At 43.3% G+C, this 121,896-nt stretch overlaps 2 protein-coding genes across 6 annotated transcripts in view; one reads left to right on the forward strand and one right to left on the reverse strand.

The window, feature by feature from the left end:
- The window catches only part of LOC147208016 (LIM domain only protein 7-like), an 18,345-nt gene extending 3,887 nt beyond the window's left edge, over positions 1-14,458 (reverse strand). For 4 of the 5 annotated variants that reach the window (XM_086107825.1, XM_086107824.1, XM_086107822.1 and 1 more), the window contains exons 1-20: positions 14,337-14,458; positions 14,118-14,197; positions 12,004-12,074; positions 11,731-11,800; positions 10,705-10,811; positions 10,101-10,131; positions 9,036-9,149; positions 8,814-8,961; positions 7,728-7,866; positions 6,392-6,545; positions 6,130-6,281; positions 5,748-5,931; positions 4,889-5,434; positions 4,009-4,290; positions 3,225-3,339; positions 2,460-2,621; positions 582-607; positions 382-489; positions 229-300; positions 1-9 (exon numbers count right to left, since the gene is read on the reverse strand). The exon at positions 1-9 is cut by the window's left edge and continues 140 nt beyond it. In XM_086107825.1, the coding sequence (XP_085963951.1) occupies positions 1-9; positions 229-300; positions 382-489; positions 582-607; positions 2,460-2,621; positions 3,225-3,339; positions 4,009-4,290; positions 4,889-5,434; positions 5,748-5,931; positions 6,130-6,281; positions 6,392-6,545; positions 7,728-7,866; positions 8,814-8,961; positions 9,036-9,149; positions 10,101-10,131; positions 10,705-10,811; positions 11,731-11,800; positions 12,004-12,074; positions 14,118-14,186 (2,559 nt within the window). In that variant the 5' untranslated portion in view covers positions 14,187-14,197; positions 14,337-14,458. Of the gene's footprint in view, positions 10-228; positions 301-381; positions 490-581; positions 608-2,459; positions 2,622-3,224; positions 3,340-4,008; positions 4,291-4,888; positions 5,435-5,747; positions 5,932-6,129; positions 6,282-6,391; positions 6,546-7,727; positions 7,867-8,813; positions 8,962-9,035; positions 9,150-10,100; positions 10,132-10,704; positions 10,812-11,730; positions 11,801-12,003; positions 12,075-14,117; positions 14,271-14,336 lie in introns of those variants that run through there. The other variant, XM_086107823.1, reaches the window with a different exon arrangement.
- A 34,577-nt stretch (positions 14,459-49,035) lies between these two features.
- LOC147208017 (glypican-6-like) lies at positions 49,036-120,110 on the forward strand. Its single transcript, XM_086107761.1, has 10 exons — positions 49,036-49,633; positions 65,574-65,732; positions 84,426-84,817; positions 95,556-95,721; positions 100,002-100,132; positions 101,422-101,565; positions 102,302-102,331; positions 112,338-112,468; positions 113,826-114,001; positions 116,001-120,110. The coding sequence occupies exons 1-10, from the start codon at positions 49,480-49,482 to the stop codon at positions 116,222-116,224; spliced, it is 1,707 nt and encodes a 568-aa protein (XP_085963887.1). The 5' UTR covers positions 49,036-49,479; the 3' UTR covers positions 116,225-120,110.
- The last annotated feature ends 1,786 nt before the right edge of the window (positions 120,111-121,896 follow it).

Genomic DNA, 121,896 nt, shown 5'->3' on the forward strand with positions numbered 1-121,896 from the left:
AAAGTTGTTCTGCAACAGCACATTTACATTTGCGGACGCAGGGAATCGCAACGTCATCAAACGGTGGTTTCATGAAGCCATTCGAGCTACAAAATTTCAACCGTTTGGCCGCACAAATATGCAAAGGTGAAGCGGAGCAATAAACATCTCGCAGGGCGATGGCCTAATTTACAGAAGTAAAAAACGTGCATAACGTTCAACGACAGAAAATCTACTTTCCCAACACACCTCCTCAATGGCGTCGCTTTTTGCCTTCTGCCACTCTGCCTCCAGCCTGTGTTGATCTCGCTCACATTGCGCCTGAACGATGCAACAAGCACACAACATATCACACCATGATGGCTTCTCTGATTTCTCCAGGCTGCTGGTAACAATTTTGACCTGAAGGAGGCGCTCTTGTTCTTCTTGCCACTTCTGCTGGCGCCTCCGGTCGCCTTCCTGGTCCCACGACCAGCTGGATGAGGAGGGCGTGAGGCATGGCACGTGGAGCTGCACACACAGACCGGACATGATCACAAGAGAGAGAGAGAGAGAGAGAGAGACACACACACAAAACTCTCCAACAAATGGTGGAAACTTACATCTGATATTGCAGATTCAGAACCTCCTGTGTGAAAAAAAAAGAGTGACAGTAAAGAAAAAAAAAATTTCAATCCCTGCTACTGTACGGATCATTAATCATCAAAAACCAGGCCACCCACTTTCTGGAAAGACAAGGCTGGCACCACTATGGAAGGATGTCGTCTGAATCTGAAGCATGAACCATTTTACAGCTTCAAATGGAACATTCACCTGGAAATTCCACTTTCAGCTCTAAATTGGACTGCAACCTCCCCCGCCCCCGCCAAAAAAAAAGTCACTTCTGGGTGACTGGGAGAAGCCAGGACGAAGCAACCGATGGAGCGGTCAGGGAGTTGAACAGGATTGGCCGTTGCTGGCTCGACTGCTTCGGCCCGGCTGGACTACAGAACCGGAGATGACGTTTGGCCGCTGAATTTACAGCTTCAAGTTGAATTTGCATCCAAATATTGAAACAGCAACTGAATGTTCCATTTTTGAAGTGAAGTGTATACAGTGGAGCCCAGCATACTTGCGCTTTGGCAACTGCAGATTCATCAGTTTACAGATTATTTTTCTCTCCAATATTTCCAAAAACTTGCAATATTTCAGTGGGAGCCAACCCCCATTTTATGTGAGGAAAAGCCATTTGGTGGATTATGCCTTTTTATGCAATAAGCAAACAAAAAATTTTTTTTAATCACCATCAATCATACGCAGATTTTTGCCACTTACATTCTTGGCCCTGGTCCTGTCTACTGCATTGCATTTTCACGCTTATAAAATTCTGCGCGAGCAATTCAGATTCAGATGGCACAGGAATACTAGCAGACAATTCACTATTTGGACAAAATAGAAAGTTGAAGCACACAAATCACACAGAGCTAAAGTAGATCCTTTTATATACTTTTGTCCATATTTTCTATTATGTGGCAACTTGCAAGCAATGCGGAATTGCATTGTCCCATCTGAACTTTGGACCTTCAACGTGAAGCAATTGACCGAGCGCTTAAAACCTGAAAATGCAGTAACCTACAGGTCTTTATATGATCATAGAGCTCCGCGTGGACGTATCGTTATGTGTATCAGAGCCTCAATAAAAACAAGGCTTAAACTTGGCAGACAGGATTAAAAAATGTCAGGGTCTAAAAATGTGTGTGTAAATTAATGTCCTACTCTGCCAATCGAGTCCCAGTTTCATGTGACGGCAAGGAAATGCATTTCAAATAAACTACCGCTCCTGTGTGAATGAGCCGAAATTGGATTTGCTCAGGCTGCGTTGGCGTGCCCGCAGCAAAACAAAAACGTTCGACTTGTGTTAAGAAGAGAAGTCTTAAAAGATTTGCACGCAGCGCAACCGCCACATCACTCCATTACCGCACAAGTAAACCCATGAGCCGAACACCGCCGCGCCTTATTGGGAAGAATCCATGGTCGCAGGAGATAAACAAGACAAGGGGTCATTTTGTGCCATTAAAGTTGAAAAAGGGTGCGTCAAAAACAAGTACAGTCAACGCATCAATTGTTTGCACAAAAAGGTGCCGCAAACCAATAAGTTATTTTGTTGCATGTGAACAACGCGCACGCTAACATCCAATCCATAATGCATACAAGCAACTCCAATCGTGCCAACAGCAGACATCAAGGACAACACGGACGTCAACAAGCATCAAATGTGTCTTCCTTAATTAATCCAAGAGGGTAGCTCGAAGTATGATGTTCATAATTTATATTATTGGTGTCCCGAGTGAGATACACTGGAAGCAGTTTTGACCGAGGACAATTTTCCGATTCACCTCACGGGCGCGCAGGTCTCGGGCCAACCGCTCCAACGGGGGCAATTTCGACATTTCATCAGATAAGTAGAAAGGACGCAAGAAGGCCTTCATTCCTCAGCTCACCCTTTTTTTCATAGCCTCGAACATCCGTGGTAAGAGTGCCAGTTTGCGCGGCGGATGCCATTTTTTCCTCCCGCACGCTGGAGCTCAAGCGCGCTGCCAGGTCACCGCCGACGGTCAGGATGTCATCATCTGCACGCAGCTGGCGGAGCTCGGCCGGGCCGCCTGGCGTGACGCGGACGGCCGTCAAGAAAATGAAGGTAGATAACGGCGCAGACGGCACAACACAAACAAGATTTAGAAATGTTTTGCTCAAACCAAAATGGAGAAATAAGTCGCGGTGCTGAGAACAAGGCTGCCGCTGTAAATGTTAATGCCTCCAATTCCTGGAACTCGCTTCTCCTCAAAGTGTGTCGTCCATAAACTTTTCAATAAAAGTGCTTTTGACTGCATTGTTTTGTAAAATTGATGTCCTGATGTTTTTTCCAGGATAGTCACTCCATTCAAGCAAAACAGTCTAAAGCGCCCACAAAAGAAAAGTTTACACTGCTTAAATATTTATGGTTGGCTTCTAAAATATTCCTTTAAAGTTGTGTCGAACACATAACCGGAATCAAATTTGGAATATTACATCAGGCTAAATGCATTATTATTGCCCATAATACAACAGAAGCTGATCACGATCAAATAAGCATGCCGGAAAAATGGAACTTAGCTATGATAAACAAATAGCTGCATAAACTTGCATACAGCATGTGTGCACAAAATCAAATTACGACAATAGTGACAACAACTGTTCAATTTCTAGCGAGATGAAAAATATTTTACCTGGATGAATACATTTTATTCTTGTGCCAGGAGCTTCCCAACGGGGCTGGAAGCCAAAGTCCGGTCTACGGTTTGGTATGGCGGCAAGACTAACCGTCGGGGCTCTCCGGTCGACCTGAAAAACACACGAGAGCGCGCACACTTCAGGTTGACACCCACTAGTCCAATGTCATGCGTTTCCGGATGGAAATTGGATACTTGAAGGGGACTGCTGCAGAAGTCGAGTCAAATCAAAAAAGTCGGTGAGCAGCTTTTACACATCCTGTTGGTCATCTCCAACGCCCTTGCGACAAAATTATCTTTGTAGGACACATTTGTGATGCCTATGATTCCTCCTACTGGTAATTTGAAGCTTTATTCACTCATGCAGTTCTACACTATTGATCACCGTTCAAGTGATAACTGAGCTGCCATGTAACCAATAGAAATTTGAGGTGAGCTGTAGAAAGCTTCCCCTTCATTTCATTGAACAGGAAATATTTGTCCAGATGTGAAGACATTACAATGACAGTGGTGACAGGGCATTCAATTCAATGTGCCATAAATTGCGGGCGTGGTCACGGAACCAATTAAACTCTTCTTTCAAGCCACCACTGTACATCAAAACAAAAATTTGCTCTGCTGCTTTCTCTCATTTTGTCTCAAGTCTTGCTCATGACGTTTGGGGTGACGGGTGCAGTTATTGTTGGACTAGTGTTGACAATGATTTGAGTCCATATCGGTACTTTTAAGAAGACCATAAGCCCAAGATGTTGAATTTAGCGGCAGCAATAATCAAACATACCTTGGGGACGTCAACGCTGGCACCACTTGGCAGAGCTGTGCCTTCGCTGTGCTGGTGCTGAACCTGAAAGCAATTGTTCTGTAAGGTCTGGTCAGAAAAACTCGTCCGCTGTCCCCTTGCAAAAGCAGCCTGCTCGACGTGCTTCGCCTTCCGCATTGGATCGCTGTGGTGCGGAACTCTGAGGTAAGACGTGGCGGTCTGTCTTTTGAGCGGGGCGCTCGCAGGTGGAGATGGCGTGCCCTCTCCTTCACGAGCCCTCATCAAGTTCTGGTTGTCGTTGAGCTGAGTGAATGAACAGAAGTTTCAATAACAGTACAAACAATACATTGGCAGACTAAAAAGATATCCAAGACTTCCCATCAACTGACACAGCTGCATGTATACTTAATGGGGTGCAGTTGGTAACTCACACTCGCATCATGCAGCTCACGTTACTTTAAATGCCATGAGCGCTGCCTCTGCAACCACTTGGGCACTTAACCTCAACGAGTGTGACACACGCACGCAAGAGAGACAGACAAAAGCGAAATATATCGACACGCGCAGTGACGCGTGCACACACAGAATTAGCATGAATCATCTGTATTCTTATAAAACTAGGTCTCAAATTGGTATCCAGACTTGCTTCGTAATGACCGATCAAAATTAAGCACCTGTAAGGACAGTGCAGTTTAAATGATGGAGCTCCCGTTTGAAAAAAAATAAATCATAAGAGTGTGAACAAGTCAGACAAGTGATGAGAAAACAACAGTTGTCAGAGCTTAGGCTGTGTTTTAGTGAAGATAACGGGGCGTGACTTGCGCAGTTCAAATGGATGCTGGATATGGTTTTTTTTTTTGGTTTTTTTTTTTTAATGCAGCGCTACATTGACTCCACTCACATTGTTCCGTTTAGGCAGTGTTGACATCCCGGATGGCTTGGTCCCAAAGGGCCTAGCTGTGATAACAGACGAGAGGCGACAGGAACCCTCCGATTGTCTGAAACCACGAGGAAGGCTGGCTGAGCTGGACCAAGAAGCAGCTCGAGTGAAATACTTTCTGGCGCCTGCAGCGGACTGACATCTACTTTTGTCTTCTGACATGTCAGAAGGGCTTTCATGTCTCTCCATTTCTGACAGGGGTTTCTGGTGGGAAAGATCTCCGAAAGCAGCAGAGATATCCACACTGCTTGCCGATTCTGCTTCATTTGGAGAAACTGGGGCGCCTACAGAAGAAATTTGGGCTGCATCCTTCTCTGGCCGACTCACAGCAGTTACAGGTTGAGCAAGAGCAGAAACGTCTCGGGCTTTGAACTGGGTTTGGGAGCTAAAAGCATTGTCTTGCCTTGGTGTGGTTACTGCTGCTCCAGTTAATGCCAATGATGCAAAATGGGTTTCCACTCCCGTGATGTTGCCATCAGCGGCAGGAATGGATCCAACTGAGTGAGCCTGACAAAACAACAAGCGGAAAACAAACATTACAGCACTGATATAGCCATTTTAAGCGTAGTTACAATTTTCAATCTTTGGCAAAGCTGTAAATACAGTTCCGGTTTCGAGTTTGCAAGGATGAAAACATTAAGGTTCGTGCTACACTCAATGCTGTCGACGAGGTGTTATCTAGCTTCAAAAGCGGATGGCTTCTACTATTGCAGGGAAGGTCTTCCACCGCTCAAAAGCAGCAGAAGCAGGACTTTGTTGCAAAAGCATAAAAAGTAGAGTGACTTTTGTTTAAAAAAAATTAAAATAAATGTAAACTTACCTGTGCGGGGGAAACATCATAGTGGTTAAACGAAGAGGCAGGGCTAAAAGACACCTCAGTGGCATAGCTTCGAGTCAGTGGAGCTCGACTTTGTGTCCGGAAAAAAAAGCTTGAGAACTTTGATGGAGGGGAAGCGGAGTGCGAGCGTGGGGCAGGGCTATGCCTTTGTGCCGACAGCTGGTCTCTGGGGAATTGGTTTGTAATGGAAGAAGAGTCAGAGTAATGAAGGCAGCAGGAAAGATGGAGGATGTGTCACATTACTCGAGTTCACTCTGCTATGCAGACAACGAAGGTCAGCGGCATTTCACACAAGTTATAAAACGTATGGCAGCTAGCGACAGATTTTTACGTATATGCCTGCACTTTCGCCTAACCAACTTACCTTTCTGGCTGGGCGCCGGGGGCGTTTTCTTTCTTTTCGAGGTCATTCCCGGCTCCTTTGGCCAAATTGTGAACAACATGTTCTCGGTCAAGGGACTTCCTGCGGAGATTGGACTTGGAGCTCTTGCGATGGTTCTTCCACTTTGTTAAGGCCTGAAATGGGTCAACGTCTACACGTTATAGTCCTGCTACAAGACCAATTTCACACCGATCAGCCGATTTCCTTCTGATGGCGTGTAAACATGAACGATCATTTGACGTGCATCTTGCCAGCGGGCCTCGCAGTCTCTGGTCGCACTGTGGCTCCTCCATTTCTTGTCTTGATTCCTTTTAACTGGACCGGTGTCGCAGCCCTCGCCCACTAAGCCATTTCCTGGTGGGATGTCATTCAAAGATTTGCTTCTGTTGCACAGCACACTGCAAGAGAGAAATGAAGGCGAAATAAAGTCCTTGGCATACTTCTGCCAATTTACATTGACAACTTTTTTGTAGATCCTCACAGCTCTTTGCCACGACGTGCCATTTTCAATTTCCAGTAGGAGATCGTGGGAGTGGTGAGAGAGTTAACACACCAACTTCCAATTAACACCTGAGACCTTGCAACACCTGAGTCACATGACACCAGAGGGGGGTAAAATGGCTAACTGGGCCCAATTTTGATATTCACACCAAGGGATGTGGCCACTTTTGTCACCAGCATGCGAGATTTGTGCTGCGTGGTGCACATTATTTTGTCGTTCTCATACGAGCTGAACACTGGAACAAAGTTTCCTTTTCTTCAGTGTTTTCCCATGAAAAGACACACAGTCCCAAACTTTGAGGCTTTGGAGAGATACTGTACAGATATCCAAGGAGGGCCAAATTCGGCATATACCCTCAATGTCTAAAATCGTGTCAAACTTGCCTCTTTGCAAAGAAAAGCAAAATATAAACGGGGACACCAAAAAGAAAACAAATGGCAATGCAAAGCCAGCCTGGGTTAGGAACTTGGACAAATTCAACACAACATTGACAACAAAATGTCACGTTAGCGCTTTAGCACCATCTAACGGCCAGCTCTCAAAACAACCAAACGCCGCATAAAAACAAAGATGTTTTGTACATGTTCCAAAAACTCTTTCGCATTATAAACGACGGAGAGTTCTCCCAACGAGGTTGAGCTTCAAGTCGGTGTGACTTGGAGGACTCGCCATTTGTTTGCTGCTTTTTGTTATCGAAAAACGGTTCAACGGAGGCCCGCTTCTTGCAGAAATATTACGTTTCTGCACAACGACCTTTGCGAAGATAGAGGTTTTGTTTACGAGCAAATTGCATTTTATCAGCAAGTTCAGATTGCCATCGGGAACATTTTGAAACTCATTCACAGCCATCGATTGCTACAGAGGCCAAATACGCACCGCACCTGCGAGGGTTGACAGTGAATGAGTGTTAACACACTCCAGTTGCACCACCGCCATCTCTCTCTAACCGAATTAGAATTAGATTCCAATACTCAGCATTTTGCACGAGGAAGAGGCAAACAAAAAAATGACAAAACAAGGAAAAGCTCGAAACAGACCACCCATGTTTCACATCATTTGGTGACAAGCGATGTCGTACCCGGTGAACGAAGTTGAGACGTTCCCATTTTCTTCTTTTCGTTTCCTCCGTAGGAGTGAAGGTGGGATGGAGCCTTTGGGCGGCTGCTGTGCGAAATCCGTCCTAAATACTTGCTCAGCTTCCGCATCACTTCCACAACCTTTCGGAAGAAAAAAAATAACATACAGATGAGTGCTTAGATTCGGGCGTTCTGCCTTTTACTGTACCTGAAAGCAAGCAGGGACACACACAGTTTTAGTTTCAGTGGTGGTGTTGAAGTGTGCGGCACTCTACAGAGGGCGAATCCTAATATTTGATTCATGGTGCTGTGCAAAAAGCGTAGGGGCCGTTTGTCGTTTTAGCGATTACATACTATAAATTCACAAGGGCCCTGTCATTTGTTAGTCACTATGCCATTTATTGGGTACCTTTCGGGTTCATGGAGGATGACTCACAAAATGGCAATGCCATTTGCATTGTGGATTATTCTATTGATGCCACTTGGGCAGAAAATAAATACATTCCTTTGTCCAGATCACTAAAGTTAATTCATACACTACCCACTAGCAATGCTTTGTGTTAATTTTTATTATTATTTTTTTACCTTTCCTGTTCAGCTGTTTGGTCAAAAAGGGGCAGTCAACCGTAAAATTTTCTTGACAAGAATACGTTCTACGCACCTCCATTCGTCTTAACATTTGTGGAATATGAGTTAAGCAGCGAAATCCACCCGTGTTTTGCTATCTCATGGGGCGGCCATTTTGTCTTTTGCTGTCGACAGATAATGACATCACAGCTGCTCAGGGAACGACCAATCGTGGCTCAGCTTCAGAAATCAGGTGAGCCGCCTCCCGAGATGGCTCAAAACAAGTCAATTTTGCTGCTTCACCCATATTCCACAAACTGTAAAAATATTCAATCGGAATGTAGAGTTTAGACGAGTGAAGGCGTGTAGAGACAATTTTTGGATTGATTTCCCTTTGAGTTAAACTCTAGTACTGTACTTGGATTCATCAAGCCTAAATGGACCAGACGGACGAATTTTAGGCAGGGCTGTTATGCATGATTGACCACTAGAACCCATACAAGCGCGCACAAACCAAGCACCTTCGCTACTTGGTCGGGGGGCTCGGGTATCTGCAGAGTCCAAGCTATCCACTGAGCTCTCCCTCTTATAGCTCATTCTCCCTCCTGGATGACTGCACTCTCGGTGGGCACCGTCTTTCACACACGCGTTCCCGCCCTCGTCGAGAGCCTGACGGGAAGAAGACTGTGTGTTAGCGTTTGGGGTCACTTCGACAAAACTGCTATTCAAGAAATGGATCAGACCTTGGACAAGGCCAAGCCCAGCAGTCCTTCAAAAGCCTTGAAGTTCAGCTGAGCTCCGTTGTAGCCATCATCTAAGTAGGCCTTCCGTCCCAACCAGTAGACGGTGATAAGAACCTGAGATAGACGTGACAAATGTGTGGAATCAGTGAGAAATTGTGGAATTAACCAAAGCTAAAAAGGAATTACTTTAGCATTTACCATTTTGTTATTGACGAGGATCGTGAAAAACTGTTGTAAAAGAGAGATGTCTTTGGCAGATGAAAGACTGCCGCCAAAAGAAAAAAAAAACACCACCACTATGCTGCATGGCTCTGATGATCTCACAGGGGAAGTTTTTTTTTAACCTTTATACATGACTTCTAATGCTGCTGCTGGTTTGAAAAGAGGGTTTAGTGGATTAAAATTACTTTGACGCCTGGCGTCATAATTGCTGAGGGAACAAATCAAGAAAAAAACCCCCTGAGGATTCTCTGACCTGCACTTTACTGCTCATTAATTTTAGACACCAAAAAAAAAAGGGAAAAAAAGCCATTTGCGAAATTATACATTTGGTACAGTATGATGACATGTCCAGTACGCAAACAAAACATTTGGTCGCAAACAACACAATACTGCGTGTATTAATAGCGTATGAAAGAATGCCTTCACATATTCTAAACTGGATGTCAATCAACACTAACTGACCCCAATTGCCTAATAGAAAGAAAAAAAAGGGCAGTTCTTTTCAAAGCGACTGGGCACTAACAAAGAGCCTCATTAATGTGTGCATGTGGTCAACCAGTGCGTGAATTCAAATGAGGCTTCTGATGCAACTATGCAGCTCCATGAGCTGTAAAGAAAGAAAAAAAAAAGTAAGTGCATACGAGTCTGCACATCCATTCACGTGCCTCGCAATCAAAAGCTCATGTGGGAAAAGAGGCCATTTTACAAGTGGATAGAAAACAACATGTGACAGCACCTTTATTCATCCAATGCAAATTTAGACGGCAGTGCTAATGATGAAATGCGTGGTTAAAAAAATCCGACTGCGTTAGGATCTTGGGAAAATAAAAAGATAGTACTTACATTTTTGAGTCTTCGACTGCTTTCATTTCGCCTACAATAGAGAGAAAAAAAAAAAAGAACGATTGGCTGAAAAGGATGATCACAAAAAAACAACAACAAAGCAACACACTACACAAAAATTCAAAAAGATAATTTAAATCCTTCATTTATAGCAGAGCAAGGCTTGTTTCTTTTTTTCATATCTTCACAAAACATGAAAAGCGAGGCTGAGTAACTTCAAGTACAACGTTTACATTAAGGAGCATTGTGTTAGTCCATTAGCAGAGTAGCTTTGGTCAGAGTTGAATGTTTTCAGAATACAAGTTTGAGCAAGTCGACTACAACGCTATTTTTTATTGATTCGGTCATAATAGTTCCAAAATGACTTGGCCAATTATACTATTAGGTTAACAACTGCTAAAAAAAAATAAACAGATTGGCTGGTGTCCGTGTCCCCCCCCCCCCCCCCCACCTGCTGCCCAAAGACAGCTGGAAGAGGCTCCAACATTCCCGTGACCCTCGTGAGGAGAACCCGATTAGAAAATGGATAACATGCGCCAGCCTGCATATTTTACATTTTAGAAAAAATAAAATAAAAAAGGCACAACACCGCTGACAAGAGCACCTGACGATTGCTCGATTTGACAGGTCCTGCAGGTCTCCGGGGTGGAAGAGCTGGGACTCGTTGAGCCCCAGTATCCCACAAGCTTTCAGAAACACATTGATGTTATCCTGTGGATCAAAACGGAGAAGAAACATCAGCAACTCAAGGAAAGCATGAGTTGGAAATCTCATGCGAGTACCATTTCTTTGTATTCAATTTGCTTCTTTACCTTTGATAAATCTCTTTTGGGAAAAAAAAAATCCACACTTTGAGTACTGACAATTCATACTGTAAAATGACTTAAATTCATTGACGTCGCACGAGTGCTTTCATGGGAAGACAATGGTTAACAAAAGAAAAAAAAAAAGTTGGGCACATGACTGAACCAAATGACGTTTTAAAATTGCAGCAATGAGTCTCTGACTGCGTGTATCTACACCACTGAAAACTACAAGCACCATATGCGGCACATTTTTAAAATTAATACCCTGCTGGCGTTAACAAACGTGAACTTTTTTGAGACAGTGTTTGCAGTCATCGCTATGCAACTGGTCACAGGTTGTTGTGCGCACTTTGGCATGTTACAAATCGCCTTGGGGAACGTGTAGTCAGTTTAATATGTATGAGGTGGATAATTTGCAACATACGAAGCCTACCATCCTGAACCGCATCAGCCTCGACTTTCGGCCCGTCTATTTAATCGGCCCTGGTCGGGGGTGGGGGGGGGGCAATTGATTTCTCTCCCGCCCCCGCCCCATTGGCTTGCTTTGGGCAGTTCTCGAAATTTGAATTGAGCGATGTACACAGCCTGGAGCCAAAATAAGAATCGAAATATGGCAACGCGAAAAACAACTTAACGTATTCGGAGGTTGGGTCATCACCGTGAAAAGGAATAAGAATTTACCAAGCATCATTTCTCATCAGGCTTTGGAGAGGAAACCGCAACACGAGAAGTCCCTGGTGAGTCGGTGGCATTTTACTTGAACAAAGTCTAATAAACACACCTGCCACAAGGTTAGACACGGAAACACCGTATCCAACACTTACCAAGCCAGCAATGGGAGTCGCATGTCGATTCAGTTTCTTAATGATTCCGGGCTTCAACTTGTTGATCAGGCTGTGAGGAGGAGCAAAACCGCATTTAATGACATAATTTTGAAATCGCCCACGAAATACTATAATTCAGCAACATGCTAGTTGTAAACGGCATTAGCATTTAAAAAAAAAAAACAAGCTTGAGAAAATTGCTTGAAAACTTGAATAGCTTCTCCAAACGGTTAGTTCCAATTACATTTACTTTGCAAATGGAACACGACTCACTCGCAAAGCAGGACTCCATTCTCAAGAGCTGCACGAAAGTCACTGCAGCCAAAAGGTTGTCCAGTTACCTCCTAGAATGCAGAATATAAAAAAAAAACCTCAAACAAACGTAAATGAAATTGTGCAATTCAAAATATCGGAATACTTTTTTTTTTATCCTAACAGGAAGTTTGGCCTATGGCAGGGGGGGCAACCTGCTGCTCCAGAACCGCATCCATTTGAGGGGAAGTCTTCAATCCTGACCAATTTACAGGACATGGACAATATGCGATCATCTGCGACGGTATTGTAGCGTGGATAAGGACTCGTGATGCTATTGGTCCTGCAGCAACATCTTCAAAAGGTACAAAGATTTTCCCTACACACACTTTGGGTGTTGAACAACATCAATTCCTTCACAAAAGACCCAAGTGAAGGCACCGACAAAATAAAAACAATGGGAAAAAATGTTTACTTAAAAAAAAGACCAAGGCATCATTTTCATCTATCCACTATGTAAAATAGACAAGAGCTCACTCTTTGTAATACCGGTCACTGAAAAGAATGCATAAAAATAAAATAACACTACCACACTCAAAAGTGCAGAAAGAGTTCAATATTAGCCTAAATGATGAGAAACAATGCCAAAACAAGACGACAGGCTTTAGTAATGAGGACATAAAATGGGGTTCAGCTCCACAATTAACAAGAGGGCCGCAAAAGAAGATATCAATCATACTTTCCTTTCTGTGTGTGTGTGTGTGTTGGGTCAGTTATGCATCAACATTGATGCTTGTTAGAGGCAACAGGAATAAGCCGGTGCCAATGTTGTGGGAAATTTGTCCCCCTTGATCACAAACAGATCCCCCCCCCCCCACCCCCCAACATGCACATTCGCTATGTACAGCAGACATGCCCCGAAATAATTTGTCGATGGTGTGTGTGTGTGGGTGGGGTGGGGGGGTTGCGGGCGGAACTCTATGTCCCCTCTATCACAGCAGGATGCCGAATTACATGCGGATGAGTATTAACAATCGCCAACATCCATGCCCCAAATATATTTTTGTGGACGGGTGGCTGTGGAACCCACCCTTGGGTGGATGCCCGAGGCCACAGCCCTGTTTGGCCCCACCCACTGCTCACGCCTGGAGAGTTCCCCTACTAAAGCACAAGTCAGTCAAGTTGTCATCATCCTCTACTAGCTACAGCACCCATCTTAAAAATCGGTCAACCGAACACGAATCACATTCGACGAAAAATCAATCACTGTCCATTTGTGGAATCCAATTTGCAAATTTATCAGTACATTCTAAAATTGTTTAAAAAGCCATTTGAATCCAGGTTTGATGAGAGAAACTGAACTGCTTGAATAGATTGACACTACTAAAGTTGAGGCGGAACCCAAAACATTCTGCTCTTGTACTTGGGTCCAAATCGTCTCCTCCCACTTGGCACGATTAGCAAATTCTTGATGGGGTTTGGAAAAGAAGGGGCTGTTTAGAACAGCATTCGCCAACTAATTAATAAAGATGCTGTTTTCGTTCTGCCTGCTATGCGCACGCGCACACTTCCCATCCTTTTGACAGGGCATAGGAAGTGGGAGGTGGGGGGGGGGGGCGCGCAACATTGGCATGGGTTTACAGTACTGCCAACCAATTATTGTGCACATTCTCATAATGATTCACTCAGACAGCTGACATCCTATTTCGAGTTAGTCAACATTCAGGGGCTGCTCATTTGAGTTGATTGGTTAGTATTTAAGATTTGCAAAATGTGCAACATTGCACTGAAACCACATCCATCAAAAGCAACTCTGCATCAGTGTCAATCACTCTCGCCACACACAGTTCAGTAAGCTTGACAGAGTAACATACAAAAAGCAAAAATGTAGAAATACCTGCAATGGAAACCGGATTTGCTTTCATATTTAGTTGCTCCAGTTCCTATACAAATAACTTTCATATGATAAAGTAAAGCTTTTGAATACAGTGCACATGCTTCCTCCGTTTTATTGGATCCTGCCTGCATAAGCGCATTTATTGAATCTTGTAAGGAGCCAAATAACGTCTAAGTGACTACTTGTGTTTTGTCCAAACATAAAAAAAAGGTAATTAGTGATCGAGCATGTCACTCACCTCAATCCAACGCCGAGCTTCGTTGAAGGCATCTGCGCAGCTGAAAGTGCTTTGCTGGCGCCACTCCATTTGGTCTGACTCTGAACGAGCAAAAGACACAACAAAACCACAAAACTGGCTCACACAGGACAAACAGTGACCACACGTTTGTGTCTCGCCGGCCAAAACGATGCAACCAAAGCGGTAGTGAAAGTATGAAGTTGGCATTGAAGGGCTCACCAGTGTGCGTTCCCCGCTAATTGGCGTCCGGTGGACCAAGGAAGTGCTCCTGTCGTGTTAAATCAAACCAAGCGGTGTCTCAAAAAATGACGTTTGGAGGTCAGGCCGCCGCCCACCCCGAAACCACAAGAAAAGTTTGTCGTGTCAGGTCGAACAGATTCCCCTAGTGGCCGCCCGGGGTATAACACGACACGCATTAAACATTAGAAATCCTCAGCTTCTGCAAATCAACCAAGTGTTGCATCACCTCAAAATTTACTTAACCCTCCAAGAACAACCATTATGACCAGTAGTAAAATAGCTGCCGCAGGCCTAAAGTGTATATTAAAAAAAAAAGAGGCAGACATTTTGTTATTGAATACATCCATTTTTCCATCCATTTTCCGAACCGCTTGATCCTCACTAGGGTCGCGGGGGGTGCTGGAGCCTACCTCAGCCGTCTTCGGGCAGTAGGCGGGAGACACCCTGAATCAGTTGCCAGCCAATCGCAGGGCACACAGAGACGAACAACCATCCACGCCCACACTCACACCGAGGGACAATTTAGAGCGCCCAATCAGCCTGCCATACATGTTTTTGGAGGAAACCGGAGCACCCGGAGAAAAGCCACGCAGGCCCGGGGAGAACATGCAAACTCCACACAGGGAGGCCGGAGCTGGAATCGAACCCGGTACCTTTGCACTGTGAAGCCGACGTGCTAACCACTGGACTACCGGGCCGCTTATTGAATACAATACATCCTGATTTATTTAGTGCTTTCACAATAGCTGCAGCTGTAACAAAGCGCTTAACAAAACAGTTAACATAAATTAAAAAAGTATCTTTCATATTATTGTAAGCCACTGTAACGATGCACAGTTTGAACATTAGTACTGGTCTTAAATACAGGAAATGAAAAAAACCCCACCCTTAAACATAACGATCCAATTAAAAGGTACTGCACATATGAATCAAAAGTGCACCTAAAAATAAATGCTTTGAGACAAACGGTTCTAAAAGATTCAGTGTGACTGCACTGTATTTAAAAGTTCAATACAACTGAACTATTCAAACGATTTTAAAGGTCGGAGGCAATGTAACATTATGCACAATTTTAAAGCAGTTTTGTAAATGTGCCTTTTGGCCAAGCACTTCACAAAGCCCTTGTCTCCGCTCTCAAACACTGCGGACATGTCTTCTGAATGCGTCGATTCCACGCCCTGCTCAACTGTAGTTTAAAAGTCCTTGCTGTCCAGAAAAACTGTTCAGACACTAAAAGTTTGCAGATCCCCCCATTTACTTTAACACGGCATATTGTGTTAGGGTTGCGCCGCCGAGATAGCGCGAGCACAAGCGCAGTGGAAAAGCGCCAAGAAGGGCTCTAAAAGACCTGTCCAAAATTGTTTTTTTTTCCACTGACCATTTCCTGCTATGGTTTAAAAAGAAGAGCCATGCCTTCAGCCAGAAATGCAGCATCAGTGCACCACCCAACGCAGAAAATTAGCTGATAAACAGTGTGCCCATCAACATCCCCTGACTGCAACCCTATTGAGAACTCGCGGAGCATCAAGATCTGTGCATGGGGTCCTATGCGTACACCTCAAACGAACCATAAATGTTTTAGGTCACGATACTATTTTTTTATGGGCTTTCACTTGAATAGCACTTTCTCAAAATGCTGTGTTTCATTCACCTACTAATGGCACAGCATCAGGAACAACTTGGGATTAGTATCTTGCTCAAGGTTATTTCGACATGGCCACAATGGCCGGGAGACGACTACTTTCCCATCGAGCCCTAACGCCCTGTTTTGTTCGTAATCTCCCTGTATACTGAACACAAATATACCAAACTGTATCAATGCAAAACTCGGAAGCAAAGTTACACCTGTGCAATAATCAGCATTGTGATATGTTACACCTTCGAGGTGGATGGATTTTCTTGGCAAAGAAGAAGTGCCCAATAACCCAGATTTGGACAAATGTATTCACTGTGGGCCTTGTTGTACATCGAAAAAGCATTCAATCTTTTGAGTTCAGCTCATGAAAAATGGGAAGCAAAAACAAAAGGGCTGCGTTTATATTTTGTCCAGTGTACTTTAGGAGAGGGGTTCTTTACAACCGCCTTACATTTTTAAACAGATACTGCCCAAAAATTACAGTATTTATTTATTTATTGTGTAATTTTACAAAGTCACTGATTTTATCATAAAACCCGCATTATTATAGAAGCTGATAAATCTTTTTGTGAACCAAAAAACGGGAGGGGGGGGTGTATTTCTAGCTCAATGTACACTACTGAATGTGTAATGGTGTTTAATGATTCACTTCAAAATGAAAACCGTGACATATTATTCTGAAATCAAAATTCTTATTTAATGTATACATATTTTGAAGAGGAAGAACGTGTTTGGGTGTCTCGAAGAGGAGGACAGTAAAGTGGGATGAGTGGGATGAATTTTCGATTCCTGCGTTTTGTTCCAGTGACACATCTGTTGCATTATTTCTGACTGCCGTTTGATGGTGCTGTAACTCTGCATGAAGAATGGGAAGGAGAGTCGGAGCGGCTATCGTGGGTGTTGTTCTGTTTTGCTGTATTCTACAGTACGGCAAGGAGATTGGAGCTGGCAGACCGATTAAAACGGACAGTGACGACAGTCTGGTTGCGGCACTGAAACGCGGGATATGTGAGGAAGTTGTAGCCCCTATTTTCCATTCGTCTGCTCCCGTGGGCCTTGTATTCGAGGAGGACGCAATGCAGCCGGCACGACTCACTTTCCAGTTACATCCTCAGCATTGTCGACACAAGCAACATCAACAGCTACTCTCCTTCAAAAACAGAGCAAGTACACAACATGTTTGTTTGGTCACTTTTGAGCTGTAGAATAGAATAAAATCATTCGCTCACATGAGCCACATTTGAGTCATCAAAGGACTGTAGTAGACACAGCAAACACGCTGTTAGTGGAACCAGTTTTGGGGTGGGGGGGACTTCAGCATCCGGGGCAGTTTGGAATATCAGTGACTACTGATTAGTTGAAAGCAAATATGCACTCTCACTTTTTAGTATATTCCTTGAGGACTTATTGCTTTTTATTGAGTATGGGTCAGCGGGGAATTTGAATGTCATATTGCGATGTCTTTGTTACTGTGATTTGGAATGTAAATACTCAGCAGCAAAGTAGAACGAGATCCATATGGTCTGGAAATATAAACTTTGATCCATCCATCCATTGTCTTTGTCTTATCCAGGCCGGGTGGTGGGGGCAGCAGTGTTAGCAGGGATGCCCACACACCCCTCTCCCCTAGCCACTTCATCCAACTCTTTCAAGAGGAAACATCGTCTCTCCGGCGTGTCCCTGGTCATGCTCCAGCTGTGTCGGCTGGAGAAGTCCCGTGGGGAGGATTCCAGGAAGTATCCTATCCAGATGCCTAAACCACCTCTCGTACATGACCAAGCTTCTCATCTAATCTCTTAAGGGAGAGGCGGACACCCGGTGAAAGAAACTCATTTCAGAAGTCAATTTAGCGCCCCGGATCATTGGGACACACACACCACTCCACCACAATAAGGTGAGGGCTCAGAGAGGAGAATATTAAAACGACACTCTGAATTTAACAGTATTGTCGTTTGTATTGATATGGACCTTTTTATACTTAGAGGTGTGGCAAAATATTGTGGCGCTAACTTTGTGAAGGCTGAATTTTTAACGAGGCTCTTGTGATCAATATTAAGTTCAGTATTATTTATTTGAAATAAAAATATGTATGTGTGTGTGTGTGTGTGTGTGTGTATGCATATATATCGATATAAATTTTAAAAAGCCAAGTCATATTTTTTTCTGCATCGCCTTGTGATGTACATGTGTAGCCACGTGTCCCTAGTGTTCTTTGACCAACTCAAAATTATTACAATGCCTTGTGAAACTGACTCCATAAAATAAACACCAACAAGCGACCGACTTTAATCATATTCAAAATACAGTTGCTCCAATACCTACTGATATATGTCCATTCTGACTTCATCCTCTCCACTCTGTTAATAACCCGATATGTCTGCCTGCAGGATTATATGAGATATTTTACACCACGGGTGAATGCGAGTGAAGTAATCTTATACTTAGTGCAGAGACTGCATTAGCAAATCATTAGGGTCATGCTACTCACATTTGAGATCATTAGCTGCAGACTTGACCTCCACGCTTCCATTTATGAAGAGTGCGAACAGGGAGAGGGGAGGCCAAACATGTCCTTGAGCACCAGAATGAGCTCTTACCACTGTTTAGATGTGTATACAGAAGGTGTCATCATGGAGGTCATGGATTTGAAAGCAATATGAAATATTTAAAACAGCAAATGTTTCACATGCAATCATCTGTTCGTCAGAGTAGGCTATGCACATTTCAGATGATGTAATTTCGACTACATGCGTGATGGATGTGTTAAAAATATCACGAGAGTTGAATATACAGTAGCTGGTAAAACAATAAGTGTTGAAACACGGGCGTCTCAAATTTGTCCAAGTGCAGAGAAAATGAAAAGGCCATTCAAATCCATCACAAAGGAAGACATAAATGCGTAAAACAGGAACATGCTCGAGAATATTACAGGCGCGAGATAAAAATTAATATTCACACAAACACTTTAATTTTAGCAACTTCAAAAATATGATTATTACTAGGATAGTTTGTTGGTTGCTGATTTGTTATCCGCACCTTCGTGTCCTTTCATAAAAAAAAAAAAAGTACAGCTTCACGAGGGCCTTTTATGAAATGAAAAATTAAGCATCCTACATGGCTTGTTGGTAGCTTTAGAGCAGAGGTGGATTTGTTTTTATCACCACTTAGCCTGGGTGGGTGGCTGCTCTGAGATGAGTACGAGCACGGGTGGGAGAAAATATAGGATTTATCCGGGGGAAAAAATGCACGGCTCTACTAAAGTAGGGCTACGAATGTGATCCATAGTCAGCCCTCGTAAACAGCTCCGAAATCATTCAATGTTTGAGGAAATTTGTCCTCTGTAATTGACTGTCTGCGCTTTAAGCACTTTTTGTGCTCATTGTGTGTAATTCCAGTGATCCACTTCCCGTGGCTGGAGGTTGGGAAGTGACGTCACGCTCACTGGCGCGAAGAGGAGAGTACAACTGCTAGCTTGTTCGGATGAGAAAATATCTTTGGCTCTGTGCATCAATGATTTATGAAGGATATAACAACACACAATTGTTCCTGAAAGTGCTTCGTTTACAAAGGCCACTAGGTATCGCGCCAGAATCTGTTCTTCCAGTATTCTAGGTCAGGGATCCCCTACCACCGGGCCGCGGACCGGTACCGGTCCTCGGGGCATTTGGTACCGGGCCGCACAATAAGAACTTACATTAATTCCGTCGTATTTATTTTGGAATACGAAAGATATTTTATTTTGAAAAATGACCGGATTCTCCGTTACATCCGACTGTGTCACTTGACACACGTCAAACCACGCTTCTCCGTCACGTGACTGATTACGCTGAAAACAAAACACCAGAGCTTGCTAAATGAGTAAAATAAACTGCTTGAGATCGCAAATGACGGCGGCCTCAAAAGTACGTTCGAGACAACAACTCTGCCGGTGTTCTGGATTCAAGTTATGGCTGAACACTCTGAGATCGCCACAATAGCACTGTTGCCATTTCCGACATGCTACCTGTGTGAGGCTGGGGTTTTGTGCAGCAACTAAATGACGAAGTAGACTCGGCATGATGCACACACTTCAGGTCTCATTGTCTCCTATTACCCCGAGATGGGACCGCCCGCTTGCAGAAAATCAAGCTCGGCGCTCGCACTGATTCAGCATTGTGGTGAGTTGAGATTTTCATGCACTTTGAATTTGTGTTGTATCGTATTATGAAGGCATTAAGACCGTAGCGATCAGTGTTGCGGCCAAATTGGACGGTCCTCGTGTTTATCTCGAAAAACCCCCAGTGTTCATGCAGCTCTTAGCATATTATTTTGTAGTATTTCTCCGCCACACCTTAAATGCCGGTCCGTGAAAATATTGTCTGACATAAACCGGTCCGTGGGTCAAAAAAGGTTGGGGACCCCTGTTCTACGTGATGTTTGTTCTATGTATCGATCACAAAGTAAGCTAGCGCTGCTCCCGGAAAAGGTTCACTTCGTCAGTCACGTAACACAGGATGTACTATGTTAACTGCTGAAATTTACTATACAATTCTTATTCATTTGATAATTTTTTTTTTTGTGATGAATGATAAATATAAACATCTGTCATTGCTCATTCAAAACATATTGGTCTTATTACATCAGTCCCCTCTCTCAACGGGTCATTTACTTTTGACTTATAAATCACTCAAACATGAACTTTATTGGCCTCTTTGTGTTAAATCTCAAGTATTTTAAATGAATGGAGTTATATTGATACAATCGAAATACACAATACATAATACATCGGGCCTATATATGTCTGTGCGTGGAGGATGAGATGAGTTCAATAAAGGCTTTGTTATTTTGAAGGCTGATTTGTTTGCCTTGACTCGAGAGCAAAATGAGATATAATTGTCTTTTCATTTATTTCACTCTGCAGAGGTATGGAGAAAGATAAATGGTTCAATAGTGCGTCCTCCATCTATTTAAAAAGACAAGAAAAACATAAAACAAAAAGAAAAAAAATGTTATGGTTGTCAGAAACAACTGCACAGGAAGGAGAAGGTTAGTTTAGAATCAATAATCTGCCATCAGCCTGATTGATTATTATGCGATGTGTATTACTTGGTGGTGCATCTGGAATCAATGCATTCACACACACACACACACACACACACACACGCGCACATGTGCGCATAACACGAGGAGTCTTGTTACATTCTCTTGAAGCAAAATTAAAATTATATATATATATATATATATATAAATACACTATTTCTCAGGTCAAATCTTTTTTTTTTTTAAATCAATATTGCGCCTGAACTTTTGTTTCTTTGTGTTGAAATGAGATGATGCAACTGAAAATGTTTTGCTGGGAAGCGTTTGGGGCTGACAGACTTGTTGACTCATCTTCGGAGTTTAACGACAGTTTTATGCAACGTGGAGTGTTATGTAAGGAAATTATTGCAGAATCAGCACCGCCTGGGGACACGTGTGAGCCCCAAATGAATATTTTCTGTCCTTTCTGAGATTTTGTTGCGTTGATTCTTTATCTTCCAGGGGAAATCATAGCCGAGCCAGGAAATGACCAGATGATAATTGAAGTTATTTTTATGTTGCTGTGATCATTTAAAATATAATCTTGTTTTCAAAACTAATTTGAGAGAAAGTATGACCTTTATCATTGAGGGACTTTGATGCATTCAAGGGCACAATAGTAGGTGCTTCAATTGTAGAAAATTGGCACCTTTGGCTCCTACTTTTTGATCTACTTGGATGAAAATCCTTTGCAGTCATTGACTGCCTGAAGCCATCAGCCCAGTCGCAAATTCACCGTTTTCTTCACGGCGAGAGCAGTTTTCCACTCTTGCATTGCAGCCACCTCGAATAGCTGCTTGTCTGTGAAAAGTGCCCTCTAATAGCAGCCATGGGAAACTGGTGGCCTGTGAGGAGGTGGATGCGATGTTATTCCGTTCCAAATTGTAATAATTCAAACCACGCACAGCTGTAGATCGGAAGGCGGGTTAACAGGAATGATTCAGACGGGAGTCTTCCGCTCGGTGTCAGTCTCAGGATGCACAAGCCCGATTGAAACATGGTTGACAAGAAGTGTAAAAGGACCACGTCTTCGACAACGACCGTTTCAGGAAAGACGGGATGTTTGGAGAGCCACTGTCCCCATTATTTTTATGAACACACTTTTCAAAAAAGTCCCAACCTACTTTATGCTAATGTGAAAGGAACGCTTGTCTCTTCTTCCCTGCCTCCTCCAGAGAATCTCACAGCAATTTGACACACCTCGAGGCCACCAGCAGGCCACTGGTGGAACAGCAGATCGCTCGTGAACGTTTGGACCAAAGACACAGGAATTGTTGCGGGAGTTTTTCGATGTCACTGACCTTTTTTTTTGTTGCATTTCTTCATTACTATGTTAATATATTATTTATATATTTTATCTTACTGCGGCAACGACTGGACCTCCCTGCCGAAGATCCATAAAGGAGATCTTCCGAACTTAACTTAAGACGCATGTCAGAGAAAGCTTTGATTCACTCAGTTCGCACGTTTGACACAATCTCCATCACGGTCCCTGCCAGCGACCCGGAAAAACAGGGTTTCTTGAAGAATTCTTTCCTGCAGATTCACTGCATCGAACACGAGCAGTGTGTGGATGCAAAACAATCTTCTCCAGATAAATTCAGACAAACGTGAAATCATTTCCAATGGCCTCTGGAAACAAAGAGAATGTTTTTCGTAAGTCACCTTGAGCCTCTCTCTCTCTTGAAGTTAACGAAGAATTCAGAAACCTTGGGGTCATGTTGGACTCGGACCTGAATTTGAACGTAGACATGAGCAGCTTTTAACCATGTAAAAATCATTGCAAAAATCGAAGGATGCGCGTCTAACACTGGACGGAAAAACTACACCGTGCATTTATCTTGCAGCAGATTCGACTATTGCAGCTGCCTGCTCACTGTACTCTCGAAACCAGCAAAATGCCAGTTGTAGTACATCCAGAATGCCGCTGCATTAGTAAAGACTAAAAGCAGGAACTAAAACCAGATTAGACCACTGTTCAGGTTTCTGTTCTGACAGAGAACAGATTTCACAATAGCTTCATGATCTTGCGCCCAAGTACAACTCTGACAGAATCATAGGAAGCTTCTCGGCCTCTGAGAATCTGAGGATGTGGTCTCCTGCCGGTGTCCCAAGTCACGACTAAATGTGGTGACGCCGCGTTTCGGTCTTGCAGCTGGTGTGAGACAGGCCTTAACTCTGATCATGTTCAAATCCAGGCGGGAAACGGTTCTATTTAGCTGTGGATGAGACGACTGAACGAATTTTAATCTGCACTCTTTGCTTTCAATTTAATTTAGTAATTATATATCGAGAGATTTTTTTTTAATGGAATATGAATGGTTTTATTTGCCTTCTTGTAATTTCGTGTAGCTGCAAATCACCTTGAATTGACTTTTGTACAAATTGTGCTCTCCATATAAACTGCTGCAGTTGGGGGGTGGTCACTTTTCCTTCTTGGCTGCTAGGTCATGCAGAGCGGAGGATCTATACCTTTTAATGCTGCAACATCTTTCTGCACAACGGAGGACCAATAACCTCTGTGGTGATGTGTATTATGATCAATATTTATAGAAAATCGGAATGGGACAGGACAAGGTTTGATCAGGTTGGATGAAAGAGAGGACAAAGAAAAACACAAGACAGAAACTTAGCTGGAAGAGAAACAAACAAAACAAAACATTAGACTACTACACTGTTAGACTGTATTCAGATTTTGTACACAGATGTGCACTCTGGGTAGGCAAGTGAGGCAGTGCCCCCCACACACACACACTTCTTTGCATTTAAAGCAGGAGTGCCAAACACATTTTCAAACACATTGAAGTGACCGTTTTCCCTGGAGGGCCGTGATGATTGTGAAAGCATTTAAATAAGATAAGAAAGATGGTTGATTTGTCGATTGTTTAAGTTACTCTAACGAGGGGTTTGGTAACTAAAAATGCTTAAAATATCTTTCTTATTTATTACATATGAGAAGTTGAAATTTTCATCTAGATTTTAGCAATCATGGTAGAAGTTGATTGGCTTTCGTGGGCCAAATAGAATGATGTGGCGGGCCAGATCTGGCCCCCGTCCCTTGAGTTTGTCACATGTGATTTAAAGAGTTTAAAAAAAACAGGCACAGATGAATTGCAACCCAGTGGGTTGGCTGTTTGAGAAGTAGTGCCTCACTAGTCATGGATTTTGTCACACTTAATGGTCTCATTGTGCCAACCGATTATAGAACACAAATCAGAAGAAAACATGTCCCACATTTTCCACTTTTGTCTCTGTTGATGAATGATGCCAGACAACGTCGCATACAGTATCACAATCTAAGATCAGATCTTTGTCTTTGTGGTTTGTTTCTTCTTGAGAGCTCAGCGAGCGTGCACCTCATTAAAAGAAATATGATTAATAGATCAGAGATCGCGCCGCAAAATGTGCGGTCCCATGGAAGTCGAACGGCTTCATATGTATCATGGGGATGTTGATAGATGTCATCCTCATCACGAGAAATGAAGAGAGTCAATCGCTCGGTAATTTCCAGAGGCGCAGAGCATCAGTTAAAGATTTCACGGTCAATGGAAATTGACCGTGAAATTGACCTCTTACAAAAAATACGGACGGGTAAAACCTGAAAATGACACCTTACATTTGATCAAAGAGAAACTAATTCAAGTGTTTAAACAAGAGAAGGAGAACGGCGCAAAACTGAAATCATTTAATCGGGCGCATTGTCGTCCATTTAGCAAAAATGGGGAATCGGTTTGTGGTCAAGTAGATAACAGGAATGTGTCGATGGGACAGTTGGCATGTGAGCATTCGGGGCTTAAATTGTACCCCTCCTGGTCAAAAGGAAAAATAGATGTGATTTGATCAACAAATATTGCATCCACACGTGCTTTTGGTTCCACCGGTTGCATTAAAACGATCTTATAATTGCTTGCGGAACCAATTTGTCGAGCCTCGAAATAGAAAAATTTCAACTCGTAATATTTGGCTCTAAAAATCGCGCCTGTTTCTTCAGCTCTGAGTACAGCCTAACTTTTCTGCCCTCCGTTCAACCCCGCCCACCCATCACCCTCGATTACCAAAGCGGCTGTACATCGCGACGTGATGCTGCCGCGGTGATCTTTTTGAATTTTTGGTGAACACGGGACAAAAAGATGATTGTGAAGCGGCCGAACCCTGCGGAACTACGGCACTTCATCACTTCCATTTGGCGCACTTCCGACGGCTGCTGACCAAAGGGCAGGCATTGATATATTCATCCCTGTCACACCCTCACCGCACAAATAGCAGTAATGAGTGATTATTCCTCAGAGTTCTCTCTCTCTCACACACACACACACACACAAATGCACACAAATCTTTGCTAAATGTGGCTCTCCATCATACCTGTCACCACGCATGTCCCAAGGTTCTGCTGTTGGCTTTGTGTCCACCCCACGAGCCCAAACAGGGTCTGGCCAAATGCCATGCTGAATCACCACACATTTCCAGAACAATTACAGGGACTGAAAAGTTTACCCGGGGTGAAATTTTATCCCAAGTAACCTGTCAATGTAGTCACGCTCCAGCAGTGTTTTTTTTTTTTCAGTGAAATTTTGCATTCCCAAACGAGGAAGACTGAGCTTAATCCAATCGACGGTCATCATGACAAGGTGTCACGTCATTAAAAATCGAGTGCTTAATGGCGTGCCGAGCTAACGGATCGTCAACATTAAGACGAGCCATATCGACTTCTTATTGACGTGCTGCCTTTCACAGATACTACACCCTTTGACCAACCCCTCTGACCGCTCAGACATGACTTCCGGAATGTGCGTTCGGAAGTCTGAACAAGTATCCGGATGACCAAGACATGTCTGCTATTGGAGTGGCTGTTAATTCGCTGCGTTGATCAATATTCACCGACAGCGCGGTGAAAGTCGCAACGACTCCGAGCTCTGAGCGGCGCCAATAACCTCCACGTACTCCTCCACCGGTGCACCTCGAGTCTTTTCTCCCACACATTCGCCCGAGTCAAAAGCGAGACAAGGCCACTCACGTAACATTCCGGCACCTTTTTAGCAGAAGCATTTGCTCTGTTGGATACGATGACAACAGGTTCTATGATTAGCTTTTCGAGCGCAAAACTCCCGCTGAGAAAAGTGACAATCTGTTGCTCCCCTGCGGTGACATAAAACGTTCGCAGTCATGAAAGTGCCTTCTTGTGCGATACCATTTAAACGGCTGATGCATGTGGAGAGAGAGAGAGAGAGAGAAATATATTTGCCTGTTACAGTTGCACCGTTGTACAAAAGTACAATATGCATTTCTTCAACCATGCAGAGCCAATATTAGCATTCCGCAGTTTTAGTCTCTCCGAAAAATGATACAAGCCAAGTGCCCGCAGTAGTTTATCTGGCGTCTGGTGGTAAGACGGCTTCAAGCGCAAATGTGCAGACAGTTCTGTTCTGCTCGTTCATTTCCTGGAGGCACTGACATCACTCGCCTCCGATTTGCATTTGACCTAAAGAAACTTAAACCTGCTCGAAAGTGGGTCACAAAGTTAGCGAGCACCCTATCAGGAGTCGGGGCATGCATATTGGTCATGTGAATATTCGCCCAAAATGACATTGAAGGTGTTTTGAAATGAACCGTGGGTTAGACTGCCGATGAACATGACCGTTTTACAAATGATTTCCCCAGTGTGGGACCAATAAAGGATATCTTATCTTATCTTATCTTATAAACAACCAACAACGAGAGGCGGGTGACACACTTGACCCGATGCTACGTTTTTTTGCTCGTAAAACCAGTGGAAAGGACTGCTGAATGAACATAGATGTGAGGTGCTTTGAAAAAACAAAAAAGAGTTCACGTTGACTGCGACGGTTTATCAATCTATTCCAGCAGCGCTTTTTGACCTTCAGTGGCTTATGCGAGCCAAATAGGCTTTGTATGTATGATTAACATCTACAGTGTGGAGGAAGGAGAGATTCTGCACCACACTAGTGATTGCGCAAAGTAATTGTGAAATTATTGTCAAAAAGTAACAGATTGACGGATTTGAGCCTCATGAGCGGAAAAGTCAAATATGATGAATGGGGACTCGGCTCGAGACGGCCGCTGTGGGAAAGCCTTGCACGCCGTCTCAGTTGAAGTGGAAAATTAGTCTTTTTCTCTTATTTTACTTGCAGAGATGTTCGAGGGGAAAATGATTGATTTGCAATCACCTCCTTAGCCAAACCATTTTTTTTTCTGATTTTACTCCACACGCATTACACAACTGTGTTCTTAGTTTCCCGCACTTTTTGAGTGGTGTGCATTTGCGGAACCTTAATGAGTCTTCTTTTTCGTTCAAAGAAGACGGCAATCACGTTTTACGACTCAGGGGGGCGGGGGTGACATGCTGCTCATGTTGTCCTGCTTAAGCCCCTCCGTGCCCCCCAGAATGTCTGTGGACATCCCTGCCGGTGACCCTGGACGAGAAAATAGCAGCACAATGTTTTCTACAAAAAAAAAACTAAAACATAACATTGACATCATTTCAGTGGTGACTCAACAAAAAAAATCGGTTGCGGAAGTTTATTTTCTGAAATGCATTACATTGACAATGCAGAAGAAGATGGAATTGTCTGGGCCAACGCAAGGTACACGTCACTGTAAATATAAGCGTGAGCACTGAATTGGGAGGTCCTGAGGAAGGCTGACAGAGAGCATGCATTATGACGCGGTCGATTGGGTGGTTGCAAGCGTGAAATTGCACTCCCACATCCATGGCTTACTCATACTAAACGGCCACGCGTTGAGCAGGCCTAAGCCAATAAAAATTCTTTTTTATTTATTTATTTATGTGACGTGCACATTTCCTCAATAAGATATGTTCATTGTGTGCAATTAGGTCGATTTCGCTTTCGGTTTTAGATGATAAAGCGCGTGACAGGCTTCACGGCTTATTTTTTTTAAAAAACATGGTAATGAAGAATTTGAGTGCAGGGTGAAGATGGCTCATATTCTCTTAATAGCATAGATGCTTTGTAAATGCCATTGCTTAATATCTTAAAACCTTACAACGCATCCGAGCAAAGCAGGGCCGTGGCCAGCCCGTCCGCACTCACCGCAGCCTTTTATGAAGTCGACAAAACGTCAAGTAGGCGCTGCTGTTATGATGTTATGCCAATTGTGATTTGTGCTCATAATGTCAGCAACCTTTCAAAACAAAAATAAAATTGAAATATTTTTGGGGGGAGAATGTTAAAATAGAGTCCCTTTCTTCTCGACTGCTTAGCATGTTGGCCTCACAGTACAGAGCTGCGGGGGTTCGATTCCATGAGAAGAAACTCCACACCGGAGGCCGGAATCGAACCCGGGACCCTGGCACTGTGAGGTGGATAGGCTGACCGGTAGTGTCGTCCGCCGAGTTCAGCTCACGTGACCATATTTATGAAAGATACACTGTGCTGTCACTGTAAGATCCATCCCGGTCGGATGCGTGCTAAGGAATGAGCCCCGTCATTGACCGCCGTGGAATGGAGGCAGGAATCATATCACGCAATCCCCTCTTGAGACTCGATTAATTAATAGCAGCTTGGCTAGGGAGGCCCCTTCATCCACTTACACTCTCCGCGGTGCCCTGAAAGAAATCGATTTGCGTCTCTCCCGCTGCCTCCACGTCTGGCAGACGTCTTTTAGTATCCTACCGCCCGCGCATCCTGAGCGGCGCGTCTGTCACCGAAACATACAACGCGCTGCCTGATGATACCTTCAAATTGAACTCGACATTTGTTGTTGTTCCATTTCTCGCGAAAGTTACAATGCAACGAATCAATTGGGGTCACGGAAATGTTGAACCTTTGAAATAGCAGCGGAACTCAAGTTTGTGTTACTCAGCCATGGCAGAGCAGTTTACTAAGCTGACTTTTACCGCAGTCAGTCGGGGCGCAATTGACACTTTCGGTGTGAGCATAAAAGGTTGTTTGTCTTTATATGTGCTCTGTGATTGACTGTCAACCGGTGCAGGGTGTTGTTTCCCTTTTGCCCTGCCGGGGTTCGGCCCAAAGCAGGATCGGTGTAATTGAAAGTGGATGGGTGGATGAATTCCTTGTGAACAGTCCTGCTCCACTCGTCCCCCGATGGTGACCTTTGCTGTTGTTGAACAGCGATTGACTTTTCACTTTTAAACGCAAAGTAATCCGCATTCATTGTAATTGATTCACTCAAGCCATGACCAAATCAATCAACTCCTAAATAGCCAAGCACTCCAAACGAAGTTTATAGCCTCTTCATTTCATCCCCAAATATAACACAGCGACAAATGCAGTTCCGCCGTGGTCAGCGACATCGATTTTTTTGTTTCGACAAATGGTGCCGTCGAGCAAACAAACCTCACTTTGGGTATATTTTTATTCCCATCATGCTTCACCTTTCCAATCTGCGATACAGAATTTGAGGGAAATTGGAATTAATGAAAAAGAATGAAAATGTTAAATTAATCAATTAGATCCTTGATGGAGTGATCTCTGTTCTGAAATTAAACTACCGTCATTTCCGGACCAGAGAGCAGGACTCAATATTCGATGCGCCCAGGAAAAAAAAATTGGTACCGGTACAGATATAGACCACGCTTTTCTATAAGCAGCAGGTGTAACAAGCGACATTTACAGAGAAACATGTTGTCTTTTGCTCCCCAGCCCTCCCTCCCTCAAAAAAAAAGAAAAAAAAAAGGCCGTTAAAAGCTATTTTTCCTCTGTAATAATAATAATAATAATAATAATACATTTTATTTGAAAGCGCTTTTCATCACATTCAAAGACACTTTACAAGAGCTTAAAACACAGGATAAAAATGTGCACTTAAAACAAGCATACATAATTTACAAAAGCACATTTAGATGAACAAAAAGCAAAATGGGTAAAAGAGATTAAAAGGTATTAAAAGCATTGAGGAACAGGTGAGTTTTAAGGGATGATTTGAAGAATTGGAGGTCAGTACAGTTGCGGATGTGTTGTGGTAGAGCGTTCCAGAGGGTGGGGGCGGCGACAGAGAAGGCTCGGTCCCCCCCAGGTTTTGAGCTTGGTCACGGGGATGGCGAGGTACTCATCTACTATACGGTCTCCTGATTTTCCGACATCCGCTCTTAAAAATGTATGTATTATCTGCACCGTCATTTTCTAAATTGGAATTTCTTGTGTTCAGACCCATATATTTCAGTGTTTGTGTAAAAAAAGAGTTTTGGCTGCTCACCAAGAATCAGCAGAGCCTGCGAGTAGATTTGACCCAAAGTGGAACAAACAAGGAAATGACCATCAATAAAAACCATTGTGTGGGATGTCACATGCTCAAATGTTATCAGTGATGAGAGTGTCAGGGGTTGGATGTCAAGCGACTCAACATAAAATGCGTTGTTTGTGAAGGGGGGCAGTGAGGTCTACGACAGATGTTGCAGTACAGAGTTAATTTTGTTAAAGTCGACCATCACATGGAACACTCGAAATTGTCCCTCGGTGTGATTGTGGGCATGAATGGTTGTTCGCCTCTGTGTGCCCTGCGATTGGTTGGCAACCAGTTCAGGGTGTCCCCCGCCTACTGCCCGAAGACAGCTGGGATATTCTCAAGCATGTCCGCGACCCTCGTGAGGACAAGCAGATTAGAAAATAGATGGATGGATGGATGGATGGATGGACCATCACATGGTTCGACTGGACAAGTAGGCGGGCTGTTTGGGAAAATCACGACATTTTCCAGAACTCCCCGATGGTCAGCACGCCCCTGGTTAAGTTGCTGAAACAAGGGCTGAGGGGTAGAATTGGGTCCGGCCCTTTAAGAATCGGTTTTACTGATAAAATATTGAGGCGTAAAAGTGAAAGTTACCAAAATGATAAAAACGAAGCAAAGTAGAGCTACGTGAAAATGAACACAATATTTGTTCCAATAGCAAATAAAACACATATAGGGTAGAGCAAAAGCAAAGCAAAAGAATGCTACACAACCTGTGGAAATCATCTCTGTCTGCAATAAGTCTGATTAGTTTCATTAGGCTGTTAATGCTTGGGCACCCCAAACCATTAAGGCTTGAATTGAGAAGCCTTTCGTATATTAAAGTGGACACCTTTTATCCATTCAAATTCCCAGACCGGGGAGCGGAGAAGAGCACCCTGGAGGGAGCTGGAGAAAGTGATTTCTTTTGGTGCCCTTAATGGGCTTATTGATCATTTTGGCAATGGCAACATTTCTATAAACCAAATGATGGCACTGTTGAAAGTGTTCTGCGTCAGACGAGAAATGCATTTAGATGACTTCATTCCACAAGAGCCCCGAAGAGATCACTATCTGTTCTACTCGCTTTGTCCCTTGTAGGTGGCCTGATATTCAAATGTCCATGATGAAATGTTTCAAGAGCAGCTTTCTCTCTAACTTGAATAGCTGCTATTTTTCTTTCGGGGTTGGCTCGACCCTTTTAAAGCAATGCTGTATATCACCGTGCCCGTGTAAAAAAAAACAAAAAATCGACCGCCGAGATACTTCACATAAAAACGGCATAATTAAGGATTTGCTGTGGAATGTAACTTTAAAGTGTTTCAAGTGGTTATACCCACGGCGGCCATCAACGTTCCATCCAATGTGATGTCACCGCACATGTTAAAGTGTTCGAAAAAGCGTGTCGTGCAAATGTCATGCCGCGGATATTCATTCATGAGGGAACGTGCAAAGGCCTTCTCCAAACCGTCGCCACAGATCGGAAGCCGACAATTGTTCCGGGTCGAGCCCAACGGTTAAGTAGAGCAGAGAAAAAGATTTGGTATCACGCAACAGGGGTTTTTTTTTCGTTTTATGGGGGGCAGGAAAGTGGGAATGGTGTTAAGACATGAAGATTTTTTCACACTAGGGGGGTATTTTCGCCCAAATGTCTTGTTGTAGAGGAGTTTCACCGTAATTGCTACATGTGGAAAATGGTCCTCACCAGGACTTATGTGGTTTAACGCCACAATATGCTTTTATCCCTTCCATCTGATTTTCTTTTTTTCAACATTGTAGATGAGAATAGAATGTACACATGACACACGTAGCTTAACTAGGCAGATTTGCACTTTGATGATGAGTAACGTACGAGGCTGTATGTTCTCTGACTGTACAATAGGTGGCAGTGTTGCTGTACAAATACTGTTGCTATAAAAATACTGTTGAGATGAACTATCCTGTTAAGAAGACGCAGTGTTTTTGCCTCTGACACCACAAACTTAAGGTACGATTAAAGGGACGGACGAAAACCTATTTCCGTCTTTGCTTGATCCGGACTGTTAAAAAAAACGTATTGTCCCAAAAACGGGTGTCCATCCAGGACGGACCGTTCCGTCCCACGGAGGGAATGCCCATCTGTCATATCAGTTGGGCTCTTTGTGTCGCCTAAACAGTTCGAAATGACAGTTGCATAACCGAGAGTGAATATTCAAATTGGTTGACTTTATTTGAAGTCATGCAAACGGATCAAAGACGTCCTATGATGTCGTAGCTGGATGCCGAACACAATCCAGAGTTTAGCATGTCTCCATCTCTGAGAAAGCTTGAGGAAAGACTTGCCCCCACCCCGCACCCTCCAGCAGCATGATACAGCGAGTGAAGCAGAGGATAAAAAGGCTAATCATGTCAGTGTCGAGCTTTCTTCCTTCCCCGAAGAACACCACACTTTATTATTCTCTGTCCTGGCATTTAAATGGAAATATGAGACTTGTACATGTAGAGGTAACACTTCACTGCATCTGCCCCCCCACCGTGAGAAAAAAACAGATCATTTAGTATAAAGCATTCTGCAAATGTGCTGTTTTGTGTTTATCTGTTGTAATGACCTTAAAAGTATGGATATTAGCAGCATGTTAATCACTTGTCGGTGCTGATCTGCTGTTCTGCATTGAAAATCGCTAGACAGGCACGACGCATCAAAGGCGACGTGTCGACTCTCGTGTGAGAAAAATGTGATGTGAGCTATCGCCAGTCAGTTCCTGTGGACTGTAGAGTGTGACTCAAGAGCAGCATGGAGTGCGTGGTCATGACAGAAATGGTCTGTCACTTTCCCAGAGTAAAAGCACCTTTGGGGTTTTGTTTTTCCAAAGTACATTTTTTTTTGGTTTTGTTTTGTTTTTTGAAGCACAAGTGAAACCAAAATGGCATTCAGTAAAGGAGAGACGACTGCCAAAAGGGAAGAGATCATGGCAGATTTGTTGATGCAGATGTCCTCATCGTTGTTTTGGATTTGATAGTACTTTGTATTTAAGACCTAAATGAAATTATAATTAGGCCTCTTAGCACATAATTAGATGGTGGGATTCATGGTGGGTTCATTTGTTTATGGCTGCGACCTTTTATCTACTGCACCCCACTGCACACCTGGACTAGTTAAAACCAATTAAGACCAAGAGTGGGGTGGGGGGGTTGAGGGTCGGGTGAGTCGATATGCACTGAAAAATGTTTTCCCTGATCCATTTTTTTAAGTTGAATCATCAACTAAAAAAAAATGTATCTGGATCCAGATGACTATATTTCATGCAACCACAAGACACAATAAACTGGAGTAAATTCAAAACAAATCATGCTATGCATAGTATACGACGCATACTACATTGTATTATTGTTCTCGGTTATGAAGCATTCTCTTGGGAGAAAGTGGCTGCTTCCACTTCATTTCCCCTGCCTCAAAAAGAAGTGGCTTTCTACACCCCCCCCAAAAAAAACCCCTCATGAAAAACCACGTCACAAATAAACCAACTTAATAGTGACGAATATTCACCATGCCCAAATGTGTCAACAGAAGACACGGATACATGCGTTGATCTTAAGAAAGCACAACTTCTCCCAGAATGCGCATGCATTATTCATCAATTTTAGCAACCAAACAAGCAATTTGGGGTGAGAAATCGTTGAAATTCTTCAAGTAGTCTGGCTTCCCATTGAGTTGGAGCCACACACGGGTGTGGAAGTCCGTCACGCTTTCCCTCTTCTACTAAAAAGCTCCGCGATCTCCCTAGTGGCTGACAAGCAGCCTTGTGCGTTGCGTACACAACTTAATGGCTGCTGTCACTGCTTAACTCCTCCGTAGCTCACACAGCAAGCAGCCTCAATCATCAAAAATCCGTGTTCGATTTTATCACCATATTACTTGTCATATTACATCACTGTCCTCAGTTTCTTATGTTGCAAACTTACTTCTCATGTCCATCATTTACATTGGGACGTGTTTATATTTCATCAGAAATGATGTCACCGCTACGTTTGTGCGATACAGAATTCCAAGTATGTGGAACAAACGGAATTTCTCGACGCCCCGCTAGTACTGTCCAGGCTACAGCAGTATTGCAATAACAAAGACATTGACATAGAAGTATGGAAATACTTTCCGTAACGCAAGGGTACCACTGTGCAGTCGTACCACCCAATGACGGCTGTGCGATACTGTGCAGAATTGTTGAGCAGAGACAAAGTGATCAGTTGTGCAGATGGTGCAGATAATCGTTGAACCATTCTTTTAAAGTGACTAGTGGCAGTAATTGTAGTACAACTTTATATTATACAGAAAGTGAATGATGTTGTGGAATATTGATCAACCACAATTGCTCAAGTCATTCGAGAGCCAGAGATACATTGCAGTCATACCATTCCACCGGGGTGTGCAAAAGTGTCAAGAGCGCTTGCCTGAAGAGAGTCGCTGGATAAGGTGGTGACCCGGCTGTAGAGGGTCCAGTTGGATTTGCCCTTGTCTTGGTTCTTGCTGTGTGCAAGTCCTCGAGAGTGGATAGGGCGGTACCAATGATTTTTTTTTTCCAAACAGCCCGTCGCAGTCGGATTTTGTCCTTTTTCTGTGGCGCCGCCAAACCAGACCGCGAGTGAGGAACGCAGGACTGCTTCCATGACTGCTGTGTAGCAGCTCGCGCGGCAGGCCGTGCATCATCATCAGCAGCCTCAGGAAGGACATCCCCTGCTGGGCTTTTTTTCCAGGTTGGAGAAGGTAACAAAATAATCAGGTCATAAAATGACATCGGCCGCACGTGTTTGCAGAGCCGGCGTACGTCTGCCTGCGCCTCCGTCAAATTCATCCAAATTGTCTTCGACCAGCCTTGCACCAAAAAGGTAGCCGTGGTGCGGTGGGGCTTACGTTTGGACTAACTTTCACTCTCAAATTTGTCACACGCGCCAGGTGGATGTCAAAAGACACGCTCTCGTTACGGCGATTTCTTTCACGATTTCATTCAGCTGTTGCGCTGACTCTCCATGACTTGTGAAGACATAGCGAGGATTTTTGTTGGCTGAAGGTGGCTGGGTGATGAATCAGATTGCAAGGTAGCATACAAGATGTCTGGTTATCTTAAATTGTATTTTTAAAAAACTCCCCTTTTTGATAGGTTGGAGGATAAGAAATCCGTAATAAGAAATCAGAGAAGTCTTTCTCTAACCGTATAGCGCTTTGGAGCCTTTACTGCCCCTGCGGGCGCATTACACAAGACATGACGCCCACACGAGCGTTCAGCCCCCCCATTGTTTGCTAACATTTGGAATCCCCACTAAGTCGCCGTATAGTATGAATGTGGAGGAGAAGGATTTAGCTTCAAATCGCTGTCATGGGGACTGCAGTGCGCAGAATCAATATCCAGTTAATTTCAGGCCACATTCTGATCTTTCAGCAATGACTCACTGATACAGAGCAGCTCCTAAGGGGCCAACGGTTGATGAGTTGAACACCTCCAGAGGCCGCCGGGACACGTGCGAATGCCAAGCATGTTTGATGATTTATTGATTGATTTATTTTTCAAATGAATCACCTTTAGCTCGAGTGGAGAAAAAAAAGTTGCACAGGATTCCTGATGTCACGTTACGTTTGTGCGATACAGTACTTTTTATGATATGACCCTTGTCTGTATTGTGCTTTAAAATTGGCACTCCTGGAAAAAAAAGCGACAGTAGGCTACTAAAGCAATAAGCATACTGTAGCTTCCCTTTCATCCTTTATGTAACGCTCATGATGCCAAATCAATCGTTTCTTGCCAGGTACCAGTTCGGTACGTTGGAAGTATGATTGCCTCGATTGATTGCTGTAATTTGGCGTTAGTTTAAGGTGGATGTATCAATGTGTGACCTCACCACAACATCCAATCAAGTCATCCCACTGATCCACATTGCTGCAACCTCCGAGATAGAATCAATACAATGTCAAATGTGACATTTTAGAATGTGGTGTATACAACTCATAAAAGTAAATGGCTTTCTCCTCAACACCCACATTTCTTTAAAAAAGATTATAAAGTCTGTTTGGTAGTTAGGTGTTTGTTTGGATAGGATCTTGTCAGTACAGTATTCTTTATGTCATTTTGATTCTTCTTCTTCATTTGAAATGCAAAATGTGAAATGTCACATTTTAACTGTGACCTATATGACAACAATGCCATTGGCTTGAGAATATTTGAATGAGCTGCATGGTACGGCAGTGACTAGACAAGTAGCCTAATCGGAGAAAAGCAGAACGGGCCTCCTTTGCGAGGCAAGAGCTTCCGGACGAATCACACATGTGAGACGCTCGGCTTGGATGAGGTCCAAAAGTGCTAAAAAGGCATTTCAAGTAAACTCGTGCGCTGTGACTCACTTTGTCATTGTCGCACCCAGCCAAAGCGCATTTGTAATCCCGAACCTAGCAAGTTGCCACTTCACTTTCTGGCCCGTTGCTGCCCATGTCTAAGCCACGTCGGCCGAGCCGCTCAAATAACAAACATACAAATGAAAGCAAAAGTAAGAAATGCTTAAGAGATGATCGCTAGCAATAAATGATTTTGGGGTATTTTCTTCGGGTTGTCAGTGTATCGTTGGCATGGAGACAAATCGAGGTACACACGTGCTACGCTCGTGTCTGCAAATGCTTTTTGATGCTGTACTTTTAATTATGTGAAACACAATGAGTTACCTTGTCACGTGCTATCGAAATAAAGCTTCCTTGCCTTGAAACAATGCGAAGCTTCACTCCGGAATAAGCCTAAATTTCCAAAAGTAGCCTTCAAATGTCTCATATGACAATGAAACGAGGACAAAGGTTCAGCATTGTTACATTAGCAAGGCGCTAAGTGCAATTCAACCACTTTCAGGGATCAAAACTATTGCTCTAATGCTCTGGAAGCCATTTATATGAAACTGTTGCTGAGCTCACTTTATCGAACACAGCAAAACAACAGCAACACCACAGTTCTATTTGGGGTGTGATGATTCTTTATGTTGCGCAGTAGAGGTGTAGGCCATCGATAATTGTGCTGACCCACCAATATAAACACAGAAGAAATTGGATTAACTTGCTCGAATTGCTTCCCGGTCGTCGTCGTCGTGTAGATTAATGAGTTTGATAACTTGTTGTTTTTTTTAAGGTCCACAGTAACATAATCACGTATGTTGTAATGTGGGCTTTTTTTTTTTTTCTTTGCAGTTAACTGTCTCGTTTTATGACATTAGTTTTGTGGGAAGCAATCATTTCGGTCTGATATATTTACTGGCGAGGGAGATAATTGTCTTGGCATAGAACGGCACTTTTAACCCACCTCCTCAGTTTTCCATTCTGTTCCAGTGGACAAAAGGGAGGCTTGCAGCTGACTCATATTTGCTTTTCTGCAGCACTTGTACATACAGTACATACTCCGTCGTATGTCATAGGAGATGTTTAACTCTTGAACAAAATGAATTTATTTTCCGGATTTTACAGTGACCTGTCTTCTTTTTTTTTTTTTTTGTAGGTCACAGTTGAAACGGAGGTTGGGGGGGGAGCAGCGCCCTTGCGGTGGTGGTGGCTCCCAAATTGCGGACCCAACTGCCCAACCCAAATCAGACTTGGCCCCATTCTGGCAATTTTTCAATCACTTCTTAAATCCCGCCTATTCTTCTTCTTAATGTTCCCTGAGCAGACATATTGTTGCAAACCTTTGTTTTATTTATTACCATTCTTCGTAAGGTGTAGTGCGGTATGAGTTTTTATGATGTTTTATTGTTTTTCTCTTTCAAAAGTACTTGGGTCAACCCCCTTTTTTTTCATTTTCCTATTTAGATTATATAATGCACAGGTGTCAAACTCAAAGCCCATGGGGCCAGTTCCGGCCCGCCACGTCATTTTATGTGGCCCGCGAAAGTAAATCATGTGTGTCAACTTCCATGATCTTTGCTAAGATGTCAAATTGTCATGTGTAATAAATAACGCTGAGATTTTGCATATTGTTGACTGATTTCAAAACTAGTAAGACATCATTTGTGTGTGTGTGTGTGTGTGAGTACAAATAATAATACGATGTGGTGATTAAACATTTATTCGGTTTCACTGTCGTAATGGCCCTCTTGGTGAAGACAGAACTCCAAAGAGGCCTGCAACACAAATGAGTCCGAAACGTTTAGCATACAGGGTAATTTGGATGCACAGATTAGCGTTAGCTAACATAGTTAGCTACTAATAAGGACTTGCTTGTTTGGTAAAGTTATCGCCATACCCACCGGGTAGTATGGCGGGCGTATTTGTGTTTGGGTTTGGGTTAGGGGCAGTGAGTTTGCGGTTAGCGCACCTGTTTCACAGTTCCTGGGTTCCGCTAGCTTGCACACGTTTTCTCCAGCTACTCAGCATTACGTATTCCCACATTCCAAAAACACGCATGTAAGGTTCGTTGAACAATTGTCGGGAAAAAAAACAGTCCGCGGTCTAGCCTGCTGTTCATCAAAGCTCGCAAGGACAGGCTACTCTCCGATAGGATTTTTACATTTTGAAGATTGAGGAAAAATTCGGCGTTCAAGAGCCTGATTTGTAATGATATAAATAAATAAATAAATACCAAGCATTCTTGTCGATCTTTTCAGTGATTCAACTATAGCAAATCGGAGCATTTTGAAATGATGGCGAGCAGAACGGAAAGTTAAACAAACTGGAGTGTCGTTTCAAAACTTGGAAAAGCAACCCGGCCATGGTCAAATCAATGGGATGATTTTCAAGGATTTGTCATTTTGTCATTTTCGGGGCCGGGGCGGGGGGGTCACCCAAACCAAATCAATAGTGTGTATATCAGGAGCTTACTCTCATCGTCACACTTTTATTGCTTCTTTTTCCTGCCAAGAATAATCAAAACATCCAGATGCATTCTCGCTTGGCCTATTTCTTTTTTTTTTTTTTTTTTTGCAAGGATGTATCCTGCGCAATGACTTGTTATGTTGTCACGTTCAATTTAGTATCAATGTCTGCTCCGCAAGACCACCCCAATCTAAATTTAACAAGGTCTTTCACAAGCAAAAAAAACCCCAACATCCCTCATCCAACAACGCTCACTCTTTGCGACCCCGACCCATTTTTCAGACCCTTTGACAGCGGTTGGTATCGTAGCTGTCAATCATCCCTCCTCCTGTCGCACCCGCATCCACCTCTGCCACTCTCCTCGGCAACGCAGCTTGCAGGCTGCGCTCTCAGCTTTGCGCTTGGCCATTATCTCGGTAGTAGGCACAACACTTCCTTTTCATCACCATGTTGGGGATTGTGCATTGAGCTTTGTTGAGTATTAGTGAGCATGATTGAAGGATTTAAATTAAAAACACACACACACACACACACACAAAAAAAACACACAATCACTTCTAACATCCGGCCTTCATTTGTTTCGTATTCTACTAATTTAAATGAATTTGAAATTAATGTTTGATTTTTGTCCTCCAACTAATGTTGAAAAGCTGATTTTTTTTTTTTAAGAGCTCACAATCGCATTTGAAGTTCAAGGCAAGGTTCTTTCTCGTCCCCCTGTTGCATTTTTAAAGGTCAGCTAAATCTCCCGAGTTGGAAAGCTGATCTGAGGCTTACATTTTCCCCCCATTCACAGGGGGGCGAAATGTCAACCTTGTCACTGTGAAGGGAGTTCAATGAATGAATCCTTTTTCATATGAGACTAAATAAAGAACCGGAGCTGAGAGAAGGTGAAGAAATGTGGTCCGCCGAAGAAAAGAAGAAACAGAATGGCCAAAGAAGACATGTTGATTCATCAATAAAAGTTGCACGAGTCGACGGTGAATTTGTATCGCTTTGAGGTTTTGGATTTTGCTAGACTCAAGTGTTGCAATGTCTCCAAGATGATCTGCAGCTGTGTCTCTTCCGTCATGACTGTGTGTGCTGCGTGCGCAACGGTAATTGTAAGAGATGAATTTAATTTCGCTGCGATTGGCTCGCGACCTAAAGTCACCCGTGGCTCCAACATGCTGTCGAAAATGGAGGAATGAATTTAAATTTGTTGTCTTTGCTTGCCAGTGAGTGCAAAAGCGATGAATAAAGACGGAATGGATTCAAATTGGAACAAGGGTCCTTCAAAAATCATTACTATTGAAGAATAAAAAGGTGAGGGAAAGTTTAGTTGTTGTTGTTGTTTTTTTTTAATCTCACCACGACTTGTCGTCAGTGTTGGGCAAGACACCTCCAAAATGTAATAAATGATATATTAGTAGATACTGTCATATTAAAATAATTGGATGGCCTCAATTATTAATGTTTCGAAATTGTAATGCATTACACACACAACTACGGTTTGTTGACACCCAATGAAAATGCCAGGTGGCATGATCATTCACAAAAAATATTTAAAAAATGCACGACTCGACGGAAGAAAACGATCGTTTGTCATTGTTATTTTCCACGAGTGGTTTGTTTTTGTTGCTACTCGTGTTGAGGAAAGGCTTGTTTGATTGCTCTTTGTTTGTTATCTGCTATGCGGATTCACCAAGCCCACCTCATGCCTCAAATGATATTTCTTTTTTTTCCAGTTTATGAAAAGGGATCAACAAAAGTGGAGACTGTTTTTTTTTTTGGAGGGGGGGGGGGGTTAAAACCAATAGTTATGCACATGTGTAGTGTAGAAGGCCTGTTTTTTAACAGCTTTATTTTATCTCTCAATTGTTGGTCAGAAAAGATGAACACCAGATAGTACCCATGTGGATGGATGCATGGATGGATGCATGCATGGATGGCTCGATGGGTCCGACTTAATGGATCCCAGGGAAACTGATTCCCCATTTGCCTTCCTCCATTTCATGCTCATTGATGTGAAATTTACAAAAATGACGTGCATTCATAAGCGAAGTGTTTTATGAGTGTTAATCAGTCAGTCATAAAGCAAAGTAAATTATTGTTGTGCTAAGATTAATGGAGGTGATAAATTTTAATGCTGCACTCGACTGGTAAAGGTTACAGGCTTACGTAGGCATTCTGCTGTGGATCTCTCTCTCTCTCTCTCTCTTTAACTCTGTGGGCGCCCGTCTGCATGGAGTGTGATGTCAATTGTTTTAAATGGCCAAATTCATGGCCCTTCCCCTCTCAGTCATCTTTATTTGCTCTTACAAACCTCCAGCGCGCAGATCCATCTATCGATAGACATAGATTCTCTCTCTCTCTCTCTCTATATATATGTATATATGTATATATATATGAACATTGTTTTTATTCTCATTTCAGCGCTAAAAAAAAAGTTGTTTTTTTCCACAAGGGTTTGGAAATGTGAATGTGGATCAGGGATGTCTAAACTATGGCCTGGGGACCATTTGTGGCCCTCTGCATGCCCAAAAAAAGTGACATTCACTTCAAACGAATTTGTTTTATTTACTGTTGATATTTTTGCAAAGGTGCTAATTGATTTTTTACACCGAAACTAGTGACGGCATTTGTTCACATAAAAGGGTATGGTAAATGGTAAATTAAAAAAAAAGATCACACATTTTCACAGGCCAAAATGGTTTCCTCCACTTTCTGCTCTGTGTCAAGGTCCAATTTGTGAACATGTCACATGAGCGATTGCCAGGTAACTGCTTAAAATGGTCATTTTACGGCAGGTTGCTCGTAATTTGGCACTGAAAGTTGAGATGGGATTCAGCTGCTGTTCCGTGCAGGGGCTGTTATTCTCTGGTGGTTCTCAGAGTCCCAGAAATCATGTAAAATCCCAAACTATTTGCCTTACAGAAAGCTGCACAGGTTGCAGTTTCCCCCCATTAATATATAACAACATGCAACTACTTGATTGACTGATTGGGGTGTTCTTGAGAAATGGAGTAAAATCATTTCTAAATAGCCCTTGCAGCCTTCCATTTTTCCGTCTGTGGCCCCGAGAAGAAAAAGTTGGAACACCCGCGACGTCGATGTAACCATTGATTAGAATCAGACGTTCATACAGCGCAGCTGATGTGAAGTGCTTTTGCTCCATTTTCTGTTGCCCTCACTCTCTGACGTGATTTTCAATGCAAAGGACTTCACTGCAGACGGGAAAGCAAAGGTGAACCGCTTGTTCTTGTTTAATCTAAATCAGGCCAAACGAGCATGGATTGACACTCGTCTGACGTGACCTTTTCTATGTTGTGTGAGCATGATTAAGGAATGGCCATACTGTGATTTAACATTTCGGCCAACATGCGATTTATTGATTATGTCTTCACCTGATGGAAACTTTCCCCCGAGATTAGATGTTGCTGTTATTATTTCCCCTTACTTGGTGTGATTGCAGGATTCAGGAAGGCTAGAGTCGGAATCGAACCCTACGCCTCTGCACTGTGAGGCGGACATCCTAACCATTCATAATGTTCGATGCAAGTCCATTCATCTTTTGTTGACGTTTGTGTTTTATTGTGTTACTTTAAGAGCTTGGGTTGGACTTTATTCGATTCGATTTGATTCATTTCGATAAGATAATAATAATAATACATTTTATTTATAAGCGCCTTTCAAGACACCCAAGGACACTTTACAATAACAAAAAACACAAAACAATACGGGTTGAGCAGCGGCAGCCAAAACGTGCCAGCGTTCACTCAACCCGGAAGTCAGAAAAAAAAGATATGATAACCGTTAATGATAACCACAATGGGAAAATGTGCATCATATCAGTTACAATAGCGGTTGACTAGAAATTAAAATTTAAAAAAAGAAAGAAAAAAACAACGGCAAGCAAGGGCGACACAGAAAATGCACACATTGTATGTGCAAGTATTTGTACGTGTATGCTATTGTTTTTTTTTCGATTAATTAATTAATGGTAGTGAAGTGTGCTTTCATGTCCAGTCAAATTTTCATGAGAAGCGCCTGTCGAGCAACAGAGAGATGAGCAAACCTCCCCTGCATGCATCCCAACAAGCTAAACTAATGTTGCTTTAAATCTACACGCGGGTGTTGGCGCCATTTATACGATGACGCTCATGGCGCATGCATCCTTGAAGAGCAGAAAATGTGACACTTCAAGTCATTTAAACCCCATTGGATGAAGATTGCGCTCAACTCTTGGGGTCCTTGATTCCCTCAAATGGCGCACACGTGTTTGCTTTTTGTGGTTGCTCGCAGGACAATAAACGTGATGGCCTATTTGGCTGCTTTGCAACTTTGCGAGTTAAAAGAAAAGGATGATTACATCCCATGGTGAGATTATTTAGTGATCACAAAGCCGAGCGGTTCCTTTACATGTATTTTTTTTTTTGTATTTCTTTACTGCAATTGCTCATATTTGTCTTTAACACTCATGAATTATATATGTTCATTAATTATTCATTCCACTGCTTTCTGTGCTAATGTGAACAAAGTGACCTTATTTCTCATCTGTTTACAGGGGGCCTTGCGCATGAGCTGCCGCATGCAACTGAATGCGGGAGCATTTTCCAACTACAAACCCCAAAACATCACAATTTCCTTTTTAAAAAAACATTCGAGAGGCATTTAGGACCCGAGGGCACGAACTGTTGACACTTTTTAGGAGGGGAATTCTTGCCCATTGTTCATCCAGGGTATCTGTTGTGGACTCGTCAGCTTTTTTATGTGTGGGGGGGGGGGCAGGGGGGCAGGGGGAGGGGGGGGCTTCTTTGTGCTGCGTGATGACCAAATCACTATAATTACACCTTACACTATTACGTTATGATCATATGCTGTTAATGTTAATGTGAATATGCGGATAATACTAAGAGGAGTCAGATACAGTAACCGGGCCTTTGCCACCATTCTGGTGATACTATGCATCCATCCATCCATCCATCCATTTTCCGAACCGATTTATCCTCACAAGGAATTGGGGGGGGGGGGGGGTTGTTGGCGCCTATCCCAACTGTCTTCGGGCAGTAGGCGGGGGACACCCTGAATCGGTTGCCAGCCAATCGCAGGGCACACAGGGAGGAACAATCAGTTGTTCTCACATTCGCACCTCGGGACAATTTAGAGTGTTCCATTAAACTGTCATGCATGTTCTTGTAATGTGGGAGGAAACTGATAATACCCAGAGAAAACCCACGCTGGCACAGGGAGAACATGCAAACACCACACAGGAAGGCCGGAGCCGGGATCCAATCCACAATCTCTGCAGTGTGAAGTAGACGCGTGAACCACTCGACTGGTGATATTACTGTAGCTCAATTTATTTTGGGTCCATTTTCACTCCTGGCAGGTTTTACGGCAAAGCATCCCAGTCTATTCTTCCATCTCGTTTACTGTCTAATTGTCATGTAGCAAATTTTAGGTTATAAATATCATCGACATTAAAGGCAATGGTCCATGTAGGTTCCAATTACCACGAGTTGAGGAAAGTGCGAGTTTTGCTCTGGAAAGCTCCGTTTTCCCGGTGGAGCCGTGAGTGAGTCATGATGGACCTTGCGCTGACTCCTCATGGTGAGCTATCGATCCACGAGCGGGATCACCTCCTGGCCATCAACGTGAGGCCTCATTAGCAAAGGCTTATTAACTCAGTCGGGCTGTGATAATACCGTGCAAATAAAACGGCGGTGAAAAGGGAAAACACATTTGATTTGGGGTCTTTGTGGCTGCGGGCAGAGAGATGGGATCCAAAACAAAATCAATTTCATGAATCTTTTGCTTTATTGCGCTATACGTCGTTTACTGGAATCAGTTTGATTGGTCCGAGCCCACATTTTCATCATCAAATGTCGTAGATATCAAGAAAGTAAAAACAAAATTGGCGGGACGTCGCAGAAAATGGAAATATTTATTCCGTATGGGAGAAAGAAATGATTTCTTCAGACGTATCTCATCAATCACAAGTGTTCCATTTTCGCAGAGTGTGGCGCTTCACAGTTCATCAAAGACGACATGTATTACTTCTTACTCTTATCAAACAAATGCAGTAAATTAAATTAATATTCAGAGGCTGCGTTCGTTTGATTTTCCATTTCATTTACATGACACAAGTGGCTGATTCCACCCTGCGCTGTCGTAGCAACACAGTGTAGAGATTTTTTTGGGGGGGTGGGCAAGTCTCTCTCACTTAATTTCACTCATTGCAAAGATGCCTCACTCATAAGCAAAAGTGTTGCTGATAGAAAGACGATGCTACAAATGTGTTTATTTATTTCTCTTATTTATGAGTAAAAAGTCCATAAGTTGAAAGTGAAAATCTGGAAAGGCTTATGAGGCCTGGATGGCGCTACATTTCTTGAATTTCAATGAAACGAAGACAGAAGTGATGATGTTTGGTCCCCGTGGCCCTTGTACATCCCATCCTGCGGACTTGGGCCCCCTGGCTCCTTATCTTAAGCCAACCATCTCGAACGTGGGTCTTAAACTTGAAGTCAGAAGAAACATCTTGAAGTCAAGATGGCGCCCGAGTAGGCAGCCGTCGGCAAGTGCTCTCATGAGCCTTGCTTTTTTTGTTGTTTTTGTGTTTGTTTTGTCACTTTGTGTTTGTTGTTACGTCGTGTGGACCTGATGTGGACTTTTTTCAGCATTTTTTGGCCACGACATTCATCAAGGAGGAGACTCTGTGCTTGGTGGTTGCGCCTTCTCTGCAGCATGGGTATACCAGCACTGTTTTTGACTGGGAGGAATGTCGGCGCCATTTGACTGTCGTTGCTGGACAGTCCCGGGGCGCTTGTGTCTTGCGCCTGTAATGGGCAGCATTTTTCACAGCCCCGCTTTGTTCAGCGGAGGGATCGGCGCTGTTGAACGGTCTGCGGCTGGATGGATGTAAGGCTTGAGGAGCCGACGATGAGAAGAAAGGAGCGTTAGCGCGGAGCGCCGATGCGGCTTTGGAACCGGGAGTCGCGGCTTGGAGTTTGAAGCGGATTACGTGGGACAGGAGAAGTGAACTAATCTCTTTTCGTCAATGGACGCTACAGCTTCGTGTTTGCTTTCAAAACTTAGCTTGTAGCAGACGTGTGCACATTTTCAGCATGACGTCTCTGATCCACTGGTGAAAGGACACTTTGATCCTCTCCTCTTTCATCTATAACTGCTTCAGACAACAAAGTGTATGCAGAAAAGTGGTGAAGATTGCACGACTGTCTGTGTCCTATGTGTTGTGTTATTTTGACTTCAAAATGGCACCGCGAGAGTGGCTGCCTTTCCAGCAGCTCCTATATTTTGTTGTTCTACTTCTTCCTTTCATAACTTTGCTGCTGTGAATTGGGAATTTCTCCATTGCGAGACTAATTAAGGTTTTCTTATCTTTTCTTATCTTAAACTGGACAGTGGTTTTAAATTGGACCGGAAAATGAAGTGCCGTTGTTGAATCCAGCTTCTTTCATCTTAGGCAGCTGGCGAAGGTAACGCTTTTCCTTTCTCAAGAGCACTTGCAAACAGCAAGTCATGTCTTTTGTCACATCCCGGCTGGATGACTGTCATGCACTTGACTTTGGAGTCAGCAAATCCTCCATGAAGCGTCTCCAGTTGGTCCAGAATGCTGCTGCTCGCCTCTTGACTGGAACTCGTAAGATACATTTTAAAGTTCTTTTCAAGATCCTATTATTTGTTTTCAAATCTTGAAATGGCCTTGCTCCACCTTACCTCTCTGAGCTCCTCCGCCCTGACACACCTGCCTCAGGTCTGTGTACCAGACACTATTAGAAGTACCGAGTACGAAGCGGAGGCTCAGAGGAAATCGAGCCTTTTCCGTTGCTGGTCCTTCTCCTTGGAATGCCCTCTCACTGAATATTAGGCAATCCCCCCTTACTGCCCATCTTTAAATCACGACTTAAACTCATTTTGAGCCTTTGGCATTTGACTCAGCATGAGACTTGAGTTTTTGTTTTTCTGTTTTTGTGTTTTCTACCCTCTTGTAATTAATTTATTGTTTGTTGCATACATTATTTTTGCTATGGTTGTTTTAAAGTGCTCAAGAAATACAGTTGAGTCGAGTTGAGTTGACTTGGACTTGTGCACCGGAGGAGAGGTAGACAGGCAATCTCCACTGCTCCGGCTAGCTCCGATTTGAAGGCCGCCTCATTCTGACTGCACGGTTCAGTTCCTTCCACTGCTGCTTAATAGGATTTCAGGGGTCCTCCAATTAGTCGAATCTTTTATTCTTCCCCTTGTGTTGTTAGCCCTGATCTGCATATTTCACTCCAAAATGCCTTGAAATTTACCTTCGCAGATCCAAGACACCACGTGCCCAATGGAGCAAAGCAGCCCGAAAGCAAGTGTCATCAAAAGCCAACTCGACCACCAGACCTCACCGCAAGATCAAGATGCTGACCACCTGGGTTAAAGATGAATCCATTGTTCTGTAGCAGACGCGATGTTGCCAAGTTTTTCCTTGAGAGAAGAGATACATTACGTGACTTCACTCACGGCGTTAGCCAGTAAAGACCATGTGATCAATACCGATGAGACCTGCGACTAGCTTGTGTAGGAATAAACGGTGCGTATTGTACACGAGATTTTACTGTAATTAACAAAGTTACCTTTTCACACTGCAGGGTTGAATTAAAAGGCCAGTGTTTGTGGTTAACTGTCATTTTCAACAGTGCAGTGAATCGGATGAGGATACGCTTTATTCTAAATGACACTTTCACATCAACTATGTGTGTGTGTGTGTGTGAGAGAGAGAGAGAGAGAGAGAGATCAATTAACTACAGGTGATAAAATGCAGTAAAGGCAAGGGGCTGATTACCCAGTGAAGCAAATGGGGGGGGGGGGGGGGGGAAATGACGACTCACAAGAGGTAATTAAAACTTGATGACACAGGCGGGCACTTCGGCACCGTAAGCAGGGACTCCTCAAGTCAATATTTTCAACCTGAACTACGTCGTACAGAAAGAGGTGCCCATGTAAAAATGAGTGCAGATCTGCCATAACAGATGGCCGAGGCAATAGGTAACTCCTGATAAATCAATCAACAACAAGTCAATTGGGAAAAAAAATTAAAAAATGAAGAGGCTGAAACCTCTATTTTTTAAAAAAAATCTTTAAAAAAAAAAAGGGTTCAAACCTTCCTTTGCAATTTGTACGGAATAAAATTGCTGGCAAGAACAATGTTTTTGGAATGTGGTAGGAAACCGGTTTACCCGGCAAAAACCCACGCAGGCCCGGGGAGAACACGCAAACTCCACATAGGAAGGCCGGAGCCGGGCCGGGATCAAACCCACTTCAAACTTCTGCACTATGAGGACCACGCGCTAACTACTGGACCACCAGGCCGCCCAAAAAACACGTTTGAAGTTTGCACATGCCCTGACCAGGATACGAGGCCGCAATGCTGGGTACCAACCACTGAAGCAGGCATGTCCAGCTGCGGGCCTGGAGGGCCACTGTGCTGCCTGTTTTCCATCTCTCCCGGCTGCAACACACCTGATTCAGATGAGCAGCTCCTCAGCCGGCTCTGAAGCAGCATGAGAACGATCCTGATGATTTGAATCAGGTGCGTTGCTCCTTGGAGAGCTGGAAAACAGGCAGGACAGCGGCCCTTGACGACCGACTTTGGACACCCCTGCACTAAACCATCACAGGCTGTCAGTTGTTTCATAAACGACATATTATTCTGTACATAATCTTGATTTCAGTTTATTTGGGGTATGTGAGTGTGGGGGGGGGGGGAATAATCGATTATCCCTCTTATGGATCTAATTAGATTGTGGACGCGTTCTTGAAGTTGTGGCCCGTGAATGGAGGAGTGGATCCGTCCGAAAGGTGGGCGGGAGATGATCCAGTGTCCTGATATGTTTGCAGCCGCCCACTCCCCCAGCGGACGCGTGTGCGCACCCCCAAGTGCGTCTGCGCGCATCGAGGATGCACAAGAACAGAGGAGAGCAGCGCGCGGGCCCGTTGGACGTTGGCTGCTTGCGCCGCCGCTCAAGTCTCGGCAACTCCACTCCACGTTTTGCCCTTGGCTTTTTTTTTTTTTTTTGCGTGCTCGCCGAGCCGCGCGCGTCTCATTTCCTCGTCACTCGATTCGCACTGACACGTCGGCGGCGGGACAAGTTGACATCACTTGAGCATCGCCGCTTCTCTCCGCGCTTCGTTGCCATCGGGAACCCGCGGCGAGTGCCTCGCACACGAGGGCAAGACGAGCCGCCCAGCTGACGATGAGGAGGACGGATGCCAAGTGGCGAGTTGTTGCTTCGCTTCTTTTTTAAGGCACATCCAGATTAATGATCGGAAACCTCTTCCGGGCATCCTTTCAAGATTTCTTTCCCCGCTCCGAGTGGATTTATCCTTATTGAGAGACACCATCGAGGAGTCCACGCTGTGGTTTTGCGATGTGGAGCCCGCAAGTGGTTGTGTGCACGCTGTGGCTGCTGCTGTCCACATCTTTCGGGGCCGAGAGCAAAGCTCGAAGCTGCAGCGAAGTTAGACAAGCGTTTCATGCCAAAGGATTCAGTCTTGTCAATGCGCCTCATCAGGAAATATCAGGTAAGGCTCACAGAAGGTCACCGCCACCACCACCACCATCATCATTTTCTTCCTCCCAATTGGCATGTGTCTTCCCCCCCGCAGTCACAGCATATAATGACAGCAACTGGGACACCCGCAGCCTTGCCCTGTCGTCGCCAGAAAAACGAATCACATCAAGTGTTGCCATTATCGCGGGCAAGTGCTTCCGCCTCACGCCTTTCCTAAATGAGTGCCGCGACTCTATCGATGAGCGTTCACACAAGAACAATGACAAGCCTGTAAGATTGATGGAAGCATGTTGGTCTGGTGTGACGCCTCTTAAAGCCTCCATTTAGGAAGAAGTCACACATCGGCATGTTGTTTCTCTGTTTTCAATAGTCTATTATTGTTTGACAGCTTGTGCATCTCTTAAATCTGATATGGAATAATAAGGTTGCTCATTTTAGAATCTGATATCGGTCGTCTTTTCAAAAGCGGTGAGTGTGCAACACGAGGATGATGCGCCATGAAACTTGAAATGTTTTCATTGCCGTCAACAAAACCGTCCCGGAGGTGTTCGTGTTGGGCTATTTTTGATCATTAGTCGTGGTTTAATCGTCCATGAACGAATACAAATGTTATATTGTGTTTCATGAGCTCCAGATGGTCATCAAGCCCACTTCGCCCACGGGGCAAACATTTTTAAATGCAATCTGTTACGAAAAGAAGTGAGCTGCCCACTTATAATTTGGAGCTGGCACCACTTGAGTATTTCACACAAGTCGTTGCTTCGACGGAAAAAACAGGCATGATGTGGAACTGGCAAGCGTACCTGTTGCTCATATGCAACAGAAGAACACGCAGCGGTGCCGTTTGATGAAACGCGGCACATAACATTTTTGGCCAGCAGGGGGCTGTCTGCACTCAGCACCAAATCGTCCCTCGGATGAGAAATTCTTCTCTATTCCTCAAGGCTACGGCTTAGTTTTTAATTCATGCTCTTTGGTGGAGCGCAGATATGAGGTTCCTATTATCTCTTGTGAGGCGGTAATCACATTTATGGTCAAAGGGAAGAAGATTAGTGGGCAAACATTGCGCGCTCCACATGTGGAAAGGAGGGACATGCAGAGAGAGGTCAGAAGTGAATCACTGCGCTGCCCCCTCACACACACACACACACAAACGAAAAATGCTCACACAATTGATGACTCACAGTAAGGATCATAGACGGACGGGCGCAGGGTTCATTTGCATGCTTTCTAAATGCATCCAAATGCACATCCAAATCCACTGAAGTCACTTTTGAACCTAATTCAATTTCCATGGTATAATTTCTCTTAAGTGTGTAATAACAGCTGGTCCCCACGCTGCTATTTTGATGTGTTCGAGTCGTTGGGATTTGTGAGGAATGGGTAACACTAAGTTTCAGGGAAGCGTTTAAAAATGCATGTTACAAGCTGAAAATCATCTCCATCTGGGGGGAATAAAACACTGATCATGAGGTCCGTTTTTTTATTTTCAGAAATTCCTCATGTGTTATTCATGTTGTGCAACTTTCCCAAAGTAAGTTAAATCTTGAGGGGATTTTTGCAGCTCTATCAAATTGAGGCAGAAATAATGTCCTCGCGCAATGGCCACTGTCAAATGTTTGAAGCCGACCTCATTTTTTTGCCACTCACTGACAGATCAAGAGAGTCATTCCATATTGAGCAAAGAAGATGTGCACTTTACAAGAACCGTGTGTCACGCGCCAAAGTAGAAATCCATCAGTGTTGATGCAGATCAAGAATAAATGTCGAATAAAACTGACATATGAGGTGCTTACTGATGTACGGAGGCGCACGAGATGAAGCCGATTCAGATTTGGATTTGTTCAGCGATGCCATTGTTTATCTGAGTGTCAGCATATTTGCCCAAAAATTTCAGACTTATAGAATTCAATTGACATTTCTCCCTCGTTATCACCAGCATTTTTACCCACACAATATGCACAGTTTGTTGTTGGACTTCGCTGTCTCCCATTAACCTTTGCGTCGATCCAACAGAGGTTATATAAGAGCCTCGGGAGAATTAGCTCTGCGCATCGAAACGTGTGGTAAACAGCATGAAGAGCATTAGTGCTCATCCCCCCTCATCAGCTGCTTTGTCATGCAACTGCTATGAAAACACAAGCGCTTAATACCTTTTGGCTACTTCAGTTTGCATGCTTCAATTTACATAAAATCATGATTTGGACAGCCCCCGTCCGTGCAAGTGACCGTTATGTCTGAAGTGACGAATAACGCCACGTGTTTGTGCAAACGTTGCACTTGTACGAGGGATCTTACATTCAATGTAAATAATGATCACGCTAATTTGACTGTATTCAAATTATATTAGCTGCGCTCAAGTCTAGCATTTGGGCTTTGGAAATATTAGCTTTGTGTTGATGGAGGATGACTTTCTAATTTAATTCTCCGTGTCATTTTCTTTTTTTTCCTTACGGGCCCTTTTTCTTTAGCACATTCATGTAGCTCAAATTGTCAAGTCCAACGATTCTGGAAATATGACGGGAGAGCTGAATGGCTCTCATGGGCTCCAGGTTCCTAAACCCCAGAGCATAAACAACCTCAGAGACCTAAAATCAGTTCTACCTGTGATATTATTTCCGACAGCTTTTAGGGTTGCATTTTTTTTCCACTGTTTTTTTTTTTTTAACAGATTGGATGTACACTCACTGTACAACTGCTCAATTGAATGAGATTTGATAGAGTACCGTATTTTCCGCACTAAAAGGCGCACCCCCTTCCATATTCTTCAAAGCTCACAGCGCACCTTACAAGTGAATGCGCCTTGTGTATGGTCATTACGGTAATATTTCGACCCCCAAAATAGCTCCTTGCTCGAGACATGCTGACAACGTAGCGTTCAAACTTAAGGCGATCGGTTACGCAGTTGAACACGGAAATAGAGCAGCGGCAAGAGAATTCAATGTTAACGAGTCAATATTACAACTTGCTGTTGGTTAAGTGAACTGTGTCACTGCTTTATGAAATAAGTTTTTCTGACGCCTGATCGTTCTGTTGGTGTTTCCTTGAGCGTAGCACCATCTAGTGGATGCATTGTAGATTGCGTCATATAATGCGGTGCGCCCAATGTATGAAAAAAAATTACAAAATAGGCCATTCATTGAAGGTGCGCCTCATACAGTAATCCAGTGCGCCTTTTAATGTGGAAAATACGGTTTCTTAAATGGTCTTTGACTGCATAGCTATTGTCGCGACAGCAGTTTTCAGTGACTCGATCGGGTCAGGTCTGTCAGTACGTAACTTCAAATGTGCCAGACTTGATGTGAAATCCATGACAACAAAACAGGAACAATGTGTCTCTTTTCCCTGCTCTGGCAGGGGGCTGATATCCTGTACTTGCAAAATGTGTTCATTCACGCAAAATAAGAGAATGATTAGTTATGTAATTAATTGCAAGCATCTTATCCAGTACTTCCTCTCTCTAAGCACTTTTGTGATTTTTTTTTTTCCCTTACTGCACAGTAAAGCGATGAAGAAGCGTTAGAACCATGACTTTGTTGCTTGTCAGAATTTGTATTCCAGCCGGGGAAGTCCAAGCGGTGGTCTTTAAACACAGTTCCTGAACTTTACGAACACTTGATTAGTAATCAAGTTGCGTATGTTGACAATGCAGTATCACCTTCCTGTTACACAACGCTAGCGCCCAAATGTGATTAGGGATATACTGCAAGCGTGTGTCGGATGTTTATCCTTGTGCGCGACTCACATTGCCACTTTATGAGCTGCTCTTTGTTCAAAACAGCCCCTGGATACTCCGAGGCACTTCACATAAACGTCTACTCGAAAGAGCAATCTCACAGGTGAAAGTAACTCTTTAAAAAGCATTGAAACAGCATCGCATGTTGCACTACTGTTTCTTGAATGACAATTTCACTTTTCTTCTCCCGGAATAACAAATGACCTCTGGGGTTACTTCAAAGTTCTGTAGCTTGAGTAGTCTCTGTCGACAAACGTGGAAGAGATTTCATGTTTGACGGTCTAAGTGTTTGCCAGTTCATCGTGATCCTTTGACAGCAAATTTGCGAAATAAGATGCTGGCAACACTGACTTGTGGTAGGAATTGTGGCGGCATGAGGCGGTCTTAAGGACACAACAAAGCGCAGCGCAGCGTCGATGAGCCTAATTGAGTGTCGCGCCTGGTGGCTTGTGGGGCGCAAGGTTATTGTGGCTCTCTAAAACGTATGACCCCCCCCACCCCCACTGAAAACTAACACTGAAAAAACATTTTAATGAACAAAATAGAAAAAAGATGTTTAACCCCCCCCCGTAAATTAACTGAAACTGTCTTCCGTATAACGAACAAACTGCAACTAAAGTGTCCCTTGTTTTCATCTGTCAATTAATATCACACTTTTGGAGTTGATTTATTTATTTATTTTTATTGCTGTATGACCATCCAAAAGAAGGAAAGTCAAATAGTCGATTGAGAATTGTAGTTTATTTTACTTTCTTACACAGTACTTTGTGACCTTTTTTTTTCTTTTAAACTTGCACTCCATCTCAAAAAACTAAAGCTAATATTAAAACTAATAAAAACTCAACTAAAACCAAGCACGAGTCAAAAAATAAAAAATGACAAGCCCATTCTGAAAACGAACTAAAACTGACTGAATTTAGAAACAAAAGTCCAAACGAAATACAAACTGAACTGCAACAAAAAATCCCCAACTATTCCAACCCTGGTGGGGTTGGGATTTTGCCACCCGCATCATCTGACCGGATCGCGCCCAATTACAGAGTTATGTGGCGGAGTGATTTCAGAGCGAAAAGAGAGCTTCGGATAAACCCACTCGCTTTTTCTTGCTGCCCCTCGTCAGGTCCTCCGAAGCAAAAGTAACAGCAGGGCTTTGCACTTGGCCTGGCCATTCTAGTAGATGCGCTTACACAGCCCCCCCCCCCCCCCCCCCAAAAGAACAAATAAATTTGAAAAAACTACATTTGTAAAACAGTTAAAAGCTATATCTCCAAAATTGAGTACTATGTGGTTCTCACTCTTTGCACAACTTTTCAGAAAATGATCCTCAATCATGTACTGTATTTAAATTTGCAACTCATTTCATCTCACAGTCATAAAACTGTTGCATATTAAATTTCATATGCACAATCTGCAGGCTGTTTTTTTTGTTCTTAAAGCCTGAAATGCTCTTGACTATGCCAAGTTGGAAATAGGTCTCCTTGCTGTGTACATTTTCAGAGAGAGCCGTTAATGAGATGTGGGTCACATTAGCACGGCATCCGCGCGCGTGTTTGCGTGAGGCACTTTCATTTCCTGGGTCTTGTTTCATTTCGGTTTGCTTACCAATGCGGCATTGGACTATTTTTGTTGACTTTTTTTTCCCAAGGTTAGAAAGCCGGTGTGTGTGGTACATTTCAATGAGTTGGAATGCAAATGGGCTTCACTTGCAAACTACTTTTGTGCCTTCTCAAGTGACCCGAGTTAGCGCTCAACCGAGTTTGACAAATGCACCTCAATCACCGGACCGCAGTTCTCACTGTCGTGAAAGAAAAAAAACAGATCTCAGTCAAATGTTCATTCAGACGGAAATTTTCATGACGTGTCATTTTGATCGATTTCATTCAAATTTGAAAACAGTCAATTACGCTCCATTGAAACGATGGCTCACGATGGCGAGTTACGTTTAAAAGTTATCGGTGCTACCAAATCCCATTGTACAAAGCTTCTTATGAAATCATGCGCGAATAAACGAATCAACCGATCTTCCATTCCTTTTATGCACGTTTTGTGACGTTTTAACACAAAGCCCTCCCCGTTAAAGACGGCAATCGTTATCAAGGACATCGTTGAGATGAAGAACTTTCAAGTGCCGGTTCTGAGAAATGACTTCTAAAATCACAAAGGACTAAAACTAAGCAATTAAACGCAATTATCCGGCATAATGCATATCGTGTTGGGAGATTGCTCAGTGATTGGCGAACGGTTCGCAATTCTTGGTTACAGCTCGAAACGCAACTGACTCACACTACCATGAATGAGCTCTGCGCACAGGCGGCTGGAGGAGCCGTGTGTCAATTGTTTTTTACTTCGGCTTGAGTTTGTTCATTTGTAATCTGAAAATTGTTTTGGGCAGGAGAAAGAATGAATGACTGTAGTTTGTATGGGCTGCTGGATTTCTGAAAGCTCTTCTCAGCGCCAAGACATTTTTTTTTTCCCCGAGTCGTACGAATAGCCTCCAGATAGCATATGGGCGGCTACAATACAACACTTTGCCTTGCTTTCAATCAACTGGTAAACCAGGAGTGAATGTGAGGTTTGCAGATTTTTCTACCCTGCGAAGCCTCCTGAATGGCGAGAAAATAAACAATGTGTTTTTGAAAGCATGTCCCGGGATGTGATTTAAAGCCAACGCACATACTGTAAATCGTGGTCGAAAAACATGTCGGATCCACACAACACGGCGCCATGGCTATGATACAGCCCCTTTATAATCAAAGCTTTAAAATGTTGGGTTACATTTCAAAGGCAGTTCATTCGACGTGAAAGACTGCACACTTTGATGCTGACAGCCAGACACAGTTTCCATCACTTTTGAACCAACTAGGCTTTCTCAAATGTGCTGTTTTAGCCGGCCAATTGTGGTTGTGACGTCACTTCGGTCACAAGTGGAGCGTTTACCAGCTTGTAGGTTGCGGTAGTTTGGCTTGGCGTGCTCATAGCCGCGCCTCAGCAGCGACATCAATGGAATGCAAAGCACTTTGTGTCTTATCTGTTAAATATGTAAGCTTATGTTATATTATTAATGATCATTTTATGTTTGAGCATCATATTATTTTATGTTAAGATGACCTAAATTACATTCTGTTGTTTAATAATTGCTTTGACATGTTTTTATGTTGATAGCTTCTGATTGGCCGAAGAAAAAGAAAGCAAGAAGTGAATCGTTTGCCGAGAAGGGCGTGTTTTCGATCGTACAGCAGTGCAGATGTTTTGAAATAAAACCGCGCTCAAATGCAGCCCATCTCTCCTTTTGCCGTTTCTTTATCCATACTTATGATAGGTAACATTTTTGTGAATATTCCAGATTATTTTATGAGCGTAGGTGAGATAGTCCCTGCTTTTGTCTTTTTAATTTAGAGCGTTGATGGACTTTGTGTGTACAATGGCCGCTTGTTTAGGGCATTTCTCAGCGCTCAGAGACTTTATACCTCTGGATGGACTCCCAAGCTTGACACGAGACTGATGGAGAAATGATTTAGTGTGCTGGTGGGAAACCTCGAGGGTTCAACAGAGGTGTCAAAGCTGCAAATACCTTTCACACAGGGGACTTTTTATTTTTGTTTTTCAGTGCTCATGGCTGACTTAACATGCCAAATTAGACTCTCCTCAGTGATTTGGAAGTAAGCAAGCATTTGGCACAAATAAACAAGGTGTATCAAAAGTGTCACGGAAACATCCGGTGCTGTCAAAAACAGCAAAATCCCAACCAATGGTTGTAAACAGTCACCACGGAATGGAACAATGGTCTACAGTGTGTATTTGCAATGATGTGTTTGTACATCCGTTTCATCTTCAGGGCATTCAAATGTCAGATGTTACCGCCTTACCTAAAAAACAAAACAAAAATGTACTCAATGATACACCTTTTGAAATTCATATTTTCCAATAGTATATCACTATATGCATCGTTTCAAATGTACTTGTGGTTAGAAAGTGAAGCGTGTGGAGTCTCTGTTGCTGCAAATCAGGAATGTTGTCAATGAATGAGGCAATCATTTTCCGCTCCAATATTTCTCACCTGCTCCCTTGCTTTACTTATATTACGTATAGTTGTGATTTTTTTTTTTTTTAAGAGTGGATCTACACTGAAAAGAATGTCGTGCTGACTTTAATGAATTTTATTTTGTCAAGTGGTTGCACAAAATAAAATCACCTTAACCCAGAATTCTTTTTGTTGTTGTAGACTATACATCTTATCTGGATCAGCTTTTATTTTTTGTGCAACCACTTAATGAAAGAAAATTGATTAAATTCAACCAGCATCTTTTTCAGTGTAGACATTTTTTTGGACTGCCGACTGGATGAAGGTAATTTCAGTTCGCTAATGGCACCCCCTGTTGTATTATTTAGATGCGAGTTAATGAGACGTTAATTTATTTGTCGTAAGGTGTTTAAAACCATGGAAATGTGTATTTTTTTTTATTTGGGCTGGTGTGTAAATGCACTGTAATGATGGTAAAGGAAGGAATGAAAACAATGAATGTATGAAGCACTTTGGAGAAAGTTTGCTCTTCACTCACATTCTCTCTCTTATCCACTTGGGTCACTTTCCACAACAGCATTGCATGCATCACTATTTACTAATTCCCCAAAATGCAGGCCTGGAATGCTACAGGCAAGTCCTTGTTACAAAAAAAATGTAAAAAGTTATCGCAATTATTTGAGTTCATGACCGCGTCTGGCATGATCCCGTTGGTACCCGAGGGTGAGCTGACTAATTGAGATCTTCCCAAGTCTAATTGGCGTTATTTTTATGTTGATGCAAAAAGGTTGAGAGCGGATCTTAACCTCAGGTCAAATTGCTCTTGGTTTAATTAAAATATTTAATAACGGGCTTTGCTGAAAACTCTCAAGAGGACACGAAGCTCCTAAATACTTTGGAGGTCGATGGGTATTCTCTGACCCAGCGTCGCCTCATTGCGAGAGAAGATCTCGCCTGATTTTCTATCCATCCTGTCTTTGTGGGGAACTGCACGCTTGCTCCCTTAGACTCAACATGCTGTCCCCTGAGCTCTGTAGTCCTGATAAGCAAGTCAGTATTTTTGGTCCAGCGGGTTACAGTTTGGAGTGGAATGCGCAGCAGTTAATTGGCACTCACAATAGCTAATAGCGGGGAGCGAACGGTTAAGTGAGCTCGACTTCTTGATGTAGTTTCATGGCATGAGACAGACTTGTTACCAAGACACCTGGGAACCGTGGGCGGAAAATGCATAATGCAGGATGTTTCCTTCCAGAGCTTCAGTGCTCCACTAAACTAAGATATTACGCAACAATTGTCGCCTGACACGTATCTTAAAGGTTAATGTCTTAATGAAGTGCAATGTAGCCCATTGACAACTTCAAACACAATATCCGCTGAGTATCTTTCTGACAGTTTCAATTGTCTTTGTAAAGTTTCAAATACCCCCCCCCCCCCTCCCATCTCATGAATTAATATTTAGAGCGGAAAAATGTGAGTCATGTAAAAAAAAAAGAAAATCAAAGTGTTGTCTTAAGTGATGAAATGTTGCACACTCATCTCGTCCCAACGATTCATTTGGAAAATGTAAGAAATGTTTCAGCGGCGAATGAAATATTTTACTTTTTGCTTGCCGTTGGCACATTTTTGTCCTTTGGCTCCTGCTGGAATTTGAATTAGAGCCAAGGATTGCTTCTCCCAGGATCCTGCTGTCTCCCGTCTCCCGTTTGAATTGGTAAATGAGTGGGCTGGTCATCTCCCACCCTGGGGCTCTACCTCAGGCTCTTCAGACCACCAGCTGTTATGTTTAGACCTCAGTCGTACACCAGCATGAGTCTAACCTCCGGATGTGCGTTGTCCTCAAGAGCCAAGATAATGTCAAGCAATTGAGCCGAATGGCGGAAACTCTGAGAGGAATTGCAATAAAAGAGACTCGAGGCTGTTGAATGTAAATTGTCATTCTATAGGAACACTGATACAAACATTTACGCTGCCATAATTCATCATTTCCATGTTTTCGGCGTGTTTTTATTGGGTCGGACAATGATATTTGCATCACATTCAGGGCTAAGTTTATGTTCATGTCATTTCGTTGCTTGAGCGTGACTTGTAATATCATGCACGCAATCTCCTAGAAGATTGTTAGAATACTGCAGGATGCCCATGAACATTGCTTCAGTCGCAAGTGAAATTGTGCCATACAGAGTGTGCCTTTTCATCCTTTTCCCCAAATGAGTAATAATATCTCATTTAGGCCACGCTTTTCACCAGAGAGTCTGACGGATGCAAAATGAAATGCTTCGAGCATTCCTCATCTTTGGGGAAATTCTACAAAATGTGTACTGGAAGACGAGTCTGACGGGAAAACACGTGGCAACCACATGAAGGCGTTGGCTAAATGATTACTTTATAAGGGAACCAAACACAATTTAAAAAAGAAGAGAATACAGTCGACCCTCAAGGTAGATAGCGAATCTGTACGTTCTAACGGTAGTGCCTTGTAACCAATAAAATGGCCGCCAACTACGATGTATAAGTACAGACATTATGAACATTTATGTAACGCCTATACTCGTTATCACTTCCAATAGCCATTTTAGGTGAAAGCAAAATAGACCGTTAGCAACTGCTCTTTGTAACGATGAACCAACTCATATTAAACCTCTACATATTCGTTAGGTCCCACCCCGGAATGTGTTTAGTTCCCCTTTAAGTAAGCACACAACAAACGTGACCTCTTTTCAGAGACGTCCAGCACTTATGTGAGTTGACAATAACGTCAGAAAAATTCAGGCCTGGAAGTTACTTGAAAGTGGGGGGGGGGGGGGGGGGGGGAATTCCTTCAGCACCCTCCGAGGGTGGTAAACATATGGCAGGAGCAACGGTGGGAGTTATCTGTGCCATCTTATTTGGACACATTCAATTCGGGTCTCAAGCCCCGGTGGAATCGGTTGAAAGCGGGTGATGTGGGTGATGGAGAGGCGATCCAGATGGCAAAGCGGCACGGAGATCAATCACTCCTGATGCATCCCCCCCGCCCCCACACACACACACTTCAACATGCCGACAGATGTGATTTAGCGCAGTAATTGGGTTTCCTTCCACTTCTTGCATTTCTGTTGACAAGTAATAATGGCCCATAAGGCATATGTATAACACTCGCTTATAAAAACTCAATCTTTATGAGTTCATTTATCGACGAGAGGATAACTGTCAAGAATCCGATTGCACTCAAAGCTTCTGGGGAGGCCCCGTCATTACTGCTTTATTAGGATAAGCGCCACAGAAAATGGATGAATGGACATTTATGGTCTTGGCTTTGAATTTTCTAGACGGTATGTCAATAAGCATGAACAAGCGTGTAGACCCTGCCCCAAAAATAACTTCAGCTTAAAGTAACACTCACAAATCACTCACCCCGATTGCTGTTTGCGTGTTATCAAGTTGATTTTACCAACCCCCAGCTAACCTGAGCCAGTGGTTGAACAAAGTCTCTTGTTGCGCAGACCTCAGCCTTTCTAATTGGCAATGAGCTACTTTCCGTTTTTAGCCTTGCACTTTGTTTTGACCGCTAGTCTTTATTCACAGTCTTCATTGTTGCTCCACTTCAAGTGAACTTTCAGCGAAAATGTTCAAACGTTGTTCGGATATATTTTTTAATAGGCTATCTTTTTTTTATGATGGTTTTTCCCTTCTTATAGCTCGGAGGCAAAGGTGTCAAGTATTCATTTGTTTTTGTTTTCAAATGTCATGAGTGAACCCCCCCCCCCCCCCCCACACACACACACACCCAATTGCGCTTGAGTCACACATTTCACAGACAACAGTGTCAACCTTTTAATTGGTGCTGAGCCTCAGAATCCATTTTAAGCTCGACTATATAGTCCAATCATTACAGCACTATAATTATGAATGTCAGCTGATGATAAAATTGCTGCCAAGTGAGAAAAATTGTCACATCTAACATGTCCAGTCGCATACCAGAAGCCCATGTGTTTCATAAAAATAACGAGCAATTCTTCAAATCACACAATTACGGCCATTTCACATTTGACTGTGCGCCCCATTAGAGTCAAGTAAAGATTAAAGTTAATTTTTCCGCTAGACCGGCCGGATTGGCCAGTCAATTGTCTACAGGGGCCATGTGATAAACTGTCGGGTTTGTCGGGGGCCATACCAACATGTTCAGATGTTTTTGTTTGTTTGTTTGTTTTGGTGGGGTTGGGGGTGAAAAGGGTTCTGTCGTCCCAGGCCTGGATAAAAATAATTAACCTGATGAAAGAAGCAGTCCATCGTGTCATCTTTTGCGAGTAGCAATGATGCTAACGCCGTACGTGGGATCATAACTTCAAAAAGATTCTGTTTACATTATTGTTTTTTATAATAATGTATTTATTGTTCCTTCTTGGTCCATTTATTAGTAGTTCACTCTGTTATTTTAATTTATTCTACATTTGTTGTGCCGTAGAATACACAGTTTGAAACGAATGAACGTGAATAAATTGCAGAATGACTCATGATCTATCATTATCTTTGTTGTCAGTACCAGTGCTTTAGAAGTGGCTATCAAACAACGTTTTTACAAACAATTTTAGCGGCCTAAAACTAGATTGTGGTTTATCGGTTGACCTCAGGGTCTGCTAAAATCATTGGCATGCAGAAAATGTTCCCTTTATGAATGCAGACAAGAGTGGTCAAGGGACAGACCAGATGGTGAGGAACATCTGCTTGTTGCCCTTTGGCCAGGTAGACTAATGAATCCTTGTGGGACTTAATCACACTGTCCATTATCACGCATGGGAATAAAAGCCACTTTTTGTTATTGTTATGATTGTATTTTCTTGTCACAGCAGCAAACTTTGTAAAGGTTTATGATTATATGAAGTGCGCAGCAGTGGTTCAGCCCGTAAAAGGCTTGTCCCTTCCGCTTCAAAAACTACTTCAGATTTTAAAAATGAAATAAAAATAAAATAATAATAATAATAGCATTGGGAGTTGTTTCATGATTTCTGAGGAACGATTTATTCCACCGTAGCTCTCTACGGTGGAATAAATCGAGAGAGAGCGAAAGAAAGAGAGATTAGAATGGCCTTAACTATCAAACTAAAATAGCTTCATAATCACATGACTCCGGATTAAGTAAAGAGTGTAACACAGATGAAATGTAGGTGATGCCGGCAAAGCTTCTGCTAAAGATAAATCTGTGTCGGCTGGCGGAGAAACAGAGGCGGCAGTCCTGACATAACATGTCCATCTTCTTTGAATCCATTGACACTGCCGTCAGCGTTGTCACTCAAGCGAAAGACTTCTATCCAGTTTGTCTTTCATGCTCACTCATTGAAATTGAACTGAACACCCTCCCACACCGCCACTGCTTGTTCTTTTGTAAACTCAAAACACCCAAATACAGAACTGACGGATCATATTCAATCTGTAGCAACGAAATGTGTGGGGGCCACTTTGGACGAACACGAGTGCAGAGTGAGAAACGTGGTCACAGTCACCATTTGGCAAAGCGTTTTGACAGATGCCGGCGTTGTATTCCGGGCACCGTCCCACTTTGCCATTTCACCCGTCGATGCTGCTCCGGTTTCCGTACCGTTCTTGGCCAATCAACCGGGATTTGGTTTTTTAATGACGGGTGAATTCTTCAGCGGAATATCATCCGTGAACTTGCATGTCCTCACACGGATCATAAAAAATTTATATGCGGCGCCGCAACATAACGGATAATGATCCAAAACGAGAGCCGCATCAAAAGTTCTTCCTTTATGAAGTTAACTCGGTCGACGCTGTGTCACCAAAACGGTACAAACTGTTACCACTTGTGTAATGTCATTCGACACCATGGCACAGTACGGTCATAATAATGAACATCAACACTCAAACCGTGGCGCAATGTGCTGAATATACCTGTAAGTCAAAATAAATAAATAAAAGGAATTTGGGATTTCTTTTGAATCCAGGTAACGCAATGCCGACTACTGTCGGCATACTTTTCCAGGAGACAAATTGTCACAGACCTTGGCGCACGGTTATTGCATATGGAAGGAAAACACGCGGTCGCCCGTGCGTGTCCGAATCAACCGCCGATTTCATGCGCTGCAGTGTGAAGTAGAAAAAGACCATTTGGATAAGGGGGCCGCGGACGAGGGCGCAATCACGGCACGTCTGATCACTTTGGAGGAGCAAAGGTAAATCGTGGCGGAGCATGACAATGGCTCATCAAAAGCAAGTCTGCTTGTTTCCTCTGCAAATGACTTTTCCGTCTGCAGGTGCGCCGGTGTGGGACGCGATCACGTGGCACACGTGCGCTTCAAATTAGTCAGAACGATCTTGCGGGAGTGTGCATGTCGTTTTTTGCACCGGACTGAGACATCTGAAGCAGCAGGTCATGCGTAGAACAGAAAATGTGCCATACAGACAGATGAAGCTGCAATAGGAGCGCATTACATGAAGTCTATCGACTAATTTTAATTTGTAACGGCACTGTGGGGTGACAATTAATCGAGGGCTATAATTCATGGAGTACATTTCGTTCCGTTGCACGAAACCTTCATCCATTCCTTGTCCTCATTTGGGTGAGCCGAAACCGATCTGAGCTGACTTGCCAACTTTGCGACTTTCTCGCAATATTTAGCGAGTTTTCAGACCCCTTCTAGTGACTTTAAAAGAAAACCAAAAAAGCGACACGCGACTTCTTTCTGGCGTTACGGTAATCTCCCCCCGTTTATCGCGTGAGGTTACGTTCCGAAAAGAACCCGTGATGAGTGAAATCCGCAAAGTTGTCATCTTTATTTCTCACCCAGCGCCACCTCTATTTTTCATTGTGTTTTTATCCGCCGGTATCGCGGTCGATCTGACGAATAAGACCTCAAATCACACGATCCTCTCTGTCAGTATCAAAAAAGGAATGTCAAGCATTTATATTCCATAAAAATAGAACGGCGGGACTTTGAGAGGCTCTGCTTTTGAGGAAGGTTCCGCTTTTCAAAATGAAGAAACTGTCCATGCGCTGCAAGAGCTGGTCATTATGATGACATAAAAAAAAAAAAATTAAAGAGAGAGCGCTTCATCTTCTACCTCAAACGGGAGTTTTCGAGTCAGATATGCTGTGAGCTTGCTGCTATTGACAGCTTGCTTTCCAATTCCATCTTTGGTGCAACACAGTCAAGTAGAACAGAACAGACAGGCCTGCACGCCATCGAGACTTGAACAGGATTTGGCCGAAGATGCGTTTATATTTCCATTTTCCACAGGAGTTGTTTTTTTTGGGGGGGGGGTGGGTCAAATCTTCAAATATTGATTTTCTGCAGTTTCGCCATTGTTGCCGTGAGGTTCCAATTGGAAGCACTGTAATCTCTTTTTTTTAAACCAACAATGAAAATGGGGGGCGGGGGGCATAAATGGATTCTTGTCATTTTTCTTATTTAATTGCTGTAATAATTTTCACACTTTGATGATGATCATCTCAATATATTCCATCTCGAGTCATAATTATTGTTGAAAGGATTGCCTCGCTATTCAATCTTCTAAAATTACACATGAAATCTATCCTTGTCACCCTTATTCTTTTATTACACACTCACCCTCTCTTAAATGGAAGAACACGGATAACATCGGTTTTTGCCAATAAGGAATTTAAGTCTGGCTTTGGTTGAACGCCCTGCGTCAAGATGGGCGTTTCGGTGTCCTTTGACATCGCCCGGTGCACGTGACAACTTGGTAACTTGAAAATCAGTCGAAGCATGATTTAAAAAGCATAAAAATATGCTGTTCAACATCACAATTAAAGAAACATTTTAGTCCATTATTGTGGGTCTTTTAATGTTTCTGATGCGACTTTTTTTTTTTCTTTTGGTCTACTTGATTTTGCTTGTTCACACCCGCAAAACAATTTGTATCATACCAAAGATTGTAAAAATAAGCCCCCCAGCTCCACAGTTTATAAATGCACCGCTTTTCATTTGCGCTCCATTGCTGGTGCTGTCATTCTCCGCCGAGAATGCATGTGCACTTGCAGGTCGCTCATCCTTGGCAATTTGTTACAGTCCTCATCTGACGGAATGGAAAAAACAAACAAAAACAAAACATCACAACCTCGTGTTGTGATCAAAGACGCAGCGCAGGCCTTTGAAAAAAAAAAGTGACTGCAGTGGTTGTGATGAATGTACAAACAATGTTGTTGTTTTTTTTTTCTTTTTTATTGTCTCTCAGGTGAGCACCTGCGCGTCTGTCCTCAGGGATACACCTGCTGCACATCCGACATGGAAGACAAGCTCAACCAGCAGAGCAAGATGGAGTTTGAGAAGTTGGTGGAGGAGAGGAGCCACAACATGAGAGCGACATTTGTTTCCAGCCATAAAAAGTTTGACGGTAAGCCACGGGGAGGAGGGGGGGGGGGGGGGGGGGGGTGTTATTTCGTCGCTTTCATTCGATATAGCTGAGAGACACAAATGACTTTTTCCAGACACTCTCAGCGAATGTATTCACGCGAGTCTGGTCAGACTTGGAGATGCCGCCTCCTGATGGAATGAGTAATAATTACCGTGACGAGTATTTAATAAGATATGGGCAGACGGCTTGGATTGAAGGGTTCTCGCTCTTTCATCGATGTTATCCTGTCTGCTACATTGGTCGGCGTGTTCCTTTTTAGACCTCGAGACATATGCTGGCTTGGTCTCATTATTCGAATGGATTTCTTCTTTTTCCTCTCTCTTGACTGCTCCCCATTAGGGCTTTATGATAATGGCAGCTTCATTTGAAGGCACAGTAAAATAAATAAATGCAAGTTTCTATTTCTATCAGTTTTCAATCAAACATGCCCCGATGTATAATTGCACAGTGAGTACCCAAAGGCTATTTGAATAAAAATGCCGTTTGCACCGGTCGGAAAAAGAAAACACTGTTATTTTGTACTTATAGCCACCGTGATACAAGGCATTGTGCGGAATATCATTTGGATCATATTAGACCTTAAGTCATGGAGACCCGTGACAATGAATTCTCCACATTATTTGTTTTTAGCAATGCTATGCCCCGAATAACAAAATATGGTCAGAGGCTACAGCGATAAACAGGTCTCGTTATGTAGTCAAAGCGTTTGTCTCCAAATGTTAATAACCTGCTTGTTTGAAATGTGCATGCTGCATTTTTTTCATGCATGCCGATATTGTAGTTAGTCACTTTACATAACAACGTTTTCAGCTCCCTTTTTTGTTGTACATCCGTCCATCCATCCATTTTCTAATCTGTTTATCCTCACGAGGGTCGCAACGGGCATGCTGGAGCCTATCCCGGCTGTCTTCGGGCAGTAGACGGGGGACACCCTGAACCGGTTGCCAGCCAATCGCAGGGCACCCAGAGACGTACAACCATCCGCGCTCACACTTACACTTAGGCACAATTTAGAGTGTTCAATTAACTGAGTTTGCATATTATTGGAATGTGGGACGTCACGCGTCTTTCCCCATACCTGGTTGACGCTCGTATGGCCGATCGTGAACAGCATCTTTGGATTGGTGGTCCTCCTTGGTTAGAAGGGGGACACAAGGGTGTTTTCCAATTACAGGGGGGCGGGGGGGGGGGGGCAGCACTCTTGAGCCTGGCCGGTCAGGTCTACGTGGTGCTGGGAAGGAAGGTTTGACGACACGTCAAATCTCAGATTCATGAAGGGGGGAGCAGTGTGATTTTCCTCTTGGCCGCAGAACAGTGGACCTTTTAGCTTTTTAGCTGCGACCCCGCCCCTGGAAGTGCACAGGAGTTCTCCGAAACAGTCTCCATGCGAAAAAATTGAAATTTTACGATAATTACTTTCCGATATTTTTCATCACAACCGTCCTCTTATTAAAGTAAAATGCCGTTGTCAGAAAAAAAAAGTTCAAATCCTCAACCACATATACACACAGACACGGACGGAAAAACCATATCAAGGAGCCGCCATCGCTACCAAGTTCCCCCCCCCCCCCCTACACCCCCCAACCCCGTGCAGCACCACCAAAAAAAAGCAGATCTCAGTGCAGCACGTGAATAAGATTTTAAGAAATTAAAACAGTAGTCAAGACGAATAAATATAAGAAATACATTAAATAGGTCTTCATTAAAACATGAAGCGTCTCTGAGGCCCTGAGGCAGGCTTTTCCACAAACGGGGGCCGTAAAACGGGAACGGTGCCCTCGCCGTGAATGTGTGTCCTGACTTTTGGAATGATTAAAAAGGCCAATACCGGAGGATGTCAGAGCCCGCGAGAGTTCATCCGGTAAAAGTGGTTCGGAGAGATATCAAGGTCCTCGACCATGAAGACATTGAAACACCAGCAATTCTACTTTCAAATCAATCCCGAAACACACAAGGAGAGATTTGAAAATTGGACTAATATGCTCCCACCTTCCAGTCCGTAGTAAATGCAGACATGAAATGCTTTTTATTTTATTAATTTTTTTTTTTTTAAGCAAACCCAGAAAGCAAGGCATGACAGTAATCAATTCGATTGGAGATGAAAGCATGCGTTACTGTCTCCGTGTTGGACAGAGAGAGAGAAAAGGGCAGACTTTGGCGATGTTCTTCAAAAGACCGATTTTTTTGTTGCATTTTTAATATGTGTAATAAAAGTGAGCTCAGAGTCCAGAAAACACCCAGATTTTTTTTCCTTTTTTTTTTACCTGAGGTGAGGCGTGTAAAGATAGTGTTTGTATATTAGTTGTTTTTTTTTTTTCTCTCTGGGCCTCAGGACCAATGATTACAACTTCACGTCCCCGAGGACTCATTCACACGTCTGCCATTTCGAATCTTTCAGTTATAAGAGACAAATTCCACACCGATTGTTCCATGGCACACGAGATGTCCTGAAAATGAGGCAGACTTCTTTTTTGTACAATCAGTCACAAGAAAGTCCAGGTTTGAGTTTAGAACAGGCAATGGTACCACCAAACAGTCGTTTTTGTACTAGGATCTTGTGTTACATCTTGTTGTCAACCCAAAGGTTTTTATCACTTTAAATTTGAGTATTTTTAATAAAAATAAATAGTTTTTGTCCAGCACGCGAGTAGATTGCTTCGTTACGCTGTGTTAGTTTGTATGAGTACTATAAGATGCATCTTGATTGAGATCGTGCTTTCACAACAGCTGCAGCTGTAGCAAAGCGCTTGACAGCCCAGTAAACCTAAAATAACAAACAACACATAACATAAGACACGGACAGTCATGCAATTCCAATGACTTTTCCTACATACGCTTTGTTGATTATAGATGAAAGAGGAGACGTCAAGTTAAAATGCGCACACATTGGCGACAAACTATGTTTGAAAGTAAATAAGAAGCTGTAGTTTCTTGAGGCCAAACAACGGCAAAGCAGTTTTTGTGAGCCTGTCCAAGAACATTGGTCACATCGATTCTTCATTTCCCAGAAATTTTAGCATCTCACAAACTCTTCCCATTCATAATTCGCGGTTATGTTCAGTGAAGTATTTGCTAAGTCAAATGCCAACAACTCATAGCTAACATCAAATGGTTCCATCGGTCTCCAAGGTCCTCATTACGCTCCTCTCCCAGTTTGGCCGTGAAGAGATGAGCCAAAATGATAATTACCATTTTGTCATCGTAGATAAAACAAATGATGTGTTTACCTTCGTATCGGCCATTCGGAATATTTGCATTATTATTCTTAATAATGTTGTTTTCAGCTTTGGATGGCTTTATGGATCTAACGATGATCTACTCTTTGTTTACGTTGAAGTTTATGGCGCGATTTGCAATTAAGATCCTCCTTTGCACATCGTGTAATTGGCTGATAGTATCAATAATTCATGCAACGATTCATTTGATAAAAGATGTTCGGCTGGAGGCCGTGTTGAAGATTTATCCTTGTTGGAGCAACGTGCTGTCGTTTGGCGTCTGTGGTTTGTGCAATTTTTACTCAATTGTATCAATTAGTCGTCACAATGCAAAGTTCATTCAAAGCAACCCGGCCTCGGAAAGAGGAGCGTCTTCCGTTTGAAATAAAGGCTGAGGGTGTAGCTGACATTTTGACTTGAAAATCAGGCACGACAGTAAAATCCACGTTGTCCCACATGCAAATGACGATATTCTTCAGGGGATTAGTCTTGAAAATCGTGATCCCAGAGGTCCCAGGCTATAATCTGGTCCGCGTTCTTTGAAGGAATCCCTGTGAGAGTTGGAAGACCTTGAAATGCCAGCATTAAAGTAAAACAAGTTCAACTTCTCATTGCCGTCCCTTTCTTCTAATTAACGATATGATGAATTGATCGCTCGGAGGTAAAACGTGAAGCCACATTATTGCCATTGTGATTTAAGTTGAGTGCTGAGCTGTAACCGCCGCTAATCATCAAGCATCAAAAGCATCCTGCTCTTCTACGCAAAAAACATCGGTACTCATTTTGTATTGAAGTATGGGCCAGGAAGTGAACCACTTAAATCTGGGGACTATCCGGACTTTTTAGCCGAGAGAGGCGCTACAAACTTCGTATTGGTTTAGTACGGTTTTCCAACGGCGCCAACGCCATGGTTCTCCGATTTGGAGCTCAAGTGATTTCTGCAGTGTTCTCAAGATCACGCAAGACATACTGAACATCTTGCTGAGTAACGCGAGTCGTATCCATCTATCCGTCCATTTTCTCATCCACTTTTCCTCACAAGGATCGTGCTGAATCCTATCCGAGGTGTCTTCCGGTAGTAGGTCCACCCTGAACCTGTTGCTAGCTAAAAGGCAAGGCACACATAGACCAACAATCACAACCAGGGACTATTTGGAGAGTTCCATTAGCCTGTTACGCATGTTTTTGGAATGTGGGAAGACACCGAAGTACCCGGAGAAAACCCACGCAGGCAAAACATGCGAAGTCCACAGAGGAAGGCCAGAGCCGAACCCTGCACCTCGGCACCATGAGGCTGACATGCTAACCAGTCGACTACCGTGCCGCTCAGTGAGTCGTATCATTCAAGCAAATTCATCCATGACTTTAATTGGAGCCATTTTGTGAGCTCATGTTACTCGACCCCTCCGAGCAACCACATGGCTTTCACATGTTTTCATGTTTTAACCTCAGCCTGAGATGCCTAGCAATCAGATGCCCATGTTATTTTGTCTACATTTGAGTGACTGTACAAATGCAATGGTTGCATTAAGCGCGGGTCATGCCTGCAGAGCGGGATGCAGGCATGATTCTTGGACCCACGCTTGAATATAACGCTGACGCAAGTACTGTTTTTTGTCGCATTCACGTAAATCATGGGCGACTTTAGCGTGTTTTAGCGATGCTTAGAGACAACGCACAAATGTTTGGGAAAGTGTTTGCAAAAGACAGGTGTCCATGTGTTATCCTAAGTGAATGTCAGTGAGACAGAAATACTCCCGAGAAGTAAAACTAAATGCAAACATGTTTGGAACGTTTTACAAACCCAGACAAAACCTAAAATTTGCTACGTTCACAAGAATTCACTGTTCATTGAGGTACGGGCATCGCTGCGCCGACCACCACCAGTCAATCAAGTGGCATTTCTTGAAGCACTCAATACACAATAAAGATCCTTCATGACATTCGTGCGACCGATGTGGAAATTTGGGCCACGGCTATTTCAAGCATCTCGGATCAGATGTTGTTCAGAATCTGTGGAAATTGTGTCTGAGAAAATAGAAAGACAGAAGGTTGTTTCAAATCCACGTAGACCACATTGGAGCCAACCAAATAGCTAACCGTAAAAATAAATAAATCAACGATCCCTGACGAAGGACAAGGTAGGACACCCCAGCCATCTCACGGCACAAAAATGTCATTACACCGGAGAGGACATGAAGGGACAAGGAGGGGCTGGACACTGAGGCCAGGGCAACCATTGATTTCAAGCCTTCACCTCGGTAATGAAGACGAAACCTCCGTGACAGTCCCATGTCCATTTCTAATGAAATCTAAAACCAGGCGCAAACACTGTTCCTGGAAATGTTCATGAATAAATAACCTCTGTTTTGATGTCCATGTGTTATCCTAAGTGAATGTCAGCGAGACAGAAATTCTCTCGGGAACGGACGAATGTGGGTCTGTCCAGCAGCGCTTTGGCTGAGACTTGGTGGCAGCTTCCATCAACTCGCGCAGGCCGTAACCCGATGTCACTTTTCTACTTGGCGATGGATGACTGCGTAGGCAGAACACACTAACTCGGTCCCACTGGTGAGCTTCAAGGGGAGGCTATAAGAGGAAGGAAGGCTCGTCCTGCAAGCAGCTGCAGCCAAGATGAGGACAAAATCCAAGGGCTCGGCAAAATATGGGCCACTTTTTTTTTTTAATTCTTTCCTTGAACTGAAATGCTGTGCTGAAAAAAGGTCCAAAAATCACTTCTTCGTAACAAGTGAGTTTGACACGGATCTCGTATCGTTTTTTACAGCTTTTCCTTCCCGATCTAGACCAACCAAGCCCCGTCATCCCGTCATTTTCATGTTTTTAATGTTTCTTGTGCACAGCGTGCCTGTTAAGTCCTAATTGCCCCATGGGGATAACTAAAGTTTTCTGAATCTGAATCTGAAAAAAAATCCTTCCACCTCGTTTTGCAAAGGGAGGCACTCAATGCATCATTCTGAAAAATGCTTTCATCTAATTAAAAATGACATCCATGGACGGAGGACGGAGAGACACACGGCACAGTCTTTGCTTCGAAGACAAGAATCACTCCGCAGGAAAGATTAATCAAACAAAGCACTGCCTGGATTCTTTCAAGCACAGACCCAGCCACTCCACCAACGGCGCCCAGACAAAATTGCTATTCAGGGTCACCGTAAAGAAGCAGCGTGTGCAGTCAATTTGCTCCTTTCTATTCAACAAGTTGTATTGCAATCCAAAGAGAGGAAAAAAACCCAACTTTGATTCTTTGAGGCTGGCTAATTGACTCCCGCCGGTGTCTTCCGGCAGTGAACTCTGTGTCAGATGCAGAGATGCAGCAAAAAGGTGGCTTATGACAAGATAATTCATCCAACAGAAAATCACAGCAGTTTGCTTTGCCTTCAAGGTTTGGCGCAGAGCCACGTCTGGAGTGAAGGTACGCTTGGAACGAAATGCGATCTGCATCGTTCAACGATTAACGCAGTCGCATTAGATCACAAATGTCCTGAGCGGCGAGCACTCTTAGCTTTGAATGCCGCCACAGCTCCCAGCTGTGTTCAACTCAAACGAGAGCGATTGTCGTGACAAAATGTTTTTGAAGAATCCAGGCATTCGATCCCAGGCACGTTTATATGCTTTTTTTTTTTTTTAGGGTATAAAAACATCTGTAAATGGCTGGCACTGAATGAGTTCAAGATTTCAACAGATGGGGCTTTTACAAATTCCTCGGCGCGCCATATACAGGATTGAAGCAGCGCGGTGATATAAAAAGGGAGAGTGTGCGGACTCACTTTCCTGGACACTCACCTCCCTCTTGCTCCTAAAAATCTTGACATTGTAAAGACCGCTGTGGTTTTATTGGTGAGACTTTGATATACAAGAGGGAGAATGACAGCAAAATTACGAGCAGATGTCTGGCTGACTCATCATCAACATGGATCTATGAAGTGTAGCTTCATGATCCCGAGACCTTTTCACCTATGATCTAATGCGAGGGCCGGCACCAAGAGAACGATCTCACGTTGCCATGGCGACCGGCGGCGGCGCTGTCCGGACCACCGAATCTCCACGTTACTTTCGGAAAGAGTAACCCGAGCACCGGTAAAGGCCGTAAAAGCATCGATTGTGTTGTCATTCTCACTGGAGCATATTTGACCCATGCGCCGCTCAACATGCAGTCTGAGGGTGCAGATGCATCACGATAACAGTTTAGAAATATGTATTCAAGTCTGTGAGTGTGTAGGAATACATTTGGATGAATTGAATTATTGATCTGACTTTTTCTTCCTTCAATTTGGCAAGGTTGCACCATTCCATGATTTGATTTTCAAAGCATCTGTTACTGAGAAAATGTCAAATGTAAAAAAAAAAAAAAAGTTAACATTTTTAATTGATTTAAATAAATAAATAAATAATGAGGATACACTATTTTGAAAAAAAAATCTCTTTTTGTATAATTGATCAGGGTGGGTTGATGAGTTTTTTTCCCCCTCACAATTGCAACCATGGTGGTGAAACCCTGACTGAAGATGGTATGAAAACAGCGACCTCTGGCCACTTCTTGCTGAGGTGTTGTGCCACTGTGGCCACCCCACTGAAAAAAAAAACCCTGACTGCGTTATTATGCAAATGAAGACAGCGATGGCAATAATTTTCCTCCTGATCTCAATTTTAACTCGACATTTTAAAGCCGCAGAAGAAACCGGCCATTGCGACATTCTTTCCATGAACATACGCGGTGAAGAACCTTAATCTTTTGCTCCCCAATAGTTTTGACTCACAGTTCTTGTCCTGGAATGCATCACAAAAATAAAGCAATATCAGTTCTCTTTATACCGGAAATAAAGTTTGACCCTGGATCGGAACTGACTACCTTTGTCAATCTCAACCTTGCAGCGGATAAAGTGTTGAAAAGTGCGCTACATTTAGCTCGTCGCTTCTAAAACTTGCCAGGTCTGATTATGGTTCAAAACATGTCTGCTACCTGCCGTGAATGGTTTTCAGTAGTCACCTGAGCCCAGAAGTAAGTGGCTTTCTTCCTTGTTGAGGGAGATCAGAATGTTGAAATGTTCACCTGTTTGTCTTGTGCTCCGAACGTTAAGCCGAGTTGGCCATCTGAGGAGGTGCATTTTTATTCCGCTGTGTTTACATGCCTCACAAGCATGTACAGAGACGATGAAAATGTGTAGTTCAATGGAAATTTTAGACAGCTGCTATTATGTCTCACCTTGTAGTTTTGGCCGCTGGCAGAAGCTCATTATCTAAGAACAAAAAGAAACATGTTCTCTATTTTTCTGCCGAGACATCGGTGAAAGAAAACTGAGGAAATGCTCTCATGGCGTGCCAGGGGGACAAATTAATGTCAGGAAATTGTTCCATAATGCAACCGGCAGCCTTCCTCAATAGAGTTGGTGGGTGCATCATGTTTACGGACCGTAATAGAACCGTTTACTGATACTCGTCCGTCAAGTGTAACATCTAACAGAGCCCTTCCAACACGGTTTATGCAATGCAGAGTTTCTTTCTTTCTTTTTCTTGGAGTCTGTTCCCAAGACCCTGAAAAAAATAACCATACCGCCGTCCCTGTAATGCCGCTATGCTGGAAGCATCTAACGTTCTTGTTTTTCAGACCATTCTGTTGCAAACTTAGAAATATGGTGTCGGTGCTGTCGGGAATGAAAATGAAAAACAATACAAAGTCTGCATTCGCAAAGGAATATTTAATTCGCCAAATGTTAAACAGGCTGAAGAAATGTCACGTAAAGGCCACTTAAACATGATTTGGCCTTTTGGGTTCTTTCATCTGCCGCAGCTTCAATGTGAGTGAAAATGCTGGGTGGTCTTCCAAAAAGGTTGATCAAGATACGTTTTGAACTGCATCCGAGACTTTTAAGATAAACCATCAAGGAATATGGAATGTCAAGAAAATGCACTTTCAATGCTGAGAAATATATATGTTGTTGCACATTTCACTGGAAAAAAAACAAGCCTGCCCTGCAAAAATACAGCCTTTCTTGTGTCCGGGTCGCATGTCTACAAATCACCGCAGTGACCACATAGGCGGCTAGATCCCTTGATTGGGTTGACAACGATTTCTTCAGTCCAAAACCTCAAGTTAGTGTAATTGGAGACTGTAAAAATGATTATAGGTGTCAATTGGTGAACTGAGACTGACTCACGACCAGTCCAGGGCGCAATCCTGCCTCTCACCAAAAGTCAGCTGGGATTGGCGCCGGCTCATCCGTGACTCTGAACAGGATCTTTGGTAGCACAATTAATGACTTTGAAAGACTGAAATGTTTGCTCCCAAAACTGTTAGAGAGCGTAGAATTGAAAACAACTTTGTGCAATGCAGAAGAATTCAAATTACGAGTCCAGCTGCTCTTCTCATTTATTCGTTATTCAAGGTTCAAATGTTTTTTTTACACGCTGTTGGTATGCCTAAAAATTGGTCGTGGGTTAATGGATTTTTTCAGGCCCCTCTGCCCATCCACCAGTGAAGCTGTGCAGTCGGTGCATTATTATTCAAATCGACAGACAGTCCCTTGATAGAGCATGTCTGCTTCCGTACAATTTTTGTCCAGCAGCGCTTGCTATTTTTGACCACAACCAACCCATTCTGCAGGCTTTCACACACTCCAATGCCCCATAGATACAAAACACAACAGTCACTGAAATTGGAGGATTTCATCCCTCCGTGTGTGAGCCTCAGGCTGACGGACCCTATTCACAACAAAGAAGAGGATCAACCCAATGAGTGTGCTGCATTGCGGTCCTTCAGTATATTCGGAGGGAGGAAAAGAGGACAATGTCTGGAATCATCTTGTATCTTGCTACATTGAGCTGATATAGTTAGGCGGACAACTCTATTTTTGTCACTTTGGGAGGTTGTATCGCGTTATTTATTTTCATACAATAATAGGAAGGACTTTAATACGAGGGCGGCATGGTGGCCGACTGGTTAGCGCCTCGGCCTCACAGTGCAGAGGTGCAGGGTTCGACTCCGGCCTGCCTGTGTGGAGTTTTAAATGTTCTTCCCATGCCTTTGTGGGTTTTCTGCGGGTACTCTGGTTTCCTCCCACATTCCAAAAACACGCATGGCTGGTTGATTGGGCACTCCAAATTGTCCCTTAGTATGATTGTGAGCGCCAGTGGTTGTTTGTCTTTGTGTGCCCTGCGATTGGCTAGAAACCGGTTCAGGGTGTACCCCGCCCACTGCCCGAAGACACCTGGGATAGGCTCCAGCACACCCGCGACCCTCCTGAAGACAATGCGGTTTAGTTAATGGATGGATGGACTTGAATACTATGGCTACAACTATTACTAGCAATGGTATTCTTAACAACAATCAGGCAAACTTTATTCGTAGAGCGCTGTTCATATTCAGCATCCGGGGACCTAAAAAACTGTCTTGGCTCACCACAGCTCCCGCAGCACAAAAAATAACAATAATGGTGATACTAATAATAAAATAATTTCATGTAGTTGTCAAATATAATTGTAGTGACAGATTTTTACATGATTTACTAAGCTGGTCAGAGCTTGAAAGGCTTTAGGACTGATTTAGTAATTGCCAACTGATATTAAGTGTGTCCCATGGTGGTAAGTCAAAATTAAGACACGTTTTCATGCAATCAAAAGCCTCTTTTAACACCTGAAAAATAGCCGTACTCTCGTTTTTAAAGTCCATGTAGACTGCTTAATTCCTGCGGTGGGTGACATGAACATCACGGGCTTTAATTTACGGCAGAAATTAACAAGCAGAAATGACTTCCAGTTGCATCATGACGTCCCGTGCATCGCCGTTTAAATCGGCTGATTTCAAATATGCAGAAGTGACTGTCCACTAACGCATCTGAAGGGGTTGTTCCGAATGTTTCAAAAGTCCGATTTTTGACCTGAACCCGAATACTGACTGCATGGAAACGCAATCACTCGCCCAACATGTCAGAAATCTAATCGTCTGTATGACCATTTGAAAGCTGTACGCTGCGCACTAAATGCTATCCAGCAAGACATGCAATCGGCCCAAATTCAACTCAATCGGGCTACAAGCATGCAAGGTTATTTGGCACGGCAAATATTCAGCTTCAAAGAGATTCTTTATGCAAAGTGAGTGGAACTCTCATTATCGACAGTCGGTTTAAAACTCACCAGGCAAAAGATGTTGAAGGTCTTTAGTCCAAGCAAAAGGTATCAAAGGATCACGTTTTGCTATAAAGCATAATGCACTTGCCATCATGAAATAACCTTTTTATATTCTATTCGGGCTGGGGGGTACTCTGTGCTTTGCAAGTTGTCACATTGTGTCTGAATGAAATGAGTTCATAAATCAAACATTCTCACGTGCATAAACAATCAAAGACTCAGTGGCTCAAAACTCCAACCAGAAAAAAAAATGAGTGCCAGTGAAAGCGATGACAGTTTTCATCATTCATTAACTTAGACCCACTTTGCACAGAGTGGAGGTGCAAAAAGGTAATTAATTTCCTCAAGGACAATTATTCTTATGCTTTGAGATGTGGTGATCGGAGCTTCTAGAAGTGGCATGGAGTGTTTCTGAAGGAAAACTAGCGACATCACTTGTGTTTCATCGACTGTGGAAAGACCCATTTGATTGACAATAAAATGAACTACAACTTTGCGATTATGTTTGGTCCAACCCTTTTCTGAATTATTTTATGGCGATCTTTGTGCATGCTTAGTACAATGAGACGCCACCACCTCTATGTGAAGAAACTTTGATTGAAAAAAAATGCAATTTGGCGAGTCACTTCTCCCAAACTAAACCTTTAGCCAGGAAAATTGTATTTATCGGAGGCTTAGTAGCTGTTGATATCCTATATTTGTAAATATGTGTCTCCAGAGTTGGCATCAGTCCTCTGTAGTAATTTGAGTCAGACTCAATCACCCAAGCACTTAATTCCGGTGTTTCACGATTACATTTCAATTTTCGGTTATCTGAGAAATTAGCTTCTCTGTCTTCTGTCAATGACTCCTTGTAATCCCTTTGTGAGAACGATACGTGTAAGAAGTTTATCTCCGCCACCATGGAGACGGTGATTACTGACCTAGGAGCAAAAACTGCAACGTTTAGGCACACAAGTAGCCGGCTGAAGCTCTTTGCTAGCTAACCACGTAAGCGCATTACATCGCGTCCGTCCAGCCAAGTGAATCTTTTTGGGACTGTCTCCGCCGTTCAGTTATCGGGGGGGCGGGGGGGAACGTAAAAATGTGTTTTTTGCTATTCCATGTGTTTTGATGAGGCACAACATGCTAATTTTGACTTCTTTCCTTGCATCATGCTCACCAGTGATACTGATTGTTATAGACAGAGTATTATAAAAAACAAATTACTATATTTTAGACAAAATCTATCCTCATTCGCACCTCAGCTGGATAGATGCCGCTGTGTAGTTTAGTTGGAATTGTGTTATGTAGTCAGAGATAGCTATTTGTCGCTATTCTAGAAGTTAAAGCTAGCCAGAGAGGTAGTGTTGGCCAACATATCCTCACCCTGTCCATTTTTCCCCCCTGAAAAGCCCACCTTGAAAAAAAATATCTATCTATCTATATATATATATACTAGTCACCTCTGATCAGCTAATCAGAGGATCGAAAAATGTGACATGGCTGTTAGCCTGAGGTGAGGCAAAGAATGCTGAATACGAAATATGAATGGTTAAAAAAAGTAGACAGCCATTGCTTGTTGGATGTATGTGTCATACGTCGATCGGAAGGCCCTGGGCAGATTACATTGACGTAGCAACACACAGAAGCTGAAATCTGACTGTCCAAAAATAAATAAGTGAATAGATCGAAAACACACACACACACACACACACACACACACACACACACACACACACACACACACACACACACACACACACACACAATAATAGATGTTGAATGATGTCTTTCAGAGAAGTCATTGCAGGCCCAGACTGCACACCACTGCAATACAGTAATTGCCTTTAATTCGTCGGAAGGTGTTTTCGGCTTGTTTGTGGCAGAACAATTTTCCAGCCAGAAACAGATCTTGCAACAAACTTCGAAACTGGCATCAATATCCACTCATCCTTTATTTACAGGGCCAGATGGTTTCTTTGGACGACACGGAACGACTTCTAATCTAACAGATGCTGAATTGTAATATGCCTGTGTTTGGCTGGCTTGCTGTGCACCATTAATGTCTAAAAGCCCATTATCCAAGGCAAATACGTGCCCCCCTTCACCGCTGCTATCAGGGAACATTAAGGTTTTTTTTTTTCTCTTTAGGGAACTGAGAAGAGGCTTTTACTCAATTCTGACTGTCAGTTTTCCGCGTCAAAGTGGAATACAGTGAGCCCTTTCCCCCACCGAATTTAGCTGATATTCTATTTGCTGTCAAAAAAAAAAAAAAAAAAATCCCCAAACAATTGGTGTTTGTAAAAGGCGGTGGCTGCAGCGACTGTAATATTAAAGATGCTAAAATGACCTGCCGGTCTGTGATTGATGGGCTGTGTGAAAGTGGGCGGCGATTCCACAGGATGGTATGAAAGGGGCTTTTAATTATGAGTACCTCATATTGATGTTGTCAGTTCTACCTCTACGGGCAGCAGGTATGTGAGAGGAATGCAATTCACCCCCAGTAGCACTGCACACGATGCAATCGGGTGAAAATGCACCGTCATCATCATGCCGAGTGACAAAGCCCATCTTCCGCGTTCGCTTTCGTTTATTGTCCAGAATGAATTCATTGAAGATTGATGGGCCGTCACGCATCAAATGAACCGACCTCGTCCTCGAGAACTATTTCATCGATGTCACTTCAATATGTTAGGCTTTCCTTTTGGATACCCTTCAAAGTCACCAATTTCAACAGCATTAAATCCAGACGTGCGTTGGCAGTGCCCGTAGGTGTGCTTATTGTCCTCTGTGTAAAACTGGAACTATGGCCGAATCCATATGGGCCATTTTCACTTTGTTGGATTACTAACGGGCAGCGTGGTCGGGATTGATTCCAGCTCTGGCCTTCCTGCGTGGAGTTTACATGTTCTGCCCGGGCCTGCGTGGGTTTTCTCCGGGTACTCCGGTTTCCTCCCACATTCCAAAAACCTGCATAGGGACAATTTAGAGTGTTCAATCAGTCTGCCGTGCATGTTTTTGGAACGTGGGAAGGAAAACCACGCAGGCCCGTGGAGAACATGCAAACTCCACACAGGAAGGCCGGAGCCGGGATCGACCTCTGCAATGTCAGGTCAACGCGCTAACCACTGGACCACCAGGCCGCCTGTTTTAAGTGACTTAACATTGATTTACAGTGTTTGTTTGAGGCATTACATTTAATACAAGTACCCGCAGAACAAAAAGGTGACCTTTCACGAGCCATAATAATTATATCCAGTGTTTCCGGCAATACCCGTGCGTGCGTCCCTTGTGCTGTTGCTCTTCTTGAAAATTGATTCGTCACAGTCAGAATGACTTTGACGGTTCGGTGTAATATAGTCTACATCAACTGTAATTGCAGCAAAGCCCATCAATACGCAATTAGATCGTGATCATTGTACCGCAGTTTCTCTTGAACCCCCCCCCCACACAAACTTTTCTTAAAAATATTATTCTGATGCTTATCACTGGTGCTTGTTAACAACAAACGTGATATTTAAAAACGTCTCACTCAACATGATTTGTACATTTAATGGCACTTAACAATATTAAAACATCATACGAACACATCAGCGATTCTAAAAAAACAACAACAACAACAACAACTAATCCTTGGATGATTATTAAGAGTCTCAAGACGTCTCGTCAAGTAAGCACACGGCCATTCTTTCTTTACGAAGCTGTTGTAATGCTGCGCAAGGTCAATCACTCTCAGTCGTACGATTACGTGGCCTGACAAGAGTTTTGTCCCATGCTTGAGTTGGCCAGCTGCAGCTGCGGTCTGAAACTCCCAGCGCAGTATTTATGAGGGATGTGGCCTTGAAATCACATCAAGCTCAATGGTTGCACAATGGCGCTGGTGATTCGAGAATACTCTAATACCACAGAGCACAGAAACACCAAGTCTGCCAATAGCGTGGAACACTTTTATTCATCATCTTTGCAAGCGTGAACTCTTCAACCTGTTTCACAATGTTTTGGTCTGCCAAGGTTTTTCTCTCAAAGGTGACTGCTCTTGTCCACATGATGACCGCTGATTTGAAAGGAGCTGCGAATCGATGGTCAAAACACGTTCCTCGTTTGTTTATTTCACGAACGCAGAAACTATTCTTCCTGGGGTTGACTCATAATTTGTAAAAACGTTTAATGACAACTAGTCCTTTTCCTAAGCGCCGACTGTTAAACATGAGGCACAAGTCAAATTCTGTCCACTTCCAACAACTGTCAAGAGTGAAACGGAGACAAGTGAACACCGGCGAGCTCAAAAAGAAAGGTCTGTTGCATCTCTCATGAATATTGAAAATAGTGGAGACTGCAGCTGTATCTGATCAGTATTTTTTTTTTCCAAATTCCAATATTCCAACATATTTTGCGGAATGAAAGGATTCCACTCCTTATCTCTAATTTGTCTTACTACATTTACCCCCTCAGTCTGCAAAGCTTCTTAAAGGCTTGTACAGAGCCAATTTGACATGTTCGGTACACACGAGACTGCTTGTCCTTGATTTAGATCCAACTGGAAAAAGCCCCGCAGGCTTTCAATATTTAAACAAAGGTAGACGTAATAATAGCAGGTCATTGTGCTGCAAGGATAAAAGAAGAGTGACAAGGGACGGCTCCCACCCACCTCTTGAGGGTGGGCGCAGTTCAAATAAGGGGAAGGGAGCTTTGGCTGAACAACTTAGCAAAGTAACGATGCATTGCAAAACGCGTCAAAATAGATTCAGCAGGAGGTGAAGTCACAGTTAATCAGAGTGTATTTTAGAGGTGGGAAGCAAATGGTCATCAATTTACCGTCAATATAATAGCGGGTATTTGGGAATGTAGGCCAATGTATGTCATCGATTAACGGCAACAGTGAACTTGTGTTCTTGTCATGTTTGGATTGAATATACAATTGACTCAACAGGGGGGGGGGGGGGAACCTCCCATAAAATTACTATATGCAATACTGAAGGCAAAGAATAAGTGCTGCAACTACATTGATTAAAAAAAATTTTTTTTTTTTTTTGCTATACCGTAGTGCTAAGAGGCTTACAAGCCTTTTTGGAGCAGGCCCGAGAAGTGAAATGTTGATTCATGTGTCACATGCTTGTTTACAGAAATGGAAGTAAGAGGAATATCTGACATGGAGACATTAATGAGGAGCTCATCCTTGTACAGTGAAGAGCATGACATCCGAGTGACGAGGCTTCAGAAAGACTCGCCAGCTGATTGGGCTCAGAAGCTTCTGCGTTCGTGCCTTGACGCTCAAGGCTGCCACCACGCAGGCGATGCAGGCAAATCCAGCCTGCAGGTTAAAATGGTTTTTTTCCCCCTGGTTCGTCAATAAGTGAATGCAAAAGCGAAGCATTTGCCCGTCAATACTTCCTACATATTTATCGGAACCTCCAACCATATTGCTCATATTTTCGGATTCACCGGATGAACGACCCACAGCTATCATTTCATGTCTGTCAGAGCATATCGAAAAAGATATCTTTGATGCCGATTTTACTTTTTTCGAGCACATTTGGTTTTTGATTTTTTTTTTTAAGTTTGACCGATATTCGTGTGCCCGATATGGATTTTACCATCCATCCATTTTCCAATCTGCTTATCCTTATGAGCGTCGCGGGCATGTCTTCGGATACAAGGCGGTGGACACCCTGAACTGGTTGCCAGCCAATCGCGGGGCACACACAAACAAACGAACATTCGTGCTCACGATCACATCTCGGGACAATTTGGAATGCCCAGCCAACCTGCCATGCAATTTTTTGGAATGTGGGAGGGAACCGGAGCACCCGGAGAAAACCCACACAGGGAGAAAACCCTGCGCCCCTGCACTGTTGTATTTTTTGGCTATGACGTTTCGAAAAAAAAAAAATCCACCTGAAACTAGCCCTTAATTCAGAAACATTACTTAATATATGACAATATGACATATTCTATTGTTATCACTCTGATTGTAGTTATTGTTATTGTGAACCCCTGATATGCAAGAGCCGGGCGTGTTTGAAGGCACTTCAGGAGTTATGTGAGGTTTGAAAATATATTTTAAATGAAGCATCCAAGCAAAAAAAAATAAAATAAAAATGAGAGCTTGATCACAGCAGTTGCCTCCCTGGCACCAAGAATGACAAAGATCCTCAGTGAAGCACAAGCCCAAGTGAGTCACTAAACTGTCTCACTGAATGCAAAATGCAACAATGCAATGTTCAGTGCTGTCACTCTTCTTTTTATTATTAAGTAGATTTTATTTTTTTTTAGCTAAGCTGTTTTTAATGAAAATCAAGGTCAAGGTCTCATATTGAGAACAGTTCTTTACCATCATCCCAAAGGAGGACACTTTGTGTTGAGAATTATTTTGATGTGCACCAATCTTTATTGATCATTAATTCTTGCTTTTTTTCAGTTATATCTCTTCATTTCCAAATAGCTCTAGAGATACAACAACAAATGGAGTTGCAAAGTTTCATAAATCAGACAATGATGGCGCATCAGTCTGTTTTAAGTCTCTCTTTTTTTTTTTTTCTTTTTTTTTATTATTTATCCAAAAATGCTTTGCACCGATTGGCGGGTATTTGGCTCTTAAAGAAAATATTTCCAGAGTGAGTACATCAATGAAAAATAGTTGAGATCCATGAGGGCCAAGAAAAAAAAAGGGTAGATTCAGAATCAGCGCAAAATAAACATAATAACGTTTACTTACATGTCTCATGAAAACGATTTTGTTAAAAATATATATATATTAAAGTGTCGACGAGATTAAGATGTCAAAATTTGTTGTTTTAAAAATTTTCATTCCTGGAGAGAAAGTGCAGTCGTCGTCATGAAATGTTTTGCTTGGTTAATTTCAGAATTTTCAAATAAGCCCACTGAGTCGGTCAACGTAAGGTGTAAAATGTGACGAGAAAATTTTTGTTCATGAAATAAAAATTAAAACAAGAATGCGTTTGGGAAAAAAAAAGATGCATTTCATTCACTGCCGGCTCTTCCGTGTAACATGGATATTGGACAACTATTGCCGTCAATGGTAGCAGCAATTGAGAATGTGATGAAAGAGACAAGTTGACTTCATTCATATTTCCTCAGCACAATATACTGGCTGGCCCCCAACCTTTTTTGTGCCACAAACTGTTTTTTTTTTGTGTGTTGAAGTTTGGCTCCGAACTGCAGATTTGTTTTCAAGAACATGAAACAAGGGAATAATTGCAGGTTAACATTTCCATTATGAATACACATCTTAAAGTAAGCCCTTTATTCCGCATATTTATTTCTCCTCTTACTTTCGCCCCCCGCCCCTCTTTCACATCAACCCATGCAGAGTATTTCTTGGAGCTGCTGGACAATTCAGAGAGGTCTCTGACCGGCCTGTTCTCAAGGACATTTGGCAAGCTGTACATGAAAAACTCGGAGGTGTTCCAGGACCTGTTCACCGAGCTGAAGCGCTACTACACAGGGGGCAACGTCAACCTGGAGGAGATGCTCAATGATTTCTGGTCCCGGCTGCTGGAGCGGATGTTCCAGCTATTCAACTCCCAGTACCACTTCACGGACGATTACCTGGAGTGTGTCAGTAAATACTCTGATCAACTCAAGCCCTTTGGAGATGTGCCCAGGAAACTGAAGGCCCAGGTCACCAGGGCTTTAATTGCCGCACGGACTTTTGTCCAGGGCCTCATGGTCGGTCGGGAAGTTGCCAACAGGGTTGCCAAGGTCAGTTTCATGCGCCTCCTACTCTAACTGTGTTTGCCTATATTCGCCGCTATTTAAAAAAAAAGAAATAGTTTGACTGGAAAGAACCTCACCAATATGCCATTATATATATACTGTATATATGTACACACACACACACACACATGAACCTCGTTTCAACGTACCTCGAGGGACATAACGAATCTGTACGTTATAATGGTAGTTCATGATAACCATTTCCAATAAAATGGCCTCCAATGACGATGTATAATAGAGTATGAACATTAATAGGTGTAAAAACATGAACACGTAATCCAGTATAAACATGTCAATTACCAATACGCGTTTCCGGTACGAAGAAAACCTTCAGTCAGCCAATGAAAAGTGCCTCTTCTCCAGTTCAGGATGTGCCACACCCCGAAGCCGTTTACGATCATCTTTCAATCTGTTGCCATCGAACTCTGCCATGATTTTATTGCCATTATGGATGACTGTCGAAATAAATTTCAGCCTTGGCAGACAGTGAGATTTGCTTCCGGTTCCCAGGCATGTTTTCAGACCAACTGCGCCGTGCCTCCGGAATTACAACAACGTATGAGTCGATCAGTAACGTTGCTAAGGAACGGAGGGGAATCCTACACTGTACATTTTGTTCCCAAGCAAGGTTCGTGGCGGCAGTGAGCTTCCCGCGGTTTGGTGTAACTAAGGCCTTTTCACTGTTTTGTGGGGGGAAAAATAATACCGGAAAAAAAAAGAGCTCACTTTGATGCAGTGCATTTGTAGTACAAACGACAGCCACAATAGTCGACACATTTTTAAACTAAGGTGGAATTTGGTAGACTGCAGCTGTCATGCCAAGCAATTCGAGCACATTCCTCTTTTATTGGAATTCTCACAGCCACTGTTTCCTGTCACCAAAGGTTCGGCATTTATCCAACAAGAATAGGGCTAAATGCAAACACACACATCGGGTCAGCTGACCCCTCAAAATATTTTGGGTTAGCATTTTCCTTCATTTTGTTTTTCAGTGGGAGAAAACAATATTTTGAATCTTGTGATATTTTCTGACGATGTGCCTGTAGAATATGTTTTTTCTTGAATGCAGCTTTAATTTGACCTTTTAAGATGACCCGGTACTGAGAATATTTCATCTGCGCTCCCCTCACCCACCTGCCATGGAAATATAACATCACAATAATAATATCCGTGCTTCTTTGTCGTTGTCATTATATTCCCTTCTAGACGTCGTCTGTTATGAATGTATCCTTTTCATATATATTTGTTGCGTTCGTGGCTTTATTTGGAAATGGTTTGATTTAAAAAGCGCATCTCAAAAATGGATGAAAGGGCAGAGCGATGTTATTATTTTTCTTTGTTTGTATTTTGGAGTTGCTCTATTATTTAGATCGATTTACCGACATCAACAACCCACGGCAGTCATTCAACTTGGCTTTTAGTACGTCAAGGAAAGAGTTGCCAATTGTTAATGGCAGAGTTGCCCTAATAGGAAGCGTTGAAACGAGCAATGCATCAGTCTGGCACGCTCAGTCAGGATCAAGTCCCGCATTGCCTGCCCCCTCATCAATTATGAAGTGCAGCCAGGAAACAGTGTGGCATCGCTGAAGGCTGTCAGGCTGTCAGGCTGGTGACCGCCCATAAACCGGAGGTGAAAAGTAGCTCGACGTGACAAATCACCTTGACCCAACAATTACCTTCACTTCTCCCAGCTCTCACTGTACACTGAATTTTTCCGTCTGTCTCGCTGAACTGTCGCCGGTCACTGCTTCATGCTCGGTTTCGAGTTTAATCGCCTCGCTTTTGAACCAAGGCCAGTTTCAATGTCCTTTTTGGATTCTTCTCATCAGTCTGTCACAAGCAAGTCTGCGGTAAAAAAAAAAAACCAAACCATTCTTGCAACAGTGATCTTGTGCAAAATTAAGCTTGACATCTACTGTATAATTACTAGTTAGAAGTGGTAAGTTTTCATATTCACAGCAGATTTAGACATCCAACTGAGATCACAGGTGTCAAAGTCAAGGCCCGGGGGCCAGATCTGGCCCGCCACATCATTTTATGTGGCCCGCGAAAGCAAATCAAGCATGTCAAATTCCATGACGCTTGCTAAAGTCTGAACCAAAATTTCAAATTGTCATATGTAATCCACAATAGCAGTCATTATTCTTGACTTCTGATTTTAAAAATAGATATTCATCAATTTGTTGCGTGCTGTATATGTAATATGTGGAGGTGATGAAACATTCATATGGTTTGCCAAAATTCGTAACGGCCCTCCAAGGGAAACCGTGACTACAATGTGGCCCGTGACAAAAATGAGTTTGACACCCCTGACTTACGATTGTAGCATAATTTTAGCCAACGTAGCATATAACAGATCAATTATGTACTTGGAAAAGGAGGTTACCACGATTATAAAAAAAAAAAATTGTGGTGTTCGGTGATGTTCATGTCCTTTGGTGACTAACTACCGGTAGCTACTGTATGGACTAAATTTACGGTACCGAAGCGGAGCTTTTAAAACTGCCAAAAGTACTGTTGACATGCCAGACAAGCTTCGAACCATCTGTCGCTTCACTTTTCAATGTTTCTTTTGCACAGGATGATACGAAAACAATGAGGAGAAGCAAAGATAATTTCGGCTTTTGCAACGTAGTCAGAGCAGGAGCGCTATCACTCCATAAAATGCCATTGCAGCGGGCTCCAAGCGAGAGCACGGACATGCACACCGTTGCCTGGATTAAGAGCAGAATCTCTCTGGATTACAGTTTTTGATGACCATTAAGAGTTTTATCCTGGCGGTACTTAAAACACAGTCCGGCCACATTAAGACCTGCTCAGAGAAGATTGTGGGGATTTGGACCTTTTGAACGGTTTAAAGTTTGGGTATTTAGAGCACTTATCACTTACACTGCACGAGCTTGGGAAGCAGCCGCATGCCGACTGCATGTTTAGTCATGGCGACGGAAAGAAGTAGGGTACTTTGTACAGAGGGGATGTTTTTTTGGTTTTTTTCCTTTTTCCCCTCCAACGGTGGATACTGTAATGCTGATCTCATTAGACACTTTAACGGCAAGACCCAATGACGCTTTCTAATCTTGACAGGCAACATCCTCTCTGCGGTCGAAGTACATTTATTGTCATACTGTACGCGGAATGTTTACACTATCCAGGTCGAGTGACTAGTTGACACTTTCAATCTTTGCTTTACTATCACTAGTTCTGGGCTCGACCCCTTAGTTTGCTCAAGTGTTTTGCGCCGTACAAATAATGGCAATCAAGCTATATTATTATTATTATTGTTATAATGAGGATTATTATGACATACATCTGCCCTGGAGGGAGAAAGAGAATACTGGTGTTATTATTATTCTTTTTTAATAACCACAATGTTGCAAAGGGTTTTGCAGATAATTTCCAAAAAGAGTTCTTCCTTCATTAGTACGTTAATTAGCTTGATAACTGGACATTTTAGGTCCTTTTTTTTTTTTTTTATGCCCGCGGAAAATGTACTTTCAAGCGGCGGACTCAAGATTTGCTCTCCGCAGAATCGGGATGGTTCCGGATGTTCCAAAGCTGACTATCTCTCCCAATAAAGCCATCGTGCCACAGATGCCTCGGCACACTCTTTTGTCTCTCACCCTCTTGCTCAGCGTCTGTCTCGCTGGCTGCGAGCGCTCACAGCTTGCCTGGGACGAGGCCTCGGTCACAGCGCTGCGCTGGCAGATGGCAACTGGCATCCGAAAAGGTTTGGCACATCATTGGGAAATGCGCTGCGGCAAAGATGCCTTTTTTTTTTTTTTTTTTTTTTTAATTAAAAGATTTTGATCTGCGATGAACAGCCGAAAGTTGGAAAAGAGAGCGTGCGCTTTGAAATGCGAAGACAAGAAAAGGGTCATGAAGAAACTAACTTTGGGATGCGCTTGCTCAGTCGGGATTTACTTTCTGAATCTTTCCGACTGTGGCATTGAGTCACTCTGCATCTGCCACCAGATCACATGCTGATGCTCTCATGACACCTCCATTTTTTTGAGCAAGTTGTCAGCATTTGTCCCGGGATCTTCTTGCAAACAAATGGTCCCTCCCCCTTCCCCCGACATTCAGGAGAGGATGCTGGCCTTCCCTCTGGTGACCAGGAGATGTGCTTTTATCTGCCAACCATGTGATGCAGAGGGACAATAATATTGTCGATGCATGTCATGTAACCACAAGAGATGGTAAATAGTTGGCGGTGCGGCGCCACGAGCACGAGGCTGGCTTTTAACATGTTGCCGCTTGTCTCTGTAAATTAAAGAAACAGTCCCAACCGCTGCTCCAGACATGCCACATAACATGATTCGTGTCAGGATAAATCAGCGGGACCATCCCAGAGCGCTGCAAAGACAGACAATCGAGCCGACTCATGCAGGTCACACGAGGGACCGCGGTGCTCTTTCGGAGTCACATCTGCCCGCGTTGGCAGACATGCATTGATTCACAGCAGCCTCTCTCGAATCTTCTTAGGTGCCGTCCTACATTGAACATGAGGAGTACAGAGAGTCTCGAGTTGAGGGGAGGTGTTTGGCCAGGCGGGCGGAGTGCCGGATGAATTAAATTGGCGGGGCGCTTCACCACTCAATATCGTGACTTTATAACCTAAGCTCCATCCACTAAACTTGGGGGAAAAATAAATACGTCATCCTCGTGATCATAACGAAGACAAAATTAGAATGCGCCACATGGCTCCCTTCACATCGACACAACAGCAGGTGTAGTTGTCTTATTCTTCCCGTTGCGTATGTTGTTTTGAAGCGAGAGGAAGATGAGAGAGGAGCAAAAGGCTGAAGTCTCCTTTGAACTGCGCCAGGGCGCAAAGATCGTAGCTGTCACCATTACGTTTGCTACAAAAAAATGTAAAAAAACTAGCAACTGTCGCTCTCAAACAGCCAACGGTTTGTATGTTCGTTGGAATAATAAAGTACACTCTCACCATTGGATGCATTCAAATCCCAGAAAGAGAAAACAAACATAATAAGATTTATTTTTTTTCTTCAGCAAACTAACTTCTGTCAACAGAAACCAAATGTATCTACTTGTTATGCTTGTTGCTTTGCATTCAAGCAATGGCAGGAAAAGATGATCCAAAATGGGACAGACTCACAACTATTCAGCCAGACAAGTTTTGATGGCAGTGTCACAACAAGCTATGCTTCACAATTATAAGATAAGATAAGATAACCTTTATGAGTCCCACACTGGGGAAATTTGCAGTGTGGAGACTGGAGAAGAAGGGAAAAAAAAGCATTTTTTTCCCATTGCATTTTGAGTAACCACCACTTTACCTGCAATGTGTTAAAATCTAACAATAATTCAATTTCCTCAACGTTGCATATTTTGTACTAGACACTAGTCGGTCTAAAGAACATTAAAAAAAATTATATATATATATATATATACAGTATATACTGTATACAGTATATACATGTATATATATACTAGACAGTCATCATGAAGGCATTTTATCAACTGTTTTGTGATCGCAGGGGGTGTGGGCGTTATTTCCCCCCGGGCACCTAAACCTCATCCCAGTCACTTTTATTTTCTTGCCACGCGGAAATCTGACAGCGTGATTCGACATTAGATCCCTTGTCAGTGCTGCACAAGGCGAGCGTTTGATGTGGGATTTTAGGATTTACTCGAACCTTCTGTGAGCACATACACGATTCTTGTAGGGAATTACTCGAACATCAGTTCACAGTTCTTCTTCTCTCCCCCCCCCCCCCCTCCATATCCAGGCGTACTTTCTGAAAATCGCGTTGCTTCCGAAATGTTTTGTGAGCTGTATTTGTCACCGGAACAAGCGGCAACCTGTTTTGCACAATGACAGATGAGTCATCGTGCTCTCGACACTAATGGACGTGTAATTGAGTGGGGACACCAGGTCGGCAATGCAGCCGGCGCGCCCGTGTCCAATCAGTGTGAAAGCAATGTGCTCAATGACAAAAAAATAAATAAATCATGAGAGGAAGGGCGGGACAAATTCTTCGCATCAGTCTCACTGTCCCAGAAGTGTTCTCCTTGATTGGCCTTGCTAGCTCGCAACGATATTGTCATTTCTCACAAGTGGCGCCAAGCCATTTCAGCTGCTCTCTCCCCTGAAGGGAGTTCACGCCATATGCGCATGACAACACCCCGTTGGATAGGCAAGGTGATAAGATTTTTTTTTTTCTCCGAGAGTGTCTTTTGTGATCTGTCTCTCATCGGTCCGCGCTTGACAATATGGCGCGACTTTTTATATGGGCCGTGTTATCAGGCGAGGGAACGAGCTCCTGGCTCCCGGTTTTATGCAGTCAGTGTTCGAGATCACTGCGTTTAGATTCGACGCGTTAATCCTTAATGAAGGAGAAATTCATGGCGGCGCGACAGTTTGACAGATGAGCAGCTCTTACTGCTCCCTCAACGCAGAAGGTTGAGGAGCGGGCCACTCTCTCCGTCTGCATTTCCGGTACCCCGCGCAAACGGTACCCACGCACACCGTGCGGCGCGATCATAGCGCCGATACGCAGAACGGGTAGATTAGTGGCCGTTAATCTGACACCGGATCTGAGGCATCTCGCGCCGCAGTCCTGCCCTCTGCCTGCTGTGAAATATTCCAGTCACTCGAGTGTAAAGATGTGCTAACGAGATTATCAGATTAGCCTTCATCTAGGGCACGCCGCAAACTGCTCGGCACGGGCAAAATGGCGACAGACAAACAAACAAAAAAAGAAAAACAAGAGAAACAAGACAGCTGTGCCTGAATTCCTTTGGAATACAACAGTTGACGTTCACAAACCTCAAGCGTGGCTTGAACTCATTCACAGCCGGGATATACCTGGAGTTTGAAACCATTAGGGTACGGATGAAACGTATCCACATTAAAATTGATAAGGTGCACGTTGACGTTTTTAATCACAAATTCCTTTAAGTGGTGCACAGTGGGCGGCTCGCGAGCAGCATGCGGCTCTTTGGCTGGTTCAATGCGGCTCCCGGGCGTTCACATGACGAGCGTCGAAAACGCCTCGGCGGTGGCGCTGCCATTCAAACAACGGCGCTAAATACACTGAACTAACTACGTCAGCCTGTCATCAATCAAGTTACTTGATTGACATACAGGGCAACCAGTCAGATGATAACTGAATCACCGGATTGACATACAGGGCAACCAATCAGAAGACAACTGAATCACCGCTCACGCGCAAACAACGGTGCTCAGCGCTAAGCGCTAAGCTCGTCATCTTTAGAGGTAGGGGTGCCCAATAAGTCAATCACGATCGACCCGGAGCCAGCAAACCGGTCCCAAGTCGAGCGCGAGTGTTGGGAGGAGGAAATGGAGGATTGGGGTAGGGGGGGATATGTCTGTGTGTCTCGATTTTGTTCGTGTTCAGTGAAGTTTCGGCTCTTGCTCATCTTGGTGTCTGTGCGTGCCTGCGCGCGTGTCTGCGCACGTGCATGTGCGCGATGTGGCTGTTTGCAGTAACACAGAAAAAAAAATTGGCTCTTAGTCTCTGACTGGTTGGTGTCACGTTGCGAGGTGGTGGTGGACCCCAAAAAGCAGGCAGGAGGGAGGAGCAGGGTGTATTTGAAGAATTGTATTTAAAACAAAGAAAACTACATCCAAAACAAACAAAGTCCAAAGTATCAAACAAAAATTAACGTCGACGACGGCTCGTCGTCGACGTGAATGCGACTCAACTCCAACAGACGCGTGACGAGCCTCAGCTCAACGTAGACGCGGACGGGACTCGGCCCACCGTAGACGCGGCTTGACGAGACGAAAACAGGACAGCCGCATCCCCAGCGCTGCCTGAAAGGGGAAAGGGGTGTCGGCCGCAGACGCGCTCCGCCAGGCACATGGTGGAACAGGGACCAGTCCTTAGTACTTGCGGGGTCCAGGTGGTCGGGTCATTCTGTCACGTTTGTGTGGTGGTGGTGGACCCCAAAAAGCAGGCAGGAGGGAGGAGCAGGGTGTATTTGAAGAATTGTATTTAAAACAAGGAAAACTACATCCAAAACAAACAAAGTCCAAAGTATCAAACAAAAACCATGACTTAAACAAAAACATAACAATGAACTAAACATGACAGAAACTAAGGGCAAACAGCAACACACATGACAGTAGCAAGAGCAACAATGACCCGACACCGAGTGTTCGGGCAGGAGTCCTTTTATACAACTAATTACCAAATGACCAACAGGTGCGCAGCTGCCGGGGGGGAGCCCAACAGTGCCACCTGTTGGTCCCTAAGCCGAATCATGACAGTTGGCCACCCCTGCCCTATACGAAGGCCAATGAATTACACGTCACGATGCCAATTCACAATCATTTCAATAAGCCGTTTCGTCATCCCCTCCCCCACAAATGCCGTCCTGCGCACGTATCAGAAACAGCCACCGAGAGCAGATTGGGGTCAACCAGGGTTTCTCAATAGTCGGCCCCACCCACCTGCTGGCCGCCTACTTCCGGCCCCCCCCAAACTGTTCCGACAAGCGAAAATGAGACTTGGCATTTTCATCGGCGGTTGGCCGCAAACCAAACTTGATTTTACACCGCTCAGACGCGCGCATCAGCATCCCATTTATTGTCTATGAGAGGCTTGCACGCACAAGGTGGCCGCTTGCCATGAGGCAGGCGCTCCTTAATGGATTCCCCCCCTCCATCAACGATGCAATTTCGGTCGGGTCAGCACATGTAGACCAGGACTGGTCTCCATGTCAACAATACACCGCCAGCCTTCCGAGACGGCCCCAAAGTCATTCAATATCAGGAAAAATGTGCTCATCTCTTCAAGTATGTGTGATTTTAGTGTTCAATTGCTCATTCGTAATTCAAACGGACCACCTCACACGGCGTGCGTGTCGGCAGCGGTGTCAGGGCAGCTCAAAGCATAGCACGCAATCCCAATCTGTCGCGTTTGTGCACCCACTATAACATTCATTCGGCCGCTCGATAAAAAAGGGTGGTGACGCACAAGTGTTGTTTAAGGGCCTTGTTTGCAATTCTTGTTGAACCAGAATATGTTGTAAGAGCTTGTACACAACGGTAAAAAGTAAAAGTTACCGTTTTGTTACCACTGTCATCTATTTCCGCGAGCAAAAGTAGGAAGTTTATCTTTCAGAATAAGAGAATAGCTGTGGAAATGTTGCTAACCTAGCGGCAATATAAATCAGGATAATAATTTTAAATTCACTCACTTGGCAATTATTATATTTATCATGCAGTATGCGTTACTTTCCAATCTGTTTTTTCTTTCCTCGCTTAGAAATGTACACTGGCACGCACACACACAGGCACTTACTCCAAGGCACACAATGCCCAAATTTCCTTTGTGTTCAGACAGTAATTCAATGTAACGCTGACGATATAGCCATTTGGCTTCATGACCAAAATCGACTTAGTTTCCTTTATGTCACGGTATATTTGATGTCAAAATGGAAATGACATTTTATTGTCACTTGTATTTTGTTTTTAATAACCTCAATATATGGACCTTTGACTCATTGAAAAAAAAAAAGAATTAAATATTTTTAATCCTTTTTGGATTCGTATTTGGTTCCTCCTGGTCTACATCTTTTTTTTTTTGTTTTGTTTTAATCGGGCTACTCCAGAGACAAACATCCTCCTCCGTACAGGACAATAAAATCCAAATCATTAAATTACACACTCAAATGGTGGAAAGAACGTTGTGTGAAAAACATTTTGAAAAAAATTAACGCTGAATCCGACTCATACTCGAGCAAGCAGCAATACAAGTTTTTGCTTCACAAAATAATTCAGAAGCAAAATCTCTCTACAGTAAATTTGTTTTCGACTTTTCTCTCACTCTCTCTTTCGCTCGTTCGCTCTCTCTTTGAAGGATAGACTTCTAATCCTCTGCTAATTAAAATGGGAACCCACATTAGAAGCTGTATTTAACGCACCATTATTCCGTATCCGGTAAATGTATTTGACTCTGTGTAGCATGATACATTTTTGTACTTTGGCTCTTTAAAAAAAAAAAGAAAAGAAAAAAGCAGTCTTGCTTTGGCATTTATTCGATGCAACCACTTTAATGTCTCTCATCCGAATGGAAAATGCCCGCATCTAAACCAAGCATGATCATTTGCAAGCTTGTTAGCTGTTAAATGTCCCTTGTTTTCTAAAAATGTCACCCCTTTAACGATACTCCTGAGGTGATATAAACAATTTACCATAACACAAGCAGATGGCACGAAGCAGTGGAAAATGCCAACGAGCAACCCGCTTCTTCTTACAAGACATTGCGTGATGTCAGGGTGCAGATAGCAAATGTCAAAGATGTTGAATTTGATCCTTGCTGCCAGCTGCACAATAGTGGCAGCGACTGCACTAATAGAGTCTCTGTCACGCTGGTTACCTTGTTCTTGAGCTTCTTCCTTCTGCTCCTTTTCCCACACAATAGCACACGTCCTTATTGTACCAATTCAAAGACGCACCACAGCGATAACAACAGACGAGATGAGAGTGAGACAGAGACTCAGGTGCCACAAATACTATTATTAAAGTAACACATTACCCCCCCCCCCTCCCCATTTTCTACCCTTTATTTTTTGTTGTCACTTTAATCTCGCTTTTATTTTTGTGTCACTGGGTTTATGTACCTACAAACGTCAATCATGATTTTAATGATGATAGCTAGATAGCATTGATGATCTGTATCTTCTGTTTTTTTAAAATCTTTTTTATTTATAATTGGCTGCTCCGCAGGTGAACGTTGCTCCCACATGTGTCCGAGCCTTGACCAAGATGTTGTACTGCCCATACTGTCGAAGCATGCCCGGGCTCAAGCCCTGCCAAAACTACTGTCAAAACGTCATGAGAGGCTGTCTCGCAAACCAGGCTGACCTCGATCTCGAATGGAACACTTTTACCGGTGAGTCAATGACGAAATCTCTGCATCTGTTCCTCTCGTCTATCCGTGTGTACTTGCAAGTCATCAATGTTACTTTTTCATTGCTGCGTCTTGGAATTGTCTCTGTGGGAATTCCGTCGGATGTGCCGCATTTGGTTCTGCTCGGAAAGCTTTACGGAGACAAAACTAAGATCGGATTTGTTCAGCCGTTCCCTTGTTTTTTTTTGTTTTTTGTTTTTTTATTCCGTGTGCAACTGCGCAATGGTGTTTTCTATTGCAAGGACCCAGGCAGAGTGCTTATAGCCGGCTGCGGTCCCTGCTGTTTGGGATTGATAAAGCAGAGTAGATCCTAGGCAAACACATTTTCTGTCAAGTTTCCAGCAGCGCTTGGTGAGTAATCGAGCACTGCAGTTAGTCTGTAAGTAGCTGCGTGCTGAAAGCCTCACTCTTAAATGCATACAAAGGAGGCACATTGAATGTTCCCTCAAGATTTTTTATTATTTTTTCCCCCCCAGCTAATGCTTTTCTTCTCATGTACACCACGATCACATTAGCCGTTTCATTTTTCGAACGAGTTCAATTCAAGACATGTCTGACGGCTGTATGTGAAGCAAAGTGCGCTTCTGAGCCACTCGCTGATTTTGTGACAGGTTTGTACTCCGAAAAGCCACCCGACTGCTGAGCACGTGTTCTCCCGGGTGGCGCGTCTGAAGCCTCAGATCAACACGGGCCCCAGTGTACTGAATGAAATGTCTCTCTGCTTTATGACATCTGTTAAAAAGTTAGTGTCTTGTTCACTCGCGAAGAGGCAAATCCATCGCCGCAAAGGGACGTTGTTCCTGACACTAATGGGAAAAGCTGCTGTTCTAACAGAATTTTAAATCTGGTTAGAGGAAGGGAACCCTTGAGATGCTTGCTTGTGAAAATGTATTGATTTTATTGCGCCCGGGTTTCATTGGGATACTGTTTTTGGGGGGGGGGGGGGGGGGGGGGCGTTGTCTCGTTTGACTTTTCCTCTTAATTTTTGGACAACAACAAGAAGCACAAATGTAAATTATGGCACCATGTTAAGTTTGTTGCTTTCTGCCAAGCTTTTGAAGTTCAAATTCAAACGTTTATACTGTAAGATAATAAGAAGATCTTGGTATTGTTGGGTTGTTGTTTGGTGAACAAATTCTATTGCGTTGTCGCTGAAACAAGCATTCATACGCTATTACTGTTGTGCATCAAAAACGTTATTAGCAAACCTTGAAGCTGTTGCGCAACATATACCTACTTCATTAACCAACAAATTTTTTGGCTTGTTTAGGGGCAGATTCATTTTCTCATCGCGAACAATGTTTCAAGACTGCGACCAACTTGGTTGCATACGTGACCAATTTTCCGCATGTACGAACAAGAATTTCATCTGGACGTCAGTTCGCAAACAGAAGAATTGCCAGCGAGTGAAAAGTTGCTGATGATGATTAACACGCATAACACATCATCATCTACAACTGAAAATCAAGAACTTTACAATTACACACAAGAGATCTGGCGGCATCCCAAGTTGTGTTGTTTTTTTCCACTTTTGACACCAGTATGCAGGGTAATTGATATTCATATGTTCTGTTTTATGGGGAAAGTGCTGCAAGGCAAGGCAGCTTTATTTATATAGCGCATCCCATCCCATACAAAGGGTAACTCAATTTGTTTCGCACTATTAAGTACAACATTTTAAAGCGTTTACGAGCAAAAGAGTTCAAGACATTAAAAAGTGAAGCAAAGAGACAAAAAGTAGCTTCCCTACTACAGAGGCTGTTGTCCGTCTTTGAAAGGACCGCTGTCTTTCTCTCTCACAATATAATCAAAAATGTTTCTTTCTGTCTAGACATCCAGTTACGTTCAGAACAAAAATAAATAAATACATTTAGAGCGGGACTTCCTTCACCGTACATTTGATTGAAACTACGCACAGTCCGACAATTTGAAAGTCACTCATTCCAGAGTCCAGTCACGAAGGACAAATGGGATAGCCTTCGAAACAATTATTTTGACATTCTCTTCAAGCAATTCTTACTTTTGACACTAGTTTCGCATTTTTAAGCGATGGCCAGACGCGATCACTTGCCAAAGACAAAACGGCATGGGATGCATGACCCCTGTGAAATCAGAACGCCGGTACTGTTCAATTGTCCGCGATATCATAAAAAGTCTTTGCCAGCTTAGAAACGAACAGACGATGCGCATCAACCCGAAGGAGGCCGGACTTGACTTGCTCGTAAGTGTCCTATGCGTGCATGTTGTGTGCGTGTCCGGTGTGGGATACCGGAGCATCCGTCAGCTGCCACTGTGACAAATATAGCATCGTGACGGACGCATCATCATCATTTGTCTTGTCAGCCCCTTGTTAAAATACCCTCAGAGAGACAAGATGAGGCATACTGCTGCTTCCCCCCCCCCCCTCTCCACCCACCCTCACCGCATCAAAATCAGTTCTCTTTTTGACAGGCAAGCAGCATTGTCGAAAGAAGGTTATCAAGTGCCGTTGAGTTTTCTGTCACTTGAATATACACAGGGTTTGACTCTGCTGGATTTAAATGACTTTTATATTTTTTAGGGAGATTGTTTAGGATTTCAATGCAGTTAAGAATGCAAAGTTGCAATATTTAACACGTGTGGAATGGTGGAGTTGCACAGCAGCGCCTATTAGCTTGCAGTACAGTCCAGCCTACTGTATAGTACAACAACAAAAAAGAAACGGCTTTTTTCTTGCACAGCTTTGAATATGAAATGTTGAGCCTTCGCCATCTTGCATGTTGCCTCTCGCACATGATTTTTCATCATTAGGATTTAGGAATGTGTTGCCCTCTGTTTAGTGACACGACAGTGAAAACAATCCTCATTGATTTCATTTGCTCATTCCTTTTTAATTGCATGGCTTGCCTCCAACTGTAACTTTACCTCCCCGCAACTCCCTCGATCCGGGGAACCAAACCCCCCACCACCACCACCCCCCCCCCCCCCCTTTCTAACAAAGGCTCTCGGATGTGAACTTGTGAGGACAGACACACTCTCTGGGGCTTTATTTTAAATGATTCTTGGCAAGGGAGGCTCACACTCGACTTTATTGCTCTATTGTATCAACAAAATTAATATCTGCTCTCCCGGTGTGACTCCATTGTTATTGATATCATCACATTACATTACTATTAATCGTCAAAACTGCAAGTGGAACCACAGAGGGTTCATAATGATATCATAGAAGAATGAAAATGCACAACACTTGTTAGTTAAGAAACGGTTGACATCACACATTCATCGAGTCGTCTTCCTCTATTTAAATTCTTCCATCCGTTCATCCATCCATCTTCTGCTAATCTGGAATTGTTGTGTTGGGGGCAGTCACATAAACCGAGACGCTCAGACTTGCCTCTCCACAGCCGCTTTGTGGCACTAATCCGGGATCATCCCGAAATGTTCCGAGGCCAGCCAGGAGACTTTTTCCAGCTTGTCCCGGCTTGTCCGCGGGGCTCCAGAACACCTCCGACTCTACTCTGAGGCCCTCCCGGGTCACTGAGTTTCTCACGCTTGAACCATAGACAATAACGTCTGTCTCTGAACATAGCTTCTTCATTCGCGTATGGTGGCCTTCAATATGGTGCTCTCCATCACATTCGCACCTGTTGCCAACAGCAATTTGTTACAGTGAGCGAACACGCAATTTAGTGTCCGTTATTTGATGTCTTACTTGAACACGCCAATCTTAGCGGATCGTTTTGCTCGAGCGCGTGCAGTCCGTTAGAGTGACAAAGCAATCTGGCGCTTGCTTTTTGGGATCTTAGTATTGATGAAAATTGTCTGGAGCGATTTCAGGTGAATTTCACTCACCATCAAGTTGTCTGTACACTAATAAAAATAAATAAAATCGTCTGGATCCAGATCAATTATTTTAAAAAATGAAGCACGGGAGTCAGCTGGGTAATTTATTTTCCGTGGATACCCGAGTCACGTCACAAAGCATTAATGTGCGATGTTGTCATCGAGAACGTTTCCTGAAGGAAGAAGCAATTACTGCTTGGTGTTGATTGGATTATCACCCAAGTGCTTCTTTTTTTTTTTTTTGTTTGTTTTTTGGGGGGGTTTTTTTGGTGTTGAATTGAATTCATGACAGGAAGAAAAATTGTGTCGACTGTCCAGGATTGCAGGACAGTTGGCTTTGTTTGGAGTGATGTCATCAAGATTTACTGTGCAGCTTCTAATGCAATGATCAACAGCCTGACGTTGTGTCTTTGTTTTCTTTTTGTTGTATTTGGCAACAGATGCCATGTTGCTGGTGGCGGAGAGACTGCAAGGGCCTTTTCACATCGAAGCAGTCATAGAGCCGATTGACCTCAAGATTTCCGAGGCCATCATGACTATGCAGGACAACAACAAGATACTGTCAGCAAAGGTAACTTTCTCCACTACTTGTGTCTTCCACAATTCATGTCATGAAAAAAAAAAATGAACACATTCCTGCTTTACTTTTTTTTTTCTTTTGTACTGTGGATGATTTGAAGCAGGGACATAAATCTCATTTTCAATCAGCTAATTTATTTTAATGTGCGGTACAAATGCCTTGGAGATTCGCTGTTAAATGAGATGACTTCTGTTTAACCTGCAAATATAGAAGCTAATTTATTCTTAAACCACTTTCGGTTTCAAATGGCTCAGCCGTCTTTGGGATCGGAGAAAGAAAAAAAATCAAAGCTGCAAATACAAAACTTCTCTTATCAAAAAGGCAAGCTTCATTTCAACTTTTACACTCTGGCGTACTTAAGCCCATCTCCCGGCTAGATTCACACAGGTCAGTATGAATAAGATGTCCCATTCTTCCCCATATCACAGCGGCTGCAATTTATAACTTTGAGCCGTTGTCTATGCACCCGAGGCAAGGTTGTGTTTGGTCGAAAGATTGCTCTGAGATTACGATGGCTCCAAAAATTCACATTGCATTGTACCTTCATTCCGGTAGCGCTGAGCTGTGGGGGAAAAAAATTACTTTTTCCGTGTGATGCGCAAGATAAAAGAATCGTAATCGTGATGAAGGATTGATAAATATTAGACAAAGACAGGTCTTGTCATAACAGCCGTATGCCAAATTGGGGGCCCAGCAGAGGGGCCACAAAGGCTGATGAGTTTTCGCTGTTGGAATGTGTTTGGATCCGAACACCCCCACAGAGGCCACGGCCTCAACACTTGTCAAGCAATCTGGTCTCACAAAGTGCCACGAGAAATTCAGGCTGATTATTGTCCGGTTCAAGGATTTAACGTTTTTGCACTTCTTCTTTCTCTCCAGTAACGGAACTTTTTGCCTCGCTCTAAAACCTACTCCAGTGTCCGTCCATGAGTTAAGAATTATTCATTTGGAGCAGGTTTCCTTGCAAGAGCTACTTTCTTTGGTGCCTCGTTTTTTTTCCCTTCCCCAAGCAAAGCAGTAGGGTATTGCTATTGTCATTTGAGAGTTCCATTCGAATGATGTTACACCATTAACAAAGCACATAACACAATTACCTATTCTCCCCTGACATGTAAATGCAAATGAGAATTCCCCAATCCAAACCATACGGCAGCAAATGACTTAACGAATCCTTTCAGATTCACGTTGGTTTCTTGTGCACTTATTGCAAGCAGTGTCTTTATGGACATGTTTTGAACTGAAGTTTAGTCGTATTATCTCGTATGTCTCCCTCCTTTTAGTTTTTTCAGAGTTGCGGTCCGCCAAAGGCTTCAGGCATAGGCAGGTCCGCACGTGGCATTTCAGATGTTTTCAGCGCCCGTTTCAGACCTTACCCTCCCGAGGAAAAGACAACCGCAGCCACGGAGACAAGCCTGGATCGATTGGTATGTGCTCGCGCGAGGTTATTATCCTCCTCTACACATTTAAGTGTCATTATTGCATTGATGTAGAATTGCTAAAAATATGCGTTTGTAAATCACAAGAATAAATACATCTGAAGCAAGCTGTAATGCAACCTACAACCGCTAAATTCATTTTCCTTTTCATGTGGATAATATAGTCATTTTAAATATGGATGCAGGAGACTGAACTGGTTCTGAATTGTCGGTGCTGATTTTAAAAGAAAATTTCCATTGTGTGTTCACAAACACCCCCCACACCATTTATGTTGTGATTTCCTCGCTAGATTTTCCGTTTCGGTGCATATTTTTCGATTATCATAGTGCCGTTGAAGGTATAATTATTTTACGTTTTTCGGAGGCGGTCTTTGAACGCCCCTCGAGCCGAACCCGGAAGAGAGTACTCGTTGTCGGAGAGAGACGTGTCTGTGTTTATCTCAGAGTTTTCAAGAATTAATCAAATGTACGTTAAAAAACAAACACTGCAGCTCTTTTTGTCGCGGAGCTGCAACATATATACGTATTTAATTTCACATGAATCAAATCAGACGGCAGTTGGTCTGATAATATTATCTCAGTTGAGTTGAGGTTGTCCTATCGATTTATCGAGTGGCACCATTTATCATGAAGGTCCGTCGACGTGAGAGTTACTCTCGTGATTCGTCCAATTAAATCTTTGTCTTCTTGATTTTTCTGCTGCTTCTGCTGCTGCTTCACCAAGAGGGCTGTCTGGATGACAATGCAACACAGTGTAAGAATTCCATTCCTCTTACCTTCTTATTACTTTTGTGCACCTCACGCCGAGTCAGCGAAGCCAAAATCACATCTTTTGCCTTCTTTACATGCCGCTCCGTGTGCCATCACTTCATAATTCCTATTTATTTATTTATTTGTTTATTTTTTAAACACTGCAATCGGACTTGTGGCTTACTTTGAGTTTGTTTCTATCATCCAACGTGGGGATCATTTAGAACTGGAGAGAGATGAAGAAATATGCCACGGTGCCGGCGCTTGTGAATCAGGACTCGTGTTGGACCTCTTCCATTGACGAAGTTTATGACAAAAAAAATCTGGATTTAGTCCTTGTGTGTGGCACAGTTCTTGCCACCTGCTCCTCGGGGATGGGTTCAACGCAGAGGTCAAATCTCATTGTACATCCTTAATGAGAGAAATAAAGTACCTTTATTTTATCTTTGAAGTTAAAGCACAGCACTCTGGCAGTCAGGTGCCGGTTCTTAGAGGCGAGCAAGCGACAATCATTTGAGATTATACCACCCCTTATATTCAGCAGGAGCGTGGAAAGGAATTAGGTCAGCCACATATCGAGTCGAGCCCTGACCATGGAGAGCAGCGGCGCCCGGGTCGGGTCGTCGAGAGCCCCGATCCAGCCAAGTTTTAGATGCCGCCCTCCTCCAACACAACTGATTCTCGTGGAATCCTGTCCACGATTTCGATCATTGGATCAGGCTGGACGGGGGCTCTCGCGACCCAACTCGGGCACCGCTGATGTATTGATTATGATTGGAATTGGACTTGAACGCATGAGACAAAGTGCCCTTTCTTAACCTTGCCGATCGCATGATCTCACTTTCAGGCAGTTGAACTCATGAAATCTGATTTTGCACATGAGCCTTGTTTAAAGTCCCAGGTGTTCATCTTGACAGAATTCAGCCGAATAAAATTGCTGCTCCATGGGCTTTAATTTTGACACGGAAAAGACACATTAGGAGTCGACCCATTCCACCAGGAGCAGTCTACACTTTAGGATGGCTTAATGGAAGAAATTGAGTGTAATATCCCTCATCATGTTCTCGCGAGTCTATAATCTCCTTAAGATAACAATCATTATGTTGTCATTTAGCTCGCTCGTGAAACAGAGACAAGCTGTTGGAGCCCTTTCAGCGAGTAAACCTCTTTTGCCGAATGCCTGAAGCGACAAGGCGCTGCGCATTTAGCTTTTTTCTCAAGTGTTTCCGTCAACGGGATGATAGTGGGACCACGGATATCAGTTCAGTGTGGCATTCAACCAACATGTTTACACAGTTACCCTGGAGGGAAATTCAATTCTGTGTGTGTGTGTGTGTGTGTGTTTGTGTGTGTGTGTTTGTGTGTTTGTGTGTGTGTGTTTTCCCCCCATCAAGAGTGAGATTTAAATGAGTGGTCCTGCGGTCTGGATCAAGCCACTGTAGCCCCTTTGATGATTGTTGTCACATCACACTGAAACGACACTAACCAAAAAAAAAAAAAAATAATAATAATAATCAAAGAAGCTATTTTAAAAATCTTAGGTCAAACATTTTTTTTTTAAAAAGCTGAGAATTCTCACTTTCATTGCGCGAGTGTAGAAATGGTCAGAGTCATCTGTCTTGGGACACAACTGCCAATTACATGACCAACGGCAACATCGCCATTAAATGTGCTGGAGATGGATCCAGCCTCAGCTCTAATTAAACTGACACAGCGCCTGCACATCACTTCTTCTTTTTTTTTTCTTCTTTTTTTTTGATCATTTGAGAGCCTTCAAACTGGGTGCAGATTGGGAAGAAAATGACAGTAAGTGTTAAGGCAGCCCCCCGGCAAAAGAAAATAAATCTGATTCTGTGCGTGCTGCGGTAACGCACACGGCGCGGGAATGCTGTTGGTTTTGCAAAACGTTGTCATGTGTTGACAGACAAGTGAACAACACCGGCTGGCGTCTCGGCTGCCGTATCACAACACACGTAAGTGAGATGTTGGTAGAGCTGAGAAGAAAGGAAACAATGTAGTGATGATATGGTAATCAATAAAAGAAAGAAGAAATATTTTGGTTGCCAAATGGCTTCTTTAATCATTAATGTAGCCTTGGTGCAACCTTTTTACTCATCAGTTCTGGCTGCAAGCCTCTAAAAGCCATTTTAAGAAGTCTGTGTTTCCTCTCATTCCAAAAGTTGCGGTCAGGAATTTTTAGATTTGATCTTCGCTTTCGGGGCACTTTTTTATGTGTTCGTCCTCCATTTCTTATCACGGTTGCCTGAAAGAACTGCCCGCCCTTCCCATTAGACTCATTTCCAAATGAATCAGCGATGCAAGACAAGAACAAAACAAAAAAAAAAGCATTGAGCTTTGTCTGCATTGTCCCCAACTTAATTGCTTCACTCCCACACGGTCGAATGAAGACAAAATACGACATCGGTGTGTAGATAGCAATTACGGTGAAGCTCTTCTTCATTGGCATGGCGTGATTTGTCAACGTCCCAAGCCGTCATGAGTTCACTCGGAAGTGTAAAATTCACTCCGCTTTGTTTGCTCACGTGTGTGAAGACGGAGGCTAAGCGTGATTTTTAGGTGACAACACCATCAAATTGGAACTGAGCCGGCGCAAAAAATAAAATAAATAAAATGTCCTCCCTACATTTCCTGTCTTACTTTATCTCAAGCTTAATGACCGTCAGTCGTTCCCGCCCGCCCGCCCTTGTTATTTTTGCGCGGCTTCTGTCTCAGATTTCAAAAATCTCACTGAGGCACACAAACTTGAAAAGGTTGAGAAAGGAAACACCCTTTTGTTGTTGGCGCAGGCTGCTGTGCTTGTCGCTCTCTCCCACTCTCCTCGTCTCGTTCTCCTCTTCCGCATTTCCACAGATCTTTTTGTCGGGTATAGCCGCTACATAATAAATGTCGAAACAATCCGAGCTTTGGGCTCGTGGAAGCGAAGCCTTTTGTTCAGAGTAGATGCATTGCGTCTGGCAGAAAGCTGCGCGCCAAACAACTGGAGGATTAGGGCGGGGTTGCCGTCAATCATGGGCAACACTGGGATTCAGGTCATTTTGCCGTTTTTGTCCAAAATAAAGTGCAATGCTGATTTTAAGATCCCCAAAAGGACGGAATTGTAAATAATCGAGCAGGCAACAAGTTGGATGAGACGTACTTTTTTTCGGAGCAATGAGGATGACGCCTTTCAAAACTCAACCTTAAATGTCACTCTTGCATCTTGGAAAGATGTGCGGTGGAGAAAATATTGAGTGAATTGCCATTAACATAAAAGGAAAAGGCAGTGTAAATTGAGGCTGGACAGGTTAGAATATTTTAATGTCTGATTAATCGTCTCTCAATGAACATGTTGGATTTTCAATCTCTGATGGACGCGACGTGTCGGTTGCGATAATACTTGCTGAAAATCACCGACAAGTTGGATCAAACACCACTGCTGTCAGCGACCAAAGATAAAAGTGCTCACGGGAAATTTAATTATATGAAGCCGCTTGCTACTCTCTGTCTAGGCATAGTCCGTGGATAGTTTGAGTCAATCCCCACCACTATGTTTGCAAAAAATAAAATAAAATAAATCCTGATGTACTTGCAGCGAGCATTCAATCTTACTACGACTTCACAACTTTCCAACTAAATGGGGAGCCGTTTCCCATTTGGGGCCTTAGGACCCAAACAGGTGATTTGTCAAACTTGCCTGCTTCAACCCCCGGAGGAGCTTGTCTGCCGGTTTGTCACCGCCTCTTCATCATCCAGCTGTTGGCTGATTGTATCGCTGCACGGCACATGATCCAACTGGGTTGGAAGTTGAAAGAAGCGTCACTGTGACGAAGGAAATCCATGCAAGGTCATTGTGTACGAAGCAAACCGCACCACCATGGTGATTGTAAATTGGAATCCAGTTGTTGAATCCAGCTTCTTTCATTTTAGGCAGCTGGCTAAAGTAACTCCTCTCCTTTCGCAAGAGCGCCTTGAAACAGTCATTCATGCCTTCATCACATCCCGGTTGGATTACTGCAATGCACTTGACTTTGGAGTCAACCAATCCTCCATTAAGCATCTCCAGTTGGTCCAGAATACTCCTGCTCGCCTCTTGACTGGAACTCGTAAGAGGGAGCACATAACTCCTACTCTCGCATCCCGACACATTGTAGAGTTCTTTTGAAGATCCTATTATTTGTTTTCAAATCTTTAAAATCCCCTCTGATGCAATTTGTGGTTTCCTGTCTGTGTCCATGTGGTCTTCAAATAGAACACCTTTCATGATCTCGCATCCCAACCTTGTCTCGTATGCATTGAGGCGAAACCGATGCTCCAATGATTTGCCGTTTGTTTTTCCCCAATTAGTTTCGTCAAGTCTTCTGCACCCAAATATAATACTCCCACTTTTGTCATGTTTTTCTTTTGTTTTGTTTGTTTCCCCTATTTCTAGCCTTGTACTAATTCGCTGCCAATGTACAGTGTAAGCATTTGCACTAGGTTGTGATAACACAGCATTCATTTACTGTATCTGATAAAAGTGTAACCAACTTAGTTTTCAAGCTGCTTTGAAAGTTTCGCTGACAGGGAGCCATCTGTTTGTGAAGCCCCTTTCCCCAAATGGAATATTTACCCTTGGGAGAAGACATGAAGCCAGTCGGGTTTGAAACATCCATCTGTGCTTATATTAGGCAGGTCATGGTTTGTTTAGCACGAATATGCTGCGCTAAAACATCTTCGCTGGCGAGGATCCTCGACGCCAGGGGTATGCAAACTTTTTCGTTTGAGTGCCACATGCATAGAAATGGAAGGCTGAAAGGGCCACTGTCAAATTCGGCAACATTTTGAAACACGCTCAAGCCAATCAAGAAATCAACGACCTAATGTTTGTATTGTCGAGTTCAAAAAAGTAAAAAGTTCTTCAGTACATCAACAAATTTATTAGGAGCAATGGCACCTATTTTATCGACGCTCTCTCTTCTCACTCTGCCCACCTTCACCTTTTTTTAACCAACCTCGCTGCCTCTGACAAATATCATTTTTAGGATTCATTCGTTGATTTATTTTGGGTCACGTCGCAGGCCGCTGAAAAACGGATGGAGGGGCCCCAGGCTGTAGTTTGGACACCATTACCGTACGCTCAAACATTTCCAATAATAATAAGAGTAAATAAAATAATAAAAAATATGAATCATTTGCACTTAGCACACAAGATGTATGATATATGTGCTGTCTATTTTATATATACAGTATATATACTGTACATACTGTATATATATAAAAATCTGCATCAGGGCCAACGATAACTTGCAGGTGGGACGCTTCAGGCTATACACTGATACCTTGGATGAGTGACACAAATAATGATGGAGTCATATGGGCTCTGTCTCAGATTCATTGATTAATCGACAAACTTATCGAGAGACTAATCAATCAGTAAAAAAAAGTGTCAGTTGCGACCCGAGTCTGAGCTTGTATTATTTTATATTGCTGGGTATTTGTTCATTCAGCCTTGCGTGGATTCGGCGATACCTAAAGAACAGGATCGCTAAAATGTCCACAATTTGAACCCTGCTGTCCCTCAGAGATGAGTATCAGTGCCACTTCCCATCTTCACTAAATCAGTCATAGTCTCATCACGACTCAGCTCTCCGTCCGTCTCTTTCCCCCCTGCAGAGCACACAAAGTGAGAGGGGGGGGGGGGGGGGCATCACTGCACGTCTTTAATGTGCCTGCGTTGAGCAACTCAAGCTCCCGTCTTGATAAGACCGAGCATTTATTTCTCTGCGGCAAACACGGCCTCTCCAGATACACCACATTGCTACATTTTCCTTTGCAATAAAAAAAAAGGACAGAAAATACAATTCCAGCAAGCCTCTTCACAACCAACTCTGGCCAAATGTCTCTGACAACTTGCGCCGTTTGGTTTTCAACAAAAATAGCAGTCTGCTATTGAACTCTTCCTCTACGACAGAAGTTGCACAGCTTTGACTCTGTCGGGCCCCATTGCAAGCACAAGTACTTTTCCCCTGAATCTTATTGCTGAGAGTCCATCTTCCAAACATATTTAATATGCTCGGCGTGATGGTCGAGAGAGTCTTTGCGCGACCTGTGGCCCTTAGATATTTCTCTCTGCGCATATTGCCTTGACCCTTGTTTATACATGTCAAAGAATGAAACTCCTCCCAAAGCGTAAGCATCGCATCAGACCCTCTTTTCGCAATCTGGAGTTATCAGCAACACGGGGGGGGCACTTTTGAGCCCGGCGGTAAGAGTAGCCCTGACACATTGCAGCACAAATGTAGTCAAGGGTGAAACATTTCTTATGCTTGCTTCTACTGTTTGCAGTCCACATGACATTTATGCAGTTTGTTAAACTCTTATTGCCAGAAACAGCAATGCTTAACACTAGGTGGTTGTTGTTGTTTTGTTTTTTGAATGGGTTTATTGGAATATGCCGTTTTCACATGCTCCGGTTCGTTCAAATAAAATAGCCGTGCATTTCCTGCTCTGATCGATGGCGTGGCTGGGATGCTGAGGTCTTCACTTCTGGTGGGCAACCAGACCCACATCAAAATCTGTTTAACCTCATTACCGCAGTTGTGGTTCGAGCTCCAGATGGCAATTAGTATGAGTGATGCCTGTTTCCCGCAGCAGAATTTCTGCAATTCGATTCCCGTTACATCGTGAAATGGGAGGAATATCAGGTAATAAAGTGTAGTACTGCATATTGAGGGGTTTTTGGTCAACGACAATTCTAAGTTACCCAAAAATCTCCTCGGTAGACACTGTCGCGTTACGTCATCACCACAACAATTTCACAGTGTCAATCAAAAGCAGACAACTTCTTTTTTTTTTTTTAATGGAGATTTCGTCGTGTCGCTCTTCTTTGGGATCTCATTCAATTGTGCCCGATGTTGTGGCTGGTACGTTGTCTCACTTGCGGGTCTCGCAACAGTTCTCAATGTAGCAGCTTTCTGTGATGGAGAGGAAATAAAATTCCGCCCCAATCCTCGAGAACATAAAAGAAAAGGAGAAGTCTCTAGAGAAGAAATCCAAAGAGTGAGCGCTCCTCCTGAGACAGCTAGCTGTACAACGCGAAAAAAAAAAAAGAATAGCATCTCGGAACCAATTGCTAGAAATACAAATGTAATAGGATTAAAATTCTACATGAGGATTATAGTTTGGATGTCATACAAATATTGTCAATCCAGCAGAATGGATCTAACACAATACAAGTCCAAGTAATTCCAGAGAAACACACATACAACAAGCTAGCACACGCAATCGCAGAAGCTAACACACTCAATAAAAGCAGATATATTCAACCATCAAGCACTTAAATATGTATTTAGTTCTAGTTTTATTATTATTTAGTCCCTAGTTCATTTTGAGCATCCCGCTGGCACACCTTAGTAGTGGGACAGATCCTCAAAGCCTTCTCGTATGATCACATGTGATCACAAAACTGAAGAACAGCAGAATCTCCCCAATATGTGCTCAATTTTACTGAATGGTGAGTGTTTTGAAATGCCCAAAAACAAAATAAAAACTTGGAAAGTTCTTCTTGCCACCTGGGTGAGACAATTCTATACGAAACACAACATTGAGTAAGACATGTTTGTTTTTGTATGTGGCCGTTTCCTTCTTCCTCGCCTCAATCAGTTGCTGGACGGATCCACTCGCAGGGCCGTCATATTTCTTGGTGAGCAGTTGTTATTATACATCAATTTGTAACATTAGACATGATATATCCTTTTGGACTATAGATGATTTCTTTTCAGCAAAAACCAAACCAATCTGAATATTTACGGTAACTGATTTGTCCAATTCCGTTACGTTCTACGGTGACAGTTCAACATTTCTGAAAAATCCAGAGATGGAAAATTGAAAGGAAATTAATGGTTTTCCAGCAGCATGACGACTCCACTCACTTGATCATTTCTGCTTGGCCAAATGTGATTTTGAGTTTGGCAGAGGCTTGTGCTAGAACAAGAACGATGAAAGACACTAGCTAAAGGGGATTCAGCAAATCAAGCTACTAAATGAAGAGCTCAGTGTTGATTTGGAAAACACGTTGCGTTATCAGGTGTGCCCTGGGGATTAGTATAATTTAGATTGGAAGAATATACTGTATGTCGTGTTTTGTACTCCGGTCGCTGCTCAAAATGTATCTCAAATCTGAAAACGGAGTGGGGATGGAGGCCTGCGCCGCAGCCGGGAAAGAGTTGTCATTGTGAGTTATCCAATGGTCGGCCGCAGCGATTGTTCGCTTGGTTGGCCAAATTCCTTGAATCACGTTGTGCAAAATTGGCAAGTATGTGACATCTTCTTTCCATGCAAGCACTTGGGAATGCACAGGAGTCCATCAATCTGCTGTTCAACATTTTGATTGATTGTGCCGAAACATTAATTAAACCCCAAATAGCCGAACGATGCCTGCTCATATGTTTTACATTCTCCATCCTCCATAGTCAATTTTCAGGGGTGGAGAAAATGAGTCAGTCAGCGTAGCAAATTAAAAATGTATGGCAAAGGCGGGAACGCAGTAGAAAGTCCAACATTTTGCGCTTGGAACTCAACTGCGGGAAATTATTTTCATTTTCATTTATTTCAACTTGATTTGCGGATTCACTCTCACATCCAAGCGATTCCTACAACCACGAAACATTATGGACGACATGGAATATTTTTAAGGGGCAGCACAGCTCAGTGGTCGAGTGCTCGACACCCAACCCGAAGGTTGTGGGTTTGATCCTCAACCCCTGTGACCATGCTGAAGTGTCCTTGAGCAAGACACCGAACCCCCAGTTGCGGAAACAGGACTATACAAGCGCCATACAAGTGAAAGCCCGTTGCTCATTTCAATGTTAAAATCAAACATTTTTGCTCAGCAGGGCAACAGCCGCGGAACATTTCTTCGACCGGGGCTTATTTGATGATAATGAGTTCCAAGATTGGCACGCTGATGAACTTGTGTTCTCTCTTATCATATATATCACACACAATGGCAACAACATCTGTTCATGATGAGTCCTCATGTTTTTCCCCCTCCTGTTTACTTTTCACCCACTCAAACTCAGTGCTGAGTCCAGATGGAATCAGTCACGGGTGGGCACTTGTTCTAAATTTTCAAGTCGAAAGCCCCACGTCTGCCTTGTGTGAATCAAAGACAAACACAATATGGATGCAAGTGGACAAGACACGTGGGAAGAAAACCAAATGAAAACTCTCTTGATGGAGTACGTGGACAGAATAAGCGATGCAAAGCATGGGAAGATGAATGTTGCCCTTTGTCAGTACCTTCGAGAGATGACAGCATTGTTTTATGTTACTTTTTCACGTGTGACAAAGTGACATGCTCGGTTAGACACAGGATTACGTGTGGGTGGTTTCCATAAGCCCGTTCTCTGTCACAAAACACGAATGCAGTCATCTCTCAAGAGCACGATCTTGGACAAAAGTGTCCGGAATGAGTTTGCTCCGGCAGGTTGTCCGGGCTCTCCCTCGGAAACAAGCTGAGTCATCTGAACAAGTCTCAAAGTAGAGCCTCTGGTCTTGCACAATGGGGACCAGACAGATAAAATGGCTCGGGCATATGATGAGGATAAATGCTGAAGAGACCATGTCACCCGGCTCGCTTGGGAAGGCCTCAGGATCTCCAAAGGATTAGCGAAAGAAAACAGATGGATGGATCACCCACCATTTCACACTCACACTCAGAGCTCCAAAAAATGAGGAGTGTACCCATGCGAGCAACGAGAGCTCATGCTATACAAAGGGAAGCTAAGGCCCGAGTCCAGTTCTAAACCACAACATTTCATGTGCCGCCGTGCTGTCCCTGCGCCAATTAAACTCGCCCTTTCCATAACTCTTGTTTTGGACCTCATTTGATTGCTAAACTGCATGCAAGCAGCCAGTAAATGGGGAGGGTGGGGGAGGGGGGGTGTCTTCTGTCTGACTTTTTCAGACTTCAAGGAGTCAACTAAAAATCATGCTAATGTCTTTCTGTGCTCTCGTTTGGCCTGCGGCAGGTGATTGACATCAGAGAGAAACTAAAGGTGTCCAAAGGGTTCTGGTCCAACCTGCCAGATGATATCTGCGCCGATGGCAAATTGGCAGAGTCTGACGAAGAGCAGTGTTGGAATAGTCACACCAAGGCCAGGTGAGGACTTTTGGTGACGCTTTTCAAACGGCACAAATGCGGGTCCGCTCTTTGGTGATCGTACTCTGGTCGGGATGAAAGTAACAACACTGTGTTACGAGACGAACTCTCACTCTCAAAGTACAATAATTTGTGCCGATAAGCAGAAACGCAAGATTCGAATGCCCACAGGGGTCCCAACTTCAGTTCTTACCACTGCAGTGCGAAGATCACTGAGTTGTACAGAGGATCGGATTGGCCGCTTCCTTTGACAGCAAATCAGAGAGACAGGCTGAATATTTTACCACAGCTGTCCCCTTTGCCCACCGCAAATAACAAAATCACAGATGGTGCAATCAAAGATGTTCATTCTCTTGCTTCTGCCAGCACTGTTATTAGAGGCCAATCTAAATCCGGAAAGGGAATCAATTGCTTTGCGACAGTAAAACGCCATGAACAGTCAAGACATGAGTGGACGGTATAATAAAATCGTCTCCTTGAAATTTTGCTTCAACGCTAACAAGGTGTGCTTTACATCAGTGGCGGAGCTACACTTTGATCCTTGAGGGAGGCGTGGGATGGCCAGACAAAACAAAAACTTGGAAGCGCGTTTATCAATTATAATAAAAATAGGAAGACTAAAATACATGGTGTAATTTCTTTAGAAACTACTCATATATCTTTTACCCCCCATCTTTTCATTTTTGACACACCTTCAAACAAAACAGGAGCCTACTTAAAGTCACACAAGGTGATCAGATCTCCACTTTCAGTCTATAAAATGTCAAGAAAAATAAACCAATGTAGATGGTGCATTTAAGTTGATCTGCATTTTTTTTCTTTCTTTTTTTTTTTTTTTAAACAAACCATCAAAATTCTTCAGAAAATGCCGATTGACATATATTATATTTTCTATAGGGAGAACGGTGCTGGAATGTGGGAAAACAATTCCAGGAAATATCGGAAAATACCCAAAAGTCAAATGATCTGGCCGGACACCTCGAGGGTCCAAGGAAATTTCAGGAGGGAGCAGTGCCCCTTTGCCCCCCCCCCCCCCCCGCTTGCTCTGCCAGTGTTTTGCTTTATTTCACAATAATACAAATTGATCCAAGAGAAGATATTTGTTATTTAAATTATCTAAACAGAATCTGCAAAATTAACATTATGTTATAGAACAACACAGCATTTGCATTTTTTACTGGAATTATGTTTTTCTGAAAAATAAGGGCCATATTTTTTAATTAATTTGTTTGTTTATTGAGAAAACGGAACAACTGAAGCCAGTTGTCAACATAGGATTTCCAGTAACAACCAAAAACAGACCATTCGATGAAATGGATTCACCGAAATGTGTGTTGCTGCGTGTATTTTTCTCTAGATATTTCCCAGAGGTGGTGAAGGAGGGACTAACCAACCAGGTGAACAACCCAGAGGTGAACTTGGACATCACCAGGCCAGACACGTTAATTCGACAACAAATAATGGCCCTGCGTGTCATGAGCAACAAGCTGAAAAATGCATACAATGGAAATGACATCTACTTCCAAGATTCCAGTAAGTGTGGCCAACTGGCTGTGATGACATACAGTATTTGTTTTTGTAGATTCATGAAGAAACCGGAGTGGGACAAAAAAAAAAAAAAAAACCACGATGCACATGTATGGTACACGTGAGAATGCCATGAGCTATTGGAGCAAAGTAAGATTTCAGCTGATTATCCGGTAGCAACTCATCACACAACTTGGAGGGATGCATCCGTTTTACAATGAAGCAAGACCGGCATCATTAAGTTAACAGATAGCCGTTGTCATGGTGACACAGAAAATAGAACATTACAAGAAATAGTCAGTGAGCTCAGAGAAGAAACATCTTAAAGTGGTTGTCGTCGTTGCAGGAATAACAAAAAACACAAACAAGGAGTGTTGGGGGACATTTAATGTGACGCTATCACAGTACAGGCACAGTGTGGACCTCAGAATTGTCTGTCAATCCTTCCTCATAGATTCTGTGACTATTCTCCAGGATCAGCACCTTTTTTTTTCTTCATTATACTGTCGGGGGGGAAAAATGCAACATTTGTACCTTTTCAGGTCTGATGGTTTGTCACATTTATTGCACATGTGGAGACCCACCGTTTTTGATATGTGCTGTTTGTAGGCAAATACCATATGTGCTGTACGGTACATGCACATTCGATATATTACAGACACGATATACTAGACCAGGGTTGGGGCAGCATGATAAAAGATGAGTCCCCTGTCACACCTGATCAGTTTATCACTCATGTCAATTAGTAGCACTTGCACCTGTTCACCTCCATTAGAGGAGAAAATCAAGCTAACGATGACCCTGCCAACACACAGAAAAAGGTGAAGCGTTTCACATGTGTGTACCAAGATGTGCACAATTACATGTACAGATGTACTACGACATCGTGAGCTACTTTATCTCGGGGAACATTGGAACGAGCAGTCGCAGTCACCGTTTCATGGTCACAATGTGCAACTACAATTTACCGTGACGGTTAAGGCCCGCATTCAATGAACGATGAGTCACATAAACAAGCTTCAGCGCGAATGATTGAATGATCCCATGACAGAAGAAGTTGAGTAGCACGCCACAATGCGTGGAAACGAAAGGTGGCCGAAAAGTACCCAACTACACAGACTGCAAGGAGTAGAAGAAATATGTAGACCGCTTATTCATGGTCGGGTCACGGCGATAACAGCTTCAGCAGGGAAGTCCAGACTTCCCTCTCCCCAGCCACTTCTTCCAGCTATTTCCGGGGGATCCCGAGGCGTTCCCAAGCCAGCTGGGAGACTTTGTCTCTCCAGTATGTCCTGGGTTGTCGTCCTCGGGGCCTCGTGCCAGTGGGACATGCCCGGAACACCTCACCAGGGAGGCGTCCAGGAGGCATCCTAAACAGATGCCCGAGCCACTTCATCTGTCTCCTCTCGACGTGGAGGAGAAGCAACTGGACTCTGAGCCCCTCTTGGGTAACCGGGCTTCTCACCTTATCTCTAAGAGAGATCCCTGCGGAGGAAACTCATTTCGGCCGCTACTATCCGGGATATCGTTCTTTCGGTCACGACCCATAGCACGTGACCATAAGTGAGAGTAGGAACGCAGATCAACTGGTAAATCGAGAGCTTCGCCTTTACCTTTGGCCTCAGCTCCTTCTTCACCATGACGGACCGACACAAAGTGTGCTAGCCTCACTCATATGGCCAAATAATTTAAGCTCAATATTTGAACTTTTGTCAAGGTGTGACTTGCAAGTCCCGACTTCCTGACCAGCGTAATACATGTCCGATACACTGCATACCACTACATTAGATCATAGGTTAAGGAGGCCATTAGTAGATTCCGACGGATATTCCGGATAATGTTGTAAAACATTGTGACATGTTGCTCTGCCCTGCCCACACAATCCACAATGTTGTCATCAAATGTTTTGGTGAACTGAGATTTTGTCGTGGGGCACCGGAAATGAAGAGGCTCATTTAGAAAAGTTTTGGCCCACACAATGTCAACGCGTGCTTCCTCCACACAGGCGACGAAGGCAGCAGTTCCGGCAGCGGCAGCGGCTGCTCGGACGGCTGCACGACGGAGGCCGTCCTCGTGGGATCCAAGGCTCCTGTGATCAGGGCCGACAGAAGTGACGTCCACACAGCGGCAGCGGCGGCGGGCAAGACGCTTTCCCACGGACCGTCGCAATTATTAATGATGACCGCCCTCATAACATCATTTAGCGCGGCGCAGCCCAGATGGAGATAATACGATGAGCGCGAGTTGCTCACTAACTACGATACTGCCGTGCACAGTCTGTTTAAGCACGTTCAACGGCTGCTCCCTCACCATACCTGTCGAAGCTTCAGGAAAACACCCCGTTGAGACTGGCTGACTGTGTGCAAGGACTGAAACCAGGACAGCGCTGCGTCCTTGTCATCCCCAACAAAAATACTTGGTGACAAAACTGAAAAAGCTTTTCACCCCTGAACAAAAATGGTGGCGGTCACTCATTGTTTTGGAGTGCATTTTCAGTATCATCGTTGGTGACAACTCACTCGGTGGCGTTCCTGCCGGTTATATTTTCTAGATAATGCAGGAATGTGATTTTATTTCCTTCGTACAACAACTTCGGGACTGGCGTCAGTTGATTGTATTTGACCACCGCCAACCCCCACCTTTGAATAGAAGAAAAAAAATGCTTACTGTGTGCATGCAAAGAAATATTATTCATTTCAATGCAGGCTTTGAAATCTTTTGGCTTTAATGATTTGGACAAGATTATACACGAGTTGATCAGAATTTTCTGACATAGGAAATCAGTTTGGCTTCAGGCGACTGCTTTAATTTCGGCATGTCATCCTTGCACATTTCCTCTCCAAAACTGGGGCTGTTGGACTGCACCGAGGGAACCGCTTTGCACAGATATATTTTGCCGGCTTTTTTGAATCATACCTGAAACACAAATTTAAATACCTCATTTTTTTTCCAATCAATTTTGGTATCATGCTAGCTATAATTGTTTCCATTGAAGGTACTGAAATGTCATGTTGTTGGTTGAGTCAAAGACTAATAACTCTAAAAACCTATACATGAGAGATTACTAACTTGCTTTGATTTTGATTTGTTCTTAGAAGGCTGTACTCCATCTATAAATTCTGACCTCTTTTCCCAATCAGTATTTACTTCAGTCATCAGACCGCAGCTTCCAAATATAAGGCAGAGGTATGGTCTCGGCACAATCTCCACAAAGCCATCGATTTGAAACTAAGCTGAGAGCAGAGGTGAGAGCCACGTGCCGGTAATCAAACGACTAAGGTCACTCCGCACTACTCTGTTGATCTCCTGCTGACTGTGACCTCAACATGATATAAAAGCTTTTAGGGCATGGCCAGTTTCACGTGCCAACATGTAATTTATGTAACCTTGGGTCACGAAAAGCCAAGTTACAGACATGTTGCAAGGGAGACCAATAAAAGGGGGCAAATGTTCACGGTATCAGGGCGGTGCAGAGTCACAAGGATGCAGTGTGTCTCAAGATAAAAACCTGACAAGTGAGTCTCTTTTCCTAAAGCCTTCCTGTCGAGCAAATTAACAGCTGCGGTGAGCATCTCAAACAGATTACACGTTCCATGTAGTGGGTACGGAACATTACTCCTTTCCTCGCTGCTCTCCAGAAGGAGATGAAGCGCTTTTCCCTCACGGCCGTTGTCCTTTAAAAGTTCTTAAATACAAAACGACAAGCACAACGGAAATATGGCGCTCCTGTCGTTCCTCTCAAATGAGCAAATAGTTGTGTGGTTGTGGATTGAGACATTTGACACGAAATAAAAGTATTTGTATTTGACCATATGGTTTTCCGGAGAGAGTGCAACAAAAAAGCCTGCAGGTCAAGTCAGAATGAGAAGCAAATGAATTCTCTCATCTCTTTCCGTGCAGAAAGTGTATTAGCAGGAGGCGACCAGCAGATTCCAGGCAAACTCACCATGGCGCAATTGAATCAGGGACAAGACTCCCCAGTGTGAAACAGAGAGCCATACAGAAATAGATGAGCAGCACATTGCGTAGTTGGGGACATGAAGCTCAAACTGTTTAGAAGTGCTAATTTCTCAGCAAGTACACCACTCTCAACCCAACTGCGCTCCCTCCTACGTGCTCAAGTCAGGAGGTGAGCAGCATTTTGGACCAACTGGGGACGCTTGAGGGATGACTGATTGACTCCAAAATGAAATACATGACAGTAAGACACCAGAGATGTTAGAAAGGCACGGATTAGTGTTTTTATGAAAGGAGAGGCTTTTGTTTAGCAGGTGGCCTAAAAATGTGTTTGTTTGTTTTTAAAGCTGGATTTAATGGCGCCACCAATTTAAAAAATCACTGCCCAATTTGAAACCCAGATTCTAGACTGCTGGCATTAGATGATAAGATGCCAGTGGACCTGGGTCAACAGGGGGAGATATGTAAGGGCCACTGGGGACCATAATTCATTTGGAAGGTTGAGGTTCAAGAGGTTTCGTGCCATCCAGGCTTTAATTTCCTACAGACAGGACAAAAGTGGCTTAAGGAGAAAGGGTCCTTTTTGCTTTGCGGGACATAGATCTGACTGTCATCCACAAAGCAGCGAAAAGAAGCATCATGCTTTCTCAATCTAGTACAAAGGAATGAAAACAGCAGGGGCTCCGAAATTGAACCCTGTGGAACGCTATAACACAGTGGGGCAGAGTGGGACTCAGAGCAACCAAGGCTAACACAAAAAATAAATAAATAAATACATCCTGCCTGCCAAATAGGACCTAAACCACTGCAGGGCGCTCCCACCAATGCCCGCCATGTGTTGTAAACGAGCCAACATATGCTGTGCCGTTTCAAAAACCGCAGTCAGGTCCAACAAACAAGATGTGCACAGTCTCCAGTGTCATTAGCCAGGAGGATGTCATTAAAACCATGCAGCATCATAAACCCTGACTGGAAACCTCGAGTTGAAATGGATCTTTTGTCACCTCGGTGAGAGACTCACGTCGAATGATATCGCCACAATTTAAATTGAAAATCCTTGAGATTCTATCCATTTGGTGTGTGAATACTGACAGAATATCATTTTCACAAATTTTGTTTGTCAAAAATAAGGTGACTGACAATGCGGTAATTTATGGGATAGCGTCACTTACAAAGTGTGTAATCGGATTGATACGTTGTCATCCTATGCTGCTCACAGCCCCGAGAAGGCATATTTGGATGATGCCTGGTCACTGCAGAGCACAGCATCCCTCGGAATTCACCTCCAGTCTTTTTCTGAGGGAGATGTCATGTTTTTCAGCTTTTCTGCCTTAACAGCTGTGTATGAGCATCTGTGGCTTTGCGAAGGCTGACACGCCTGCACTCTTCCGACTCCAAACACGATGGTTGTCTGGAAAGAGGGTTTTGACTGACTGAGAATAAGTAGGTCCTTATTGGTGTCCCTGAAGTGATGTGAAGAAAAATCCAAAAAGACTTATTATATGCAGTAGGTCCAACCCCACCACCCCGCCCCCAAAAAATAAAAAACAAAATTTGCTCTTCTCCGATTTGTTAAGAGCGACGTTTGCCCTTTTCCTCTGTCTTGCGTATTCTCTCCTTGACAAGCTATCACAACACTGTCACACATACTGCACCAGTGTCAAAGATACTTCAAAGCGGAATTTCATTTGTCCGGAAAACAACTTCGGTCTCCTTTGCACCCTCTGGCATTTCAAAAGCGAAAAAGAACAGACTCTGTAACTGACAACGGTGGCCGACGACTTGAGGTTTGCGTGTTTGCGGAATGTTTCAAACAAAATGTTTTTATGCAAGGTCCTTTCCATTTCGATGTACAACGCTTCATGCACTTTTGCTTGGTCATATGCTGTGAGCGTGGTACTGTACAGTATGTTTCATTTGCAAAATCGGCTAAGCAAGGAGCACAGCTACCAATGGACAGTGTTTGAAGTGTTGTTTGAACTGAAGTTGTTGATACAGCAGATATGCCTTACCATTTTTTTTTAAATAATTGAATGGATTGCTCATTTGGCTTTTGTTACTTAAAATGACACAAAGTAATATTAAAGAGTTTGTTTTAAAAATGTGATTTTCTCTCTGTTAATTGATGCATAAATGAACATGAAATCTCGATGGGGTCTTTGCATTCTTGTCACACTTTTGTTAGGAATTGTTCAAAGCACTCAAACAATGACCATGGATAAAATCCTGTCGGGATAACTCCTGCCACGGTACGCACCACGTACTGCACTGTATAGACTTACCACAAAGACCAAATTATCGATCTTAGTGGTTAAGAGTAGGGGCTTAGGGTGAATTTTTTTTTTTTTACCCCAACGCAATTCATTTTAGCGGCTAACTTATTCACATTAATATCTTAAATGAATAAAAGTGTATTACTTTCAAGGAGAACTTAGATAGGGTGACACAGCAGTCGACTGGTTAGCACGTCGGCCTCGCAATGCAGAGGTGCAGGGTTCGATTCGGGCTCCGGTCTTCCTGTGTGGAGTTTTCAAGTTGCCTGCGTGGTTTTTCTCCGGGTACTCCGGTTTCCTCCCACATTCCAAAAACATGCATGGCAGGCTGATTGAACACTCCAAATTGTCCCTCGGTGTGAGTGTGAGCACAGACGGTTGTTTGTCTCGGTGTGCCCTGCGATTGGCTGGCAACCAGTTCAGGGTGCCCCCCGCCGACTGCCCGAAGACGGCTGGGATAGGCTCCAGCAACCCCGCCGCCCTTGCGAGGACAAAAGCAAATGCAAAAACGAGAACGTACTTACAGGACAGGCTTTGAGCTTTTATGACTTTCATTTTCTCGACTCAAGTCTCCCTCGACTCTTTTCTGAAGCAAAGAGAAATCAGGTGTGAAAGGAGGAAGAAATCTGCCGCCTATCGCTGACTGCTTCCATTCGCCGGGGGCACACAAGGTGCAAATTTGTCTTATTTTTCACCAGCTTTTGAGTGGGCACATTAACTATTGAATCAACGCCAGTTTCAAGTGTCATTGGCGGGTGTTTATTGGATAGTGCACACAAGGGAACGGCAATCAGCAGCTCTTAATTAATTCTACACCAACCAGGATGCTCATCATTAGGCGTGCATGATGCTTTGTTTTTTTTGAGGGGGGGGGGGGGTTGGTTTTTTTTGCACGTGTTCAATGACAGTGGATGGTTGAAAGGTGTGATCTGTGAAAAGTGTAAACCCTTCAATTGCTTCCGTTTACTCATCGGCGGGTCATTTTAAGGTATTGTAATTGGAGAATATTTAAAAAGCTTTCTGAAACCATGTTTGGCATTAGTGGTGCGGAGAATGTTAGTGGTTGAGAATTGAGCCGTTTGATGTGCGTCAGCTTACATAAGAATCAACGGTATCGACATGGTCGGTAATTGCAAACACGAAATATAAATGAATGACTTTATGTAATTCTGCATTTCAACAAATTTTACCATTCCCGTTGGTGGACGGCTGCTGTTCATTCATCTGTGTCTGTTAATATTTTAACAAAATAAAAAGTGTTACAAAACTATGTTGGGACAGATGAAGCGGACGAGCCAGATGACATAACATCAGATAAAACAGCACAAATAAGGTCAATGGCAGATGGCATGACTGTTTGCACAGAGTGAACTTTCCTCGTTGAAATATCAGATCAGATTGGGAAAAAGCATGATTAGAAACTGAGCAAAAAGAACTTCCGTTGAAATTAAACATTTTATCATGTACACCTTCAAGGATACGTTTTGCTTCGAAAGTCAACATCCCTGATTAAGAAGTGCCCTATTTCTGTTTCCCCTGTCCTGCCTTATCTTATTTGCGAGCCTTTCCCGGCTCATTTTGGGGGAGAGGCAGTCTTCTCCCCAAACTATCGGCCGGCCAATCACAAGGCATGTCGAAAGACAAACAACTTCACAATGTCATGGGCAGTTC

The sequence above is a fragment of the Hippocampus guttulatus genome, chromosome 3 (genome assembly GCF_054856545.1).
Source record: "Hippocampus guttulatus isolate MCC_2025c chromosome 3, RoL_Hgut_1.0, whole genome shotgun sequence".
NCBI classification, from domain to species: Eukaryota; Metazoa; Chordata; class Actinopteri; order Syngnathiformes; family Syngnathidae; genus Hippocampus; species Hippocampus guttulatus.

Bases quoted from the DNA above. Each gene is read 5' to 3' on its own strand.
- LOC147208017 (XM_086107761.1), top strand. From the start codon at position 49,480: ATGTGGAGCCCGCAAGTGGTTGTGTGCACGCTGTGGCTGCTGCTGTCC. The intron at 101,566-102,301 runs GTATGTGCTCGC...TGCTTCACCAAG, and splicing joins AGACAAGCCTGGATCGATTG to AGGGCTGTCTGGATGACAAT. The intron at 114,002-116,000 runs GTAAGTGTGGCC...TCCTCCACACAG, and splicing joins CATCTACTTCCAAGATTCCA to GCGACGAAGGCAGCAGTTCC.